General features: G+C 46.5%; 4 protein-coding genes across 10 annotated transcripts in view; 2 read left to right on the top strand and 2 right to left on the bottom strand.

Moving 5' to 3' along the window:
* Positions 1-1,528: 1,528 nt before the first annotated feature.
* Positions 1,529-15,445, bottom strand: HSPBP1 (HSPA (Hsp70) binding protein 1). Its single transcript, XM_033169940.1, has 8 exons — positions 15,428-15,445; positions 13,069-13,238; positions 11,871-12,087; positions 10,379-10,603; positions 8,929-9,084; positions 7,541-7,637; positions 6,794-6,905; positions 1,529-2,198 (listed from the first exon to the last, which is right to left on the bottom strand). The coding sequence occupies exons 2-8, from the start codon at positions 13,195-13,197 to the stop codon at positions 2,121-2,123; spliced, it is 1,014 nt and encodes a 337-aa protein (XP_033025831.1). The 5' UTR covers positions 13,198-13,238; positions 15,428-15,445; the 3' UTR covers positions 1,529-2,120.
* A 742-nt stretch (positions 15,446-16,187) lies between these two features.
* Positions 16,188-70,942, top strand: BRSK1 (BR serine/threonine kinase 1). 2 transcript variants are annotated; one of them, XM_033169507.1, is made up of 21 exons: positions 16,188-16,233; positions 19,212-19,394; positions 26,199-26,710; positions 42,211-42,305; positions 44,871-44,956; positions 50,389-50,529; positions 51,994-52,110; positions 53,340-53,373; positions 55,542-55,610; positions 56,280-56,426; positions 58,078-58,109; positions 58,896-59,060; positions 60,037-60,134; positions 61,284-61,434; positions 61,955-62,015; positions 64,682-64,889; positions 65,975-66,023; positions 67,111-67,234; positions 67,865-68,045; positions 69,851-69,940; positions 70,589-70,942. In XM_033169507.1, exons 3-21 carry the CDS (start codon positions 26,593-26,595, stop codon positions 70,771-70,773), a joined length of 2,151 nt encoding a protein of 716 aa, XP_033025398.1. In that variant the 5' UTR covers positions 16,188-16,233; positions 19,212-19,394; positions 26,199-26,592; the 3' UTR covers positions 70,774-70,942. The 2 variants fall into 2 exon arrangements, with proteins under 2 accessions (XP_033025398.1, XP_033025399.1); XM_033169508.1 differs by lacking the exons at positions 16,188-16,233; positions 19,212-19,394; positions 26,199-26,710; positions 42,211-42,305 and having other exon boundaries at positions 44,871-44,960.
* Positions 70,943-76,072: 5,130 nt separating this feature from the next.
* Positions 76,073-84,338, bottom strand: TMEM150B (transmembrane protein 150B). The gene is made up of 7 exons (XM_033171079.1): positions 84,228-84,338; positions 82,282-82,359; positions 80,091-80,150; positions 79,355-79,422; positions 78,086-78,213; positions 77,554-77,731; positions 76,073-76,429 (listed from the first exon to the last, which is right to left on the bottom strand). The coding sequence occupies exons 1-7, from the start codon at positions 84,323-84,325 to the stop codon at positions 76,230-76,232; spliced, it is 810 nt and encodes a 269-aa protein (XP_033026970.1). The 5' UTR covers positions 84,326-84,338; the 3' UTR covers positions 76,073-76,229.
* A 10,782-nt stretch (positions 84,339-95,120) lies between these two features.
* KMT5C (lysine methyltransferase 5C) overlaps positions 95,121-111,101 on the top strand; it is a 17,680-nt gene continuing 1,699 nt past the window's right edge. The window contains exons 1-10 of one of the 6 annotated variants that reach the window (XM_033168917.1): positions 95,465-95,547; positions 100,039-100,188; positions 102,566-102,712; positions 102,871-103,036; positions 103,841-103,950; positions 104,561-104,724; positions 107,008-107,027; positions 107,646-107,782; positions 108,437-108,621; positions 110,196-111,101. The exon at positions 110,196-111,101 is cut by the window's right edge and continues 1,699 nt beyond it. In XM_033168917.1, the coding sequence (XP_033024808.1) occupies positions 102,603-102,712; positions 102,871-103,036; positions 103,841-103,950; positions 104,561-104,724; positions 107,008-107,027; positions 107,646-107,782; positions 108,437-108,621; positions 110,196-111,037 (1,734 nt within the window). In that variant the 5' untranslated portion in view covers positions 95,465-95,547; positions 100,039-100,188; positions 102,566-102,602 and the 3' untranslated portion in view covers positions 111,038-111,101. Of the gene's footprint in view, positions 95,140-95,442; positions 95,552-100,038; positions 100,299-102,565; positions 102,713-102,870; positions 103,037-103,840; positions 103,951-104,560; positions 104,725-107,007; positions 107,028-107,645; positions 107,783-108,436; positions 108,622-110,195 lie in introns of those variants that run through there. The other 5 variants (XM_033168914.1, XM_033168915.1, XM_033168919.1 and 2 more) reach the window with 5 other exon arrangements.

The following is a 111,101-nucleotide window of genomic DNA, read 5'->3' as shown; positions in this document are numbered from 1 at the left end:
CTTGTAGACTTTTTATTTTGTATTAAAACCACTAACAAGCTAACTAAATAATAATAGCATGTGGACATTGCGTATATACCACTTTGAAATGCAAATCCATGGGTCTGATTTCAAAGTAAAGATGTGTTCAAATAAATTAATACATCACATTTATCTTATAGCAGCCCAGTTTCAAACTCAGCCCAGAGCTCAAGTGCCATTTTAGCCATAGATTTGGTAAGCGTGGCTAGGCTTATACCTGCCCCCATTCTCAGTCTGCCCTTAGTAAAATGATAACCATCTACTTTTTCGGAAGACTGGTGTGGAAATAAGCACTTTGCTCTGTTAAAAATCAGGAAGTAGGAAGCTGCTTTTTATCAAGTCAGATCATTTGACCCATCTACTTACAGATTTCAGGCAGGGGTCTTTCTCAGCCCTACCTGGATATGCCGGGGACTAGTTAAGTGGGTTACAGGCCCCTCCCATGTAATCTTAGAATCACAGAAGTGTAGAGTTGGAAGGGGCCAAAAGAGTCACCTAGTCAAACCTGCTTGGTACAGGAATCTTTTGCCCAACATGAGACTTGAACCCGCGACCCTGAGATTAAACGTCTCGTGCTCTACTGACTTGAGCTATCGAAGCTGCCTGACAACTAAGGAGACAAGGAGAGTCCTGTAAGTTATTTGTGACATGGCACAACCAGCTAGCATTGCAAATAATAATGGAGGGAAAGACACTGAGAACACCCTTTGGATCCTGGCCACTGTTTTGCAGCTCTTCATAATCCTGACACTTGCAAGAACCTAGTTGGTACCTAGCTTTGTGGGAAGGCAGCTTTAAGGAGAATGGTAGGTTAGTTCCTTACCCATTTATAAAGTAAGACTGCTAAGCAAGTCCCATTACCATATCCCTCCCCACTCCTGTATCCCATCTACGTACATGCTGTACTAGTGGTGTATTTATTTAGGCTATGCTTCCCCCCCACCTGGTGGTATTAAAAACCAGAGTGCAGCCTATAATATTATTCTCTTATGAGAAGCTGTGACTTAATATTATCACATTTTAGGGGTGCAGCCAATATTTGGGGTGGCTCATATTGAGGCCAATACAGTATCTTTCCTGCCCCTGCGATTACAGCTGGAGGTGGGGAACAAGCTGGTGATATTCAAAAGGCCAGTTTTGAATAAGGGGCTTCTGGTTGTTAACCCGTAAACTGAAAAATCTGCCATCTTTTCTTCTTCTTTGAAATGGAGACATTATTTTCAACGTTTTTAAGGCAATTGCTAGTAAGAAAAAGAAAAACGTGACAGTCTTAGCACCTGAAACAGAAACTTGTTTTTTGTTCGTTTTGTTTTTCTAAAAAAAGAAAAAAAAAGCTGAATAGTGAACACAGCAACAGCAAAGCAGAGTCGTGGGAGATTCAAGCTGTTTGCAATACATTTTGAGTTGTCCCAAGCATTTTTTTAAGCTCCCCCCCCCCCACACACAATCACCCCCGAGAAATTCTTTAGCTGGGACAAGCTTTTCCCAATCTCTATCAGCAACCTTAAAAAAATGGGTAAGAGTTACAGGTCCTTTGCAGCCAGATACACCAAAACCACAGCCCCTTTAAACGAATGCTCTCCAGATACGCAACCCAGAGTAGGTTTGTAGAATAGCCAGTTCCCATTTGCTGCAGAAGAAAGAAGGCAATTCTTGATCATCTACTTTCTAAAAGGCACTCAAGCCTTCTCGCCTGACTAAGGATCTTTTCCCTAATAACAAGCAGCGGAGAACAGGAAATAGGATTAGTTTTCCCTCAATTAAAAAGGAGATCTCAAGAGCCATCTGAAAACTATGGCTAATGAAGGTAGAACTGCCTGGGTGTGGCTGGGAAGGTAGATTAGCAGATGAATGCTTCTGCAGAACTACGGAGAGGAAGTTACGCAGCAACGGCTTAGGAAAGTGTCTTCCTGCTGATCATTAGGCTAACAAGCCATGTATCTCCTTTCAGAGAGATCTTCTGTTACTGGAGCCTGTCACGGGATCGGTGAACGGGCAGGATAAACACGGGCGTTTCCATCAAGCCTCTCCAACTGACAGAGCTTCCAAGTGCAAGCATCAACATCCAACAGTGTCAAGGGTTCTCCTGGGAAGCCAAGTTACCGGTCCATGCTGTTATCATCAGTCTGGCCATGGAAGCAAAGGCGCAGCAGTGCCTCACAGAAATCCAGCTCCTCCTTTAAAAACAAAACGAAATAAAAAATTAAAGGACGGGAAGAGAGGCAAGCTCTGCTCCTTCTTTAATGGGCTTTCAGTTCTAAAGTGTTTGCCTTGAACTTGTTGGGCGGGCAGCGGAAAGTCTCACCAACTGCAAATAAAGCGTGTGGTGGCAATGAAACCACGACACAGCTGGCCTTCTCCTTGGCAGTGTGGTGTAGTGGTTAGACTGCAGGGGTTGGCAAGGTTTACCTCGCCTGGGCTGGTTACAGGTGGGTAGCCGTGTTGGTCTGCCATAGTCGAAACAAAATGGAAAATTCTTTCCAGTAGCACCTTACGAGACCAACTGAGTTTGTTCTTGGTATGAGCTTTCGTGTGCATGCACACGAAAGCTCATACCAAGAACAAACTCAGTTGGTCTCTAAGGTGCTACTGGAAAGAATTTTCTATTTTGTCTTGCCTGGGCTGGTTCACTCCAGCGGAGATCCCTCCGTGGGCAGGATTGCATGTGTGCTTGAGCATGCGCGCCCATGATTTCCGACGTCTGCATCTGCACATGTGCAGACGCGATTTCCAGCGCTGCAGAAGCGACTCCCCGTGCCAGTTTAGCACAGTGCACAGGGACTCCCCGAGTGGGCGGCTCAGTTTGGGGGCGGCTCATGAGCCGGTTAAACGCCCCCCGTGGGCCGCTTGTGGCCCATGGGCCTTAGGCTGCGTACTGCTGGGTTAAAGTGTCAGACGAGGACCTAGAGATGGGGGGGGGGGTTTCCAAATGCCCACTCAGCCATGAAGTTCACTGGGTGACATCTGGCTAGTCCATTTTTCTCAGCCTAACCTACACCACAGGGCTGTTGAGAAGATGAAATGGAAGGCAGTAGAACCACCACATCTTGAACACCTTGGAGAACAAAGGCAGGAAATAAACACAGCCAACATATAAATGCCAAATTCAGGGTGAATTTTTTTTACTCCCACCCCCAATCTTATTTTATAAGGGAATATTCCAACAGGCGACAACACACAGCCCTACCCCCAGTCTGCAATGGTACGGCTAAATAGGGGCTGGACCATCTTGGCTGCAAGTCCTGTAAGACCTGCTCCTTTGCCTTGCAGGCCGCTTTCCACCTGGCCTGGGAAGGCAGGACCTGGACTGACTCCAGCTGCAAAAGCTGAGGCTGCAGAACAAACTCTTGGGTTGGGGTACTGTTTAGGGTTGTTGTTGTTTTTTTTTCCATTGGGGTCCTTTGCTGCTGTTACTGAATTTTTTTGTATCTTTATTTTTTAGATCTTATCATGATTCAATGTGGAAGATGTTCAATTTGGTTGTGTACTTTTTGATGGGTTTTATTGTTTATGACTATTTTAGACAATCTGTTCACAATGTAAGCCGCCTTGGGCAAGGCCTTAACTACTGAAAGCTGGCATGCAAACAAAATGGCGTATGCCTGTATGTTGACCATTCTGCCTACAATTAACGGGGCTCATGTTTCTGCTCAGCCTTGCTTATACCAGCTGTGGGCCACCAAAACCACTTTCCTTGGCTTGAGACTACAGTCCACATGGCTTCTTGTGGGTAGGAATGTATTCTTAGTCTCAAAGCTTTCTCACCTCAACATGGATATTTTTTTGGAGCTGAACAGAGAAAAGGGGAGGGAGGTGTTAGGATTTATTTTTTATTTTAAAAAAAGAATTTAATGGCACGTTGAGGTTGTCCCCCAACCCCAACACTTACTCCATTATGCCAATTGTTTAATTATCAAGCTTGGCGCAGCCTAATTGCTACGTTCAGGGAAAACTGTCGCTGGCTAACAGCAGGGGTGGGAACTTGTCTGTTGAGAATAAACACAAGACGACATGAAACAGAAGCAACATGTCCGTCCGACCCCCACCCTCAAATCCAGCAAAAGAAAGAGCACTTGGCTTGGGGGGTGGGGAGAGAGAGATGGCGTTGTGACACAACCGCACTCGGAAATGAATGGCACGGTTCCAACTCAAGGAAGCCAACTCAAGTTTCCCCCCCCCTCCCCACTTCCTTGAGCAGCAGACAGAAAACCTCAGACACCCTAGAGTCTTCCATGTGCAGCCTGTATTCAAATAGAAAGCCACCATCCGCCCGTGATTCTCAGTGGGGGCCAAGAGACACCACTCTATCCTTGGTATCTCTATGGTAAAAGTTCCATACCGCTTGCACTGGAAAAGAGAGCGCGTTACAGCTTGCTGTACGTTAAAAGAGAATTATATGAAAATGATGTATGGATGGCATTTGACTCCTACAAGACTAGCGAAAATGTGTAAGAGCACAACCAACATATGTTGGAAGTGTAAAGTTAAAGAAGGTACATTTCACTTTATGTGGTGGACTTGTAAAAACAGCTAAGGCCTTCTGGGAAATGATTTATAATGAACTGAAAAAAAATATTTAAAATAACTTTTATTTTTAAAAAAACCAAAAAACCAGAGGCCTTTTTATTAGATATAATAGGAGAAGAATTACCGAAGGATAAGAAAGTACTGTTTATGTATGCGACGACAGCGGCAAGAATATTATATGCCAAAGGATGGAAAGAAGAAAGAGCCCCAGCGAAAGAAGAATGGATAATGAAGATGTTGGACTATGCAGAGATGGCAAGGCTGACCGGGAAGATCAGGCACCAAGAAGGTAACAAATTTAATAGAGAATGGCATAACTTTATAGAATATATTAAAGAACGCTGCAAAAATCTAAAAACGTTAGCAGGATTGACATAGCACTTGTAATTTAAAATAACAAAGTATAAAAACGAAGTATAATAATTTGGATAAATGTAATTAGATGCAGTTTAAAAAGGAAGATGAATTTTGGAAGCCAAGGGAGGGGTGGAGGGAACCGCATAAAGGTACTGATATGGACTATGGTTTTGTGAAAATAAGTGTGTGTGTGTGTAGAAAACTTTTTTCTTTTTGAAACTTTGAAAATAGAAATATTTTTTTTAAAAAAGGAAAACAGTGTGTCTGCTCTTCAGTTATGGAACACCTTGGTTTTTGCTACTGTGCAACCACACTTCCTTAAGACCCTCCTTACACAGGCCTATTCTGACATGTAGCTCAAGCACCCATTTCTGTGTGTCACTGTCAGGTGTCAAGCGCTTTAATGCTGCTTTATGGATGTGTTGTAAACTGCTTCTTGGGCACTGGGCAAGTGAAAATAAGTAACATAAGCAAATTCTTCTGGCTACAGTGCTAGTGCTAATATTAATAAAAACAATAATTTTTTATTATTTATACCCCACCCACCTGGCTGGGTTATTAAACACGATGCTGGTTTAGTACCAGAAATGAACAGGAAGCGGACTTTACCCCGACCTCTAAAGAAATCTGCCTCTCCAGCAATAGGAAGCTGCTTCTTCCTCTCACCACTGGGGGGCTGGGAGCAAACATGCCTCCTATGTATCACAGGGCCAGCCACAGCTGGCTTAAATCTCTCACAGGTGGGTTGGGGCAGCGATGGCTGGATTCTGGGGCCCCGAGCGGCGAAGAACCCCAAACTTCCTTCTTAAGCTGTTTCTGCATTGTGCTATTATTAGGTGGGTGAAGCTGCAGAAACCCACCCAGATGGGCAGGGTATAAATAATAAATAATAATTATTATAAGCTCTCCGTGCTGCAAACCATCTCCAGCAATGCACTTAAATGGGAATAGCCGCACTGCAAGCTTCAGAAAGCTGGCGTTTTAAAAAAGGTGCCTGGTGCCCTCTAGTGCCCAGCAAAGGAGAGCGAAGAGAGCGACATGCTCCCACCTAGGCAAGGAGGCGGCGGAAATGCACGGGGTTTCATAATTCCAGGCGGTTGTGGGATTTCAATTTGCAAAACCCTGGCTTTTCCTCTCTCAGCCTTCCTTCCCCACCCACTCTGAAGTAAATGCTCCGGCCTCCATTGCTGCAGTCAGGATAAGGGCCTGGATCCGGATGGTGGGCCAAATCCTCACCCCTCATGGGCGACTGCTCACCTGTCACTCACCTGTCGCCGTTATTACGGCAGGTGACAACTTCAACGGGCGCTGGCTCCCACCTATTTGCAGGTGTGGTTTGGATGCCTACAAACCAAAGTTTTTTCTTATGCAGACCAGGAAGGCTGTTTGCAGAGGAAAAATGTCGGTTTGCAGGCACTTTTCGAATCGTGGCCACACCTGTGTATGGATAAAACTCCAAAGTGGCTGTCGGTCAGTGCCGGTCAGCAAGGTTCGTTTGCCAAAAAACAACCAGGAGTACGATTTTAAGCTCCCGTTTCTGCCGCCGTGTCCTTACCTGACCCACATCTGATGGCTGTTTGTAGAGGAACAGCCTTGTGGGCCAAATTAGGACTCCTGCTGGGCCTGATCAGAGCCTTTGGCTGGAGGTTCCTAACCAACGTTGGGAGAACAAAGCTTGAAACGGCTACCATGCTCTGTCCTGCCCTTCTTCACTCCACAAAACATATTCAGGAAGCTGGAAAACTGTGGCAGCAGAATCATTTGTTTTAAACAGGGAATTTGGGTTTCCCGGTTGGAAAAACGCAGTGGCAGTCCAGACATTCGCACCCAGTTCATGCCACAGCTTGGTGGGAAAGGGAGGGAAAGGAACCCATTTATTTCTGCCTACCTGGAACTCCTCCTGATCCTTCAGTAGCCGGCACCGCTCCTTTAAGAGCTCCTCGAGGGCCAAATCCGGCTCTTGACACTCCCGCACACCCTGAGGAAAATCTGTTACCAGGCTGGGGGGGGGGGAAGGAATGAGAGATAAGAGATGAGCAAGTGAGACCAGTGAATGTTGTGGATTTCTCTTCACGATTCCTGCCTGCCTTCCCCTCCACCAAGCTACTCCATTTCATCCCCCCCCCCCACTTTTCCTTTCCAAATGACACCCAACATCTCATAGCTATTGAGCATGCTCAGTCCTGATTGGACTGTTTAGTTGCTGTTTCTTTGCCCTATCAAGTTTCATTTCTTCAAAGGTTTTCCTCCTCTTTTAATTTCTGCAAATCTCACATGCTTCGCCCAGCATGCTGGTGCTTCCCCCACTTGTTTCTTAGTAGACCCATTTTGGGCTGTGCCGCTGCCGGCACGCACTGTTTGAGTCCGCCAACAGAAGGAGCGACAGGGAAAGTCCTGTAGTCTGAAGCAGTTCGGCCTAAGCTCACGTCTACACCCTCGGTGAGAACTAGACTGGAAAGCGCTCAGGCTTATATGACTCACTTCATACCTCTGGCCTATAACAAGAAACAAAGCTCTCCTCCCCAAATAACTCAACGACACCAGTGCCAAGCATGCCAGTAGCCATCAACAGATCAGCCAGAGAAACCCCCCCGGATCCTGGCTCTCATTCTCTGCAGCCCAGTCCCCTCGATACCTGCACAAGGCTCCCAAGACGTGTTCATGGAATGTGCTGTGTTCAGACCGGATCAGGGCCACCAGCTGCTGGACCATCCCCATGGAACAGAGAGCCTCTGTGGAGAGAAAGGGGTGGAAAAGCTGATTAAAAAACCAGAGGCCTTTTTACTGGGCATTGTAAACCAGGAAATCACAGTCAAAGATAGAGTAATTTTTATGTATGCCACGACCGCAGCAAGGATATTATTAGCAAAGAACTGGAAGACAGAAGCGATTCCGACAGTTGAAGATGATTGATTACATGGAGCTCGCAGAAATGACCGGGAAAATCCGAGACCAGAGGGACGATGCGGTGGAGAAGGATTGGAAGAAATTTAAGGACTACTTAAGAAACCACGTAAAAATAAAGATCTAAGAAAGGAGCAGATGGAAGTAATAGGCTACAGTTAGATTATATTAGAATCAGAAGAATAAGTTTAATAGTATTTTTGTATTGTTTAGAATTATGAGGCTAGGGAATTACTACAGATGGGATACAATGTACGTAGGAGAGGGTGTGAGGAGGTCACCATAATGTAAAAAAAAAAAGATGTAATGGAATTTATGATAATGTTTTGATGTTGTTGGTTTTTCTTGTTATTGTTGTTTGTATAGTGTTGTTGTTTTGTATTTTTTTGTATTGCTATATTAGGAAAAAAAAATTATATATAAAAAAGGAAAAGCTGAGGAGAGACATGTCCACTTACGGGAGCATGCTGACGCCATACCACCTAGCTGGGCAGCAGCACAGTCCCCGCCACTGTGGGGCTTCTGAAATGCATCATTGTCAGCCTCCTTCAGCCAATTGGACTTGATGAAGGTCTACTTTGGGGACAGCCCAAGATGGGTGGGAGATGGCCACGTCCACTGTGTGCAGCCACAACGATTTCACAAGCCAAGGAACAGCTCTTCAAGGCGTCCTTCCAAAGTTCTCCTCACGTCGTTTCCGAGCACAATTCAAAGTGTTGGTGCTGACCTTTAAAGCCCTAAACGGCCTCGGCCCAGTATACCTGAAGGAGCGTCTCCACCGCCATTGTTCAGCCCGGACGCTGAGGTCCAGCTCCGAGGGCCTTCTGGCAGTTCCCTCGCTGTGAGAAGTGAGGTTACAGGGAACCAGGCAGAGGGCCTTCTCGGTAGTGGCGCCCGCCCTGTGGAACGCCCTCCCATCAGGGGTCAGAGAAATAAACAACTATCTGAGTTTTAGAAGACATCCGAAGGCAGTCCTGTACTGGGAGGTTTTTAATGCTTGATATTTTTATTATGTTTTTAGAAATGCTGCAAGCTGCTCAGAGTGGCTAGGAAAACCCAGCCAGATGGGCGGGGTATAAATAATGAATTATTATTGTGATCATTATATTATAATATTACCTTTCTGCTCTGGGTGGTTTATGAGGAGGTTCTGTAGGAGAAAGGCAGATTTCACCTTCAGCTTCTGCACACTGCTTTGCATGGCCCTCATGAGGACTGAGAAGCCATCAAGACGTAGGAACTGCTGAAGGCCAGCTTCCTGGGCTCTTACCAAACCTGGCAATGCAACAAAATGCAGTTCACAAAAGTCAGTGAGACCCCATTAATATGATTTTCACCCACATGTGGGGAAACCCTTGGCTCATTAAGCTCCCAAGCCTGAAACGGTGGCTTGACTCAGGGGTGTGGAAGCTGCCTCCTTGTCCCCCTGACTCAGGCTTCCTCAAACTCAGCTCTCCAGATGTTTTGAGACTACAATTCCCATCATCCCTGACCACTTCCCCTGCTAGCTAGGGAGTTGTAGGCCAAAAACATCTGGAGGGTTCAGTTTGTTTGTTTGTTTGTTTTTTCAAAAGAATTTATTAGATTTTCCAAATTAAACCAAATACAAATACCCACATCCCATACACAACACAATATCCCAACACATAAAAACAACACAAATTTCTTTTAAAAATCCTTATCTTCTTTCAAATCTTACCTAGGACCTTCTCTCGCCCTCTCTTATACGTTCATTTCGATTTTTCTTTCAGTAACTTTATGTCATTATAAAAACCAATACCTTATACCTAATCTTAATCTTACATTTTAATAAACAAATCTTGCATCATAAAACTTATTCCTATCAACTAAAACATCACATTCAAATCTTAACTTCTTATACCTTTTCTTCTCTTCAGTCAATAAAGCTCTTGCTCTTATTACTTCTAATTCTAACTTCACAAATCTTAAAATCCACAAATTTTCATAAAACTTAAGTATTTTTTTCCATTCTCCAAGTCCTTTTAACCCTCCGATATCTGGTAAGCTGTCCTGTTAAAACTCATAAATCCCCTTACCCCACCCCCCTCCTTGCCATCTTCACTCCTGGAGGGTTCAGTTTGAGGAAGCCTCGCCTGACTCCACCTCCCATGAGCCACAGACAGCATGGCCAACAGTGAGGACTGATGGGAATTGTAGTCTGCCACACCTGAAAGGCCAGAGCTTCCCCCCGCTGATATGGCTCTTTTATCTGTTAACGTAATAAAATGCTGAGCTCATTGCTAATGTAAGGGCTTTGCTATCTCAGAGGGCTGGATCAGACGCGAGATGAGCAAACTGCATTTGTCTTTCCCAAGGGGAAAGCCATCGTATGGGGTGGGAGGGTCCTGTATCTGACCAGATGAACCGTTTGTGGGGAGTGTGCATTTAATCCACCCACTTCAACGCTTGGTCGCTCAAACCATGGTTTACCCTGAAAGGAAAATTCAAACCACAGTTTACTCTGCTGAACGGAAAATGCAAGCAGCTGTATTGCTGCAGGACTAATCAATTCACCCTTTCCAACAGGTCAGAACACCCCCGCACTTACAGGAGATGGCAAACAGTGCCTTGATCCGGACGGCCTCGCTGGGATCGTGGTCCAGCAGCTTCAGCAGCTTCCTCATGCAGCCAAGCGCCAAGGCCTGCTCCTGCACCTTGGGCACGTTCTGGGCACAGGTGCCCACCAGGTGAGCAGCCCGCCAACGCAGCTCCTGCTCCTCATGCTCCAGGTACCGGTGTGCTAACAGCCGCATGCCCTCTAGTTTGCAGAAGTCTGGAAGGACAGCAAAGGGGTTAACGGAAAGCAGGCAGCCCAACAGAACTGCTAGGATATCCTGCAACCCCACCCAGCACTACGACTTAGCTGTGGCTCACTGGGGTTACAAAGGGTAACTACTTTCCACCGTATAATCTTGGGTTTCCTGTGCAAGACACCCACCACATTAGGAACCGTAGGGTGCAATTTACGCTTAATTGTATTTCTTTCAACCATTTATATGCACCACTTAACACCCTAATCATAAATGGTGGCCCCCTCCCTGTGGAACGCCCTCCCATCAGATGACAAGGAGATAAAGAACTATACAACTTTTAGAAGACATCTGAAGGCAGCCCTGTATCAGGAATTTTTCATGTTTGACGTTTTATTATGCTTTTGTATTTTGCTGGAAGCAACCCAGGGTGGCTAGGGAAGCCCAGCCAGATGGACAGGGTATAAATATTATTATTATTAATCTCTAGGCAGTGTACAGTAAGAGTTCAGAAAGATACAGTAAAGATAAAATCAGTTTAAACTACAGCGGATGCTTCGGTTGCGAACGTGATCTGTGCGGGAGGAGTGTTCGCAACCCGCAGCGTCCGTAACCTGCCACGACGCGCCTGCGCACGTTGCAATTTGTCACTTCTGCACATGCGTGAAGCGCAATTTAACGCTTCTGCATATGCGCAAGCGCCAAAACCCGGAAGTAACCCATTCCGGTACTTCCAGGTTCGGCGCATTCGTATCCCGCAGCGAACGCAACCAGAGTTATGACTGTATATTTAAAAAATCATAATGTTTACTTAAAAGCCCTGCTGAAATTAAAATATATTTGCTGGGTGCTGGATAGTCAAGGAAGGAGAGGCCTGTCTGATCTCAGCTGACTCTCCACAGAATGCATAGCTGTCAACTTTTCCCTTTTCTTGCGAGGAATCCTATTCGGAATAAAGAAATTTCCCTTAAAAAGGGGGGGGAGTGGACAGCTATGCAAATGGCGCCTGCAATATTAATGCATGGCTTCTGGCATCCCAGCCATGAGAGACCCTCAAACAGTGACCCTCCTGAAGCCCTTAACGTATCCTGGACCCAAGTTGTTAAGAGCCTTGGAAATTAAGAGAATAATCTTGCCACCTCTAATATGCCCCTAAGGACATTTCTCACTTCTCAGATCTGAGCTGAATCTCTATTTCCTAGTGTTTCCACACCAAATTACTCAAGTTACCCTCTTTCCCACTCTCTTTCTCCCTTGCACACATACAGAGGAATGGGGCCTTTTCTATACCTGCAGCATTGTCCAAGTTCTCACACAGTTCTGCCAGAAGGTCCAAGGCAGCTTCTCTGTTCTCAAGGTCTGAATGCGCTTCCTCTGAACTCTCCCCTCCACGTTCTGCTCCGGGGGTTGATGGCTCCAGCAGCCTCAGACATTCCTTCATCTGTTCCACCTCATCCACTTGTCCCCGGAAGGCCTCGACCATCGCCTCCTGCAACCACTGTCTCCGCTGCAGAGTGGCATAGGGAACAGAGGTGAATGAGAAGGAAACATATTGGGAATTTCATACACATGTGCCCTCCTCCTTCCTGCCAAAAGCTCACTCCTTCCCCCAGAAATAACCTAACTTTTATCTCCTAGCCCCCATATTAGACAACAACCTCTCTCCTAGAAGTCTTGCTTTTCAGCACCTGCCAGTCTAGTTCCTTGCATACACCGCTGAGTTAGGGAAAGTTGTGCTTAGAAAATTGGCTTTTGGGTCCTCGCCGCTGTCATCAACTCCTCTTGGAGCTGCCAACTTTAGACAGGAGCCAAACTGTATTTCTAGTGCAGGGGTAGCAAACCTGTGACCCTCCAGACATTGATAGACTCCAATTTCCACCAGCCCCAGCTGGCACAGCCAATGGGCACAGATGTTGGAAGCCGTAATACAGCAATAGCCGAGAGGGCTCCTGGTTCCTCAAACTGGCTTCAACAGAGCTTTGACAGGCAGGCAATGCTATCTTATCCCTGTGCCCCTCCAAACGTCAGCTGCCAATTTGTGAATGCTAAGCGCTGCTGTTAAAAGGCACAGGAGCAGGCCAGCTTGAGATCTTTTTTCCCTAGCCCCAAGCTAATTCCATGTTGCATGGTGCAATGGTTAAGGCCAGGAATGGACAGTGTGTATATGTATGAATACACAAACATTTTTTGCAAATTATTAATATATTTGAGATTTGTATGATTTTTATTTCTAGCTTCACGGCATTAGTTGGATGAGCTTAGTAATGTAATAGTAACACAGGGAAAATATTTGGATAATACCTCCTAGGCTGCTTCTGATCCAACCTGCTCTGCACCTCGCTAGATAATCTTGGTATTTAGCTTCCACAACCAACACTAGCTTTAACGCACCAGGATCGCAGGACAGCACCTTCCTCAAACTCATTCCCCAGATCTAACAACCATTTGACCTCACCACCACCCCTCCTATAAAAGCCAAGCCACGCACCTCATCAGACATGGGCTCCATTGGGGCAGGTTCAGCGTTCCCTGCAGTGACCGCCATCTGCAGCAAGCCCTGGAGGTTGCGGGGTGGTTCGCGAGGTGGCTGGTTCCCACCGGCACCTCCTTCAGCCATGGTTGGGGAATGCCGTTCCAGTCAGTAGGCAACTCTCAAAGCTTTAAAGAAAAAGCAGAGAGAATGAGAATCGAGCATGACTGAGACAGCAGGGGGTCAGCCTACCTGCCCAAGTTCATCCTGCCAAGACATTTACCAGGTATGTCTTGGCCCCAGCTCTACTTTTGTGCAAACACCATTGCTATACTGGTAAGTGGGACCTGCAACAAAGTGTTGCAGCGTGGAGTGCTCCTGTTCAGGGTTCCAGCCAGGGTACGCCATTCCGTCCCTACGCACCCAACAATCAGCCAGCATGTTCAGTACTCAGGGGGCTGCTTTTGAGGTTTTCCCACACTTAGGGTTCCTCCCCCCCAGAATTGTTTGGGGTTTCTCCAAATGTGTTAATGTCTATTATTATTTAAATTTCTATCCAGTCCTTCCTCCCAGAGGACCATTCTGGCCACCTAAAGATCCAGACTTGAGAGAATGAGCATGCTGCTAGTACATACAGGATTCAGACTTACACATTTCCAGACTCACATTGGGAATTCTGCTGCCACCCTCTGACAAGCCCAGGTTTCCATTCAAACCTGAAAATGCAGAAGTGGCTGGATAATGCCCTGGAGGTCTCATGGGGCTCTCCTTCCCCAGCTCCAAGACTGAAGAAGACTGGGGCCTGCTTGGAAACTGGTCTGCCAAGGAACCTGGAGCAATTTGGCCATGCAGCAATAAACTGTCAAGCACCCTGCCATCCTTTCCCAAAAGAAAGGGTGGCTTCACAACGAGGGCAGAGGTAGCCACAACTTTTGGCTTGGGTATCGAGACCACGCCAAAAATCACACAGCTCTGAATTTATTTACAGAATACCTTCAAAGCACAGTCTAAAAGTCAAGACAGAGGGAGAAAGATGGAGGCAAGGGTAAACGCTACACCAAGATACCAATGGGGGATAACCCCACCTTGCCATTTACCACAGTTTAATAGCGCTCAGGAGTAAGTCACCTTTCTTCCACTTGATGCTAGCTCATTCGTGTCACTTGGGAGATGGTCTGGGAGAGGCCACAAACAGAATATAGCATCCAGAGTCCCCTCACAGAGCAACAAATCTCAGAAGAACAGAAGAAGAATCGATTGATAGACCACTTTAGGAATTAATTGTTGGCTCTGTGAGGTGGTTGGGGATCTCCTAACAACTCATGGCATCCTTAACAAAGTACAGTTCCCAGGATTCTTTGGGAGAAAACAAGGCCTTTTTAAAGCGATGTGACAATTCTATAAACGTATTGTGTATTTGGGGCCTTGGCCTGACCCAACAGGGCACTTCCTTAAGGTTGCTCACTCTACTCCACCAGCCAGATGCTTCCATAGGAACACAGGAAACTGTATAATATGGGTGATCAAACACCCGGTCCATCTAACCCAGCAATGTCTACACACTGACAGGCAGCAGATCTCCAGGATTTCAGACATGGGTCTTTAACCTTGGCAGACCCTTCTTCCCCTTTCCAGCAGGTCCACTCGCCAAGGCTCAGAAGCCACTAGCCCAATTCCAGAGTTTCCGCCCTACCTTCTCCCCACACTTTTTAAAAAAAGTTTTTAATTACGTTATACAATTTTATCATCATCACAATCAGCATTATCTCAAAAACAAAATAGAATATAAATCCCCAACAACCCCCCCTCTCCATGACTTCCCTCAACTCCCTTTTCTGGTTCTTTGATTGTTTGCTTCCCCTGCTTGTTTTATTCTACCTTAATATTGCAATCTTTAACTTGAATATTGTTATATTCTTAACATTTTTATACCATACTTGTTTTCATATTTCCTCTGACACTTTGCTATTTTCCAGTTTTTACATCTTTGATTTCTATGTTGTTGATTTTAAGTGTTTACTCGAACCCTGCTAGTGAGTCCACTTCTTTGCAGCGTTTCTGTAAATACAGCATAAATGGTTCCCAGTCTTTTTAAAAGTCTCTATTGCCCTTGTCTCACCTTCTCCCCACAAGTAACCACGCTGCTTTTCATTTTTTCTAAAAAATAAATAAATAAAAATCAGCTGTCTGGGGCGGGTGGGAGAATCTCCCCATTCCCCCCACCCCGGTAAACTTCTCCCCCGCCCTTTTTTGCCTCCCCTCCTCCAAGCCTCACCCACCGCAAAGGGCGGCCCATTCCCACCTCTAGCCCCCAGCTCGCCCCTTCGCCCCCTGGTGCTTCCCCCCGAGGCGTCCCTTCCTTCGCCACCCCACTCACCCCGCAGGCGGCGGCCCGTCTCCGAGCTCCAGGCTCAGCTTCTGGAAGCGGCCATCTGCGACCACGTGGAGAGGAAAGGGCGGAGAGGAGCGTCCTCTGAACCGGGGAAGCGAGGCGGCCCCTGGCGGCAGACCGAGGGGATCGCGCGAGGAGGAGATCCCACAACCCGCTTCCAAATAAATGCTCGAAGCGCTTTTCACCGGTGCTGCGAAGCGTCACTCAGTTGGCCGGTTGTTGCTTTTTGCCCCGCTCCCCCCGCCACATAAAGCGACTGCGGAGGAATTTATACTAAAAACAAGAAAGGATGGGCAAAGCGCTTTCTGAGAGCGGATCCCCAAATGTGCACGCGCCTGTTCAAAAACGCGGGGGCTAGCCAGGTTTTTTTTGCGGAGGGGGGATGTTTGCCCCGGGGTTTTTCAGTCACGCCCCCCCCCCCCCAGCTTGGCTTCCCACCGAAAAGGCAATATGTTCTTTGGACATATTAAGTCATGGGAGGATGAGGACCAATCGTGTGATTTAGAATATACAGCATCAGCTCAGGAAAGCCAGAAGTTTTGAAGGGAAGTGCAGCTGCCCCCTCCTTCCCAATCAATAAAGATACGTAGAAAACTGAGGTTCTTGCCCCCCTAACAAAAATCCTGGCTACGCCCATGCTGTGAAGTGATTTTGGACCTTCTTTAATATGGTCCCTATGGAAGGCCAAACTCTGGCAACCCCAATGGATCTTCTCCAAGGCTGCAACTCAGTTCTAGCGTCTCTCAGGTGGGCCCCACTTCCATCTGAAGAGAACATGGCAGCCGTTTGTGGTGAGTTCCAGCATGGAGCTTCTCAATTGTGGATCTCGATTTTGCAGCCCCTCAGCTGCTTGACACCCTGTGTGGCAGAACTGCCTGCACCACCCTAAATCTGGCGCTGACTTGATGGTCTTACAAGCCTCCCCCCCCCCCATTAATAGGAGAAACAGAGATCCCTGCTTGCTCAGGTCAAAGGCCTATTTAGTCCAGCATCCAGTTCTCACAGTTGCCAAGCCCACAAGGAGAACCTGAGTGCAAAAGTGTGTTCTCCCCACTTGTGATTCCCAGCATCTGGGATTTAGAGGCTTACTACCTCTGACAGGAGAGATGGAACGTAGCCAATCATGGTTAGCAGCCATTAGTAAATTTATCCTCTGTGAATTTGCCTAATCCTCCTTTCAAGCCATCCCAAGGACGCTTACACGCGATACCTTTAAAAACACATTCAAAGCACGTTTCACCGCCACAAATAATTCTGGGCACTGTAGTTTTTTTTTTTTTTACGGGCGGCTGGGAATTGTAATTCTGTGGGTGGTCAACTACAGGGCCCAGAATTCTTTGAGGGAAAGAATACACTTCAGTTCTGCTATACAGTGGTATCTTGGTTCTCAAATGCCTTGGTTCTCAAACGCCAAAAAACCCGGAAGTAAGTGTTCCGGTTTCCAAATGTTTTTCAGAAGCCGAACATCCGATGCGGCTGTTGGCTGTTGTTTCTGGGGCGCTTGCACCTATCAGAAGCTGCGCCTTGGTTTCTCAACATTTCGGAAGTCAAACAGATTAAGTTTGGCGTTTTTTCTTTTGCTATTTCTTTTGCGTTTTTGTTTTTGTGACTGTGTGGAACCCAGTTCAGCTACTGATTGATTGTGTGACTGTGGAAATGGAGAAAAGCCCCCCGCCCAAACAATGACTATCATTTAATTTTTAATTTTTATCATCTACAATATTGTCTTATTTATTTTATAGTACAGTACATTGATTATTGCTTTCATTTTATGGATCAATTGTCTTGTTAGATAGTAAAATTATATGTTAAATTGCTGTTTTAGGGGTTGTTTTTAAAAGTCTGGAACGGATTAATCTGTTTTGCATTACTTTCTATGGGAAAGTGCGCCTTGGTTCTGGAACGCTTTGGTTTTGGAACGGACTTCCGGAACGGATTAAGTTTGAGAATCAAGGTACCACTGTAAAGGCAATTCTGCTATAAACTGTACACAGTTGGTGGCCGTCACTACATCTTGTGGGAGTGAGTTCCATAGTTTTAACTGCATTGTGTGGGGAAGCAGTACTTTACCCTGACTCTTCCAATAGGCCATGTGTATGACTTGACTCAGCTTCCTTCAAAATACTGTAAAGACAGCTTTGCTGTGTTACCCTCTTGCTCATCCCGCCTCAGATGGCACCTCTGATCCTGTAGGTGTGGTGTAAATTGCTTTCCTTTTGTTTTTCAGGGCAGACATACATTACTCTAACAGCAAAGCCTTCCGTAGAAACTAGCTGGGTTTTCAGGTTATTTTACCTGAAACTGAGGTAAGTTACCATAGGCACACTAAGAATAGAGATACCTTATCCTAGCCAACTGAGATCTCCAAACTAAAATCCAGATCTTCCCTGTTTAGGGAAGTTTTTAATCCGTGATATTTGAAATGTATTTAAATATTTGATGGAAGCCGCCCAGAGTGGCTGGGGAGACCCAGCCAGATGGGCGGGGTATAAATAAAAATTATTATTATTATTATTATTATTATTATTATTATTATTATTATTATTATTATCATCTCAATAGGCACCTTCTAGAAAATAAATAAATAAATCTAGGTGACTTACAAGCAGTAGGAAACATACAGCGGTACCTTGGTTTAAGAACAGCTTAGTATATGAACAACTTGGATTAAGAACGCTGCAAATCCAGAAGTAGGTGTTTTGGTTTGTGAACTTTGCCTCGGAAGCAGAACATGTTCCGCTTCCTGTTGAGTGTGTTCCATTTGTAAATTGAGTCCCCCGCTGCTATGGGAAAGCACGCCTTGGTTTAAGAACACTTTGGTTTAAGAATGGACTTCCGGAACGGATTAAGTTCATAAACCAAGGGACCACTGTGCACAATTTTAAACATAACCATAACAACCAGTGAAGCTTACGGTAGTAAAACCCACACCATCCCATGAAAACCAGAAAGCATTGCAGTGGCCATTTAAACCAATCCTGATTCTAAAAAAATGATAATGATATTGTCTGGGAGTAGAATACAGTGGTACCTCTGGTTAAGAACTTAACTCATTCTGGAGGTCCGTTCTTAATTTGAAACCATTCTTAAGCTGAGGTACCACTTTAGCTAATGGGGCCTCCCGATGCTGCCGCTCCGCCACCACACAATTTCTGTTCTCATCCTGAGGTAAAGTTCTTAACCTGAGGTACTATTTCTGGGTTAGCGGAGTCTGTAACCTGAAGTGTCTGTAACCCGAGGTACCACTGTAAAGTCTTGCCTGGCACCAGGTGGCCTCACTGGGGAGAGCATTTTCACGTCCCGACCACAATGGCTCTTCTCGCTACCCTCCAAACCTCTCTTGGAGGAGCATTTGGAAGAGGGCCTCATCCAGAATCCCAGCATACTGCAGCCTCATTGGGGGCCACATACCCTGTTGGAGCCCACCAGGGCTGATGTTTTGCTTGCCATACTCAAGACCCTCAGTGGTGTGGATGCTGTTGGTCCTGGCAGTGTGGCAGTCAGTGTTCTCATGGTGAGCTCGCATGATGTTATAGGAAATAAGATTTCGCGGTCACCAGGCCCCAGTCAGAACTAAGCAGGCATTTAGCTTCCAGCCTATTGTGGCGCTTACTGCCTAGAGAGAGGGGGGGAGAGGTCTTTATGCACCGCTTGTGGGCTTCTCATAGATCCCACCATGAGGACAGAATTCTGGACTAGACGGGCCTTGAGACTGATCCAGCAAAGCTCATCTCATGTTCTTAGGGTAACCATGTGTCCTGCTTTTCAGGGTGCAGTTCTGTATTTGAAGGGCAGTCAGCGGAGAGTGCTCTGCTTGAAGGGCCATGCAATCCCAGATCTGGTTTGAAGAGGAAGAAGCATAAGGACAGAGAGGAGCAGCCTTGAAGTTGACCATCACCCCTGAGAAGACTGAGCCGGAACACAGGTCACGGGGCCAGTCTTCCCCATTATGGTGAGATGTATTTCTATTTAAATTATTTATTTAAAAAATTCTAAATTTGCATCTATGCATATAAGTCAACGTGTACATTTTTCGTGCAGATATTTATCCTAGTTGGTCCTTTTCTCTTGGCGATGATAGATTTCTTCCTTCGTGTGCATAAAGTGGCCAACTTGCTGCTGCTGCCGCTGTCGCCGGGTGAGCTGTGTAGTGCCATTGCTACAAATGGGGAGGCAGGCATTAGTCAGGGGTGGCGGAATGAGGGATAACCAAAGACAGCCTGCACAGGGCCCTCCAAAATCTGCACCTGGGCCTGCCTACCTACTCTGAGAATCTCATGCTTGAACATTAATAACTATAATTACAATTATTTAGAAAGATATGCGAACTGCTTAACCAAGGAGCTTCCTTCCATATTTCTTTATTTAACTTTTTTGAAAACACAAATTAATGATAAAACATAACGAAACAGATGCAGAGAGGGTGAGTATTAACATAAGAGGCTTAAGACAGCTCAATAATTATACTTACCGATAATCTTTACACTTCCTTTCTCCATTAGAATTTCCTCACAGGGCTTTTCTTTGCAGGGTTTTGAGATGAAGTGAGAATCAAAGAGCTTTCTAAGAGGTGTACGTAATAAAATTGTAGGTAAAGCACAACGAAATCCACAAAATTATTTTAAAAATAACCATAAATAAAATGGTTATCATTAAACCACATAAAACAAATATCACCTGCCGGCCTTGATGTCCACCAGCTGTGAAATGGAACCAGTGTTTCCTACTGTAGGATGTGCTTTCTGACTGCAGGGTCGTGTTAGGTTGACGTGTGGGACCCTGGGATAACATGTGGATAGCATAGCTTGGAGGCAGCAGATTTAAAACAGCACACGTGTTGCTGATCTGTGATCATAGTCATCTGCAGCTGTAATAATCAAGACTGGCTGACTGACAACACACAATAGCTATGCTGGAAGGGAGCTTTTGTCTGAGGGTCCTGCCTCCCCACCCCTTCCCACATTCACCAGCAATCATTGGGCACTGCCCTATTTCTTGGGTCCCAAAATATTCCAAGGACCGGCAGCAACAACAACCCTGTTTCTGGGTTTTGTTGAAAACGTGTGTGGGAAATGCCCATGTCTGCACGCAAGGGAGAGGATGTCGACAAGACGGGGTTCCTTTTTCCTACATCACCCAATAAAAATAAACTGGCCTAGATTTCTGACTTGGATTTAATCAAACAAACTGAACAACTAAGGAAAGAGGCAGAGAGAGAGAGAGCGCACAGGGATTATTTCTGCCTTGCAGACAACTTGAAAGTTCATCATATCTTCTTTCGAAATGTCAGCCGCTGCCTTCCTGTCCTGCTGGCGATATCTTTATGTCCCTCACCCACTCTTGTTCCTAGCTTGAAATGGTAGCATTGCAATGGTCAGGTGAGATGCAGAAGCGGTGGGGGTATATCCCCCCTACGCACGCTTTCCCCTCCATCCTGATCCTCCTTGCACTCATTTTTGCCCTGCCTCTTGGTCTGGAGACCTTCGGGGTGACTCCTGTTACGGACAAATAAAAAGAAAACAAAGGGTGCAGAATATCCCAGTAAAAGAAACACACTGCAAACTGGATCACAGCAACAACAACAACAACGGAACAAAAGTGTCAGTGGCACAGAAATACAAAGTCAAGGTTGCAGGTCACCCCAATCTTTGAGCACGGCGAGATTCCAGGGGTTCCAGGCATTTACCCAAGGTCTGTGTTTCCTTTTGGAAATGATGCACAGCAGACTGTGGTATTTTCATGATGCATGGTTTACTTACACATATATACAACCTGAGCCTGCGATGGAGGGGTTCACAGCATTTAGCAACCTGAGACGCTCTTGCTTCTCCCGTAGCCACAGCCTTGGATTCTAGCAGAAATCAGGCATGGCTCTCTCTCTCTCTCTCTCTCTCTCTCTCTCTCTCTCTCACTCTCTCACTCTCTCTCTGCCTTTCCAGCTAGCAGCTTTTCCCTCTAGCTCACATCACAGTAAACTCTGCCCTAAAACTTCAGATTTGTCCCTCTAACTATCTAGAGCTGCAGGAGGGGCCGTACCCACTTGTCATCTTGCACAGAGCCCCTTTCCTTTGTTCTCTTAATGGCCCATCACCCAGACAGTTACCTCATCAGGAAGCTAGCCTGGCTTTATTAGCTTTTAACACTTGCTAGGATTATAAGTGTCTGATACCCACAAATGCATAACCTCAGTTTATGCCTGCTGAAAAAGCATAAATCGCCCCCCCCTTGTTTCCTCCCTCCCACACCTTTATTTAAATGGGACTTTTGAGGGTCTTTATTTTGATCTTTACCCTGATGCTGCTTTAAATTGCTATTTGGTGCTACATGTTTTAGTGCAATCCTATGCACATTTACTTGGGAGTAAGACTCAGTAAAATATGCACAGAATACCCATGTTATTTGGGGGTGGGTTTTTTTAAGATGGTGACCCCCTCCCATATCATATATTGCTTTGTATCATTCTGTTTCAATCTATGTACATACCACTGTGTACCTTTTTTATTCAGAGATGCAGTAGAACAAAAGTAACTCACAGCGACTTACAGTAATAAATAAATTAATAAATAGCATACATTTAAACCAGCATATCTAAATCTAAAACTCACTCATATTTTCAAAGGGCAGGACTAAAACATCCCACCCACTGAAGGAGGGCACAGTTAATTAAAAGCCAAAGGCCTGGCAGAAAAGAAATATTTTTCCTGGTGCTTAATGATATATATGAAATAATTCTTATATCATCAGTTCTCCAAAGGTAGATCCTGATGAAGCCAAAATGGCAGCATCCCCACACACAGGAAGAAGGGACCAGCAGGTCTGGGGAAACCCCAAGGTCTGCAGAAGTCCAAGATGGATCAGTGATCTGATTTGTAAGTTTCCTGTGTTCGTACATTCACCCCTCCCTGTGCCTGCTTGTAATTAAACGCATGCAGGTATGGTTTATCAGGATTCCTTGAGGGTCACTTCCAGTCTGACCCTTGACCCAATGCATATCCTTGCCCTGTTTATCCTCACCTCCTCCTCTGCTGTGCCAAACTATTGATTGTAAGCTCCTCAAGGCAGAGACCTGTGACCCAGAGCCAGTGGAATAAATTTTGCTTCGGGGGGGGGGGGTCAGCAATCACCTCTCCGCTGCCCCATCCCCTGAAAGTCAAGAGATGCTGGGCGAGTTAATTTTGGCCCCAACCAAGTGACAATACAATAAATTTAATGACTAACTATTTGCAGCCTTTCTGCAACATCTAAAATTAGCTGCTGGTGGAAGGTAGCCTCAGTCTCTCTAATAGGGACAGCCACCCATCTATTGTCTTGTTTCTTGAACTCTGGTAATGCCTCTTGCGTGATTGGACACAGAGACTGAGAGGTTTGTTTGTAGAAACTAACTTACTGCACAAAGGAAAAATTCACATCCATTACCCTGCCAGCTTTTGCCCCGCCCCCCCCCCCGCCATGTGGTCCCTGGAAAGTTGCCAAGAAGGGAATGTGGCCCTCAGACTGCAAAAGGCTTCCCACCCTTGCTGCAAAGGGCCATGCATATTAATGATGCCCTATAAACAAGCGGGTGGCGCTGTGGTCTAAACCACTGAGCCTAGGGCTTGCCAGTCAGAAGATTGGCGGTTTGAATCCCCGCGATGGGGTGAGCTCCTGTTGCTCAGTCCCAGCTACTGCCAACCTAGGAGTTCGAAAGCACTTCAAAGTGCAAGTAGATAAATAGGTACCGCTCAGGCGGGAAGGTAAACAGTGTTTCTGTGCGCTGCTCTGGTCCGCCAGAAGCAGCTTAGTTATGCTGGCCACATGACCCGGACGCTGTCTGAGGACAAACGCCGGCTCCCTCAGCCTATAGAGCGAGATGAGCGCCACAAGCCCAGAGTCGTCCGTGACTGCACCTAACGGTCAGGGGTACCTTTACCTTTATAAACAAGCAAACAGTGTGATGCTGCGCACTGTTCACTCCGAAGTAAGCTTTTCAGTGGAGAAGCTTGCGTATCTTCGCAGAAGCTTACAAGAAGCTTGGCCTATCACTCAGCATAAAAAAAACCAAAGTGCTGCACCAACAAGTACAAAATAACCCCTCTGCAGCGCCACAAATCCAACTCAGTAGTGTAACATTGGAAAATGTCAATCACTTCTCCTACCTGGGCAGTTATCTTTCTACAAGGGCCAACACTGATGCCGAAATCCAGAATCGCCTGAGCTCTGCGAGTGCGGCTTTCTCCCGATTGAAGTGCAGAGTGTTTGAGGACCAGGACATTCGCAGGGAAACCAAAATGCTTGTTTACAAAGCTATTGTACTGCCAACATTACTGTATGCTTGTGAAACATGGACCACTTATAAACGCCATCTCCAACTCCTTGAAAGATTCCATCAATGGTGTCTCCGAAAATTTTTACACATCACTTGCGAAGACAGGCGAACTAATACCAGTGTACTGGAAGAAGCAAAGATCACCAGTGTTGAAGCAATGATTCTTCAAAATCAGCTTTGTTGGACTAGTCATGTTGTGCGGATGCCCAATTATCATCTTCCAAAGCAACTACTGTATTCCAAACTTAAAAATGGAAAGCGTAATGCTGGTGGTCAACAAAAGAGGTTTAAAGACTGTCCCAAGGCAAATTTTTAAAAATGTAGTATGAACACCAACAATTGGGAAACACTCGCCTGCGAGCTCTCCAATTGGAGAACAGCCTTTACCAAAGGTGTCATGGGCTTTGAAGACACTCAACTCAGAAGGAAAGGGAGAAACGTGCTAAGAGGAAGGCACGCTTGGCAAATCCACACCATGATCAACTCCTGCCCGGAAACCAATGTCCCCACTGTGGAAGGACGTGTGGATACAGAATTGGCCTCCACAGTCACTTACGGACTCATTGTTAAAACCGTGTTTATGGAAAACAATCTTACTCAGCTACGAGTGATCACCAAAGAATCAAATCAAATTTTATTAAACGGTCACAGACCAAATCGTCCTCTTCAGCTGATCAACGTAGCACACACAAGACAAACACACGAAAAAACAGCAATCGCCAAAGAAGAATAAGCAAGCAAACAGTGTGATGCTGTGCACTGTTCACTCCAAAGCAAGCTTTTCAGTGGAGCTTACTCTCGTGTAATGATGTGTAGGATTACAGCCTTATTCTACTCTGAAGGCTTTACTGAATCTACTCTCTGCATCCCTGTATCAAGCATTTCTTCCATAGGAGAGCAAGAAGAGTTCCTTTGATGTGTGTAAAAATCTGTCGATGGAGGTGCTAATCCAGCCCTGTCATTAGATAGAGGGACAAAAAAAAAGACATCTGAAACTTCACCTAAAACCAGTTACAGGCAAATTTAGATCAACGCAGTAGCTCTGCTTAGATCAGGGTTTATTTTATTTAAAACTTTTATTTATTATGTTTAAATACCACCTTTTTCTCTAAAGAATTTGAGGTGGCATACATGATTCTCCTCTCCCCATTTTATCGTCACAGCAACTCTGTGAGGTAGGATAGGCTGAGACACAGTGACTGGGACTCCAGGGAGCTTCATAGCTGAATGGGGTCTCAAACCCTCGTTTCCCAAGTCCTAGTCCAACGCCCCAATCATTGCACCGCATTAGCTCACCGATGGCAAATTTTAGAGTCAGGCAGTCACCGCTGCAGATTCCATTTGAGGGGGGGGTCCTCTTTTAGAGACCATTTAAGCCACCTATGGCTACATAGCTGCCGTGCATTTAAAGCATATGACTTCCCCTAAAGGATCCTCGGAATTGTCACGGACCTACAATTCCCAGCACCCTTAGCAAACTACAGTTCCCAGTATTCTTTGTGGGGAGCCATGTGCCTTCAGTGTATGCTGTGCATGCGACCTGCGTCTTTGCCATGAAAGGGAGGAAAGTTCCACCTCCTGTCTCGAGATCTTTTCCGTCTCTGAAACAATGAGCCCTCCCGTTAGGTGTTCTGCTACAGTATGTTTGTTTGTTTGTGCGTTCGTGCGTGCGTGTGTGCTCCATCATATTAAAGCTACTGGACTCTCTAGACACGAACCTGGAGACGTTACTGACAACCAAGTCTCAGCAGAGGCCTACCGGTACTTCCCTCGCACACCTGAAATTGCATGGCCTGATCAGAAAGGTATAGACAGATGCCCATCCAGAGAAATGGGGCTACAAAGCACAATTATTATTATTTTGGTAAAACTAAGGTTCTGTGTCCTGCACACAAGAGCAGAGTTACAGGTATGCATTTTTAGGCTGTCAGAGCTCATACTCATTGTTTGGAGGCGGTAGGAAGAGAAAGGAGGGAAATCTATCTCCCTCTCTCTCTGGCCACACCTGATCCCTTTTTAATACAGTGCAAGCCTCTTTGCTCACACACACACACACACACAGAAACATTTACACACCTTCCTCCCAAAATCTCACAATCTCTCAATCGCATACACCCCTCTCTCCTGCAAAACCGCAGTTGCATCCTCTCCCGCACACACACACCGTGTAAAAACCTTGCACAGATAATATATCCCCACCACAGCCACACACCATCAGCAAATGAAAAACTACCTCCTCTAAACCTCGCAGATAAATGACACAATTTCCCTCTTGCTACAGAGGTCCTATCCCTGGTTAACCCCTCCCACCCAGCTGCTGCACCCCTCCCCGCTGACCCCTTCTCCCCCCACCGCACCCCGCCCCCAAATCCCCACCCCTTTCTCCTGCCTGGGGAGGAGGCGCTGCCTTTGTTCCGCCAAGGGTTAACCCGGATTGTGTCTGTCACCCAGTTGCCCGGATGCTGATGTAAGGGGAGAGCTCGAGAGATCCCTTCAGATTGCAGTGAGAGGAGGTGAAGGACCAGAGCAGAAGAGGCTCTCCACCAGCATCTTTCATCCACGGCAACAGCAGCACCAACAGCAGCATCCTTGGCTGGACCAGCTGGATGATGCTGGTACCCGGACTGTAGCATCCTTCATCCTTCTCTCGCCTCCCTTTCCCTCCCTGATGCCGAGAGCATCCCCCTCCCCCTAAATCCTCCAGGATGCCGGCCCCGGTATTGTCCCTATAGGGGGATATCAGGGGGGCCTTGCCTTGCCGTGCCTCTCCCCTCCCCTCCCCACCCCACCCCACCCCAAATCCCCCGTCTCTTATTGTTGCTCAGAAGGGTGACAGACAAAAGCCATGTCCGGTGGCAAAGAGGCAGGTGGGGTCCACCCCTACCAGCCACAACAGAGCCAGCAGCATGCTCAGTATGTGGGGCCCTACCGGCTGGAGAAGACACTGGGGAAAGGGCAGACTGGTGAGTACTTGGCACCCTGCTGCTCCTGGAGGTGGGGTGGGGTAGGAGGGGCAACCCCCCATGCCACAGAAATGGGTGCGATAGGAGAGCCCAGAGCTTCGTGTGTGGACCAGAAGTGTTTGTCCCATTGCAGGATGAGGGTGGGGAAAGAGATCCGAAAAAGGGAAGGCAGATGCATTTCCTGTTGGGGGAAATAAATCGGCCGCAGTGGTGGTGGTGGTGGTGGTTGGCGAAAGCTGAATTCTTTCCTGCCCTGGAGTTGTTTTTGAGGAGAGCAAATGGGGAGTCTTGTTTGGGGCCAATGGTATCTAGGTTTAGTAGGTTGTCAGGAGAAGGGGGCAACACTTTGGGTGTTGAGGCACCTTTCTCCCTCTCTCTCTCTCTCTCTCTCTCTCTCTCTCTCTCTCTCTTACACACTGTTTTATTTGGGAGTGGAGAGTAAATGTTGGAGACTACCAGAAGGGAAAAGGTGTCAAGAAGATGGTTATCTGTTAGAGTTCAGAGGAGTGCATTAATGTTTACCCTGCTGGACTTTATTTGGGGTCCCTGTGCATGGCAGGGAAATAGTTTGCTTTAATTTAAAAAAACAACAACAACAAATAGGGGCAGGTTTTGAAAGGGGTTGTGACCATCCCTGTACTTAGCAGCAAGTGCTGTTGGGGGATAGTTGGGTTCTTAGGATCAGAGTGCTTTTGTGGTAGTTGATAGGTAGGTGTGTTTGTGTGTTTTAACGCACATTAAATGCCCAGATGGAGCTCGGAAAGGGGAACGCAGCGAGGGCGGCGATGGATCGACCATATTTTCTGGATGGGTTAGTTTCAATACCTCTGCCCAGGTGCCTGTGCCCTGGTGGTCGGGGCCTGAAGCAGTTCTGTTTGGGATGAAGCAGTAGCTTAAAAAATAATAATAATGCTGCAATGACCAAGGTTGGTTGGGGAGGGAGGAAAGCAAGAACGGACTGCTTCAGATTTATTTCATACATATTCCCTACCTCCACTCCATCCCCCCCAAAACCTGTCTGGTCGGTGGAGAGATGGGACATAACACCCATCTCTGTCTCTCCCACCCCCCTCCCCATCTCTATTTTGCCAAGACTCTGTATTTATGAGGGGGCAATCTATAGGAGAGGCCTATAGATTTCTCTCTCTCTCTCCCCCCCCCCCCCATATACCAATCTTCTCCTGCTGCAGCACTCTGGATGAATGGAAGAGTGGTGGTGGTTCTTTTTTTTTTTACTCTCTGCAGGGATGCCGATTCGATTGTGCGGTTTAGATTATGGGGCTTGGTTATGAGAGAGATTGCTTGAATAAATGCCTAAAGGCTGGGTAAATATGAAAAACCGTCTCCTTCGGCTTCCTTCTCCTCTTTTTCGGTGACAGTCAGTTGTTGGATGGAAGGTTGAGGATGGGAAGCGGGGAGTGCAGGGTGTGTGTGTGGTGGTGGGGGGGAACCATCCATCTCTCTGCAATGATGCAGGAAAACCCAAACCACAAGGCCTCTCTCTTCTCTCTCTCTCTCTCAATTTGTGTGTGCCTGTGTGTAGAATGAGTATTGTGGCTTGGAAAGGGGGAAGATTACTGCAGTGGCAGAAAAAGACACCGTGACAGGGGGGGAAAGGAGCCGGGCTATGCGTGTGTGTGTGTGTGTGTGTGTGCATGTTTGGGAGGTGTTTTTTTTTAATCGGTTTTTGTTTTAAGGAATCATAACAATAATAAATATCTGGAGCAGGTGGGTGAAAGAGACAGAAGAGGCAGCAGGGGATAAGGGAGGGCGGGATTTTGCTGAATAATCATTTCTGCACCGTGGCGGCAGGCAGTTCACGCAAAGACATTTCAGGAATCGCAGACTGAATGGGTAGGTGGATGGAGCCTTGCTGGGGGTGGATGGGATGAGGCCTGGCTGCATCCCATACCCCAGAAGGAGGGGAGACCAGGAGCAATAGGACAAATGGACGCCTCCTACGGCGGACGAGAGTTTTCTTGCTCTTTTAATTTTGCTTGGGTGATCTTGCCGCCGTATTTCTAGCAATCTTGTTCCCTCTTCTCCGAAGGAGTGTTATTATGGTTATGTGAATCCTCAGTTGGCAGGAGACGGCGGAAGTCCATGCACCACCAGTGACATGCCCAAGGTCATCTAAGGGATGTTGGTGGCAGAGATAGAAATTAAAAAAACTGTGCATATCCCTGTTCCTCCTTGGCTATCCTGTTCAGTTTTGGTTTCCCAGACCTGAAGATGCTGAGTAGCGAAATGATAACAACCATGGCCAACTTAACAGTGTTCTCCCACAGGGCAGGTCACACAACAATTATGCACCAGCAGTGATCAGAGACCTTAAATTCTGCAACTGGAATAATTAGAGCAGGATTGTCTTCAGTCCATAGTCTCAACGATCTGAGATGCCAGTGGGTTGGATCCAGGTTGTTAAACTTTAGTCTCATTGACTAAATGAACGGGACTTAAGTTAGCCAAGATTAACTTGTCCTATTGATTTCAGTGGGGCTGAAGCTGCCTAGATCCATTGCCCTGGAGTGCCTTGGGCAAGTATGGTCAATCATGGCTTACTTACTATTCTTAAGGAGTAGAACTGAGCATTGAAAAATATATAAAAACATATACATATGAACAGACATGGGGTGGAGCCTGGAGGAAAAAGGTCATCACTTTACTGACTCTTTTGCTTTCATTATGCTTCCTACCTTTTAAAAGGCTGTGGGGGACCCACCTCCCATGTATGTTGTCAGGTCTTGGTACACTTACAGTACCACAGAAGAGGTTAAGGATGCCATTTATACAGTATATATTTTCATTCACAGAATTGCAGTTTATAGATACAAAACCAAACTCAAAGAGAGATGTAAACTCTTAACGTGTGGAATATCCACAATTTAGGATTGAAACATGGGGAATCCCCACCCCACCCCACCCCAAGCTCTGATTCAATTTCACAGGGTCACCGGAGGTCTGATAAAATTGCCGGATCCACCCTATGGATTCCCAGTTGACCAGTCTACTGTTCTGCGCTAAACCATGATGCCCTGTGCCAGATTTGCAAATGCTCTTGCCAGCGTTGCTAAGCTCACAAAACGTTGTACTAACCCATATGATCAAACACTCTCTCCATTTACTAGAGACAATGCATATTTTCTGGTGCGAGCCCTTGGTCAATCCCTTGCTTTTTCGGAGGCGGTGTGTTAAAATTTTGTTAGTGCGTGTTGCTTGAGTTACTGTTCATTTTTTCAGATTTGAGCTGCCGAGTTAGATCTAGAAGTTAACGGTGAATGGATGGATTTCTTCCTTATGGTGGAAGACAAGGCTATCAGTGGTCACCAGCGATGATGGCTACACTTTGTCCCCATGGTTTGGAGGCAGTAAGGCTTTTGGGTACCAGTTGCTGAAAACCACAGGAGGGAAGAGTGGTCTTTGTGCTCAGGTCCCACTGGATGAGATGGTTGGACAGTGTTCTCGAAGCTACTAACATGAGTTTGGCCAAACTGCGGGAGGCAGTGAAGGATAGGTGTGCCTGGCGTGCTCTGGTCCATGGGGTCACGAAGAGTCGGACACGACTGAACGACTGAACAACAACAACCCACTTTCCCACTGTGGCATCTGGTTGGCCACTGTGAGAACAGGATGCTGGACTTGATGGGCCATTGGCCTGATCCAGCAGCCTCTTCGTGTGTCCTTATTATGGATGCATCTTGTCTTTAGTGCACAGGTGTGTGTGTGTATATGCACGCACACGAACACGGTGGCACTATCCAGTGACATTTCACTGCCTCCAAAGTATGTTTGGAACTGTTGTGACATATTGCAGGCGATCATGTTTGTCAAACATACTTCCAGCCAAAAGAACAACACCTTTTTTTGGCTTTTAAATAAGCGTCTACCACAAAATACACAGACACAGCATGTAGCAGGGTGAGTGGAGCCTTCAGCAATGTGTCATAGCATGCGTGTGTTGGGGTGGCCAGAACAGGGTTAGCTTTGAGGTGTCTCTATTTTCATCTGGGAAATGTTGGCGGGTATGCTAACAGTCCCTTCCTCCCAGTCATTCCAAAGAGAGAAGACCTTTAACCAAAGAAAAACTCTGTCCCACCACCCAACAATTTTCAAAATAAAAATCGTGAGGGTCAGGAGGCCGCAGTGGGTGCCGAGAGGAGTTGTCTATATATATTCCTATTCCTAGGCATATATTCCTATTCACAAGGAGCTGTCCTTATTGTTGTGTATCCCCGCCCCCCAGGAAATTAATGTCCACATTTTTGCCTTTTTGTGATTTTTTGCCTCTTTGTGATTTGCCTTTTTCAGATTTTGCTAGCATATTTCAGGAATTGTCACATTTGAGTCCCTAGACATTAAATCTCTAGATTGGGTGATTTCTAGTGTGCATGCATAAAAATGCAGGCACATGAACACTAAAGGCTCACGCAGAGAGCACACATAATGCCGTTTCTCACACTGCAGTTCTAAGGTATTTCAAAGTATTGATTGCATAGCGAAGTAGGTTCCCCCCCCCCCCTAGTGTGTCAAGTTTAAACCAAAAGAACCGCCATCCTCCCTGGCTTTGAAATCAGTGAGGGACAGGCCATTGCAGAATAAGTAGGCACACCATACCACTGGCACTGAAAAGAGCTCAGCACTGTGTAATAGTGGATGGATTGGGGCTTCCGAAGTGAGCTTTGATAGGATCATAGAGCCAGGAGGTATCCCAAAGGCCATCTAGTCCAACCCCTGACAATGCATGAAACCTGCTGTTTCAGCATCTCTGTAAGGTGACCACCCAGTCTCTGCCTAAAAACCATTCTAAGAAAGGTATTGACTGTCCCACAGTTAGCACCATTAATGTGTATGCTTTCATTTTCAGTGTATAGATTAAACCTCCCCTCCTTGTAATCTGAATCTGGGTCCTGCCCTGTGTTCTATTGCCTATTTAAAAAATTATTGCATTCATATTGCCTTTTCTCCAAGGTGGCTCTTCCACCCCATTTTATTTTCACAACAACCCTGTGAGGTAGGTTAGGCTGAGAAGGAAGTAACTGACCCGAGGTCACCCAGTTAGCTGCATGGCTGAGTGGGGATTTGAACCCTGGTCTCCCTGGTCTTAGTCCGACACTCTAACCACTACACCACACTGGCTCGGTGTGACGGTCCTTCACGTCTTTGAAGACGGCTGTCCTACCTGCTCTGCGTTGTCCCTTCTCCAGGCTAAACAGACCCGGCTACATTGCCTGTTCCTTATAGGACTTGATCTCCAGGCCTCTGTCTGGACACACTCCAATTTGTTCATATCTTCCTTAGACTGTGGTACCCAGAAATGTACACCACGCAGTGGTGAGGTCTGACCAAAGCCTGGGGTGGCCGTGTGTCCTGCGTTACAGAAGGCCATCCTTTGTTTGAAGAACTGTCAGAGGACAGGCCTCTATTTGAAGGCTTGACTGGTCCAAGGCTGGTTTAAAGAGAAAGAACCGTAAGAAGGGAGAGCAGGGCAGGCCACCAGGTTTCTCCAGCAACCGTTGCTACCTGTTCAGCCGACTAGGCAGGCACACGGTATTGCAGGAATCCTGGAAACTGTAGTTTCCCCCTTCCAGAACTGCAATTCCCAGCACCCTACAATTCCCAGGATTCTTTGGAGGAAGTTACATATGGTGTGCATGTAACCCACAACTCTTCACAGAGACAAGTAGGTTTTTCTCTCTTCCCGCTGCTCAGTCTCATCCACCCCTGCCCATTTTTAATGTCATGTTATTGAGGTATTGTTTTTCTATTTAAGTTGTAGTTATCATTTCTACATTTGCATCTTTGATATGCAAATTGATGTCCTCTTGTGACCTATTTTTTCCCCGGAGGATGCTTTCTATTCTTTTTAAAAAACCATTTATTTTTGCATTTTCTATTTTACATATACAAGTGAAATAAAAACATAAACATATAATACCCTTTGACTCCCCCCCCCCCGCCGCCGCCATTGTGGATCATAATATAACAAGCTTTTCCGCTTTTTTTGGCAGTGCTTACCGGTAAATGCCAACCTTACCACAACAGAACAGAGTAGTACCACACCAGCTGAAAGCAGGAGTGTTGCAAGGATGCCCTTATTTTTGTCTCCCAGAACTTTATTTATTTATTATGCATTTATTGCATTTAAACCACACCTTCCTTCTCCAAAGAGCTCAAGATGGCATGTATGGTTCTCCCTCTCCTGATCCCCACAACAACCCTGTGAGGTAAGGCTAGGCTGAGAGGCAGTTACCGGTCCAAGTTCACCCAGTGAACTTCATAGCTGACTAAGGATTTGAACCCTGGTCTTCCAAGTCCTAGTAAAACACTGTGCTGTGAAACCCTGGTTGCCTGACCCCAGTGGGATATTCCAAGCTCCCTCCCTAAATTTTCATGTTTCTTTCTTTTTTTAAGTTAGACCTTTTACTTACGAAGGTGTAAGGAAAAGCAGGCAGGCAGAATTCTACCCAGTTTTACCCAGAAAGAAGTAAACTTGCTCCAGCCTTCCAGTGTCAGGGCCAAAGAGCCCAAAGGCAAGCGGGGTAAAATGGACAAGCCCATGGCACTTCTTGTTGTTTTTTAATTAAATGTAAATAATGTTCGACATAATCATATCAGGCCACCCATATCTGTACTCTGGATGATCTGCAAGGATTCTTCCGGCTTCTGGCTATGGGTTTTTTGGGGGGGGGGGGCGTTGCAGACATCAAGGTCCTAGAAGGCCACCGTCAGTGGCTGGTGAGCTGCATTTTGCTTGGTGGGCTGCAAATTACGCAGCCCTGCTCTAGGCTAAAGACGAATCTCTTCCTTCAGCCTTCTTGCTTGTGATTTGCTTGGTGGTCTGCTTATTTTGACAGCCGCACCACACCACTATATGACACCAGATCTAGCGACTTAAATAGAGTGCGTGTCTTTTTTATTTTTGTTTTAATTTTCTGACAGGCTGAAAAGATGTTATTTGGGTGTGAGAGGGTTTTTCTTTCTCCCACCCCCCGCCCCATGACTCAGTTTGTATTCTCACAATGTGAAGCTGAGTTTCAAGGTCAGAGAGAGAGAGAGAGAGAGAGTGTGTGTGTACCTTTTGGAAGTTTGTATTTTAAACACACCCACCCTGCCATTGTTGCGAGGCATCCATAGCTTATTTACCAAAAATAGTGTGTATTTTCTGACATTTGCTCCTGGTAAACCACTGTCCCCATTTTGTCTTTGAAGGGGGTACAGTGGTGGTGGTGATTAGGATGCCTTTGCTTTCTTTCAACCTTGTTAGTAAGTGGGACTTAAAAAACAGGAAGCAGTTATGTCCCTTTTACTAATACACTCAAAGAACCAATGGATGGCAAGCTGTTGTAGAGTCAATGAGTGGCGTCCAGCTCAGGTTGCCAACTTTTCCAGCTGGCTCTGCAGCTGTGGGTTTGGCAGGGTATTATATTCATTATATTTTCATCCCTCCCTACTTCGAAGGATCTCAGGGTGGTCTACAAAGTTCTACCTCACTCACACAGCTTTCTTATCCCCACAACCGCCCTTTTGAGGTAGGTGGGGGGGGGGGAGAGACACACAGGATCACCCAGGGAATTTCATCATGGCTGAACATGGAACATGGGATTTCTGAGTTCTAAATCCAGCACGCTGTCCATTGCACCACACCAGCTCTCACGCTGCCACATGCTGTCGCTTTAAGTGGCATAATCCACAGCAGTTAGCAGGGGGTGATATTTTACTTCTGTGATGTCTCCTCAGGCAGTAGAACATGAGCCTCTGAATCTTGGGGTCGAGCCCCATGTTGGGCAAAAAGATTCCTGCATTGCAGGGAGAAGGCCCTTGTGGTCCCTTCCAACTCTATGATTCTACCTCTGCAGGGCCAGCCCCGCCCATGAAGCCGACTGAAGCAGCTGCCTCAGGTGGAAGAATCCTGCAGGGCATCCTCCTTGTGGGCGCCCTGCCCGCCACCACTTGTGCAGTGGCGGCTTCTGGCAAGACCTCTCAGAACTCGTGAGAGCTCACGAGATCTTGCCGGAAGCTGCCGCAGACATGCAACCCTGGTAGTAGTAGTAGTAGTAGTAGTAGTAGTAGTAATAATAATAATAATAATAATAATAATAATAATAATAATAATAATAATTTATTACTTATACCCTGCCCATCTGACTGGGCCTCCCCAGCCACTCTGGGCGACTTCCAAAAGAATATTAAAAACACAATAAAACATCAAACATTAAAAACTTCCCTAAACAGGGGTGCCTTCAGATGTCTTCTAAAAGTCAGATAGTTGTTTATTTCCTTGACATCTGATGGGAGGGCTTTCTGCCGTGCGGGCGCCACTACCGAAAAGGCCCTCTGCTTGGTTCCCTGTAACCTCACTTCTCACAGGGAGGGAACTGCCAGAAGCCCCTTGGAGCTGGACCTAAGTTTCCGGGCTAAATGGTGGGGGTGGAGACGTTCCTTCGGGTATACTGGGCCAAGGCCGTTCTTTAAAGGTCAGCACCAACACTTTGAGGTAGTTGAGGCTATGGTGGCCTGCCAAATGGAGGCCATTATTTGTATACCTTTTTTGCTGGTCAGGCCTGAAGAGGGCACTGAAGCCTAAACCACACATTCCTGGGAGGCTTATCATGCTGTTCTGCTCTCTGGCCCCTGAGGTGCCTGATCCGTATATTCCCTGATATGGACACACACTGCCCCATGGCAGGGCGGCACCTAGGGAAAGCCCTTATGGCAGAGGAGGGGAACCTCTCCTAGCCCAAGGGCTGCATTCTGTTCTGGGCCGCCATGAGAGAGCTGAGGGCCAGTGGTGGGCGGGGCCATAGGCAAAAGTGGGTGGAGCAATCAATGCTGACTTTTGTCACCTTTGTACAGTAAGCTAAGTTTCCAAACACACGGACACACCTGACCCCCACCACCTCCATCCAGGAAAGCAAGAGGCATTGTCAGAGTTCACAGACACATTCCAGCCAGGCAAAAACTCTGGAGGAGGAGGCAAAGTAGGATTGGTGGTGTGTGACCTGGGGAGGGTTTGGCAGGCCTTTGGCACCTGGGCCTGAGGGTCCTCATTCCTGCCATAGGGGCCCACAAGCCCTGGATTCAAGAGGTGTTAACATAGGAGCAAGTCAGGCCATCTAACTCAGTGCTGTCTACACTGACTGGCAGCATCTATCGAAGGTTTCAGGCAGGGGACATTTGCAGCCCTAGCTGGAGATGCCAGGGATTCAACATTAAGCACGTGAAGCCGATTCTCTCTCGCTGAGCTTTGCCCGCTACATATATTCAGCATTCATAGAGGATGCTGCCCAGGCCCCTGAACTTCTTGATACCAGAGAGCAAATTTGGCACAAATAAAGAAAGAACTCAGGAGGTGATGCAGTATGGGCCTAACAATGGGTACCATTGGCTCCCAGAGCCCAGTTAGAATTGCTGGGCAATCGTGTATGTCAGCTGCATTTTGCCTTGTTCACATATAAGGTGGGAGCGAGACCTACATTTTATGCCATAAAGGAGCATCTGAAGGAGCAGAGAAACCTGTTTCCTTTCCAGCCTTACCTCACTTGTTTGGCTCACTTCTGATATTGGGTCTGGCGGGGGGGACGAGACTGTTGTTCAGGGAACAGCTGAAGCTCGGGGTGTTAGACCAGTGTTTTTCAACCACTGTTCCGCGGCACACTAGTGTGCCGCGAGATGTTGCTTGGTGTGCCGTGGGAAAAATTGAAAAATTACTTTATATATAGTCAATATAGGCACAGAGTTAAATTTTTAAACATTTTTTAACATTTTCTAATGGTGGTGTGCCTCGTGATTTTTTTCATGAAACAAGTGTGCCTTTGCCCAAAAAAGGTTGAAAAACACTGTGTTAGACCATCCACTTTGCCTGCAGAAGGGCCACCAAATATTTATGTACAGTGGTGCCTCGCAAGACAAAATTAATTCGTTCCACGAGTGTTGTCGTATAGCGGGAAATTTCGTCTTGCGAAGTGCGGGGATTCTTCGCTGGAGCCTCCCGCGTGCAGGACAAAGTCAACTGCACACGGGATACCAGTTGCTGGGGGATCTGTGGCCAGCGTCTCACGTGCGTCCTTGCACGGGCGCCGGCCAAGCCTGCGGACGGGACGGCCGGTAATTCCGGAGCTTAACTCACACCGCGCCGTGAAGAAGGTTGTCCGCCAGGCTGAATCTGAAGGGTGCGTGAGTAGTTCGGATGAATGAGTGCCTCGTAGATATACCTGCAAACACTTGCGACCTCCTAAGTTGTTCCCTGAAGCAAAGTACCCAAATAAAAGGTGGCCAAAACTGCAGCCAAACAAAAGCGCTAATAAACTGCAAAAAATTAAACTAAGATGAAATGAAGACAGACAACCATGGTTTCTTTTGATGGCTTTGGCTGACCCGCGTGGGCTGTTTCTTCTCTCTGTACCTTGCCACGCAACTTTCTCTCTGAGCTTGTCTGCTCTAAAATCTTCTAAGCTAGCTGACCCTTTACCGCCAAATCTTCCGCGATCTATCCCTTTAGACTATCTAAGCTAGCTGACCCTTTACCGCCATATCTTCCGCGATCTATCCCTTTCTACCTCCTGCACGCTCTTCTACCCAACCAACCCAACCAACCCTCGTTCTAACCTACCCGTTCCTTACTCCATCTAAAACCCGACTATCTTCTTCGACTATTCCTTCGACTATCTTTCTCTTAACTAACTGCCCAACACGGGGAGCCGCAGCCTTTTATTGACAACGAACAGACAACGTCATGATCAATACTTTTACCAATCAGAACACTGTTGCTGCCCTTGAAAAGGGCGGGAAGCAGATTAATTGACCATTAACAAGTTTAAACCTTTGGAGCCAAAAAGTCTAAGCGGAGGGATCTCAGTGGCAAGACGCCTACTGAATCCTGCTTTCACTTTCGCTTTAACTCGGAAGTATACGTTAAATAGTGCACATAATTGACATTTAAACAGGTACAAATAATTGCAGGTGCAAGCGCACCCACGGAGTGTATTCCCACAGCAAAGCACGGTCAGAGGAAGCACGGCTTTACGGGAAAAAACAAAAACCGCAAGACGTTTTCATTTTGCGAGTCGTGGCCATAGGGAAATTCGTCTTGCGAGTCTCCCTTTCGTTAGCGAATGCCTTTTGTCTAGCGAGGCATTTGTCTAGCGAGGTACCACTGTATATGGAATTTATGCTAGCAGCATCTCCAGAAGCACTAGGAATGTCCCCTGCTTCAAACTCTGGAGAGCCTTGGCTAGGGAGCATAGACAATACTGAGCTAGAGGAGGTGGACCAAGGATCCGACTCAAATCCTTTCACTCAGCCTGATGTGTTTGCAGGGAGATCAGATGTTGCTGACAATCTGATGGGCATTTTTATTTGTTTGCGGAGTGGTTAGATGACGCCCCACGCTTTCCAGTCACTCTCCTTATGGCAGAAAGTCTGGTCCTTTTGTGGGGAAGTGGGTTAGTTGGCACAAGACCTCCCAGTCAACTCTTAATTGTGCAGCCTGAATTGGCTGGTAGGTAATTGAATTCCACCCAGGAAGAGTGACAGTCTAGAAGTGCCCTTGGTATAAGGCAGCTTTCTGTGTCCTTATGCTTAAAAGCAGCAGAGTGTGTCAAGGTAAGGCAGGGAAGCATGATGAAATTTTTGCTCCCTTCTTTCCTTTTTGTGTAAGGCATGCAGCCTCCCTCCCTCCTCAATTCCTGCTTGCTTTATGAAGAGGGCAAGCATGTATTTCACATGTATGTGTTTGCCCAGCACACAAAGTTTGGCCCCAAGACGTAAGACCCTGGGCTGAGAGGAGCAGGGAATGGAGGAAGAGTCTTGCCTTACAATGTTTTGTGCACGCTCCTGTTTATTCTGCATGCAGTCCACTCCCAGCGCTGGTTTGCGAAGTGGTGTACACACGGTGTTAGCCACAATGCAAATCTATCCTGTCATTTCTTCTGAAATACTGTATTTGATGCATCCTCCCCCAAAACCCAGCTTCAATCCAAACTGAGCTGCATTTCAAGCAGGTAATGTGCCCAACAGCCTGCATTTCTATCCAGCCCTATTTGCTAGGTGGGAGAGGGGGGGTATTTAAGTGGTTTTCTGGGGCAGGGGCCATTTGAAACTCACCACCAGTCCTCTTGGCTGGCAGTTAAAATTTTGCTTTCTCCAGAATTACCCATGTGATCATTGGCCTTTATCTCAGGGATCTGCTGATCCCAGGTGAGGTGTCTAAAAAGTTCCTACAAGGCCCGTTATTGACTGAACTTGTTGCTGGTGCCAGGCTCAAGCTAAACTGGAGGTACTCCTTGAGCAAGGGACAGGATAAATTCCCCCTCCTCAAATCCACCATATTCCTTCTCCTGCGGGACAGGGCAGTATGGGCAAAAGTGGAGCACGATAATGCAACGTTTTTAAATGGAATCCCCTGTAACGATCACTTGTTTATCTCATATATGCCATCCATTTTACCAAAAGGGACTGCTTTGACACTTGACTTGGAAAAGGGATTTGTCTTGTTTAGAAGGGGAACAAACTGTCCTAACCCAACCTCCTTCAACCGTGCTGACTGGCGTTGATGGCAGTCGTAGGATGCCTCCAGACTGTCAATATTTTGCAGAAGGGATTCAAGCGCCTTCCAAGGAAATTGTTGGCTTTGCATAATTAAAGTGGATTAAAGCACTCTGTCGCCCTAGCACAGGTCCGCTTTTAAAAAGCAGCCAACTTTTTGCAGTTAGGAAAGTGATGGGGAAATGTAGAATGAACAAATGACTAATGGGAAGACATATAAACTCCACACAAGCAAATCAGGACGAATGCTTATTTTTGTATAACAATGTCACCAGTAGATTGGGAGAAATTCTTAGTAAAGACTGGATTATAATCTAATCTCCACATAAACTTTGTGCAAGCAAAGCATTTATTGAATGCTCAATAAATAAATCATCTGGAAGAATACATAGTCCCAAACATCCGAGGGGAGTCAGGTTGGAAAAAGTTGTACTAACCTTATGGGTTAGGCCAAATTATTGTGAGCTAATAATTTTGATGAGCTAATTTGGAAGGCTGGTATAGAGTATCCTTTGTTAAGGCACAATGGTGGGCTAGACCAGATCCTGTTATCCAACAGCTTGTGGACTGATTCCAGTCTGTGAAATAATTTTTTAGCAGTTTTAGTAATCTCATTACATTCAATGCCACTTTCAGACATAAGGTGTATTTTGGAGCTGTAGGATGGGCACTGATCTCGGATAATTTTGGGGCAGGCAGCTGTTTCTAATTCATAGGATTTATTTGAGAACCCCACTCTTCAGAAGTCCTTACAGTGATTCATCCTTTGCAAGGGCAGGGAATAGGCAGGGAATCTGAATTAATTGGGGATCCATTCATTACGTCTGGGAACCTGAGAAATAGTGACGGTATTCAGTCTCTCTTTTGTGTGGTGAAAGGTACCGTTCTATAGTTGCCATCATGTACAGGGCGCGCTGCCAGGCATATTCAAATAGAAAATGAGAAAAACAAAAATATCCCCAACTCCTGCAAAATAAGTATTTAGTAGCATAGTCCAGAGTTTGTGCTGTCTGTTGAATGTTGAGCTGAAATATAACTGTTGAGTAACAAATCTAACTTTCACTCTGGAAAAATAATAAAATATTATTATACTGTACAAAATAGAGAGAGAGAGAGAGAGATATTATGATGATGATGCAAATGCTACCAGTTTTTTTTAACCGGTGATACCAGGAATTGAACCTGGGATGTCCTGTACGTGAAGCGTGGCTCTGCCCCTGAGCTATGCCCCTCTCTCCATGATCCAGGTGGATTCATTACCCCCCCCCTTCCCATCCTTAGAATGTACTCATAGTCAGGGTGCCTGATGGGCAGAGAAAGGTCCAACTCTGTTTCCTGCAAGGGCAAACGGACACTGTATGAGCATCTGCTGAAACCTACTACCCCTTGAGAAAGCGGGGAGTACAGAAAGCAGCATAATGAACACGGTCCCTCCCATGTGAATTGGGAGCATGATGTCTTCCAAAGTATTCTTGAAACACATTGACACCAGAATTTAAGCATTTCCTTGCAAATCATCAGCAACAGATATTGTGACACACTCCCTGCTATCAGGGGAAGCACTGACTTCCTTTGGATAAGATCGCAGAAGAGTTTGGCTGTAATCCTACATGGCATTTGCCTGGAAGTAAGCGTGAGAGGCGTTGTGGTGTAAACCACAGAGCCTAGGGCTTGGCGATCAGAAGGTCGGCGGTTCGAAGCCCCGCGACGGGGTGAGCTCCCGTTGCTCGGTCCCTGCTCCTGCCAACCTAGCAGTTCGGAAGCATGCCCAAAAGTGCAAGTAGATAAATAGGTACCTCTCCGGCAGGAAGGTAAACAGCGTTTCCGTGCGTTGCTCTGGTTCGCCAGAAGCAGCTTAGTCATGCTGGCCACATGACCCGGAAAAACTGTCTGCGGACATCTCGTTCCAGGGATTGTCACGGCTGAGTTCTTTATACTTTTTTGGTCATTATATCCCGTGACTGTTTGTTGTCTTTTTGTTTTTTTTGTTGCGGACAAATGTTGGCTCCCTCGGCCAGTAAAGCGAGATGAGCGCCGCAACTCCAGAGTCGTTCATGACTGGACTTAACTGCCAGGGGTCCTTTATCTTTACCTTTTAAGCCCTGTTGAACACAGTGAGGCTTACTTTCAGGCAGACAGACCTAGGATTGTGGCATAAAGGTCTCTTTCTAATATTTACATTGTTTGCAAATGTGCTGGGAGATCAGAGGTGTAAACAAAGCTCACTGTGTTCAGTAAGTGTGTACAGAAAGTGTGCCTTAGAGCCCTCTGTTACGTCCGTATATACAAGCCTCTAGTCATGGCATTACTCACTCCAAGGTACTAAAAAAGAAAAGAAAAGGTAAGGACCCCTGACAGTTACGTCCAGTCACAAACGACTCAGGGGTTGCATGTTCATCTCGCTCTATAGGCCGAGGGAGCCGGCGTTTGTCCGCAGACAGCTTCCGAGTCATGTGGCCAGCATGACTAAGTCGCTTCTGGCGAACCAGAGCAGTGCAGGAAACGCCGTTTACCTTCCCACCGGAGCGGTACCTATTTATCTACTTGCACTTTGACGAGCTTTTGAACTGCTAGGTGGGCAGGAGCTGGGACCGAACAATGGGAGCTCACCCAGTTGCAGCCCTTAAGCTGCGTATGGTGTATGATCAAAATAACACGATAAAAGAGGTGGGGAACATGTGACCCTCCAGATGTTGCTAAACTACAACTCCCATCAGCCTCAGCAAACATGGCCAGTGGGCAGGGATGATGGAAACTGTAGTCCAGCAACACCTTGAGGGCTACAGGTCCCGTCCCCCCGCCCGCTCTGTACAGAAGAAGTACATTTTGCTCCTTTTAAAAGGGATACATCTGGTGGGAAGGAAATTTGACTTATATCATCATTAACCTGCTTTGCATTGTTACAATGTGCTGCATTGTGACAGGATCTTCTCTGACATTTCTTTTCGTTTCCGTAGGTCTGGTGAAGCTGGGCATACACTGCATTACAGGGCAGAAAGTGGCGATTAAGATTGTGAACCGGGAAAAGCTTTCGGAGTCAGTACTGATGAAGGTGAGCATGTGGGTTTGTTTGTTGGGAATGGTGTAAGGGCAGTGAAAAATGAAAATGGAAGCAGGTGGAGATGAATGTGCAAACCACACACACACACATAGATAGATAGATAGATAGATAGATAGATAGATAGATAGATAGATAGATAGATAGATATAGATATAGATAGTACGTGCTGAGTCTCAGTCTCTGGCCCTCCACTTCATCTTTACAGAAATTTCAACCCAGGTTGCCTTGCCAGATGTGGTCAGACACATTCACAGCCTACACAGCATTGCTTGGAATGAATTTACTAGCAGGTACCTCACTGCAGAGAGAAGTGCAAAACACTTATCAGACTCTCGCCAAATGCAGACATTGGTGAGTTAGAAAGCAGGAAGAAGATGCAGAAACTAGTAAAAAAAATGCCAGGTTTGTTTGATTTGGATGTCGTAAGAGCGGTACGACTGTACCTCCTGTTGAAGGATTGACCCTCTAAATTCCTTGGCTGAAAATGAGAGCTGAGAAAGCTCAGAAAATAAAGCAAGATTAAAAATGGGCGAGCTCACGCGGTCCCCGTATTCCCCCATATTCCAGGCTTATTTTGCCAGATGTCACATGATACAGAAGGCCTGCCTTGTTTCTGGACCAGCGTCCTTTGCAAGGTTTAGCATGAGCCGATGGCATCACCAGCCTTCCTCAGTATACTAGGCCTCAGTCCAGGACTTTGACTTAGTCCACATGGCAGCAGTTTCATCACATGGTGCGGATCAGCTTAGTTGGAGCATTCCCCCCTCGCACTGGTGTGATTCCCCCCTCCCTTTCCTGAAGTTTGTGCTGACATGGAGAAAAATCCCTGAATGATGAGCTGCTCCACATGCCATGTGATATTAGCTATGTTATGGAGCAGTTTTGAGCAGTTTTTCTGTGGAGGCTGTAATATGTAAAGAACACACACAAAACCCCCTGCCCATTTGTCAGACCATGGCAGAAAAGGAGCGTGAAGCTTTGAAACAAACAGTGAAGATGTTTCTCAGTATGCCCTCACTTGCCACTCGCCAAGGCCAGAACGAAACGTTCGGCAGCTGACACAATCCCGTGTCCCCTTCTGATATACCAGGTGGGGTGGGGAGGGGAGGCTTTGCACACTTGGAGGCATATGCAAGATTGGAAGCGCTGTGTTTGGCCACATCAGGTGGTGCCCCAGCAGAGGCAGGCTGGCAAGCTGGAGACAGGCTAGGAACCGAAATCTGGAGGTAAAAATGGGGGACCAGGTGGCCTCCCTCTGCAAGACATTGCCAGGCTGAAAGAAATCAGCAGGTCTGCAAGCCTCTGGGCTGCTTCAATTGACCTATTTATGGAGCATTTGCCTTGATTTGCTTGTACGAAGTTTATGTGGAGTTTAGATTATAATCTGGCGTTTATTCTGTTTTGGTTGTGGAGAGGTTACATGACAATGAGCATTCATTCTGACTTGCTTGTGGGGCGTTTATACTTCCCATGAATCATTTGTTCATTCTACACTTACAAACACCTTTCTGCATCATTTCGCTGACTCTAAAGAGGCTGATCATTTTTTAAGTGGATTTGTTGCACTAGGGTGACAGAGCCCTTTGATTGCGCAAACCTAAATTTCCTAATTTAGGTTTTGGGGTCACGAAGAGTCAGACACGACTAAACAACAACAAATTTCCCCAAATGTTTGACTCCCTCCTGCAAATACTGACAATCTATAGGCACCTTAAATATCCCTTCAATAGCATCAGGTTGGCCCAGCAGCAGCATCTGATTTCCTAGGCTTGAAGGATCATGGGCTGTCATGTCCAACTCCTGGCTGGAGGGGCCTGTACTTATTTATTTATTCAATTTAATATACCGCCCTTTATCAAAAGATATCGGGGGGGGGGGGTGTTCTCTTAGACAAGCAGCCTTGGTGGCCGTGTGAGCCACTGCCTAGTTTAAAAGACACCTGGGTCAATATTTGTAGTGCTGAACATCAAAAGTTGTAGAATACATGCCATAAATTTAAGGCACATTGCTCCCCCCCTCACAGAGTTACAACTCTCAGCACCCCTACGGTTGCTATATTTGAAAAAGTAAAAACCAGATAAACCCCAAAGTTGTGGAGCTCCCCCCCCCCCCGTGCCTAAAAAACACAATTTTTCGATTGACTTGCCTAAGATCCAGGACAAAGCTCCGCCTTCTGGAAATTCCCCCTGAATGTCAATTCCGCCTATGTGCTTTAAATGTGCATATGATGTGGATATACCGGTAACCCACAGTTCCTGACAGAGCTGTAGACATGGACAAACTGGCTTGTCTTTCTACTTGCTATTGAGTCACATCCACCACCGTCCCTTTTTTAAATTTTGTTTTATTGAGACCTCCTCCAGCTGGCTGGAAACCCACTCCAGGCATCTTGCACAAATAATACCTCATAAATTATTTCAAACTCTCTTCTTTCACGGAGAACCCAGGAGGAAGCTCATCTTCTGTAGATCCTAGGGCATGGGCAGTGCTCAAAAGAGTTTGTTCTTTACCCCCTGTATATAACCACACATGCCTTCTCTCCCTCTTCCCTTCTAGGTGGAGCGGGAAATTGCCATTCTGAAGCTGATTGAACACCCCCATGTGCTCAAACTCCATGATGTCTACGAGAACAAAAAATATTTGTAGGTATTTATTTGCAGAGATGGCCTCCCTCTCCCCCTCCCCCGCACAGCCTCCCCATGTTCACATGTCCCCATCAGAGTGGAACAGAGCTTCGTATGAGCAAGTCAATTCATAGCTTGACCGGGGGGGGGGGGGGGGGGAGTGTAATTTGTTTGTTGATTTATCTGCTGAGGATCCTCTTTCCAGGACAAATTCTGGGGATCCCTTCCAGTCAGGGATGTAGCCACAGGGGATCCTCGTCCACCTCAGGGATATTCTAAACTTCTTCCCTGAACATTCTGCTTCCTTAAAAGCAAAACAAAACATGCTAAAGCTGCAATCCTAACCACACCTAATCTGGGAGTAAACCTGGTTGATTTGGATGGTCCTTACTCCCAGGTAAGTGGGGTGGTGGTGGTGGTGGTTGCTGCTGCTGCTGTTATTATCATTGTTTCCCCCAGTGCTTTTTTCTGGGGGGGGACGCAGGGGCATAGCTGTCAACCCTGCCTGCTGTTTCCAAATGCTATAATAAGGGAATTTCCTGCAAAAAGGGGAAAGGTTGACAGCTCTGCGCAGGGGGATGCATACCCCTAAACCATGGGTAAGCAAACTAAGGCCTGGGGGCTGGATCCGGCCCAATCATCTTCTAAACCCGGCCCGCAGACGGTCCGGGAGTCAGCGTGTTTTTACATGAGTAGAATGTGTGCTTTTATTTAAAATGCATGTCTGGGTTATTTGTGGGGCGTAGGAATTCGTTCATTATTATTTTTTTCAAAATGGAGTCCGGCCCCCCACAAGGTCTGAGGGACAGTGGACCGGCCCCTTGCTGAAAAAGTTTGCTGACCCCTGCCCTAAACATTTTATGAATCTAAGTTTGGCCTCATTGAGATATACAAAAAAAGTATCAGGTGTTCTAATGATTGTGATCAAACAAAACCAAAACACCGAACTGGCTAATAGATATACGCAACAATTTACTCAATCAAACATGTTAAAATAAACACATTAAGGTGCAGTGTGCAAGTCCAAGCCTGTAGATACTTATAAGCAATTAATAAACTGATGGCACAATACTGCCAATAATGATAGTATCCTAGCGTAGTGCAATTACGCAAAAGTGTTGCAAATGGTACTCATTGAGGGGCAGTATTTCAATATAAGTAGGAAAATGAGAGTACCCCTAAACATTTTTTAAAGAAAAAAAGCACTGGTTCCCCCCCCCAAAATAATAATCCTGGGAACTGTAGTTTGCCCCCTCACAAAACTACAATTCCCAGCACCCTCATCAAACTATGGTTCCCAGGAATCTTTGGGGGAAGTCACATGTTTTAGATGTGTGGTGTGTTTGCATGCTTAGCCTCCTTCCCTTTTACCTGTGGAGAGATGAGGAAAAAGCATGCTGGCAGGGTTATACCGAATTGCTCCCTAAAGGCCACGCTAACGTTGAACAACTTAGAAAACAAACAGTTACGACCTTCCATGATTCTCTCTTAATAAAAAAAAGCAGCCGCAAGAGGTCTTGAGCGGGATTGGGGCATCGGTGCAGGGAAGGGAACTTAATTCTTTGACCTTGTGCTGCTTCCTTCCCAAAAATCCCCTCCGTAATAGCATCTTCAGGGACAAATAGCAGCTTTTTTCCCGTTGTTAAGAAAGGGGGCTGGTGGGCCTTAATCACTTCTTAAAGGAGCGTGCTTAATATAATAATGCGAAGTTTGACCCTGAGAAGCCATCCAAGTTAAGTAATTTTAAACATGGTTAGGCGGCTGGCGTCTATGTTTCTGCCTCTTCTGCAATGATTTCCCTTCCCTTGTTGCAACTGCGTTTCTGGCTTTGGGCCTACTTTGGTGTGCTCGCCAGGCCATACATATGGCTTCTGGAAGCCAGGATGCCAACATGTGATAAATTATAATAGCTGGGGCCTGTGCGTTTGTGGAGCCGGTTCATGCTTCTGTCGTGCTCGGAGCTGGTCTCCTCCTTTCTCTGCGCTCAACCCAAAGCACCGCCAGTCCTCTCTCCCCTTCACACCTCCACAAAACCCACGGCTCCCTTTTGCGCAGACGCGTTACTGGCAGCCAGGTGCTTCTTTTTCTCCATTCGGATTTGAAGCTGGTTTCGGGAGTGGGGGGTGGGGGATAAGCCATATCAAAACAACATCATTTGCTAAGAAACGACAAGGCAGGTGCTGGTTAGGCGTGGGTTTGTGTTTCATGTTGTGTGTACACACGGCGGGAGCCATAGGCTGAGCAAACCGACTATTTCTGCGTGCGTTTAACATTAGTGCGACAGAAATATTTATTCTGCCGGAACGTTTATTCGCGGAGATCAGGTGAGAGTAAACGCCTGGTTTCTGCGTGTCAAGTCTGCTGTTGAAAGCAGAAGGACGGGATCCGTAAAATAACATGTTTTTTTAAAAAAAAAAATTAAAAAGAAAAGTGTTTGGCGATCCCATCTGCTTCTGAAATTCTTGGCACTGTGGGGTGGTTTCCTAGGTAGGAGATAGCTGTGTTTCTGTATGCGTGTGAAGATCGCCAGAGCGGCAGAGCCTCTCTGAACATGTGTGTGTGTGTGTGTGTGTGTTGTGTGCAAGAGGGCCGTCCAGAATACCAGGCGGTGCCAGACAACTGGCAATCCCCACACATAAGCTCTCTTTGTCATCCTCCTCCCGCTGACACAATGGGAGGAGGTGTGCGTGTGAGTGAGAGAGAGAGAAAGAGAAAGAGGTTGGAGGAAGAGGCTGCTGCCTTGAGGAAATAATTTTGCATTGTAAAACCATTTGAAATGAAATTCAAAATTCAAAAAATGTTTCCTCCGGGCGGCTTCTTCCTCCAACCCCTTTGTGTCTTACCTATACTATACATAGGTAAGGGCAGGCCTGGATCATCCGTTAGGCAAAACAGACCTCAATGCCTGGGGCCTGCGAAACTCGCAAGGGCCTATGGAAAAGTTTGAGGCCTAAAAAAAAATCCAGTTAAAGCAGATCGTTTGGTTTAGCGGTTTATGAAATCATTCCTCAACATACAGGTATAATGCGTCTTAAGTAAATGTAAACATTAACTTTGAGGCTGCTTTCGCTGGCAAAATCATAGGTGACTTTAATTTTTATTAATATTATTATTATTATTATTTGCAAAAGCTCATTCTCATTGGAGAGTAGTGCAAGCAAAGAGAGCCTTGCAGTGTTCTCTTGTTTATAGAGATTGTGGGACCTATATAATGTACCGTAAATATCTATCACTTGATCTGTGTTGGAGGGCTACAATTACCGGTATGAGAGTGCTTGGGGCCTGCAACTACTTTAAACTATATTGTGCATGTGACGTGGGGAAAGAGTAAAGAAACTTTCAAGCTCTCCCGAGATAGATTTTTAGTTGTTGTTTTTCACTCTGTCCAGTGTACCCTTAAGCTAATCCACTACAACCTTTGAGATTAGGTTGACGTGGACTTGAAATGTACTGTAATTTAATTGGTAGGAAGATGGGATAATAAATCTATGGCCTTTTAAATTGGGGGGAGGGTATTGTTTTTGTTATTAATTTTTGTGTTTTTATATTGTAAACTGCCTTGTGATCCTCAGGTGAACGGTGTTATAGAAATATTAATAACAATAACAATAAATAGTATTAGTAGTGATGGTGGTGCAGGGCAATCCTGAATGCATCTACTCAGGACTGAGTTCCAACATAATGCGAAACCGTGGTTTGTTTTACTGGTAATCATGTTCAACAAACTGTAAGTTGCCTCACAGACGGCCAAAAAAAACATAGCTTGTTTCTCCAGAGCTTGGTTTGTTTTCCAGCTGCTTCTTGCCAACCAGTGCCTTTGGAGCTTGGTGAGGGTCTGGGATGGGGTGGCCAAGCAAAGCACAATTAAGAAGGCTGTACATAACAACAAACCATAGTTTTAAAAAGCCACGATTCCAAAAGTCAACCATAAACTATGGTTTCACATTGTTAGTTTGTTGGGCCAGGTTGACAAGTTCAGAGAAACCTTAGCTAGGCTAAACAATCCATGGTTTGGCATACTGTGCAAACCAGGTCATTGAATTGATGGGACTTAATTGCTGAATAATTATGCCTAGGAGCGCCATATGATGTAAACTTGGGAGTGACAACCATTGAACACTGCGGGGACTTACTTCCAAGCAGAAATGTCTAGGTTCATGCTGTTGCCAACTGCTGTAATGTCCTGAGAGCCAAAGACCACTTTAGACATGGCGTGGAAAGCACTTATAATAATAATAATAACAATAATAATAACAATTTTTTTATTTATACCCTGCCCATCTGGCTGCTCCCAACAGAATATTAAAAACTCAATAAAACATCAAACATTAAAAACGTCACTAAACAGGTCTGCCTGCAGATGTCTTCTAAAAGCCAGATAGCTGTTTATTTCCCTGACATCTGATGGGAGGGCGTTCCACGGGGTGGGCGCCACTACCGAGAAGGCCCTCTGCCTGGTTCCCTGTAACCTCACTTCTCACAGTGAGGGAACCGCCAGAAGGCCCTCAGAGCTGGACCTCAGTGTCCGGGCTGAATGACACTCGTATGTTTAATGTATGGCATGCTTAATGTAATGTCAACAGTCCTGTGTGAGATTGCACACGTGTATTTAGCTGCATGTGGTGTTGTACACAGCATGCTGGCTGTGAACATGGGGCTGGTTACACTTTCCTCAGTGCAGATACAACTAAGCAAAGTGTGAAGCTGCTGCTCCCACCCATGACTTGTACATTGCCCAGTTTTTATTTCAGAGAAGTGCTTTCCATGAGGCAACTTTGTCGTGTTTGCAACAGCTGTGGCTTCTCTCTTTTGGGTTCTACAGCTACAACAGCTGGTTCTGCACTGTGTTTTGGGATTGCATAACAGCCAGTAATTCATCTTAACCAAAAGTGACTTGAAGATACATGGAACTGCTCATCCTTATTCTTTCTATAGCAGGGATGGGTAACCTATCGCAGTGTTTTTCAACCTTTTTGGGGCAAAGGCACACTTGTTTCATGAAAAAAATCACGAGGCACACCACCATTAGAAAATGTTAAAAAATTTAACTCTGTGCCTATATTGACTATATATAAAGTAATTCTCTTGAATTTTTCCATTTTTCCCACGGCACACCAGGCAACAACTAGTGTGCCGCGGAACAGTGGTTGAAAAACACTGACCTATCGTCATCTTGATGTTGGCACTCCAACTCCCATCAGCCGCAGCCGGCATTGCCAAAGGTCTGGGGTGATGTGAGTTGTAGTCCAACAACATCTGGAAGGCACGAGGTTTCCCATCCACCTTCTGTGGCAAAGCATTTAGCTTTCTTTTCTCCCAGCCTGTTTTGCAAATGCTCCAGCTTAGAAAGAATTCGGTGAGGTTGTTCTCAACAGGGGGCCCGATGGATTCTCATGACCTCTTTCCCGATTTTCCCTGCTTCTCGGTCCCTCTGCCTCCTTCCATATCAGATACCTTGTCTTGGAACATGTCTCAGGAGGGGAACTCTTTGACTACTTGGTGAAGAAGGGACGCCTCACACCCAAGGAAGCCAGGAAGTTTTTCCGACAAATTGTCTCAGCTTTGGATTTCTGCCATAGCTATTCTATATGGTGAGTATCTTCCCTCCTCTCCTCGGCTGCTCATTGCCTGTTGCTGTTATCACATATTGCTAAGTAGCACTTTTTTCCCCAGCAGGAAAGGGGGGAAAATGATTTTTCTTATGGTTTATTTTTCTTCTGCTGCCTTGCATTTTGTTCCCTTGGTATTGTGTAAGTATTGATTGTGTTGTATTCTGTCTATGATGCTTTATTTCAAGTCTTCATTTTGTAAGCCAATTTGAGCTATCAAAATAATAGCTTACCTGTCTATTTATTTAATCACCATAAAAACCATCATGCTGTCCCATCCCTGAGTTGCTGAAACTGTGTTTGGATCTTCCACTGCCTTATGGACCACTGACATGTGCTCTGTGGCTGTACAACCAGAGTGGGGACCCCCTTTCAGTCCAAGGACCACATTGCCTTGTGGGCAACTTTTCTGGGGGCCTTTTGCCGGGTGTGGGTGTGGCCAAAGGCAAAAGTGGGTGGAGCATTGGCTGTGACTCTTAGCCTTTGTCCAGTAGGTTGTGTCCCAGCTGTTCAAAAGCCAGAGGTTTTTCTCTCTGCCTGCACTTCTCTTTCCATCTTCCCTCCAAGGCAAACAAGAGGTATTAGCAAAGTTCAAGGAGCTCTTGAGAAAGGCATGAAGCAGAGGCCAGTGATGGGTATAGCCTGGAAAGGGGTGTGGGGTTTGGAGAGAGTCCTAGGGGTCAGATAGTGAGGCCTGGAGGGCCTTAGGTTTCTCTTCTCTTCTGCACAGTCCAACCAGACCAAGGAAAAGCCATTACCTACTCTGTTCCGCATGTTGATCTGCTGTTCAGGGGTGAAGAGACAGTAGATAAGTTGGCAACTCTCGTCGCAACAATCGTAGGCTTAAGTTGATTGAAATTTGCAGCTCTAGTTTCAGATTCACTGAGGAGGAAGGGGAGGCTGAAGTGAGCAAAGTAGAAAACAAAACCTCTGGGAACCTCAGGAGCTCTTGACTTACTTTGCCCTGATCTTAGTACGCAGGACAATTTCTGTAGCATGGTGAATTGTGAATAACCCAGGAGAGTCAGCAAGGAGGGCTAGCTGAGACACCCTGCTGTTCATTGTGTGTTTTGGATGATTTCTCAGGGTAAAAACTCTGGGATAGCTACTTCTTATTCTGATCAAGCAAGCCCCAATGCCATTTCCATAGCCATGGCAACTAGAAACTTGTTCCTGTTTTGAAAAGAAAGCGTGGGTTCTCTGAAATCCAGCGCATTCCCTGGCCACTCGGCCACAAGTCCGATTCAGCACCTGTGTTTAAAAAATCTGCTCTAGGGGAAGGGAAAAGCAAGACCATTCTGATTGCATATCTTTCACGGGGATAATCCCAGATGCAGCTACTTGACTGCAAGGTTTTCAGAGGCAGAGCTGCAAATGTTTCGCATGCATGTGCCTTTTGTGTCTCCTGCTGACCAGTCTCCGTTCGTTTTGTTTGGACCTCCCCAGCCACCGAGACTTGAAGCCGGAGAACTTGTTGCTGGATGAGAAGAACAATATCCGGATTGCAGATTTCGGCATGGCCTCCCTGCAGGTCGGAGATAGCCTGCTGGAAACAAGTTGTGGGTGAGCCAACCTTTAGGTGTGGAGGGCTGATTGGAGGGTTGCACACAACACCACGAAAGAGATGAGGATGAGGAGTCAGGCATCAGTAGATCCTTGTTTGGCAGGAGCACCAAAAACACCACAGGTGTTTCCTGCAGGGAATACCATAAAACGTGAAGTGGGAAGGAAGCGCATGTCTGCAAACCCAGAGAAGCTGGTGCATGTCTTTTTAATAAATGTGCTTCCTTTTCACACATGATGGGGTTCACTGGAGTGTCCATAAATCAGAAACATCTGCTGAATAGTATGTGAATCACTCCTGTGTTTGCAGCAGAGGGGTGGATTTTGGGGGGATTTGCCAGCCCTATCATAGAGTGGTACAAGGGTCTCATCCAAGGAATGACATGAGCTATGCCGCCTTGGCTGTGTTGCCACAGGTCGACCCTCCCACCTATCCCTATGCTGTGCTCTTACACCCTTTCCAGGGAATGGAGGTATAGTAATTCACCACTTTGTCTGGCCCACACCACCACGGCTCTCCCTTGCTCCACCCCCTGCTCTGGGATTCCCAAACCCGATTTGTAGCCCTACCAGTCACTCTCCCATTAAGGCCGCCAATCTGGAAATGAAAGAAAAAAATATGCTAGCAAAAAGAAGACAGATGTGGGCTCTGGTTTTTCACACTGCAGCTTCTCAAGTTCAGCACTGCCCAAACTGAACGTGACGTCACTGACACAATTAGTAATTTTGTGAATTATTATTTTTTTTTAAAAGGAAATAAGCAGCCACTGTGCGCTTGTCTGTGGACAAACACCAGCTCCCTTGACCTGAAAGCAAGATGAGCTCCGCAACCCCACAGTAGCCTTTGACTGGACTTAACTGTCCAGGGGTCCTTTACCTTTACCTTACCAAATGTGTGCAAAATGTGCTTTAAATGTATGTGCAGGCTCATTCGCTGCCTCAGTCTCTCTTCTTGCCTCCTCATGGCCAGCCTCCTGGACCTGGCAGCTGAAACCTCCCAACACTTGTGGGACAAAAATGAACAGGGGGGGGGCATATTCCCTCCACTAATACATCTTAGGTTTTGGGGGCGGTGTGCTTGTGGGTGGGTGGATGGGAAAGAGTCCCGCAGGCTCCTCTTTCACATGCTTGTTTGAACCCGAGGCCCTGGGGGGTCTGCTTTCTCCTGCGTTTCACTCTTCCTCTGTCTCTCTGTCTTTCTCTTTTCTGCCCCCAATGCTGGGCTGCAGTTCTCCTCACTATGCATGTCCTGAGGTGATCAAGGTAAGGACTCAGGCCTAGTGCCCACCCCCCTCCCCTGCCTTGCTGCCATCTCCTTCCCTTCCCTCTTGCCTGCGGATCAAACCAGGGGGTCCGTCAAGCCTGGCATCAGGCTTCACTTGGGTTGGAGTAACAGCTTCCCAGTCGTATGTCATCATCTTCTACCCATTTGCCATGGAATAAGCCCCATGGATCTGGGTGGGGCTGATTTCTGAGTAGGTTTGTATAGGACTGAACGGTTGGTTGCTTAATTCGTTAAAACAAGAAAGTGGGGAGCAGTTTTGGTTGACTTAAAAGGAGACTCTGTTGAATCAGTCAACAGATTTCAGAAGTGGGTCGAATTCAAACCAAACTACATCCCATTTAAATAAATGTGAAAAGGTATCAGTGATTGACCTAACACCCATTGATTCCAGTGGGACTTATGGGCAACTAACTCACAGTACAATCCTATGTTTGTCAACTCAGAGGTTAAGTCCCATCAAGTTGAATGGGAGTTATTCACAGCTTATAGCAGGGACGGGGGTCAAATGTGTCTCTCCAGGCCTCTGCCTGGCCCTCAGGGCTCTCCCCAGACCACGGTCCACCCAGAGCCACAGCCTTCACCAGACATGATCCACACCCTTCTCAAGTGTTTTTGCCTGGCTGGAATTTGTCCTTGGGCTCTGGTCATGCTTCCTGTTTGTCTGGATGGAGGGTAGGGAGGTGGGTGTGGAAAATAGCCTTCTGCAGAAAGGCAAATTTCACATGTCTCGGTCTGCCCACTTTTGCCTCCGGCCCTGCCCAGCCCTGGCATGTGGCCCCCAGAAGGTTACCAAGAAGGAAATGTGATCCTCAGGTTGGAAAAAAGGTATATAGGATTGCAGCCTTTGCCTGGACCCAGTTCAATTTTTCTTCCTATAAGGACTTAACAAACTGCAGATAGCAAGCAGCATTTTAAAAGAGACACCCCTTCCTATGTGTGAAAGGTCATGTATCCAGGATGGTGCTTGGTGCGACGCAGGCTTGCGTAATTTAATAACGGAGTAAAGTATGCCATTTTGTAGAACGATTCCCCCCACTTACATTCACATTTGTGTAGATTTAAGTGATCCATTAATTGATTAATCAGCTACAATTCATATGATAAATTTACCTTTCCCTTTTTTAACTTGGCAACTGCTCTAATTATATGTGGGGTTGGACAGGGGAAGGTGTTATTGGAGAAGACTGGTAGTTGCTTGTCTCTCATCCCTCACATCCTTTATGACTGGGAAGGGGAACCTGCCACCCGCCTCCAGACACGGTTAGACTCCAACTCCCATCTGCCCTGTCCAGCTGACCAGGGCTGATGGGAGTTGTAGTCCCACAATATCTAGAGGTCCATAGGTCCCCCACCCCTGCTTTAGTAAGGCCTTGCTCTGTACAATATGGTAGCTCCTTCAGAAAAACTTCAATTCTCTTAAAGCACCTTAATCCTCATTCCAGAGCCGCTAGATCTGAAATTTAAATTCAGTGACCTGGAGGATATTTACTGAATTCCTTCCCCCAGAAATAAGACGTTTTTGATGCTGGGAAGAAGCACCACCCACTTGTGAACAGTGGCAGATGGCAGTGGGGGAAGGGCAGAGTCACCCTCCTGGTGCAGCTCACCTGGACAAGGCTGGGTCAGGGTGGCTGCAAGGTCGGGGCTGCAGGGAGACACTGGTGGGAATGCCCAATTGGCTCTGTCGGCGTGTCATCCACACAGCCCAGCTGCGCCACCAGCTCATGCCAGCCCTGTCTGCATAAGCTGCAGCAAAGCCAATGTTGAGAGGATGGCTCTCTGCTCCACTGCAGCAGCCACTACCGCTTGTGGAGGGTATTGGGGCTGGGGAACATCAACCAGAAGGTGGAGAAATTTTGATCCCTTCTTGATGGCCATAGACTGGAGCCGGGAGACAACAGAGCTTGCTGAGTAATGGATCAAGCGAGGGCAGGAGGAGTTGGGGCAGGTGGCGAGAGACAAAGTTCTCTCATCCTTGTAGAGATATATCCCCTTCCCGCCTGTTCTTAACACTTGGGCGAGCCTTCCACTCTCCACTCTGATTTCTTCATTGTCTGTCATTCATTCCCAGCCAAGCTTTCCCTGTCCTGCCCCTGCCCTCCCGAGTTGCCAAGCCCACCAAATCTCTCTGCTCTTTGCTCCTTAGGGGGAGAAGTACGATGGACGTCGCGCTGACATGTGGAGTTGTGGAGTCATCCTCTTTGCCCTGCTGGTGGTAAGGCTGCTCCCCAGTAAATTGCCGGGCTATTCAACACCCCCGGGCCCCCCTACCATGTTGTCCTCCCTGTGGCAAAGGTGTTCCAAGGTTGCTCGGAGAAACCTATGTCCAATGGTGGTCCTACTCAGAGCAGACCTGTTGAAACTAATGGACATGCTGGACTGAGTTCACTGATGTGAAAACCTCCAGGTATTGTTGGACTTCATCTCCCATCAGCCCCAGCTGGCACGACTGATGATCAGGGTTGATGGGAGTTGTAGTCCAACAACATCTGGAAAGCCACAGGTCCCCCATCTCTGAGTTGCGTGTGCTTTATTTATTTACAAACACATTTCTGTGCTGCCACATCACAAAGTATCGGAATGGAGCACAACACTGAAACATAAAACAACCATTGAAAACAATAGAGGTGACCATTAGCTAATCCAAAAATTAAAAATGAAGTGGTTACAAAAGCGTGCCAGTGTAAAAAGATCTTCAAGATCTACAAGTCAAAAGCGAGGGTGCCTGGTCTCTTGGAAGGGACAGGTGGCACTAAGTGCCCAACTTCTAGCACTTGAATTTAAACATGGAAAAAAAAAACCATTCTGCATTTGAAATCTCAATACTGAAAAATCGGTGTGAGCTTTCATTTTGGGGTCGGATCTCTCGCCCTTTATCCTGCAGGGAGCGCTACCCTTTGACGACGACAACCTACGCCAGCTGCTTGAGAAGGTGAAGCGGGGGATCTTCCATATGCCCCACTTCATCCCGCCCGACTGCCAGAACCTCCTGCGGGGCATGATTGAGGTGGAGCCCGAGAAAAGACTAAGTGTGAGTAATCCCGGCCGTGCAAACGCTGTTAAAGTAGGGTTAGGGGAAGACATTCGATTCCTTTTTCATTTAAGGACGAATTCACCTGATCTGCATTTTCCAAAACAATGTATGAACCTAGAGACAGCCATCTTTTTGAAATTTGCAATTCTCTGAATTTTGCAGTGCACTCCTGCAGCTGAGTAATGTATTCAGAAAATGCATATACTAATGTAAGATGTGTATAAACATTTACAATTATACTTAAAATTTACAGAACTGTAGTTGAAAAAATATTTACCCCAAAATGCTTTTTTAAGGCATGCTTTTCATGTATTCTTGTACACATCACTTCAGTTTTTCCAAACAAATTACAGAGAATTACACATTTGTCCAAACAAATTACACAGAAAACAATGGAGACAAAACAAAACAAAAAAAGTAGACATATAGAGGTATAACCATATATATATATACACATATATATGACATACGAATTGCATTATATTAGGTAAAATATAAGCACTAGACAAAATATGCTTTGCAAAAATATAGATATTAGGATAAATTATTAGTATTATTATTATTATTAATCAAAATTGTATACCCACTTTGTCCGAAGAACATAGGGAGATTCACAACATGAGAAAACAAAATACATAATAAAAAAGAACTGGAAACTAATTGGCAGCCAGTGCTGTTGGACTAGGATTGGTGTTATATGCTTAAACTATATTGCCACGGTGAGCAACCTGATGGCCAAATTCTGCACCAGCTGAAGTTTCCAAACCCTACAGATAACGCCCTACAGACAGCCCTACAGATAACGCCCTGCAGTAATGTAACCTGGATGTTACCAGAGCATAGATGACAAAAGTTAGGTTATCCCTGTCCAGATAGGGACACAGCTGGGCCACCAGCTGAAGCTGATGGAAGGCACTCTGTGCTACTTAGGCCAACCTGAGTCTCAAACAACAGCAAAGGATCCAGAAGGACCCTCAGGCTGCATACCTGCTCCTTCAGAGGGAGTGCGACTCCAAGAGCAGGCAACCTCCCATCTAACCATTAACATAATGATGAGTTTTCATGAGGGTTTTTAAACTGCCCCTTCCCTGCAAAGTGATGCAGAAATGTGGGGAGCTGAACTTAAGACTGGACAAATCAGAAACTAAAACTGGTAGATTTGCCCATCCTTAGTTGGAAGCGAAGCAATAACATAGTTTTGGATGGACTTCCGTTTCAGTGTATCTGAAGAAGTGTGCATGCACACGAAAGCTCATACCAAGAACAAACTTAGTTGGTCTCTAAGGTGCTACTGGAAAGAATTTTTTTAATATAGTTTTGGATGGGGAGCTCTTCAGATCTGACATCCACTTTCCTGGGACTAAGCCTCACCAACCTCAGTGAGGCTTTCTTTTGAGTAGGCTTGTAGAGGATTGCATTTATAGATGATGTAGGGAGGAAAAACAAAATAAAAAAAATAAAAAATTCCTTCCAGTAGCACCTTAGAGACCAACTAAGTTTGTTCTAAGTTGGTCTCTAAGGTGCTACTGGAAGGAATTTTTAATTTTTTTATTTTGTTTTGACTATGGCAGACCAACACGGCTACCTACCTGTAGAGAGGAAAAGTTTCTAATGTTGTTTTTTACCCCCCTCCATGCGGCGACTTTAGCTGGAACAGATCCAGAAACACCCGTGGTTCTTGTGAGTACCTCCAGATACTTCTTTTTGATTCCCACCAGGTCCCAATATTTCCTGGCTTCACTGGGTGTAGATATGTGTGTGTGAGGTGGGGGGGGGGGGCACATGGAGAAACTGAACCCAGGAGATGGGCAGAGTATAAATAGTTTCTCAGTCAAATACATCCCTGGCAACTGTGACCCTTCCTCTAGATCAGGGGTTTCCAAACCTGGATCTGCAACTGTTTTCAGACTACATCTCCCACCATCCCTAGCTAGTCAGGTATGATGGGGATTTTAATCCAGAAACAGCTGGAGATTCAAGTTTGGGGAACCCTGCCCTAGATCCATCGCATTGATGTCTGAGCTTCCAGCTTAAAGGTGCCAAACATAGCTTTGTATCCATGAGCGTCAGAAAAGCGAAAGTCATATTCATGATAGTGGGTTTGTTCTATTTATTTTTGGCTATAAGCTGTTACAACAATACTAAAATGCTGATGCAAAATAGAATCCTGAAACAGTATTTCCATAGGCACCTAATATATAGGTTCTTTTCTGGACCCTAGATCATGACAAAAGCCATGCTTTGTTATACATACAGTATTAATTGTTATACATACAATTAATTGAAAAAAAATGCATGGGGGGGGGGGGAAGCAGCAACCCTAAACCCAACCTCAGAACTTGACACACACACTCTGCTGTGAAAATATGAAGCCGGGCTGGCTAGCATTTGCCAACCTGAGGTTGATAGTCGCCTTTGGCCAAACCTTACTTTCCTCTTACGTGGTCTGTGCTTCTTTTCTCCCAGGGGTGGTAAGAATGAACCAGAGCCAGAGCAGCCAATTCCTAGGAAGGTGGCCATCCGACGGATTCAGTCAGTCAGCGAGCTGGACCCCGATGTGCTGGAGAGCATGCACTCCCTTGGCTGTTTCCGCGACAAGAATAAGTTGAAGCAGGAGCTGCAGACCGAGGGGTGAGCGGTTGGGGCACGTGGCTGGAATGGGCAAGGAGAGCCTGTCTAACATTTTGCACATTGCACTGTGGGGATGCACTGAACTAGTGGAGGAATGCTTTGGGGGAAGTTTTATATTTATTTTATTGTATCTCACCTTTCCTTCCTCCTTGGAACCTAAGGTGAGGTATGTGTGTTTCCCAGGGAGTCAGCCATCCAGGCACTGACCAAAAGCCAGACCTGCTTTGCCTCAGCAAGATGTTGGTCTCATGTGCTTCAGAGTTTTTGACTGGTGTGTAAAATGGTTTGTAGGCAGCTTAGGTTCCCTGCTAGGAATTGGGAAGGGGGCTTCCAGACAGCTGCTGTTTGGGGGGTGAGATTCCATCATTTGCAGGCAAATTCAGGTTTGCATAATTATAGTTGATTGGGACGTTCCGAGCAACAAACCCACTTTCCACAGGGATCAGACTTTCTGCAAGAAGGAAAGTGACAGGAAAAGGCATTAGACAATGTGGAGTAACACTTGCTTTTTTAACACATAGTTCACGGATGCTTTAGAACTTTTTTTTATCAAACATAAACAGTAAAGGTGGAGCACCACTTGCTTTGATGCAACATTATCTAACCTCCCTGCAAACAAATCAGGATGAATGCTGAATGAATAGGTTTTCTGGAAGTTCCTGAAGCTAGGATTGTTCTCACAGAGAAGTCTCAGCACTCCTGCAAAACTACAGTTCCCATAGTTCTTTGAGAGAAGTTGCAACAGCTTTTGCACACTGGCTCAAACTGCCCATAGGTTTGTGGCATGGGTGTGTTGTACGAGAGGTGAAGGAGGGCTGAGGTTTGGTTCTTAGCAAAAGCATTGATGAAAAACAGAAGAATCAGGAAGCAGCAGGGAGGGTGTGGGTGTTAAGCATAAATATTTGTGTTTGTAGGGAGGAAGCTGCTGCCTGCATCATGACCCTGTTCCCTCAATTTGTCCCCCTCTCTACTTCAGGGAGAACCAGGAGAAAATGATCTACTATCTGCTCCTTGACCGCAAAGAGAGATATCCCAGCTGCGAGGATGAGGATCTGCCTCCACGCAACGATGTTGGTGAGATGTCAGGGAGCCCTTTCCTGACACACGTCAGGGTGTGGGAGTGGGAGGCTTGTTCCCAGGAATCCCAGGGAGATGCCAACAGACACAGTTCTGCCGAAGGATCCAAAAGACATTTTCAGAACACCCTGGAGCCCCCTTCTTTACAACGGCCCCTGAGAAAATGCTTCTGGGTTGATAGGCAAACTCCAAGGACTCCCTCCCTCTTTCCTTGTCTCATTTGAAGATTTTGTCTGTGTTGGGGAACCTGGAAAGACCTGAAAGGCAATGAACAGGTGTTGTCACCTATGCAACTGGGTGTGAGGAACCTTTGGCCCTCCGGATGGTGCTGACTTACAACTCCCACCCCCCCTACCCATTGACCCTGCTTGCCCGGGCTGATGGGAGCTGTAGTCCAGCAACATCTGGTTGGCCAAAGGTTCCCTGCACCTGTTCTAAACTACTCTAGGTTATAGTCCTTGAAGACATTCTCCCCCAAGTATCCCACTGTTGCCACCACATCTAAGCGAGAGCTGGATTTTTGTACATCCCGCCATTGAATGCATTGCAGACTTCTGTTGGTGCCCTGAGAACTGCATTTCTCATCACCAATACCCCCTCATCCAATAAATTATTGTCCCTGGCCCAGAGCAAGCGTGGTGTATAGGTTAAAAGCAGTGGACTCATAATCTGGTGAACCGGGTTCGATTCCCTGCTCCTCCACATGCAGCTGCTGGGTGACCTTGGGCTAGTCACACTTCTCTGAAGTCTCTCAGCCTCGCTCACCTCACAGAGTGTTTGTTGTGGGGGAGGAAGGGAAAGGAGAATGTTAGCCGCTTTGAGACTCCTTAAGGGGAGTGAAAGGCGGAATATCAAGTCCAAACTCCTCCTCCTCCTCCTCCTCCTCCTCCTCTTCTTCTTCTTCTTTGAAAGCAGTGTGTGTTTGAGAAAGCAGAGGTTGGGTGGCCACCTGCCATGGGTGCTTTAGTTGAGATTCCTGCATTGCAGGGAGTTGGACTGGATGACCCTCGGGGTCCCTTCCAACACTGCAGTTGTATGATTCTAAAAGAGACAGAGAGAGAGAGAGGTGGCATCAGAGTATTTGGAAATGTGCCTCTCTTCCTCTGAGTACTGAAGTACTGCCTCTCCCCCCCCCATTTATTCTAGACCCTCCTCGGAAGCGAGTTGACTCACCCATGCTGAACCGACACGGGAAGCGCCGACCTGAGCGGAAGTCCATGGAAGTTCTGAGCGTCACCGATGGCGGTTCTCCCGTTCCGGCCCGACGGGCCATAGAGATGGCACAACATAGCCAGCGGTGAGTATGTGTTTAGCAGCGACGCTTCCGCAGCCTGGCATTAGGAGGCGCCATTGCCTTTTTTTTGCATGCGCTTCCTCTGCTCCTGGAACTGGGAAGTGCAAACATTTTAACGTTTGGTTGCCATCCAGTGGCTGCACGAGGAATTCAATGGACTAACAAAACTTTTCTGTCTCTTGCTGGTAGTTGCATGTTGAGCAGTTATTTAGCCGCCTCTGGCTCTTTGTGTTAACATTTCATTTTTAATACCTAGTTTCTGCCAAGGAGGCAAACACAGAGTTTGTTTAACGCTTTCATGTCCCGTTCTTCAGTTGTTAGAATTGACCTTGTGCGTTGTTGATCTTTGCTGCCCCTGCTGGTTGAGGTTAAAACTGCACAGAAACGCAGTGCATTGCTCCCTTTACTGCTGTTTCTGCAAAAACATTTTTGTGTATCTCTCCTCCTGCTTTTTTCTTGTGTGTCTCATCCGACCCCCAAGACGGTACTAACCCTCAATATGGCTTTCTCCCCCAACCAACAGGTCTCGATCTGTAAGTGGTGCCTCCACTGGCTTATCCTCCAGTCCCCTCAGTAGCCCCAGGGTGAGTACCTGAGATATTCGAGAAATTACAGAGTTGGGGAAGGGAAACAAACATTAGGGGCAGAAGATTGGGTGGTGGGCAAAGTTGTTGTGGGGCATAGGGAGGGGTTGGTGTTTTGGAGGGACTGGGATTTGGAAACAGATCTGCAGATCCAGCAGCCTCATTCACATCTCATCTTGCACTCAGTTCAAGTCGGTGAGGGGAGGGAAGAGGAGCTCAGACAGTCGCTGGTTCTCCTGACATTGGGGCTTGCATACACGGCAGGCAGAAAATTATCCAAGTGCATATCACTCCCCCATGCACCCCTCTCCCCCTTTATTGCATCCCCATGCCAGGAGAAAGCTGGACCTGTTGAATTGCCACCTGGTACCTAGCTTTCAAACATGTCTGGCTTCTGTCAGTGAAATGTAATGACCTTAAAGAGAAAAGGAGAGAAGACATGTGTGGACTTTGATGAGGGATGTCAGAGAGAGAGGTCTGAGGCTGTGTACACACCACACATTTAAAACACACACACACACACACACACCCTTACACCCTTGCAGAATCTTAGAAACTGCAGTCCATTAAGGGTTCTGGGAATCATAGCTCTGCGAGGAGCAAGTTACAGTTCCCAGTATTTTTTTAGAGGGGGGTGGGAAGCTATGTGCTTTAAATGTATGGTGTATATGCAGGTAGGGTTCGGTGAAAGGGACAGGGCTCAAGGTTCTGTGGGAACAAGAGTTTGAGGTGGGGTGCCTTGAAAATGTGGGCAGGTCCACAGCTTGATCTGGAAAGTTGGAGGCAAGGGGAGAAACCAGTTTGAAGTGATCAAAGGGAAGGACCAAACTAGGCATGGCATTAAGCACATGATCAGCCTGTGTGTGTGTGTGTGTGCGCGCGCTTTGTTTCTAAATATCAGCTGGGGGGGAGGGGGGGAGGAATCGAGATCAGGATCATGGTATGGGAAAGAAGGGATTTAACTCTTTGCTCCCCCCACAGCCCTGATCTAAATCTCCCTGCTCCCCCGCATGCAGCTATTATTTGCCTTTGCTGCTAATTGCAGTTTTTCTCCTGGGGTAACAAGCAGCAGCCCCAGAAGAGCAGGGCAGGGAGCTCTGGATTAGGAAGACGGTGGGGACACAGGGTCAAATTCCCTCCCTGTCCCAGTTCACAGAACTCCACCCTCCACCCATGCACTCTGTGCCTGAAATTTAATAAACGAAGGCATGCGTAAGAGGTTCTGCTGTGTGTGCTTCATGCCATGGTTGGTTTGGCTAAAAGTAGCAACAAGCTGTAGGCTAGGTAGCATTCGGTAGTGCAGCATGTTGGCTGTTGTGGAAGCAGGCAAAGCCCTTTACTGTTTGGAGGCAGGTTCTTTGTTGCTACTAGCTGCACAGAAGGCAGAAATTGAGCTGGTGCAGCTTTGATCAGCACGGCACCTCCATGCCAGTGAAGACCTCAGCCCTTGAACTGCAGCCCGCCACACAGTTAGTAAAGATGCACAGAAGCAAATGGGGGAAGAAACCCTTAGAAGAGGAAGCTTATATTTGCAGTAGCCTGGCTGTTTGGGTTTGGCTGGCTCTAGGGTGAAGGGCAGGTTCCCTGTGAGAAAGGGGCAGGGCAGCCTTCCCCTGGTGCCTTCCAGCTGATGCAGACGTTCCCTTGATCTCTTGGGCCTCCTGTTTCAACTGCTGGGCTGTTTTAAAGGCATTCCTCTGTTAAAACAATCATGCACATTTATATTTTAATGTTTTAATGGGATTGTTCTATGCTGTATTTTACTTGCGTGTTTTAAAAATTATGCTGCGTTCCAACTGTTGTGCAAATGGGGTTACTGTATATATGTTTTGTAAGCTGCATAGGAGCCACCTGGGTCTTAAGCAGCACATAAATAAATAAATGGTGATGATTGATGATGATGCAGGCCAGCTCTGGCTCTCTCATCAGTCCCAGCCAGCTTGGCCAGTGGTCAGGGATGATGGAAGCCGGAGTTCAACAACACCTGGAGGGCACCAGGTTGTGGAAGTCCACTTTCGGGCTTGGAGCAGTTGCTCTTGTAGGAAAGGGTGGCTGGTTGCAGGAGGAGGAAGCAGAGGGCTGGTCTCCTTGGGAGGCAGACAGGCAGAGTAGGACATAATATTGAAAAAGCCCCATGGAGAAGTAGATCCAAGCGATGGAGGGGAGGTGGAGTAGTGGGTGTCAGGTTTGCTGCAGCACAGGCTGGCTGGAGGGAGACTCCTAGTCTTTGGGCACCCCCCCCCCAAGAATGCAGGGTAGGCTTGCCGTGGAGCAGGCAGATCCTTACGAAAGCAGGCCACTTGTCACGCCACCGAGTTCTGTCTGGGCCACAGAGCGAGACTCTCTTGGGAGCAGGCTTGTGGGGCTGTCACCTGCCATTACTCACCCCCCATCTCACGGCTCTCCCCTCCTCACCTTTCTTCCTCCCCCCCACTTCTCCCCACACCCAGAGCCCCATCTTCAGCTTCTCCCTCCCATCGCCTCCCCCGGCCCCTGCGAAGACTCAGACGCTTCCAGCCAAGGGCAGCCCGGCAGGGGAGCGGGCCCTGCAGAGCCGGCGCTCCGCCCCTTTCCCCTTGCCCCCCAACTCTCCGCCCCCTCACCCGCCCTCCTCTCCCCGCTGCTTTTTCCCTTCTACTAAACCCCCACCCAAATCTGTGCTGCAGGTCACCCCCCACCCCTCCCCTCGGGGAAGCCCCCTCCCCACTCCGCTCGGCACCCCTGTGCACACGCCCAAAGAGAGCCCCAGCGGCACCCCCGGAGGGACGCCGCCAAGCAGCCCGGGCGTGGCGGGCGTGGCCTGGAAGACCCGCCTGAACTCCATCAAGAACAGCTTCCTGGGCTCCCCGCGCTTTCACCGCCGGAAACTACAAGGTGAGTGGGCAGTTCCACCCCCTGCTGGGGAGGGTGTGGGCACAGGCGCAGGCAGGTGTAGCAGTTGTGTGTGCCAAAGACAAATCAAGGCACCCATGGTATAAAAGCAGGGTTGAAAGAGGGATTGTGAGTGACCCATCCTTAACGCATGGCAACTTTGCCCCCGTAAGGCAGTGTGTGAGATGTTCTGAGTGAGCATCTAAAGCACTTTCCTGCACATGTGCAAGAGCAGTGAATTCTGGCAGGCAGAGGAGCATTCAGAGAGTACAGCTGCATCAGGACTGATGTGTGCCTATGACGGGACAATCGAGAACGAAAGGGAAAGAGCACAGAGAGCGTTCAAAAGAGCGCGCACGTATGAATCAAACGGGAGTTTGCATAATGCCGTTGCGCAACAAATTGTTTACATGAAGCTGAACCTCTGTGGTCCAGCAAACCCGATGGGCCAACTTTGACAGGCGGTCAGGACCACAGGTGTCATAACGATGTCAGGGATCTCTGATTCCGAGGGAAGCTAGCTTGCACAGCAGAACCAGGCAGGATAGAGATCCCAACCATCAGCTAATGTCATCCGCCTATTGGGATGATGTCACCTGATTGATAGATGGGTGCAGTTTTTTTGGGGGGGGGAACAGCCTCATGGGCTAAATTGGAACCCATGTCAGGCCAAGGTTGGCCTTTAGGGTGGAGATTTGCCATCCCTGGTATAAATTATATGTCAGACAAATGTAAGAAAGGGTTGGAAACGTGCAAAATATGAACCTGGGAAGCTGCCTCATACTGACTCAGAGCAGTGATTCCCCCTAGCCCTGGCAGCATCTCTTCAGGATTTGGGGCAGGGAGACTCTCCCGGCCCTCCCTGGAGATGCCAGGGATTGAACCCAGGACCTCCAGCATGCAAAGCAGATGATCTACCACTGAGCTATGGCTCTTGCCCAAGCAAGACTGTGTGGAAGTCCTAGCCATCCCTGCTTTTGTCCTCAACATCTAGCAGCAAGTGCAACTTTGCTTTGAAGCACTGGAGTGGGTGCTTGGTCACGCTCACTCCTGTTTTGCATTTCATGTTTCTCCTCCTCGCCCTGCAGTTCCTACACCAGAAGAAATGTCCAGTCTTACTCCAGAATCATCCCCTGAGTGAGTATCATAAAGCAGTGGCAATAAGGAAGGAGACCAAAATTCCTTTCATTTCCCCTCCCTCCTTGTTCTTTAGCTTCGTTCCTTACTGGATGCAGGGTCGTACCTAGAAGTTGGTAAGCTTGGCCCCTGCCAAGGACCCAGATCCAGGATTTGTTTGCAAAAATGGTGCTTCTGTACTCTGGCTTTGAGCAGCTAGGAGCGTGCATGCTCCCTGGGCCACTCCTCCACTGCTCTGGGCAGCCAGGCAAGGCACGCAGGTTCCACTGGCAAAGGGACAGGGGCACCAATACATCTCCTTGCCAAGGCCACAAGGGAGCTTCTGACTAGATGGCAATTCGATTCCACAGTAAATGTGTGGTTGTTGGCATGGGGGGATCCAAATCTCCCCACCCTCCACCTGCACCAAGTAGACTCATCGGAGTCAGACACAGGTCAGCACGGAGAATGCAGGTCTCCGCTGTCAGTGAAGTTAACACTTTGTTCAAGGAAACAGCATAGAACACAGCAACACTTCCCAGTAAGTCTTGTCCCTTTGGAGCAGTTGCCAGGACTGAAGCTCCCTGCCTTCCACCCTTTCTAAGGCTCCTCCTCTCCCGGATGTTTCCCAAGCAGTCTCAAACTGTGTCTGTACACGTCTGGCCTCTGTTCTGCTCTCCTCATTATTCTGCATGTTTTTGCAGCAGGAGAGGGAGACTCCCTGGGTTCTTCACCGCCTCTTGCCCAACCCCTTCCTCTGCTTCAGCCTCAGAGTCTGAACTGCTCTCTGTCACAGGCTCTCCCTGCTCACTAAACCCTGCTGCCCCATCAGCATCTGGCACCCACTCTCAATCCTGTTCCTCTGGCCTCTCCTCAGTGCCCCACCACCAATCCCTGGGCTCTGAGCTTTCCTCTTCTGGAGTTTCCCTTGGGGTTCCCCAGCTGATGCCTCCCACCTCTCCTCTTCGTCTGGCCAGTCCCTGACATGTGCTTCTGTAGTAGTGCAATTGCCACAGGCTCAGGCTTCACTGGCAACAAGTGGGTACCTCTTTGCCGTGCTTATTTGCGGGATTTCACAGCCTTCATGTACTGCTTTTGCCCCTTTCAGACTAGCCAAGAAATCCTGGTTTGGGAATTTTATCAACCTAGACAAAGAGGAACAAATTTTTGTGGTCATCAAAGACAAACCCCTGAGCTCCATCAAGGCTGATATCGTACATGCCTTCCTCTCGGTGAGTGCTGAAGGCCCAGGAGGGGAAGAATGTGTGTGTTTGGGGAGATTATGAAGAATAGGATATGGAGGCAAGTAAGACAGGCCTGCTGGGTGCTGACAACCGCAGTGGAATTAGCGGGACCCTGGGAAGGGATGAGTTCCATCCATGGTTTGTGGGTAAAGATGGGGGAGAAATTAGAGATTCCGTTCGCCTTTAAAGGCAGACTTACAAAATCCACACTTTCCAAATCGATATGTGAACCAAATCATGGTCAACTTTCAAAATTCACACTTCTCCAAATTTTGAAATGCCGTTCTCCAGCCAAGTAAGGTGTACAAAAATGCATACACGTTAGGGTACAGTGTTAAGGCGGGAATGCATACATTATTGAAAAGAATAGGGGAAAAATAGGGGAAGTTGCTTTGCAGAACTGTGCATGCTAGGCTAAAATTTGAAATGAGCAGGTGTATATTAGAAGTAATTCGGACTAAAATGCTGGTGAATTTTCATAAGGACTTAAAAAAAAAAATTAATCACAAGACGATGTGGAAATGTGAAGACTAGAAAAATGAGAAATTGATAGAAATGGACTGTTTCTCCCAGTGCTACTCGTGGGCTGACATCTCCTGTGTTCCATCACATTCACAGATCCCCAGCCTGAGTCACAGCGTTGTATCCCAAACAAGCTTCCGGGCCGAATATAAGTCGTCGGGCGGCCCCTCTGTCTTCCAGAAACCCGTCAAGTTCCAAGTCGACATCAGCTACTCCGAGGGTGGGGAGGCGCACAAGGACAGCGGGATCTACTCGGTCACCTTCACTCTCATCTCAGGTGAGTGCCCTAGGATCCTTCTTGGAGTGGCCTTGGGGATTCGTTATGTTTACTGGACACCTTTAATGAGAGACAAATCACTATTGGCATTTATTAAGGATCGAAAACTTCTTACTGGCTTTTTGTGCGAAAGAGAAAATGAACTTGTAATATCTGGATATGAAGATTGGGGGGGAAATTGGTTTATAGAAAACAGAAAGTTGGATGTTTTTGAGTGAATGCTATATTTAACTGAAGGATAGAGAACCAGAAGTGTTTTTTTTAAATCTTTCTTCATTTTTTTCTTGTCTCTCTTCTCTATCACTTTCTTTTTCTTTTTCTTCTTCTTTTTGCTTCCGTTCCTTTTTTAGATTAGATTTCAAAAGCATTTCTTTTATTCTGGTGTATTATAAAAAGATACTTTGTATTGGGTATGAGCTTCTGTACATCTTTGGACAAGTATTAATAAAAATAGTTATTTGTGGGGCAGCGGAGAGTTTATTGGACACCTCCTCTGTCTCTCTCTGACACAAAAACCTAATCACCTTTCAGTCTCTTGGAGATGTGTGCACTTTTTCTATTTACTTGGGAATAACTTTAATAGTGACCACTAGATTCATTGAAAGAAAAATGATGTTTCCAGCTGTTTTAGTAGAAGAGATGGGCCATGCCCCTCGCAGGCTTACATTTCCTGAGGTTACCTGGGACCCCCAGGAAAGGACTTTTTTTAAAAAAAAGAAAAAGAAAAGCAGCTTCCATCCATTATCATTGCAAACACATGGCTGGAAATGTATGAGCAAAGTCTCCTGAATGGCTATTATATTGGGCCCTGTAACTTGCCTTTCCACATAATATCTCCCTTCTTTGAGGCTGCCAACTCTGCCTTCAAGATTCAACTAAAGCTGATTCCCAGTTGCTTATCTGCAGTTCCTGGGGGTTGACAACAGGAGCAACACGTGGTGCTGCTGAATTCTAGGGATGTCCCACAAAGCTAGTGGGGTTTTGTTTTGTTTTGTTTTGAACGTTTGGTAGTGGGCTATGAACAATGCATGGGAGATTCTCACATGGGGCATATGTATCTTACTATTTTACATCAGCTTTCACCAGTTTTGTGTTTTCCCCCAAACAGTCCTGCAGAATTCATAGTTTCACGAGAGGGCTAAGGGCCCTGTATAGAGATCACTAGTGCCTTGCACGAGACAGCTACCTTTTAAACTAGCTTAGAATCTGTAATGTAGATACGCCCACGGTGGGAAAGGGAATCCCAGTTCCCTTGGAGGGAAGATCAGAGTTCATTTACAGGAACTTCAAACACCAACCTCTCCAGAGCACCTATCCCAGAGTCTAAAAAGGCACCAGCCTCCGACTTGGGAATCCAAATTCATTCATTTTCACAGTTGTTACTGGCATATTGCAGTGCTGAAGCGAGTAGACTATGAGTGTGTGTGTGTGTGTGTTTAATTTATTTATAGATAGGGGTGTGTGATGGTGTGAGAGAGAATGGTTTTTAAAACAGCACATAGCACTTCAGACAAGTTTGTTCTGGATCCCAGAAACAAGCAGTTTGTTCTAAAACCATATATTGAGTACGGTGTCTAACAAAACAGAGACATTAAAGCCTTAATATCTCTAATACTGTATTGATAGTCTTAAACCCACCCATACAGAGTTCAGCATGAGCTTGGTTTTAGGATCTGCACTGCTTATGAGTGCATCTTCCCACCATGCAGCCCTAGTGGTGTCCTGCTCCTGGAATCTTGTCTTTTGGAGGATCTCCAGGAGACCCTGTTCCTTCCTGACCCTGAATGCCTATGTCTCATTCTTAGGTCCTAGCCGCCGGTTTAAGCGAGTTGTGGAAACAATCCAGGCGCAACTGCTCAGCACACACGACCAGCCTTCTGTGCAAGCCCTCGCTGGTAGGTGTTTGAATGGGTTTGCTCGATCTTAGATGGATGCAGCCTAGCAATGAGCAGCGTGCTAGCCGCTGCTCCTGCCCATGCTGGTTTTTTTCGAGAGGCATTTCCTGTACCTGTGCAAATATTACCTGTCCTGGTGGTGCAGCTGCTGCATGGCACCCCATCTTGTGCTCTTATCTCTAGACCGTTTGCTGGAAGCCCATAACGCTTTATACCACAAATGTTCTGGTTTATTTTTGTGCCCCTCCAGACAGCAATGACATGGTAGCATTAGGGAAGGGCCATAGCTCAGCCATAGAGCATCTGCCTTGTCCCAGGTTCAATCCCTGGCATCTCCAGGGAGAGAATCCTGCCTGAAACCTTGGAGATCTGAGCAGTGGTGTGACTTGATTTAAAGCTGCTTCCTATATTCTTCAGCTTTGTAGAACAAACTAGAGCAGACGAAACCCACCTCTAATGCAGTAGTATTACGTGAAGAACCTGTTGCAGAACACACCCATATTTAAGCACCAATCTGGAGGAGCCCATAGTTATTATGAGACAGAAAGCAGGAGAAAAGGTGCTGTTGGATCTTGGTTGTTCAGAGCAGTACCAAAGGGGTGTGTGACTGCTTGCAAAATTCCCGATTTTGCTTCTCTCCGCTTCCAGATGAGAAGAACGGGCAGCAGTCCCGCTTGCCAGGCACTCCAACCCGCAGCTGCCAACCGTCTCGGCGCTCCGAATCCGACGTCTCGTCCGAACACCATCGACGCGGCTCCAAGGACAAGAAGCTCGTCTCGTCCAACGGGACTCAAGTCCAGCAGCCACCACCCCCGTCTCCACAGCAGCCGTGACGTCTGGGGCAGGGGGGCAGCCTGAGGGCGGCTAGGGGGAAGAGCAGCCGAAGGAAGCCCACTCCGCGCCCCTGGAAATAGCTGGCAACCGCTCCAGATGGACAGGAGGAGCCAACGAACCTGGACGGATGGGTAAAAGGCCCCGCACCAGAGACGCAGGCAGGGCGGGGTGGGGGTTTGCTCCAAGTTTTAACAGCCCCGTCTCACCCCACCCCCTGGGGCGGAAAGTCGCCATCTTGGGAGCGGCCCATACTGTGAACTTGTAAATAGTTAACAACAACAACAACAACAACAGAAAACAAATCTACAAAAGAACGGAAGGGAAAGAAAAGAACAAATTATGGAGACAAAAAGAAAGGATGGTGGACTGGAAAAAAGAAAAGAAAACAAACAGAGGGGGGAAGGAAGAGGAGGAGAAAACCGGGCAGGAGCCGGTGGGGTTTGGGGTGGGGGTTTAATCCTATCCTTTTGGTTGGGGGTGGGAGTGGGAGGGAAAGTGGGTGTCTTTATTTACTTGAGCCCTTTTCACAGACTCCCTCCTGATTTCTATTTTGGTTCTTTCCACAAGACATTGTCTTTCTCCTGCTTTTCCTTCTGTGGCCTCAGACGTAGTAACCCCCCCCCCCCATTCACAGGTTCATGGCAACAGTGGCTAAAATCAGGAGACAGAACTAGTAGCAGAATTTGGGTTGTTGGTTTTTTTTTTTTTTAACAATCAAGCAGAATATAAATTTTATGAAATGGATAAATAAAATTGGTTGTTGCAGGAGAGAAAGTAAAAAACGTTTCCCTTCTGTTTCAACTTCTCTTAGTTTTCCTGCTCTGAGAATCTTAATTAGGCTAAAGAAAGGAAAGTATTATCACCAGTTGGCGTAAAGCTTAAATATTCATTGGAACAATGTTCAAAAACCAAAGTTTTAAAAATCCCACACACACCCTCAAAAAATCTGAATTTCGAACATGGAACCAAAATGAAAACTCACATAAATATATGTGATTTTGGGGGGTGGGTGGGTGGGTGTGGTTGTAACTATTAAAGCAGTTTACTGAGAACTTTGCAAATTTACACAAAGGAGCAATTTGAAAAATGCATTTAAAGCCAAAAATAACTTTAAAAGCTCTGACAATGTCAGCAATCCATTTTTAACAAATTGCTACTTTAAAGAAGAAGAAAAAAAGTGTGTTTGCTCACCCAGGAATAGTCAACAACATTCCCAAATTACCATTCTAGGTGCCAGTACTCACCATGAGTTGTTATAGTAAGTGCCACACTTTTTAACAATAACAAAAAGAGGCACTGGTACTGCATACCCCTGAGTACCCCCTGAAGAAAAAGCACGGCTTGCGGCACAATGTGACTGCTTGCATTTTCCATTCCCATCCCTAACTTTTTATTCGGACTAAATGACAAAAGTATCAGACTAATGCAGCCACTCATTACAGTCACTGCTGCAAGGATCTTCACGATTCCTTCATAGACAGCGCAGTATGAGAGCAGGATTCAGCAACAGCTGCAGAGGATAGGCAGCTGCACTGACTTTGTTAGCTTAAAAAACAATCACTACCAGAAAGCCTTCAGTTTCCAACATTAGGAATATCATGGCTCCAAATAGAAAAAGGTGTCTAGAACAAACCAGGATCAGATTTGAATAGATGTCTCACTCCTTTCAAATACATGTTCTTATTTTATGCAGGAAATTTTATCAAAGCCATTTGGGCTACTCCTCTGTTTCTAAAAAGAAAAAAGAGGGGCACAGATGAGTAAAGAATACCCTCTACTATCTCTTCCTGCTTCCCTTATCACCCTACATTAGCCCTCCCCCCCTTTCAGTATTTTCAAAAGCTAATCTATTGGTCTGCAAAATTTTGAAGGAAATAATTGAGGCCTAGCTTCTGTCTCGTGTAATTTTAGCAACCCCGCCAGAACTCTGGATGGGTACATGACTCCTCTCCCATGTCTCCGCTCCCTTTCCCTAAAGTTGGGCACCCATATGCACAACGCACTATGAGGAGGGGGACGGATGGGGGAGGCTTTCAAGAACATGCTGCAGTCTTGACAGAAGGCAGAGGGACCCCAGAGTCACCAGGCCGAGGACCTTAATGGAGGCATACAGGCGTCAACTGGAGTGGCGTCAAGAGACACAAATCATGAGGCAGGATTCCTTTTTGGACCATGAGTGGCGTTTGCAAGAGCGCGGAGGGTGGGAGCTGCAGAATTGGGAGCCAACAGCAGGATCAACGGGCATCCATCAATATGGGGAAAGGAGTCCAGGTTGGGTGACAGTGCAATAGGGTGGTGGTGGTGGATTTTGAAAAAAAAGCAGTCCTGCTCCTACCATTCTTCCTCCATCCCCACCCCCCCTGCTCTGGGCGGCTCAATCCTCTCAGCTGGGGGAGGGGGAATGTGGGTGATGGCGCATGCGGGCGTGCAAATGGGCAGGAGACAAAACTATGTAACCTCCCCCCCGCCACCCTCCTCCCTGTGTCTGCCCACCCTCTCTCCTTTTGTGAATCCAACCTTATCTCTCTCACACACACAACCCCACAGCCCATCTTCTCCCCACCCTTCTCTCTGACTGTTCAACACCCCACCCCACCCCCACCCAAGCCTTTCATCTCCGGGGTCTAATTATTGCTCAGAAAAAAAAAATACAAACAGTCACTCAAATGTTTCCCTTGCTGCTGAGACTTACCATACGTTATTTCTGCCCAAGCTTCTGGGGGATTGCGGCCCTTTTGGCTTCCAACTGGAAGGTGATGAGGTGGGGTTGTGAGAGGGAAGAGAAGGGGATCCATTGTTGTTTTTTAGGGGTGATGGCTCTGGTTAAGTCAAGGGTGCATCTCCACAGGGCTTTCTTGGAATAGATCCAGCACGTGCAATGATACTGGATGGTGCAAGGGTAAGGTGGCCTTTGCACACACACATATCCCCCAAAAGGGAGGTTAAGAGTTGACGAAACACCAAACATTTACATCACACGGCTTCCCTTTGAAGAATCCTGGGGGCTATAGTTTGCCCCCTTCAGCTGCTGTTGCCAGCACCCATAACTACAGTTCCCAGGATTCTTTGGGGGAAGTCATGTGCTTTAAACGAATGATGCGTAAACAGCCAAAGCCATCCCTGGGGCCATCAGCAGGTGGGGACCTATTCAAATCAGATGAGTTTCCACATTGGCTGTTTACGCATTGGCATGGAGATGCTGGTCGTGCAAAGAGAGACTGTGGCTCCTGGAAATTATGCCTGCAGTGTGTTTTGTGAGTGGGCTTAGGACTGTGTGGGTATGCGAGTCTGGGATGAGAGCTCTGCATAAATGAGAGCATGCCGGTTGTGTGAATAAATGCGGACAGAAGTGTGGCTGGTGGGGAACATGAGGATAGGTGCTGTCCATATGGCAGAGATGGGATGCTTAGTGCACAGTATGCCAAAAAGTGGCTAGATGGTGGTGTGTATGAACCTGCGTGCAAGCAGGGGCGGGAGGGAGAGGGGAGCACCTGATTCATGTGTTACTGCAAAGTGGCAGGGGGTGCTTCCATGTGGCTCTGGTAACATGCAAGTAAAGGATCCCTCTGGCTATGCAAAGGTTCTCAGGGAAGGGCAACGCTAGTATAGGAAGCAACACGGAAAGACAACATCAGAAAGGCTTCCCAGAGCAAATGGGCTTTGTGTATCCCAATTGTGGGTATAGAAGGGGTTAGATTGTTGAATGACTTCTCTCTGTCCATTGGGCCATGCTGACTGAAGCAAATAGGAGGGGCCAGCAGATTGGGTGCTGCCTGTGCAGGTGGACCATGGTGCGTGAGAGAAAATGGGAATGTAGGGGCACGTGTATGAGAGAAAATGGCAATTTTGCACTTTTCCAACTCCCCTGGGATTTTGAGCTGCTTCCCAATGAAACACAAGTCTTCTCTTCCTCTGTGGCACATCTTGAGTACAAGAATCTGCTTTGTGTCTTTAGATCAGATCTAGAAATCCTACCCTTTCAGCCCCAAGTCTCATAAGCCTTCTGAGGAATCTTCTCAGAGAACTTGCCAGTGGTCTTCAGCTCATTTAAACATCGCACATAAATTGACTGGAATTGTATCATGTGTGCCACGCCAGCTCTGTCCTTTCTTAGGAAAGGAAATAAATTAGACTGGAGGTTCAGTTCGTAGCTATAAAGTAGGAATAACGTTTACTTTAACCTCAAGGCAGGAATCTCGGGCGCTCCCATACCAGAATAAAGCCTAGCAAGGGATAAAGAAGAATAGGGTTTTTTTTTTTTTGGCTTTTGTTTAAAAAGAGTTTCTCACATTGGGTTAGAAGGACCTACTTTTCCAGTCGTGGAAGAATGGATTGAGCAAAGCCCCATTGGGAACATAAAAAAGGAAGGCAAGACTTCAGTATTCATCTGTATAATAGGATAATACAACACCTTTCCTAACAGGAGAGCAAAGGTGGCTACTTTTCCATCAGAGGAAGGACACACATAGTTGTTGATACTGCCAGAGCATGATGAAAAAGAACCTAGATCCACGCACATGAGTGACTGGAGAGGTGTGTGAGAGCTTTTAAGGAGCTGGACCTAGTTTTTCTGGCACAATATCATCTTATCCACCCACCCAACAGCTTCAGAAACAAACAATCTGTGTGTGTACACTGTAGAGGCTGTGGTTGAAAGACACAACCGCCGTGTCGGGATACTGTTTAAACTGGTGTAAGAATCTGCCTAAGCAACTCACACAGTTTGACCAGACTTGGCTGTGGCAGCAAGATTTGTTGCGCCAAAGCAGGCTGTGGAGGAGGTGGTTGGGGTTTTTTTTGGTCTCATCTTCCCCTTCAATATATTACTGTGGAGGGAAGCATAGGAGAGAACAGCTCCTCACAGCCATCTGTGCTGCAAAGAGTTACTAGGTCCATCCACGCAACAGAGAAAGCAAGGCCCGGACACATCAGCCAACGGGGGGTGCTGATGTGTGCGTCACACAAAGATGGGCCTAGGACTCTTTTAGCTCACTATGGTTTTCATACACAGCGGTGTGGAGATGGGTAAGATGAAGAACTGGCGGTGATTTTGCCGCCACCAGTGGGAGGACGCTAACAGAAAATAAAACAAGACACTTTTAAAATACTGGTTTGCAGAGGAAATGGTTGGTAGGTCCTTTTCCGAGGGGAGGCAAAGAGCTGCCCCTACTCAATCAGCATAAGGCGGTGGCTAAATGTTATGAAGAGCGCCGAGGAGGAGATTTGTCTGAGTGAGGAGTCAGGGAGACTCTCCAAAATGGCCCCAAAACCCCGACTGTAGGTGGTCCCACAAGGGAGTCCCACACTGTCCCTCCCCCAGCAGAAAAGCTGGGAACTACTTCACTCGCCATCAGAGGACATGGCGGGGCATGATCCGGCCCACTGGAAAAGGATTCCAACTGTGTGTGGAAAGTTTCACAGAGACCCATTCTTCCCCCCATGTCCCTAGGAGGTATCAGAGAGGGAGAGTCTGCGTTGACGCCTGCATGTCTTGAGCTGCTTGGTCTGCCCGCTGGTGATAGACGTGGACTGAGCAGGTCCCCATGTGCCAGAAATCCACAGCAAAGAGCCCAAAGAGAAGGAAGAGGACCATGGCCAGGGCCCATTCGCAGTAGGCTGCCTCAGAATTCAGCTTCAGGCAAAAGAGCACAATCGCTGGGATTAAAGGAGTCAAGGAGAAAGGAGCCAGAGCTGGCGCATCTGTTATTCCCAAAAGAGATATAAGTTGCACATACACCATGCATTTAAAGCACGTAGCTTCCTCCACAGAATCCTGGGAACAGTAGTTTACCCCTTCACAGAGCCACAATTCCCAACACCCTTAAACTACAGTTCCCAGGTCTATTATTATTATTATTATTATTAGGTGGAATGTGCTTTAAATGCACAGTGTATATGCAGCCTTAGGCAAGACTGAGGAGAGGCCAGACCTAGTTCCACTTTGTTTTGGATGTGGGGCAGGACTCTTTCACAAGATGCATTTGGTAGGCCGCAGCCTCCTTAACAGCCACTGTTGCCAGCTTGGCTGGGAAACAACTGACAAGCAAGCACTGACAACAGTGGGAGGTGTTGCTGCTTCTCATTTGCACGTCCCTCTTGGGCCAGTGGGTGGGTAAGCAAACAGGCAACAACAGAGCTAGCAAACTGCTGCCTGTCGTGTCTGCTCCGTCCCCTCATGCCAGGGCAAGGGTATTTGCCTGACCATGCCAACTCCTGGCACCGGCCTCAGAAAAGACCCAGGTTCTGGGCTGCCCAGGCTCCTAATGAATATTAAGAACATTTTTAAAAACAAATTCTTCGGGACCACTTGAAGCCAGTCCCTAAGGATGTGAGTGAGTGTGTTTCCAGTTCTGTATAGCACATCAAAGAAAACCCAATTGAGGCTAAACAACAACTTGGTGCAACAGATAATAGATGTGAAACTGTCCCCTTCAACTCCCAAACATACTATCTCAACTAACCCCAAGCTGATTCACGTTGTTATAATGCAGATAATACCTGTCTCTTCCCTTAGAACACAGGAAGTTGCCTTATTCTGAGTCAGACTGATGGTCCATCCAGGTCAGTATTGTCTACACAGTATGGCAGCAGCTCTCTAGGATTTTAGACAGGGAATCTCTCCCAGCCCTACCTGGAGACACTGAGAGACTTGAACCTGGGACCTTCTGCATGCAAAGCAGATGCTCTGCCACTGATCTATGGGTCCTTATAAAAGCCCTCCACATACTCTGCAATTTCTCCTCCTGCATCTTTATAGACGATGCTCTGGTTGAGGATACTGGCAATGAGAAAGGCAGAACCACAAAAGCTGAGGGAGAATCTGAGGGGCCCGATCCACCATCCTCCGTGCCTCGGCTTCACTCGGTGGGTCAGGAATGTTTGGACCCAGAAATAAAGGATGCCCACCACAAAAGCCAAGAAGGCCCCAACTAAATGGGTTTCTATCTGGTTTTTTTCCTGTAAGGGAAAGAGAACAGAGTAGATCAACAGAGCAAATCCCACCCCTCCAAGGCCATTTCATGTTCTCGTTCATTGAAATCCTTTTCAATGAAATTCACAAGCCCCAATTTTAAGACAAACCACAACCCCATCGCCTTTTTAAAGTGTGTAGAGATGTGTGGGAAACATCCTAGAACCACCACCACCACCACCCCAAATACCCCACAATCTTCCCCATCCCTAGCATAGGTGAGATGGGTGGGCCTCTTCTGACTACCCCTGTCATTTGAGGACCATCCCTACTGAGACCTCCTCCTCTACATTTTAGGAAAGGCTTGTCAACCCCCCCCCTCCCCATCTGCAGCATCTTACCTGGAAATTGCCCACAATAGACGAGCCGAGGGCACAGAGTAGGCCGAAAATGAGCCCAACTAGATTTAAACGGGAGCGACAGCCATAGTCCCGCACCTGTTGGTATTTCAGAAAGCAGATCACCACACCTGGAAGAGATGTCAGTTACTGAGCCTGATAAGATCCATCCTTTCGTTTGCTGTCCCAGAGCCACCACGTGGTCCAAACATGTCACTGAGAGGCAGACTCTAAAGTAGAAGACAGCCTTTCCCTCCATAAATTTGCCTAATATTCTTTTAAAGTCATCCAAACTGGTGTCCTATCATTACATACTGCGGTAGCAAATTTCATACTTCAACTATGTGCTGGGCGAGAAGTTATTTTCTTTCATCTGCACTGAATCCTCAAAAACCCTTGGGGGGTCTTGTATTATAAGAGAGGGAAGAAAGCCTCTCTCAATCCACTTTCCCCAATGATAATAATTATGTACACCTGTATCATACCCCCCACGCTTGCCTTTCTTTCTAGACTAAAAAGTCTCAACCTTTCCTCATGATTCAGTCGCTCCAATCCCACCGTTATTTCGATCGTACCTTTGCCAGGAGCACAATATCCTGTTTTAGGTGCATCTCCTGAAGTGTCGTTGCAGCACAGATTTGTTTAAAGGGCTTACAGGCCTGGTGGTTTTCTTTTCAACTCCTTCCCCAATGAATTCCTAACATGGCATTCGTTCCCCTCCACACATGCACCTGCTGCACCGACACCATCCTAACTGGGCATCTTCCACAGACAGAAATATGGACAGTTATTGACCAGAGCTAAGAATTAAAATGGGAGAGGAATGAACCTCAGGCTCAGGGGACAAATGTGATCGCATCTCTTTATCTGGCTCTCAAGAGTCTCCTCAGGCCACACTCCCTCTCCAGCCCCTCACAGGCTTGGCTTTGCATCTTCCTTGAGTGTTTTTGCTTGGCTAGGAGGCGCCATTGCACTTGGACGATGCCTCTTGGATGGAGCATAGAGAGGGGTGTGTGTGTGTGAATCTTTGTAGAAACCAGCCTACTGTACCAAAGGTAAAATTTTCATAAGCTGCTCCACCTACTTTTGCCCATGGCCCCACCCACCACTGGCAAGTGGCCCCTGGAAGGTTGCTCAGAAAGGCATGTGGCCCCTGACCAGGAAAATGTTCCCTGCCCTTGAACTAAAAGGTTAGGGCTGTCCCTGATTAAATATGGAGCATTGGAGGCACATGGCGGCAAAAGGAAAGAGACCAAGAGAGACAGGGCTTACCTAGAAAAGCTCCTAGATTAAGAACTTGACCAAAGACACAGCTCTGGGGTGGGGAGGAGCCACATGTGCTGGAGGAAGACAAGTGGAGGAAATTCATACAGATTGCAGCCGAGTTTAGAATCTGGCCCCTTAGACCCCCCCCCCCCCTGCCCATCAATAGAAGCAATTCAATACACAGAAACAGCCCTAGTTCATTGGTCCTCCTCAGCTAGTGTGGTGGGACACACTCCTGGACTGCAGCCTCATTCAAGGTAGGTCAGAGGACAGCTGCACTGCTACCATCCATATACAGGGTGGAGCAAAAAAATAAAAAGAGAGAAATTGGTCTCCAAATGTGTGTTTGGGGTGAAGTGGAGTCCTGGGGCTGAAAATGATGCACACCAATTGCTGGGTAGTCTAGTTAGGCCTGGATGGGGCAATATTCCATCCTTCTCCTCTAGGCTGGTCCAGGCCCTCTTGCTGCCTGAAGTGAAGGACACAGTGGCACATCCTCCCCATCACACACCCAAAAGCCGTTTTGGATGGGTCCGATGGAAGTTGTAGACCAGAAGATCTGGAGAACATCAGATTGGCTATAGCCCGCCTGTTCCACAAAGTTTGAGGCTGTCATTCAAAAGGGTTCTCTTCAATACAGAGAATAACTTGACTTCCTGAAGAGAAGAAAGCTAGAGAAGGGTGTTTTTTTTGGGGGGGGGGTATGGTTTGGAAGACTCTCAGAAACCCAGTCAAGCCATACCTGATATATGGAAAAACTTCTGTGATGTTTACAGATCCATTTTCAACAGCCATGGCATACCTGAAAGGGGGGTGGGGTGGGGTGGGGTGGAGGAATCTCATTAATTGGCTGGAGTTGCCAAACTAACACTTGTTTTTCAAATTCTTCCCAGTAAGTTTAAATTATACTCTGTCACACACTTAGTCCCTGGTTTTTTATTTTTAAATAATATTTTATCACTACACTTTGTAGCCAAGACTGTTCTTCATCAAACAAGCTTGCTTGTCAAGAAAAAAAGAAGAAAATTAGGGGGGAGAAGAGAGGAAATTACATATGAAGGAGGAAAGGGGCAGCAAAACAACAACAAATCTCTAAAGTATTGTACAGTGAATAGATTAAAAGGGAAAATATAAATATGTTCATTGCCATTCCAAACATGTAAAAACAAAGCCCACCTCTCAATAAATTTCCTTCCTTTATTATTATGTATTGCATTTCTCTACAATAACTGATTGGTTAGGAAAACCTGGCAAACTATATTAATGATAAAACTTACACACTTGCTCACTCTTCACACACACACACACAGTGCCTCCAGACTGTCTCTGCTTTATGGTGGGACTTCATCCAAAGTGGCAAATTCCAGTCACACAACAAACCTGCTCCCCCACCCTCCAAAGATGGGCCTTTTTGCAATAAGGAAAGTGGGGTGAGTACATTTCCTTTGACGCAACATTATCTAACCTCCAAATGAGTGATTGTTTAATAGCCAACATCCTCTCATCTCCCTACAAACAAATCATAGCGAACACCCAATTCATCTGAAAGTGCCCCAGAGTTCATGGGGCAGTTTCCTTGCAAAGAGAGAATCCTGGAGGCTTGTGGGTGGTTGCTGTTTTAGTGTGCAAAACAGAGGGAGAGAGACAGCTACAGGGCTGGCCTCCAAGCACCTGGGAGTAGAGGGGAGCAGTAGACCTGGCAGTGCCTCGTTAGAAATTAAAGGCTGCCCACCCTAACTAAACCTCTGCACATTTTGTCCTGTGGCACAAAGCGCATGTGCTGCCAAATCAATGGCTACTAGCCATGGCAGCTCTGCTCTGTCTCCGTGGCCAGAGGCGGTAATGCTTCTGAATACCAGTTGCTGGAAACTACAGGAGGAGAGAGGGCTCTTGTGCTCACCTCCTGCTAGATGCCCTGTTTCCCACAGGCATCTGGCTGGACTAGATGGGCCGCTGCCCTGATTTGGCAGGACCTGTCTTACGCTCTTCACAACACCTGCACATCAGATGAAACGCAGGCAGCTAGCCTAGTTGGCAAGCGTTTGTTACGATTATAGGACTTTAAAAACAGCAGCACCACAGACATCCAGATCCTTTGCATCTGGGTGACCAAGCTGGCTCGTGAAAGGTTAGCGAACTAGGTGCGTGTCACTGTACGGTTGCCAGCTTGCAAAAGAAGAGGAAAGAAAAGGCTCTTGTCCCTTTAAAATAGATATTTGGTGTGCGTGCAGATCTCAGCAAGCGAAGCACCTTTGCAGTGATCTGCAATCAGCTACCAATTGCTGCAGATCAAATGCTGTTAAAGGGGTCAGTTCCACGTTGGCACCCTGCACTGTTTGAACAAAGTCCCCTTTTCCACTAGGAATTTGACCTGCAGGCAGGGGGAAACTTTGCTGGGTTGTAATTATCTCGTATTGTAAAAAGAACACAAAAAGCTGTCTTGCATCAGGCCCAGCTATTTATCCGTCATCGGTATTAGAGACTATGATTGAAGGCAAATCTCCAGGATCTCAAAGAGCAGCCGTTTCTATCACCTGTGACCTGATCCTTCCACCTGGACCCGCCAGCAACGGAACACTGAAGCTTAGCTCAGGGACAAAGCTTCTGCCTCGTATGCAGAAGTTCCCAGGTTCAATCCCCGGTGTCTCCAGGTAGGGCTGGCTGGGAGAGATCCTCCATCGGAGACATTTAAGAAGCACTGCTAGTCATTTCAGACAATCCTGCACTGGATGGACTCAGTATAAGGCAGCTTCTTAAGTCCAGATGTTCTACCATTGAGCCACGCTCTCTCCCTATACCAGATTGGAGTTGACATGATCCCACTCCCCAAAATCCAGCTCTATCACTGCTGGGCTTAAAGCAAGCACACAAATACACCCCCTCCGCACCCCACCTGAGAGTCAACCCACACCACTTTGCTTATTGTTACTCACACAACCCAGAAGCCGACAATACCTCCTACAGCTAGGAGCACAGGAAGGAGAGCCCAGAGCCACATGGTGGCAGAAGACCTAAAGGCGAAAAATATAAGGAAACCATCAAGAACAGCCTGAGATTCTTGGGTTCTTTGGGAACAGGGTGGGATAAAGCTGAAAGAAGCCTGGGGGAGGAGACCAGGTCCCTGGACTCTAGCGACCCATTGTGATTTGGTGGGCTTGAAAGAGCAGGAAGGCCAAATCCTAAAATTTTGGGGGTTTGGGAAGTAGGTTAGATCACAGCAAGCCAGGATTCCTGGCTAAGCCCTTGATAACTGGAAAACTCTGCTATGTCCAAGGGGCCTTATTGCTGCTCACTGCCTTGCTCTGCGTTGCAGGAATTAAAACAAACAACAACACTAGAAAGGCTTCTGCTAATGGTATACTAATGAACTTCCTCCGCCACGCCCCTCACTCAGCCACCACCCAGCAGGGCTGAGCTCCTGCCAGTAATCAAAGCAAAAGATTTTAAAGCAAAAGTCCACGGGAAGGTGAGGAAATGCCCTGAAATCTGAGCAACACCCTAGCTTACATCATCACTTGGAGACTGGCACCGACCTGGCTGCAAATTATACCGCGTAGCAGCAACCGGGGGGCTTCCGAGCAGAGAGTTTGAGAATCAAAGTTTTCCCTTCTGAGTCTTCATGAATATCAAAGGATTCCTTACCTAGAAATTATCTGCTAGCTGCGTCCTTTTTTCTCCGTTCAGGAGCACGTCTTTCTCCCTAGCAGGTAGCAAGGTTAGTGTGCCAGCGCTCCTTCCAATAAACCTGCCCCAACTCCATCTCTGGGACGGGGCAAAGGGCATTGTGAGGGCGCTATCTGCCTGTGACTTTTGTCCCCAAGGCGTGCCATTCTTACTGCCACACAGATGGCGCTTGGAGAAAGAGGGACCACTCGGCGGCGTGACGCAGATTATCAGAGCAACGTGTGCTTTTCTAATGGAGAACCACGGTTACTGGATTCCTTAGGTAGGATCACTCCAGACTGGCATTTTTTGGTGTGGATCTCTTCGGCAGCATGCCAGTGACCCAATAATAGTGCATCAATGGCGGAATTTTACTGGACTGTCCACACACATCACTCCGCTACAGTGGTACCTCAGGTTAAGAACTTAATTCATTATGGAGGTCCGTTCCTAACCTGAAACTGTTCTTAACCTGAGGTACCACTTTAGCTAATGGGGCCTCCCGCTGCTGCCACCGTGCGATTTCTGTTCTCATCCTGAAGCAAAGTTCTTAACACGAGGTACTATTTCTGGGTTAGCGGAGTCTGTAACCTGAAGCGTCTGTAACCCAAGGTACCACTGGGTGTCAGTTGCGATGCTCCATCAACGTTACCGCATTTATTGCCACCTGCAGAGGCACTCTTGCGCTATAGCGCCACAAAAGTGAGAGAACGAGAACTGCGGGACATTTGTATTGGCCTTGAAAGGCTGCAGGGTTTCAAGAGGAAGTTATGGGATGCGTGCTGATAGGAAGTTAAGCGGTACGCCCTCCCTGAAACTTCTGCAAGTGCAAACATTATTGAAAGCAGTATCGTGCATAACCGCCGTGCTGAGCACAAATTATCATAATGCACAATAAAAAAGGTAGTCAGGCAGGGAGAGGGAGGGAGAGGGAGGGAAAGGAGATCTGGGAGTAAAGGATTAAATGAGTGAATTTGTGGGAACCAGGAGGGAAGACTCCCGGGTTATGGCGAGGATGCAAGGAGCCAGAATCAGGTCAGCATATCCGCAGTGACATTCTGGAAAAGGAGCATTTTGCTCTGTACCTCTGGCAGTAAAAAGTCTTGGGATGGACCTATTGCTTCAGCAGCATCAGTTCCACTGCCACTGATGCAGCTGTGTCTAATATTAGTCTGCCGGCTGCAAGGTAAGTTCACCTGTTGCCAATGTAGCTTACCTGAGGTCCGAGAAGTTCTTTGGCAAGTTTCTAGGGACCTTGACCTTACGAAACCGGAAGAGGGCTCGTGTAAGCCCTTGGCAGGCTGTCCCTGGCATGCAGGTATTGCAAGGCATTTTATCACCTGAGGATGAAAAGAAAAAAGTTGCCGGGTTGTCGTATTTTATAACCTGTGAAGTGAACCTCTGTTTAGCCTGAGAACAGCGGGCTATGGTGATTTTTGTGACACCATGGGGAGGGTTCCCCTGCATGCAAAAATGGTGGAATCTGCTGTTGTAAAATGTAGGGGTGGCTGCTGTGTTAAAAGGGGATTGGAATTGTAGAGTTAGAACGGACCCCGAGGGTCATCTAGTCCAACCCCCTGCAACGCAGGAATCTCATCTCAAGCACCCATGACATGTAGTTCTTTCTGCCTAGGTGCAGAACCTCCCTATTGAAATTCCTTTTGCTAGTTTCGATCCCAGTTCTCCAATCCGTTAAGATCATCTTGAATCCAGATTCTGTCTTCTGTGGCATTAGCGACCCATTCCAGTTTGGTGCCATCTGCAAAGGGCTCATCCATACTTACATTTGCTTTGCACTTTCTAGGCAGAAGTCTGGACTTTCCAGATCCGTGTCCAGGTTTAACCCAGGAATATCCAGGTTTAACCCAGGAATATCCACGTTTTACTGCTGAATGGCAGTCCACAGAAAACCAATATGGCTAGATGTGATTCCTCAAGCGCTGGGATTCATGTGTGGTGGAGTTGCTCCTGTCCCGCCCACATGGCTCTCGTAGGCATCTGATTGGCCACCATGAAAACAGGATGCTGGGCTTGGGCCACATTCACACCATACATTTAAAGCACTATAATACCACTTTAAATAGCCATGGCTTCCTCCCCCCCAAAGCATGCTGGGAAGTATAGTTTGTTAAGGGTGCTGAGGGTTGTTAGGAGACCCTTATTCCCCATACAGAGCTACCATTCCCAGAGCCCCCTGTAAATTGACTGTTTAATTGACTGTTAAACCACTCTTGAGAATGGAGAGGCGACTAGCAGAGCCGGAACGTGAACGGTTACACAAAGGTAAGAGTTTCCCCCATTTCTCAGCTCACTTTTTGCCTGTCCTTCTGGGAAGGGCCTTTACAAGACTGAGGCCTGAAATAAGGTACCCCTGCACTTGTGGAATTACTAAAAACTCAATGATGGCAGGCAAAGCGAAGAAGGAAAGGATTGCAGTTTTCCCCACCCCACCCCCAGCCCCCAACTGAAAGCTTGAATGTTTAGCTCAAGACAATAATACGGTAATTGTATAGATTGATTCCTCTGAAAGAAAGGAAGATAATCGTTGGAGAGACCCAACAGAGACACACAGCAGGGGAGACTGCCAGGGCGTTGGCAAGGATCGATGCAACGATGGAAGATGCGCCGAATGGTTCTGTACATGGGCATTTTTTGCTTTGTTGTCGGAGAAGGTGGGTAGATGAGTCACTGAGCAAATTGTCAAAATTGCAAACGTAGTTTCTGTTAACAGAGGCTGAGAGCGACAGAGGCTAAAGGCAAACAAAGGAATATGGATAACTACCCCCCCCCCGGCCTTGCTATGTTTGTTTACTTATGGACGTTTCACCAATTGTAGCACAAAAGAACAATCTGTGAAATGGGTAGAGTTTGCAGTGGAATCGATCGAAACGGGGAAGCAAATGGTTTTTATTTAAGTTGTATTGGGAGTTAGGAGGTATCGTTTGTCAGTTCTTCCCCACTAACGCTACATTATTCAGGATTAGACTCATTAAGAGCACAGTAAAAATGGCCGTTTCTATACTTTATCCTAATCTTTGTTGTCATCTAGATTAAATATGTGTTTTTCGTGTGTACCCTGCCTTTTCCCCTGACAGGGACTCAAGGCGGCTTACAGATAAAATTTAGCGTCAAGAAGTTTAACAGGAGAAAAATATATATAGCAGACACTGGTGAAAGTTGTGTTTAAGCAGGAGCACACCTCTTTTTATTTTTTCAGGAGAAGAAGTACACTTTTAAGTTTTTTGGGGGGTGATCACTTTAAAATCTAGGAGGAAATGCTTGCTACTAGCTTAAAATCTAAAAGGAGAGTTGAGCAGACAGAGCAGCCTTCTTGTTAGAAAAGTCGTAATATTTGTAAAGGTGCAGCTCATCCTTTCACCACTCAAGGGAAGCACTTACCACCAAATCCTTTTGATCACAAATGCTTGGTTCAGAGAGCACCAGTTTAATAAAAAATAAGGCTTGTGAAAAGGCATCTATGCCAGAACGATCTGACAGTTGCAATATCTACACAATTCTGGTTCCAGTTGGAGGAGGCGATGTGTTCCTCTCCAAACAGCTGTGTAAGGCTGGGTCAGGCAGTAGATTGTTGTTTAGTCGTTTAGTCATGTCCAACTCTTCATGACCCCATGGACCAGAGCACGCCAGGCACTCCTGTCTTCCACTGCCTCCCGCAGTTTGGTCAGATTCATGTTGGCAGCCTCGAGAACACCATCCAACCATCTCGTCCTCTGTCGTCCCCTTCTCCTTGTGCCCTCCATCTTTCCCAACATCAGGGTCTTTTCCAGGGAGTCTTCTCTTCTCATGAGGAGGCCAAAGTATTGGAGCCTCAGCTTCAGGATCTGTCCTTCCAGTGAGCACTCAGGGCTGATTTCCTTCAGAATGGATAGGTTTGATCTTCTTGCAGTCCATGGGACTCTCAAGAGCCTCCTCCAGCACCATAATTCAAAAGCACCAATTCATTGATACACTGAGATTATTTGCAGTAGATCATCCTGCCTTCTGGTTCCCAGTTGTCTTAACAATGGCAACAGCTAAAATGCCGCCACCCCCCCCCCCCCAAAAAAAAGGTTGCTTAAAAAACATTGAGGGAGGTAGATGTTTTGAATTCCATCAGTCCCTGCCAGCTATGGTCAATGATCAGGAACTTGTCAAACTTCTTCACACAGTGCATAATTAGCTGGGTGGCGGCGGTGGGGAATCAGTTTTTTGTTTGTTTCCACTTAGTGTGAATGCTTGAAGGGCACATCTCACAGATGCGCACTAACCTCATTGAGCTCAGTCCCAACACCCCGTTTCACCTGCAGCAGCAGAAGAGAAGCACTTCGCTTCACGGAGTGCATAAACTATGGAACTCACTCCCACATGAGGCAGTGATAGCTACCACCTTGGATAATAATAATATAATATTTATTATTTGTACCCCGCCCATCTGGCTGGATTTCCCCAGCCACTCTGGGCGGCTTCCAACAGAAACCAAATACAACAATATCAAACATTAAAAACTTCCCTAAAAAGGGCTGCCTTCAGGTTTTTTCTGAATGTCAGGTAGTTGTTTATTTCCCTGACCTGTGATGGGAGGGCGTTCCACAGGGCGGGCGCCACTACCGAGAAGGCCCTCTGCCTGGTTCCCTGTAGTTTTGCTTCTCGCAGTGAGGGAACAGACAGAAGGCCCTCGGTGCTGGATCTCAGTGTCCGGGCTGAATGATGGGGGTGGAGACGCTCCTTCAGGTATACAGGACCGAGGCCGTTTAGGGCTTTAAAGGTCAGCACCAACACTTTGAATTGTGCTCGGAAACGTACTGGGAGCCAATGCAGATCTCTCAGGACCGGTGTTATGTGGTCCCGGCGGCCACTCCCAGTCACCAGTCTAGCTGCCGCATTCTGGATTAATTGCAGTTTCCGGGTCACCTTCAAAGGCAGCCCCACATAGAGCGCATTGCAGTAGTCCAAGCGGGATGGCTTTAAGAGAGGACTGGACAAAATCATGGAGGAGAGGGCTATCAAAGGCTACTGTGGGGACAGGATATGGACCATTCGCCTGTTCCCAAAGGCCTTTCTTATGCTCTTATGTCATCCAAGGACTACTGAAGTGCACCAGGATGGGGAAAGGCTGGCTTAAAAGAGTTTTGTGATACGTTTTGCTGTCCTTGCTGCTTGAGCGAGAGCAGGGCAAAAGCAAGAGCCACTTGCCTTGTGTTCTAATATCAACATGTCGCCCTGCAATATTTAAGGTACACCCAATGGGCAATTACCAGACTTTTAGAAGGCATCTGAAAGCAGCCCTGTTTAGGGTAGCATTTAATGTTTAATAGATTATTGTATTTTAACATTCTGTTGGAAGCTGCCCAGAGTGGCTGGGGTATAAATAATAAATTATTATTATTATTATTATTATTATTATTATTATTATTATTATTATTAAAAGAACGTGACCTCCCCCCACATAAGAATTATGGTTCATTAAGGGAACTGGGAATTTTTGGCCTGCTAGGAGGAAACTACAGTTCCCAGCTTTGTTTGGGGAGATTTTGTGTGCACAGAGTCCACTTTAAATGCGTGATGTGCATCCACTGGGACCACTGAACAGTATATCCTTTCTGATTGCTTCTGGTCGGGGTGGGCCTGGGGGCGAGCCGTTTGCTGAGAATCCTCACTTCAGGAATTTGGAGTCACTAGATCGGCATGTACTGCTGAGACACTACCTGGGTCTAAGACTGCCTGTAGCAAACTGGTTTTATTACCCATTTTATGACCCATGGGCAGGACTTATTTTAAGACTCAGTGAAGCCTAGGGGCTGAATGGTCACCTGAGGACCCCCCCTTTCATCTGAGAGTGTTGTTTTTCTCAAGATGCAGGCGCCTCTTTCCATGTCTGAGGCCTGGGGCATTTGCCCCCATTCAACACACTAGAAGGGCTAAGGGTCCAAATCACTAGAATGGTGCATTTTATGGCCCAGGCAGCAAATGGCTGTATAACCTGAACAGCTGGCTTCTGATGTAGTCAGGGGTCTGCAACTATATTTTTGTTAAAGCAACAGCAACCTTTTGGCGTCTTAAAAGACCCACATTCTCTATTTTGTAAGGAACCGATCAGAGATATTTCCAGGCCTGCTTGGAGATGCCAAATATTGAAATCTGGGGCCTTTTGCATGCAAAAGCAAATGCTAGGCTATGGCTGCCCATCTGATGATGTAGTCTGTCGTCGAAGAAAGCTGATGCCATAATGAATTTGTTGCTCTGTGCCTGAAGTCGTCATTGCTTTTGCTGTAAGAGACTAACACACCTAGCCCTCTGGCAATTGTATTTACTTCAGCTTTTCATTGTCCCCCGAACACTGCTCTGTAAAGCCCTCCGAATAAAGCAAGCTGGCTTTATAACATCTAATGTTCTGTAAGGAGAGAACTGGTGCTCCGTTGATACCTTGAACGCGAACAAACTTTTCAGGGACATCTCCCCCTCCACCAATCCTCCCTGCATTTCCTGTCACCTGTAGGGTTGCCTGCAAACCAGACAAAAAGTGTGGTTTGCTCCCCATGGCATTAAGAGAAATGTTAATGTCTGCACTAGGTAAGATCTGGAAAATCCTGGTGCAGTCGAAGGCATGGTCACCAGTACAAGGAGGAAACAACTGATTTAAAAGATCTGAATTACTTCACTTTTAGACTGATTTCACTTTAGTTTTGAGAAGGCATCCCTATCGAAAACTCTTGCGGTGAATTCCCATACTTAGGGATAAGCCACCACTATATTCTGTGTTATAAAAGCATACGGTTATATGGGTGCATCAAAGCTCAGCTCCATTGCCACGCAGAAAGGCAGTAGGCTTTGTCGGGGCACATCATGACCATTTTAATTTAAAGAAAACAGTGTATTTCTTAAAGAACGTAGTTACCCTCCTGTGGCCCTGGGGAAAGAGGCGGGGAGGCTCTGTCTCTGGCAGTGGCTGGTTCAGGTCTTTGTGGCCAAGGCAAGCTCCCTGCAAATGAGTCCCCTTTCCAGAAATGCTCCATCTTTGGGGGTGGGGGTGGGCTTTTACAATCTTTACTATAAGGGGCTCTCACTTCATCCTCGTAGTTCATGGGCTCACTGTCCAAAGAGCTCTCTTCACCAGCTGTTTCCTCTGATTTCCAGTAGATGGGGCCAGTCAGTCAGGGACCAGAATTCTCACAGAGACGCATGCTGAATACTTTGCGGTTGTGTGCGCATCATAACCGGCTGAAAACACGGCTGGGTTGCTCTTTTTCCTCGGTTCAGATCAAAGCTGGGTAGAGAATCCAAATTCATAGTGCAGATGTAATCCTGAAAGGGTGTGTGCGTGCATAGATAGAGGTGGGTGGGGAAATCTATGTATTTTTATTTTTATTTTTTTAAAAAAGATCAATACATATCACTTCAAGTTTTTTTCCTGGGTCCAAGAAAGTGTGTACCTGTGTACACATTGCTGGCTTAAAGCACAGCTAGGTCGTTCTTTTCCTCAGTTTGGATTGAAGCTGGTTGGAGTGCAGAGTAAGAAGGGTGTCTACGCGGGTGTGATTAATTTTCAGCTGCAGTAATGCTGGATCAGGTCAGTGGCTCATCTGGTCCAGCATTCTGTTCTCACAGTGGCCAGCCAGATGCCTGTGGGAATCCTGCAAGCATTCTCTCCTCCTATCGTTTCCAGAAACTGGCATTCAGAATCAAGATTGTCTCCAACCATGAAGGTAAAACATGGGATTAAGGGGAGCCATTGGTTATAATCAAAACTCTTGTTGTCTTTTTTCTCTCTCAATACGCACAGCATCCTCCCTCTATTTAGAAGAGGAGGGATGGGTTGCCTTCCCCAAACTTGGATGGCTTTTTCATTCCAAACATTCCAGACCCTTTGTTTATAGTGAAACCATATTCTGTCAAAGAGCTCCCCTAAGGCCATGAAAAACCATTTAGCATTCTTTTCTCAAGTCCCAGACTATATTCTGTCATCACTTGAAGGCAAAACTACAGTGACAAACACAGTAACAGGTCGCACTGAGAACCTGCCCTGCGTTCAAGTCTCTTGATGCTCTGTGGAATGTTTTTTTATTTTTATTTTTTGCTTTTAGCAACTTATTTTATTGGGAAATGTACAGGATATTAAGAGAAATCCAGGTTTGAACTTAGCCCCAGCTTTGGAGGAAGAAGCTAAATTTGTCAGAGAGAAAAGACCATCTGCAAACAGCAGGGTTTCGATTGCTATTCCAAGTACATTTAACAGACAAAGGGAGAAGCTTTTGGTATGTTGTTAGTGAAATGGTTCATTAGGTGGGGCTGGGAGAGAGGGGGAAGAATGATAACTAGATTTCTAGGGTTGCAATATTATATTCACTTACCTTTGAGTAAGCCCCACAGATTTCAACAGGACTTCCTTCTGAGTTGTCATTTGTTTCGTTAAAAGCATTTCTGAACCGCCAAACCTCCATCCTGTTTTCTGGGGGGTAAGACACTTACCCCAAGTGCATTTTTCATTGTACAGATTACACATAAGTAAACCTACAGGGTAGTCCTTCTAGAACATGGTTACAAATTGTTGCCTCCATAACACCCCCAAACTTTAGTCAGTTACCATTTCTTGTTTCCTTCTGGAAACAAGAAACCATTTGTAGCATAAAATGTCCCAGAAATGCATTGTATTTTGCCATTGCATTACCCCAGCCAAAGTAAGTGGAGGCTTGTCCATTTGGGCAATTGCCCTTGGCCAACGCCTACCCACCTGTGTTCTTACTTACATCTAGCCAAGGGAGTGGTACTGCCTTCCAGTTTCCTCCTCCTCCTCCTCCTCAGTGCTGCCTTCCTAGAATTCAGCAGGAAGGAGGTTTGGAGGCAAAACTAGATTTACTTGAGTCTTTCTGCTATTGGCTCTGGCTCCATCTGCTGTTGACCTCTCCACCTTCTGACCTACCTGTCTCAGCGGGCTCCAGCCACTATTGATTGGTTGACTTCAAACAGTCATGGCTCCCCCCCCCCCACCTCCAATAATCCTGGGAACTGTAGTTTGTTCAGGGTACTAAAATCACTAGGAGCCCCCTATTCCTTTCAAAGAACTACAGTTCCCAGGGGAGTTTAACTTTCTTCCTAGGGGATTCTGGGAACTGTAGCTTTGTGAGGGGATGCATGGAGTTCTTTGTCACCAGGTGAGTGGTTAAATACAAGTTGCCAGGTAGCAGCAGCTTTGTACATAGCTATGAAGGGAGCTGTGTTGGGCTGCCCTCTTACATATTGCCCAAAGGAGAGTCATCTAACACTCAGAGATGAGGGGTGGGTTAATTTGTATATTTGGATGCAGATTTAGAAAAGAGAACTACAATTGAAACAGAGGTATGTCACACCATAGTTGAGAAGACTGTTCCAGGTGATCTGTGCTCCTGCTTAGTCTGCTCTCAGGATGGTCTCCCTGCTTGTGACTCTTTACCCTTAAATCAGACTTAGACCGGACCAGCCTCTGAATAAAGGGCTGTCCTATGGAGAGTAGGGGACATGACCACCCTACAGTCTGCTGCCTGAATTTAGGCCACGGAGAATGCTCTGCGCTCCCCCTCACCACCCTTTTTTGCGCACTTGTTCCATCTTTGTCCCGCAGTCTTATTTAAAGGCCTTATTTAAAGATTGTTAGAGTGAAATGCCAGAAGGTGTGCAGCAGCACCGCGCAGAAGCGAGTTATCCTAGAAGTGTGTGTGTGTGATACATCCATTTCGGCAGGAAGAAATTCACTCCAGGACTGGTAATACACAGTACTGTAATAGTAACTGATGCCACAGTGCAACACTGTTTATTGCATTTGGCTGTTTATTATTTATTGTAGGTCTGAGAAATCTGGTTTGCATACAAGGAAGTTTTAGCATTTAGCATTTTAGCTGCCTTGCCTCAGCGCGTTTCGAGGCCGTACCTCCTGTACACATTTATTTTCTTTCTTTATCTGGGTGATAGAAGGTGGCTTCCATCTTATAAATATCAAAACACAATTGTTATTAAGCACTTGCCATAAGGGTGCAGTGGCACTGGACTAAACTGCTGGGTGTGTAGCTGTACACCGCTGTCAGCCTCAGCCCAATCTGCACTTTAAAAATCGTCCTACACTGCAGGGCTGTTGTAATGTATACTGTTAGCAAGCTTGCTCAACATATAATATGGGAATAATATACTCTTGGTTTATGGGGTGTTAGGGAAGGGGTAGTACTTCTGGTGGTGGACATGTGATGCTTCTTTTGGCATAGTTTGTCCGCCTTTGGTTCTAACTTATCTAAAGGCTGTGGCTTGGTGTTTGGCATAACCTATTTCTTCTGACCTTGATAAAGAGAATTTGTTATTTTTTTCCATTTACAGCCATCCCTTCAACATGCAAACTCAAGGCAGGCTACACACAGTCAAAACTGTTTAGAAATTAACAAAACACACAAATTAAGACCCGAGATAGAAAGGGCAGCAGCTCCAATCACGGGTTTTGATATGAACACGGAATGGAGGGGGCACCTTTTGCATGCTACTCATGAGCAAGCACCCTGTGCACTCTGCAAGCTGCTGCACTTAATAATATTACTTAATAATAATAATAATTTTATTATTTATACCCCACCCATCTGGCTGGGTCCCCCCAGCCACTCTGGGAGGCTACAATGTTAGGTCATCCTTAGAAATTCACTAAAAATCAACCCTTTGACCAGGCATCCCCAACCTGCGGCCCTCCAGATGTTTTCGCCTACAACTCCCATGATCCCTAACTAACAGGACCAGTGGTCAGGGATGATGGGAATTGTAGCGCAAAACATATGGAGGGCCAAAGGTTGGAGATGCTTGCCTTTGACCGATTCTGTTCAAATTGATGACTCTTAGCCACAATCCTTCAGATGTGACACCACACACACCAAGCACCCCTCTAAGGTGCCAAACCTGACGTTACCTGTCCTGCCAGAGATATAAGGAAGGTGTTACCTGAAACACAATACTCCAGACACAAAACCCATTTCTAATGTGGAATGCAACCCTGACTGAATAAAGGTGCCAAGGGATGTCTTCCTGACAAAAAGATATGTAGGTATTATTGACTTGTGTGAAGTGAATACTTGAACCATGCATGATTGACAGGGGCATGTCAGAAATCTCAGGTGCCTAACACCCACTCCCTTTCTATGGCATGTTGGTGATGTTCTGATGACACTGTTAAATACATTATGGGAAACTTTAGAAGACTTTTAAAGCTTCATGGACCCTCTTGTTCTTGTTCTTCTCTCTGCATGCTTCGAGGGTTTGAAACTTGGTTGAGACAAATAAAGATCAGACCTCCTGGCCACTGTTCAATTCTATATTTGCTTGGCTGTGTCTACTGCTTGAACCTGACGGATTCAGGAATCCGCAGGACGAAGTTGAGGAAACGCTTTAAGTATAGTGCACCCCAAGAATTTGACTTTATCAGTGTGCAAAAATTCTGGCCTTCTCCATTAATTTCTACGGCCAGCTCTCTCTTCGCGCTAAAACACGGAAAAGCCTCAAGGCAACCGGAAGCTCTTCTGTACGCCTCTCTTCCGTGGGTAGGCGGAACTTTACGGATCAGATCGTGTTGGGAGGAAGTTGTCTGAGTGACAGCAAAGCGGACCACTAATATTTGCTACTCGACAGGGAAAACGGCAAATAGATCAGGCGGACCAATAGAAAGCGCTAGCTTTTTGGCGGGAAATTTCAAATGTCAGGATACTTATACTTAATAAGAGTAAGTCCGTGGTGCCCCCGCTCCCCAGCAGCTATTAAAACAGAATAAAACAGCGACTGGCACCGTTGCCACTGGTGTGACAAAGATCCAATAGAAACTGAGGAAGTGGAGAATTGCGGCTAAGAGCAGTGAGTGGCCCAATGGATGCGTGAAACATTGATAAGCGTCTTATTTGGCCAATGACAACAAGCCAGGTAAGGTGGGGCTCCTTGGTGTGGGCGGCAATAGTTATTTGACACCCAATTATCCAATGGGAAAGGCATAATGTTTCTGGGATTCCAGCGGCCATTGAGTTGGCAGCGGTTCTTCTAAAAGGGGCCGACTGAAGGAGGAACATACGAAAATTTGACAGACACCAAATTCTCCCAATAGGTGGCCGGGTAACCGGGCCGCGTCCTCATTCGACTCTGGAAGGCGGGAGCAATATTTAACGGACATCAGCTTCACCCAATCGGCTGAGGGGCGAGTCCCCTCCTGTGAAAGGCGGGAGTCTTCCCGGCCTAGACGATCCAATAGCAGGCCAGGAGGGATTTTGAGAGGCACTTCCCTCTGAGCCAATCAAGCCCTGAGCATGCGGGTGGGAAAGCGGAGCAGACAAGGCTTCGCTCGAGGGGCACAATGGACGCACAACGGGAGGAAGGCGGTAGCTGCCTTTGATTGACGGCCCCAGCCGCCCAAAGGTGCGTCGCGGGAGCGGGGCCGGGAAGTGACAGGCTTTCAAAGGGGCAAATGGCGCGGGGAAAGGGGAGGGCCCGCGGGGTGATGCGGCCGCAGCAGCGATAGCCGCCGAGAGTGGGAAACAGGAGCGCGCGAGCAGGTAGGTGAGCGGAAGAAAGAATGAAAGAGATCAGAGCGGCGCGGGGGAGGGGGAGGGGGAAGGAATGTCCGTTGGGGGGAGGCCTGGCGCGCGAGGGGGCTTCGGATAGAAGGGCAGGGATGCGCGCGCGTCCGGGGGGAGCGGTTCTGTGAGGTGAGAGGAGGGAAAAGAGGAGTCTCCCAAGCCCTATTTCCCTCCCAATATGTGGGGTGGGGTGGGGGTCCTTGTGCGTGGGGATAAGGTGGTTGTGAAGGTGGTTGTGAGGAGAGGGGAGACTGAAGTAAAAGCGAGGGCTTTTCCCTCGCAGTCAGGGCGGGCACTCGCCTGGCTTTCTCTCACCCAGAGCGAAACTGGACCTCACTTTTTAATCCTAAATCTTAACTGCCCACCCAAACAAAGACTCCCACGAAAAGGACTCGCCCCAACGCTTATCTTGTTCTAAGTGCCAGTCTTTCTTTTTTAAAAAAGGTCTTCTCCCTGAAAGAGACGAAAATGCCCCCCTTCCCACCCCCCCCACCCCCCACATGCCCTCTCCTCTTTCATCCTAAAATGCTACACACAGTCTGTCAGGAAAAAATAAGAATACCGAAACACTGGAGAGCATCCTCGGCTCCCTATTTCCTTTTCGTTTCTTCAGTCTCCCTGAAACACTGAGAAGAAACCCCTCTTCCCCACATTTCCGAGCCTTTCGCCCTGTATTGTGACACCTTTTCTCTCTCCATTTCCATCCCTAATTACTTTCCTGCTTTCTCACACATATCTAGGACACTCACCTCCTTTTTTCTTCTGCCAACTACAGTCTGAAAGGAGGGCTAGAAATATAAACAAATGCTGCATTACAGAGCTTTCCACACTTCTCATGTTGGTGACACACATTTTAGACATGCATCATTTTGTGACACAGCAATTCAGTTTTACTAGCAAACTGGAGGTTAAACTAACCCCTTTCCAGCCCCTGGAGGAGCATGGGGAGCATTCGCACAACACACCTACGCACTGCAGCTGACACAGCGTGTCGCAACACACAGTTTGGAAAGCTCTGCTGTATTAGTTAGACCAGGGGTAGGCAACCTAAGGCCCATGGGCCACAAGCAGCCCACAGGGACCGTTTAACCGGCCCACGAGCCTCCCACGAAGCAAGCCGTCTGCTCGGCGAGTCCCCGCATGCTGCACTAAACCAGCACGGCGCGGGGATTCGCTTCCGCGGTGCCGGGAATCATGTCTGTGCATGCTCAGACGCCAAAAATTGGCGCACCTGATCCGGCCCACAGAGGGATCTTCGCTGGAGTGAACCGGCCCAGGTGAGGTAAACCTTGCCGACCCCTGAGTTAGACAGATTGTCTGGCCTAGTTCAAGGCAATTACCTGGCCTCAACCCATCAGGCTTCGGGGCCAGAACACATGATGCTAGCACTGACTGAGCACGTGCCCATGTAAGTGGTCTGCACCAGGTGCTTCTTTCTGTGTGTAAAGTTACCATGTGTGGCAGCCTATTGGCTTTTTGAGTTGTCATGCCCACAGTGACTGACCTGAGTCAGTGAAGTACTGTTGTACTAACTCTACAGGTGAATGGGCCTATTGGTGTGGTAAATACGCTTATGCGGTTAGCCACATGGGGGACACTTAGGTTACTAATAGGCAGGGTGGATAAAAAATCAACGATTTAAATCATTTTTCTTATCAGATTTTTTAAAATTTAAATTGGATTTTTAAAATAAAATGCTTTTGGAGGAAAATATTTTCTAAAGATACCGGTAGTTTTCTATTTAAGTTACCTTATAGTCCAAAGGGTATTCATCAGGAAATAAGAATTTGTTTTAAGTTTTTCATGCGTGGTAAAACTCAGTCTAAGATTGTTGTTGTTTTTTAAAAAAATATTTAACCACATCAGTTAACAAACATGGATACATATGCTATAATGTTATAGTTTTAGTTAAATAAATTGTGGATGAAGCCTGGCAAAGCCAGCGGACCTGATGGGATACCTGCCAAAGTCTTCAAAATGGGTGGAATTGATCTTGCACAACAACTTCACAAGCTCATTAAAAAAATCTGGGAGAGAGAAGAGATCCCAGTAGACTTTAGGGATGCCAAAATTATCAATCTCTTTTAAAAAGGTGACAGAACTGATTGGGGAAACTATCGAGGCATCTCTCTATTAGCTGCGGCCAGCAAAATTCTTGCAAGGATCTTAGCAAACCATCTCTTAGCAATATCCGAGGTGACCCTTCCTGAGTCCCAAAATGGTTTTCGGCCTTCTAGGGGGACAATGGACATGATTTTAACTGCTCGACAACTTCAAGAAAAATGCAGAGAGCAAAACCAACCCCTGTATATGGGGTTTATTGACCTGACTAAGGCTTTTGATACTGTGTAAATCGTAATGCCCTGTGGACTGCCCTGAAAATTGGCTGCCCAGATAAATTTGTGAACATCATTCGGCTCCTCCATGATAATATGACAGTAACAATCACAGATAACAATGGCTCTCAATGTGAACCATTCACAGTGGGATCAGGTGTTAAACAGGGTTGTGTTATCGCCCAAACTCTGTTCATTATTTTCATTGCCATGATCCTACACTTAGTCGAAGCGAAACTCCCCACCGGAGTAGAAATCATATATCGAACAGATGGAAAGCTCTTTAATCTGAGCAGGCTGAAAGCAAAGAGTAAGGTTACTGTAACTTCCATTATAGAGCATCAGTATGCTGATGACAATGTAGTGTGTGCACACTCAGAGGATGACCTCCAAACCATCCTAAATATCTTCACAGAAGCTTACAAAAAGCTTGGCCTATCGCTCAGCATCCAAAAAAACCCAAAGTGCTGCACCAACAAGTACAAAATAACCCCTCTGCAGCGCCACAAATCCAACTCAGTGGTGTAATGTTGGAAAATGTTCATCACTTCTCCTACCGGGGCAGTTATCTTTCCACAGTGGCCGACATTGATGCCAAAATCCAGCATCGCCTGAACTCTGTGAGTGCGGCTTTCTCCCGATTGAAATGCAGAGTGTTTGAGGACCGAGACATTCGCAGGGAAACCAAAATGCTTGTTTACAAAGCTATTGTACTACCAACCTTACTCTATGCTTGTGAAACATGGACCACTTATAAACGCCATCTCCAACTCCTTGAAACATTTCATCAACCGTGTCTCCAAATAATTTTACCCATCACTTGTGAAGACAGTCGAACTAATACCAGTGTACTGGAAGAAGCAAAGATCACCAGTGTTGAAGCAATGATTCTTCAACATCAACTTTGTTGGACTGGTCACATTGTGCGGATGCCTGATTATCATCTTCCAAAGCAACTACTGTATTCCAAACTTAAAAAGGGAAAGTGTAATGCTGGTAGTCAACAAAAGAGGCTTAAAAACTGTCTCAAGGCAAATTTTAAAAAATGTTATATAAACACCAACAATTGCGAAACACTTTCCTGCGAGCTCTCCAATTGGAGAACAGTCTTTACCAAAGGTGTCATGGGCTTTGAAGACACTCGAACTCAGGATGCAAGGGAGAAATGTGCTAAGAGGCAGGCACGCTTGGCAAATCCACACCATGATCAACTCCTGCCTGGAAAGCAGTCCCCATTGTGGAAGGACGTGTGGATCCAGAATTGGCCTCCATGGTCACTTACAGACTCATTGTTAAAACCGTGTTTATGGAAGACAATCTTACTCAGCTACGAGTGATCGCCAAAGAAGAAGATGATTGGTGGATGAAGCTTGGATACCTCAGAAACCCTCTGTTAGTTGCTTGCTTGGCGCTTTGAGAGCAATTCTTCACCTCTGTTGTGAGTTAGATTCCATGGTTGATGGAGCACCAAGCCTGCTTTCCAGATACAGTCATACCTCGGGTTACAGACACTTCGGGTTGCGCGTTTTTGGGTTGCACACCGCGTCAAACCCAGAAGTACCAGAACGGGTTACTTCCGGGTTTCAGCACTAATGCATGTGCAGAAGCATTAAATCACGCTTTGCACATGCACAGAAGGCCGAATCGCGACCCAGGCAGCGCTGCGGGTTGTGAACGTGCCTCCCACACGGATCACGTTCGCAACCTGAGCGTCCACTGAAGTCATCTCTTGCTTTGGATACCATTCTGAAGCGCTAGGAGACAGTACAGTACCTGAGTCAAGTGTCTGTTACACTGTAGAAATTTAAATGTCCTATGGAATGTGTTCCTATAATGTAACAATCTTTGTGTACAGTAGTTACTTAAGTGTGTGTGTGTGTGTGAATAAATCTGGTAGCCCCAGTTTTCTTTTTTTAGAGATCAGTGATGAGGGGCAGAAAAATTTCCAGTTTTTTGTTATTATTATTATTATTATTATTACTATGTCAGTTGCAAATACCATACAATTAAAGTCCAATTTTAAAGTTTTTAGTTTGATTATTAAATGCAAATAAACATTCTGAATTAGATCACTCTTGAAGGCATCAGGAAATTCTCTGATGCAAATTAAGCTAACTCATTTTCTCTCCAGAAAATCTACAAATGGGACTTGGTAGCTATTCTACTGTAGCTCTGGCCGACCTTTGCTCAGCATTGATCTGCCTGGGAGTTGCTTCTTCAAAGGCAGAGAGTTGTATCCCTGAGCAAAGCAATGAAGTGATTATATAGTCTATTTCTAAATGTAGGTCATGACTGCTGTCTGGAACTACATGTAGTGGGCAGTCAATGAGACGACCTCAGGTTCCTTTCTGAGCTGTATTCTGGAGATCCTCATGTACAACCAGGAAGCTAGTGAGTGACTTAAACTCACATGTTATTTTTGCTTGAAAAAATGCTTATACAGAAAGAAGTTGAAGTGTCCTACAAAGGCATCAATGCATGTTCCCTTGGTGGAAAAATCCTAAATGGAAAAGTAACATTTTATATTGGCACATAACAACATGTTCTGTGCAGAATTGTTGGCTGAAAAAAGTTGACATCAGTTCCTAGCTAACAGTCATTGTTCAACCCCTTCTCTTTTGGTCTCTTGTTCTTTGGGAACAAGTGTTCCTTTATCAGTGTCTCTGGCCCTCTGGAGAGAATGATACCCAACAGCTTGCATCCCTTTCTGTAAGCAATCCTATGTGCTCTGGTTTCAAGAAAGCAAGAAACAGCTGTACTCTGTCACAGTTTCTTAATTTCTCTGTGTCCAAGCACAAATGAGGGAAATTCTTTCCCTCCTTTAAGCCCTCTGCATATGCCAGAGGATTGGGGTTAGGAATGAGGCAGGCTAGTAAACCAAGCTAATATCTGTAGGCCCCTGGTGAACAATGCCTCTTGCCAGGGAGATCAGTTGGATATTCCCTCTTGTGAGGTTGGATTGATGTTGGCTAAATACATGTAGTGACCCTTGCTATGAGGAGTATATTCCCACAGAAAGTTCTGCACAACTGATGTTCTAGAGTTGACTATAGTATACAACCATTTTGTGTATCTTGAGCAGGGGTAGGCAACCTAAGGCCCGTGGGCCAGATGCGCCCTATCGCCTTCTCAATCCGGCCCGCAGACAGTCCCGGAATCAGTGTGTTTTTACATGAGTAGAATGTGCCCTTTTATTTAAAATTGGTGCTGCCCAGGAGGACTCCCTTGCCGTGAGTGCCTACAGGTCCTGTCCCTGCCTCTCACCATCTGACCCAGGGCTAATCCAGAATGCAGCAGCTAGACTGGTGACTGGGAGCACCCACAGAGACCACATAACACCGGTTTTGAAAGACCTACATTGGCTCCCAGTACGTTTCCGGGCACAATTCAAAGTGTTGGTGCTGACCTTTAAAGCCCTAAACGGCCTCGGTCCAGTATACCTGAAGGAGCATCTACACACTCATCATTCTGCCCGGACACTGAGGTCCAGTGCCGAGGGCCTTCTGGTGGTTCCCTCGCTGCAAGAAGCCAAGTTACAGGGAACCAGGCGGAGGGCCTTCTCGGTAGTGCCACCCGCCCTGTGCAACGCCCTCCCACCAGATGTCAAAGAGAAAAACAACTACCAGACTTTTAGAAGACATATGAAAGCGGCCCTGTTTAGGGAAGCTTTTAATGTGTAATAGATTACTGTATTTTAACATTTTGCTAGAAGCCATCCAGAGTGGCTGGGGAAACCCAGCCAGATGGGCGGGGTATAAATTATTATTATTATTATTATTATTATTAAATTAATCTCTGGGTTATTTGTGGGGCCTGCCTGGTGTTTTTACATGAGTAGAATGTGTGCTTTTATTTAAAATGCATCTGGGTTATTTGTGGGACATAGGAATTAGTTCTTTTTTTTTTTCCAAAATAGAGTCCGGCCCCCCACATGGTCTGAGGGACAGTGGACCGGCCCACGGCTGAAAAAGGTTGCTGAGCCCTGATCTTGAGAGTATGTGAGGTTTAGTGATTTCAGGGTTTTTGGTGTGATAGTTTTTATTGTAGTATGGTTTCGTTGGTTTTTTTAATTGGAAAAAGTTAAGCATTCAGTGTTTACAACTGAATAGATTGAAGACAGAATTCCTGGCATGGTGGATTTAATCAAGTCTTATACGAGTTCCCACTTAAATAGGGTGGTTTTAATAAGTGTCACATGCAGACTTTTCTATTTAAAAAATGCTATGATTGCAGTAAGACCAGTCCATTAAAAACATGTTTTTGTTAATCAGTTTGTTGAATAAAGATTAGCCCAACGCAATCTAATTTTGTGGTTTATTACAAATGTAAATAAAGTCTTGCTGTGCTTGTAGTCCAGTTATAATGATTACAGTACATAGCAAAAAAGTGGTTACTGAGAATGTTATATTAATGTCATGAGCATATTGGAAAAATAATAATGTGTATTTAAATAAACCTGTGGGCAAATCTGCATGCACATGCATAGGGAAACCAAAGAATTTCAAAAAATGCAGATGTGGTTTAGGGTCGAAAAATGTTTCTACATAATTCATTACCTTCTTTAATCTGCATTTTGGTAACTAGGAGTGGGGATTACGCACTGACTCCAACTTTTCTGTTTGTGTGCACAGCTTTGACTCTGTCCCCCTCTCTTGCAGGTAGCACGGCTGAGTACAGCATGGTTCTGGAAGGAAGATGGGTTCTACTCGTGTGACTGCCAAGGAGCTATGTGAAAATGATGATCTTGCTACAACACTAATTCTTGACTCCTACCTCGGCTTTAAGACCCATAAGATGAATGTAAGGTGAGGGCCTGAGGTCTCAAAGACTCAAGAAGATTCCACTTGCAACACAGGGCAAAATAGAAATTGAGGGGGAGTGGTGAGGCTTGGGATTGAGGGGGATAAGGAAAGCAGTGTGTTTCAAAGCAAACCCAACTGCTCTCTCTTTCTCATCCATTCAGCCCACTCCCAGCCATCAGAAGAAGGCACCATTTGCGGGAAGCAGTGGAAGCTTTCAGGAAGCGCAAGGACCTAGACATGGCATATCAAGCCTTGATGCAAGGTGGATGGGCCTGTCAGTACTTCGCAAAGCGGAGCCGTCAGCAGGAGGCTGCTTTCAAGACTCATGTACAACTCTTTTACATTTTTGCTATTTCAGGAGAGGGAGGGTGAGAAAGATGTCAAAATCTGAAAGTGAGCATGGGAGGGATTGTTTTTGCTTCAGATATGTGAAAGAGTCCTTGGGTCATATTTCACATGAACCTTTACACCAACAGAGATATGGAGTACAGACAGAGATCATTAATTAGCAGAGCTAATCCTCAAAATAGGTCTTCATGACACATACCTGCTGACACTGCTAGGTCAATTAGTCCAGACAACGTTAAAAATCCATTGTCTCTGTTCATTCCACAAGTGATAACATTGAAATTCTTGATGTATCCCTACAGCAGTTTCATGTTGCGGTTTCCCTTTTAAATGTGGATTTAAAAAAATAATGAGTGGCAGTTTTGGCTGTCTGTTCTTCTCTGAAGCACTTTCTCTAATGCCCCACTCCCCATCAGATCCTAGAACATGGCTAGTGACAGGGTAGCTCCTGCGACACAGTTCTTCCCCAAGAGAGGAAGTGGTATTCTAGCTTTGCTGAGAGTGTGTTGGCCACAATCCTCCCCACTGCCTTTATTTCATGGGCAACAATCTTAGACAACAAATTAAGTATGTATGTTTTTAACAAAACTTCTCTGTGCAGGGCAGGAGATCTAATGAGCTGATGGGCAGGAATCATGATTTTTTTTTGCTCCAGCTGGTGGGTAGGAGGACTATGATAGTTCCTTGGTTCTTAGGAGAAGAATTGGCTAGACTTCTGATGAGGGGGTAAGCAGGGAACCAGAATTCCTAACTAGGAGCCAATTGTTTATCTCTTTTCTACAGATATTTCGTTACCTTCGCATCTTCCTTCCTGAGAGTGGTTTTGCCATCAAGCGCTGTACCCGGTATTCCCTGGAAATAAATGGTGCCCGTGTGGTCGCTACAAAATCATGGTAGGGTGGTGGTGGTTTGACACCCCTTCCATGTAACACCCTTCCACTTGCTAGTATTATGTAACCTTATATGGCTTACAATAATGATAAAAACATTTAAATTAAAACATTTTTTAAAGTCTTGGGAAAATAAAAAGCTTTCCAGCTAGCACAAAAAACCACCGGGAATATCTTTTTGGCTAGCAGTTGCCCCAGCTGACAAAGTGTCAAAGCAATTTAAGCAGATGTGCAGTGCAAGGAGCCCAGGGGCACCCCACTCCGTCCAATGAAATCCTAAACTCTTAGTAAACTAAATAGAGCAACAACAACAAAAATGCAGATAGAATGCAAGCAGGGGTGTAGAAACTTTCCAGTGTTTTGCACTGTTTGTAACATATATGACTACAGGTATCTCCCTCTTGGACAAAAATTGTTGGTGTGCTGGAGCCTCAATGAGCTGTTGATTCTCTGGGAACAAGTTCTCAAAAAGGCCCTATTCCCAATCTATAATGCAGGGAACTAATATTCAGTAAAGTGAACTTAAATTTGCCCACCATCCTTACTTACTGTACACTTATGGGGAGCAGGACAGTTGATCTGTGATGCTTGTGTCTTTCTCCCTGCCTATAAGGAAAAAGAATGACAAACTGGAGCTCCTGGAGGGTTATATTACAGAGCTGACGGAGCCAGATGAGAGTCTCCTACGGACTGGTGAAAATGACTTCAGCATCATGTATTCCACACGCAAACAGTGTGCCCAGCTATGGCTGGGGCCTGCAGCCTTCATTAATCATGGTATGTGGAAATGTGCAGCTGTTCCTGGCTCTGCCTCTGAATCGTTCCATAGATCTTCTGATAACTTCCGCACCTCCCAGAGTTCTAGTGCCCTACAGCCCTTTGACGCCATCTCTGCATTAAGTTTTTCCATTAATTTTACTGTTCATGTGGGCATACATCGTAGACTGTGAATTACCATAATCTGTCTGATGTGGGTGGGGGAATGAGGACACAGGACCCCTGTTGTATTAGCAGTTCCCTACTTGGGGAACTTTTGCACACTTCCGGTGCTGATTTACATTTTGTTTAGGCAACATGGCTACTTTTCTGCTACTCTAATTATAATACCAAGGTCTCCATGAGTGTTACTGAAAGCAGTAAATAAATGTGCAAAGGTCCAAGTAGCTTCTACAGAAGAAATCCAGACATGGCGTAGTGTCATTCATTTAGATCCATCAAGGTTGCTTTCCTGTGTGCATGAAACATACCATAACTGCTGGATGTGATTTATGTGCAGGTATAGCCGGGCCCAGATTAACACCAGAAAGTCCCTTTCAGTATGGAATGAAATGGCAAAAAAAAATTAAAAAATACTTTTACTGTAGAAAACAATTAAACTAATGTACGTCCATATTGTTGTTGTTGTTGTTTAGTCGTGTCCGACTCTTCGTGACCCCATAGACCAGAGCACGCCAGGCACTCCTGTCTTCTACTATATGTCCATATAGTATCTTATTATAATGCAAATTAAAATATTGAATAAAAAGGTGTTTAACTGCCTAAATCAGAAAGAACAGATATTCTGTTCCTTCAGTTGAGTTTATCAGACTTCCATGTGTTTGTCTTGGAAGACAACACTTTTTGTTTCATAATTATTTTTAAATTTATCAATAAAGTTTGGTAAAAGCAAACAAAAAAACCAACAACTTAAATCTCAGCAGCTTGTGGGACCCATCAGAAACCAATCCATAATAGAGAGGATCGAATAAAGTTTCCAGTACTCATTCCAAGCTGCTTGTAAAAGATTTTTGCTGCTTGTAAAACCCAGCCAGATGGGTGGGGTATAAATAATAAATTATTATTATTATTATTCCTTTTTCTAAATCTGGTGCATAATTTGATTTTTAGTATACACTTCCTAAGAATTCTGTCTATTTTGGCAAGTGCAGGAAGAATGTAAGGAGAATGGGGAATGAGTATTAAGATAAGTAGGGTGTAGGAATAGCTTTGCTTAAGATAAGTTATATGTATTTTTAATTAGCTGTCAAGTTGGTAGGATTTTTGTGGGAATTAATTGTAAAAAGAAGGAATTGGGTATTCCAGTGAAGTCTAGGGTGCAATCAGTTGGTACATTCCACAGGAAACTGACTTATACCAGTCTATTTGATCATTGGTCCCAGCATTGTCTACTCTGACAACAGCTCTCCAGAGTTCTTCCCACCATCTACTAACCTGGTCCTTCCAGCTGGAGGTACCAGGGACTGAACCTGGAACTTTCACTGAGCTATGTTGGGTTCCTTCATTAAAAAGCCAGTAAGAATTAGTTTTTTAGATTGCTTATTTTAGCACCCCATTTATGTGACCTTGAATGGAAACTTCTTTCCCCTCCCCCAAGAGTTATTAATGGCTGAGAAGCCTACCCTTTTCTGGACTTCAGGTAACTAAGATCATGTGATCACTGAAACTGGATTTAGCTCACTGTAGAAGGTAAGAAAAATCCTACACAGTGCACTTGAAAGTCTCCTCCCTCTCTGAAGCACACTGTTTTGTTCAGCTCCCCATTTCCCAGGGGCTTTGGGATTTCAGCAGGAGCATCAACCTAGTCTTCACAGCCTTAGAAGGCTAGAAAGCCTAGAAACTTGCCTTCAGAAAAAGAGTGAGAGCGCTTATTGGGGTACAATGTATAGACTCCACACCTGCCAGGGCATGATTTGAGGGCACACGATGCAGTCACCCTCCTGAAGCGAAGCAGCTTTCGGTGTGACTGGTATATGGATTGGTGTCTGGCTGGGAACTTAATGTATGCTGCCATGTTATTCCTTGACGGAAGGCTGGAAGGAGGTTAGGTTATTAGTGAAATGATAGTTTACCCCAACTTGTAATTGCTTTGAGAGAAAGCAGGATGCATTGTTGAAAAGCAACAGCATACATTTTCTCTTCTAGCCTGTTGCTGAAATGTAAATAGTGTCTGAACAAGTGGACTATCTTTATAACTTGTCTCTGTTGTTTTTTTAAAATCTCTCTCCACTACTGCCTATCCCCCACCCCATATAATTTGTCCCTGACTGTGGAACCTCTCAGACTGCAGGCCCAATTGTAAGGTAAGTCATTTTGGCTTATTGCTAGTAGAGGTGGCACTCCTTGTTTAAAATGCTGAGGCTTTGCATTTGGGACAAGCCACACAAACTCATTCCTAGAACTCATTTATTATTGTGGTGTGTGCTTTGGGTGTATGATATGTTGGAAGAGGTTGAAAGAGGAAGCAAGTAATACCTTGCAAATATTTGGGAGAGGAAGGAAGCTGTATGACTTACAAAAGTTCCCCCTGCTGAGCCTGGCAATTTCTCTCCTACTGCTTCTCAGGATGCTGAGTTTCAGCCATTGCTTCACCATCATAAAGGCTAGAAGTATGACCCTCATTCCCTATAGTTCAGGTCTAGAAAAAAAATTAATTTCTTTGTCTCTTTTCATACTAGCGTGCTGTTTCTGAGAAGTGCCTAGAAGCCCAGTGTCAGGAATTTCTGTGTCTGCAAATAGAGTCTTGTGAAAATAAGAGCTGGGTCACTTGGGATTTCTGAGAGGGAGGGAAGAGGAGGAGTCTGCTGGTTGTCTCCACACACACACACACCCAGAGAGCATCCTGAACCTCTACATTTCTGGTTTTTTTCCTGTTTCCTACTATTCCTTCCCCTTGTACATTGTTTGTCTCTGTACTGCAGTTTGTCCCAATGGATGGGAACACTGCCTGCGTCAAGGTGCTGCGGGACATTGAGCCAGATGATGAGATCACATGCTTCTATGGCGACGGCTTCTTTGGAGAGGACAATGAATTGTGCGAATGCTACACTTGTGAAAGGTGAAGGCTGTGGGCAGTGACATCTTAAGGAATCTCAGATGGGGAATGGGTGGCATTTCTAGTTGATTGATACTGATACTGATACTGTTACTGTCCATGTGTGCAAGAGAGACAGAGACATGACACATTCCCTCATCAGTGCCCTCATCAATCACCATTGCTGCCAGAAAGAGTTGCAGACTGTCCAACTGCTCAGGTACAGAGAAGCTCCATCCTCAAGGGATAGGAGCGCTCCTGGGGTTGGTTGGTTGCTAGGTAGCACAGTTTGGATGGCAGCTATTTCCTCCTGGGCCGTCACATAACCTTTTAAAGAGCAACAGCAGCACCTAAGAATTGGGGGGAGGATATTATACATACTCTTCCACAGGAGATCAGTGAATGATCTCATTTGTCACCTGTCCTTTTTTTCTTCCTCCTTCCATAAAAGCCTGTTATGGTTGCTATGTCTTGATTTTCTCTTATTGTTGGTTTTCTTGTAAAACCAGGCTTCAAGGTGTGTGTGTGTGTGTGTGTGTGTGTGTGTGTGTGTGTGTGTACGTGTACATTTACATTTATACACGTACATACAAGTCAGAGTGAACTGCTTAGTAAATGCAGAGCTCCATTCTTGTGCAGTTACACCCCTCACCCATTATCAACTGTTGCCTCTTTCAGGAAGGGGGAAGGAGCCTACCGCCTCCTGAATCAAACACCTCCACAATCTACCTCAATCAATGATACATATCTGTTCAGAGAGACAGATGGCCGTCTGCAGCGGTGGAAACGTCCGTCATACAAGCTGGCCCGACTCAGTGTGAAAGTGGGAAGCAATGCCCGGCGCAGGAAAGCAAAAATACGTGGTGAGATGTATAAGGGTGACTTGCTGAAACAAGATTTTATGGGTTGCAATTCTGTAAGGTAACATGTGGCTTGAGCATCTGCTCAATGTAGCCTTGCAAAAGAGATGAGCCTGCTAGTTTGCACCCATTTTCTCCCTCCCATTCCCCATCAAATTCAGCACAAGAAAAATTACTCTAGTGCTATTACAGTGATCTGTCTGGTGAGGAAAAAGAGTAGCACTTTCCCCTGAGTTGAAGTGGTGTTAATAAGTCTCCTTTGGTAGACACATGTTTCACATCCACACGTTCTGTGAGTCACATGAATTAAGGCCTTTAGACAGTGGCAATAATGCAACTTAGTAGATTTACCCAGGTTTTTTTTTAAGGGGGTGTTTATTGTATGTATATATATACACACACACAGAGAGAGAGAGAGAGAATCAAAATATACACTTGCAACACTTCAATGGGGAACAGCTAACGATGTGTATCTATTTTGGCAGTGGGGAGTAGCTCAGCAACAATATACACATTTCTTTGGTTTGGGAGAATTAGCTAAGTATTCATGACTAAGCTAACACACATACATGACATACATACAAGAAGGAAACAAGGATACAAGGTGTAAGAGGAGGAGTGAGAAACTGGAGGAGTAGGTCTAAGGCAGTGTGGAGTTCTGAAAGAAAGGTGTGCTCAGCAATGATTGGAAGAGGTGCACTAGCCTCTGGGCGCACTTGTCAGAGCAGGCCTCATTAATGCATAACTGGGCAGGGAGTACCAGGGGGTGGCTTCTAAAACAGTCACACACAGCATTGAAGATAGGAAGAGGGAGCAAATGTGGAGGCTACATTTTGCAGAGGAAATATCTCCAAATTATAGTATATATAGCAAGAAATAAATTTCCCAGCCTTGGTAGACAATCCTGAAGATGTGAAACTGGGGCATATAACTCCTGGATTAGGTAGGAAATAAGGGGACAAACAGGCAAGTCAGAACCCCGAAAAGGGACTTCTGAGCAGCTGGCACCAGAATCTCTACTTCAGCAAGCAGGGATCCAGAGAAGCGGGAACCAGGAGAGACTTGAAAAAGCATTGAGCAGCTGCACCAAATAGGGAACCTGGGAGGCAGCAAAGGAAAAGCATGGGGAGATAACAGTCAGACCCTGGGTTCTGTGCAGGCAGCAAGAGTGATTTCAGCAAGTCAAGGTGACCATGTAGTACCAGAAGTATCTGTGAAGCCTAGAGTTTATATACCCTCAAAAACGAGAGTTCCAAAGCAACTGTAATTCATGGATTTTGTTTTGCAGAGACAAATGGTGATAACTCACTCTTCAGCTAGTTTTAATTAGTGATCACATTTCCAGAGGGGCCCCCTATTATAATGATAGCTGATTGTATTGTATTGCCCAAACCCATGTACTGTGCATATGACTTTCAGCATCACCTCTATTGAGGTGTCCAATTTAACTCTTAAAGGTACTTTTCTCTTCAGGCAAAGGGTCCAGTGGCACCACTGCTTAAATAGGTTACAGCTTGGGATGGATGGTGTGGTGGGGAGCATTGTTCTTAGGGCTGACCTCCCTTCTCTTCCTCCAGCTGCTCTCCGCAGATCTGCCCTTCGTTGGTACCTGAGGATACTAAAGCCTTTATGTATCCCACTGCACAACTGCTTGGGCTGCACAGCATGTAGCTGCAAGCTCAGTAAGCAGCCACTGGTGCATCTGCAACGCTGCCCTCCTTCCATGTTCCCTGCATCACATCTCCGCCGCTCTTCGCGCAAGAAGAGCAGCCACTTTGAGACCCAGCAAAGCTTCTTTATCACAAGGACATACAATAGACCTGAGAGCCCGAGCTGGGCAGACCAGAGCGACTTGGTGGTGAATCTTGGCAAGAGAGTTCCCCTGCACTGGGAAGGCTTGCACAGACAAGCGGTGCGTGGGATTGGTGAGAGAGAACCACAGAGCAGCAACGGGGAGCTTAGCCAGGGGGCTGAGGAGCATCACACAGGAGATGTGAAGAACCCCGCTGAGATCATGGGGTCTCATGGATCAGGATCTGGGGAACTATACTCAGGGGACCAAGAGATCCTTGGCTCTACAAGCTCTTCCTCCTCCGGCCAGGTCCTATGCAGAACAAGGAGCATGACCCGACGCCAAACTTGGGTTTTGCCCAAACCCCAAGTCTCACTATCAGCAGTAGACCCCAAACTTTCCCAGTATGCTCATGTGCGCTTGGAGAGCCCCCTCTTTAGAGGCAGGCAGTGCTGGGAGCAGCCCCCTCCAGACAAGGTGAAGGAGGAGCTGACAGAGGAGCAGCATCCTCCAAAGCAAATTGTTTCCTTTCCCCCTTTTGTGCCACCCAAGCGGTTTCGACTGGTCGTAAGCCACGGCTCTATCAACCTTGAAGTGGCCTCCAGCTCCTGTGAGGAGTTATCTTGATCTGGCTGGTTTCCAGGTCCTGCAAAGAGACCCTCAGCTGCTTGCGGAAGCTTGATCCTTGATA

The sequence above is a fragment of the Lacerta agilis genome, chromosome 14 (assembly GCF_009819535.1).
Source record: "Lacerta agilis isolate rLacAgi1 chromosome 14, rLacAgi1.pri, whole genome shotgun sequence".
NCBI lineage: Eukaryota > Metazoa > Chordata > Lepidosauria > Squamata > Lacertidae > Lacerta > Lacerta agilis.
This window is presented reverse-complemented; position numbering and strand designations above follow the sequence as displayed.

Bases quoted from the DNA above. Each gene is read 5' to 3' on its own strand.
- HSPBP1 (XM_033169940.1), bottom strand. From the start codon at position 13,197: ATGGCTGAAGGAGGTGCCGGTGGGAACCAGCCACCTCGCGAACCACCC. The intron at 7,638-8,928 runs GTAATATTATAA...TTCTCTCCACAG, and splicing joins AAACCACCCAGAGCAGAAAG to AGGCTCTCTGTTCCATGGGG. The intron at 6,906-7,540 runs GTATCGAGGGGA...CCCCCCCCCCAG, and splicing joins GTCTTGGGAGCCTTGTGCAG to CCTGGTAACAGATTTTCCTC.
- BRSK1 (XM_033169507.1), top strand. From the start codon at position 26,593: ATGTCCGGTGGCAAAGAGGCAGGTGGGGTCCACCCCTACCAGCCACAA. The intron at 26,711-42,210 runs GTGAGTACTTGG...TCGTTTCCGTAG, and splicing joins ACTGGGGAAAGGGCAGACTG to GTCTGGTGAAGCTGGGCATA. The intron at 44,957-50,388 runs GTAGGTATTTAT...CTTCCATATCAG, and splicing joins TACGAGAACAAAAAATATTT to ATACCTTGTCTTGGAACATG.
- TMEM150B (XM_033171079.1), bottom strand. From the start codon at position 84,325: ATGCCAGGGACAGCCTGCCAAGGGCTTACACGAGCCCTCTTCCGGTTT. The intron at 77,732-78,085 runs GTAAGATGCTGC...TTTCCCTTACAG, and splicing joins CTATTGTGGGCAATTTCCAG to GAAAAAAACCAGATAGAAAC. The intron at 76,430-77,553 runs GTATCCTCAACC...CTTTAATCCCAG, and splicing joins TTCTGCCTTTCTCATTGCCA to CGATTGTGCTCTTTTGCCTG.